General features: G+C 40.4%; 1 protein-coding gene and 2 non-coding genes across 3 annotated transcripts; all 3 read right to left on the bottom strand.

The window, feature by feature from the left end:
• Positions 1-5,520: 5,520 nt before the first annotated feature.
• On the bottom strand, positions 5,521-44,924 carry OSTM1 (osteoclastogenesis associated transmembrane protein 1). The gene is made up of 6 exons (XM_060115155.1): positions 44,432-44,924; positions 29,984-30,098; positions 18,561-18,658; positions 14,039-14,206; positions 11,348-11,513; positions 5,521-7,590 (listed from the first exon to the last, which is right to left on the bottom strand). The coding sequence occupies exons 1-6, from the start codon at positions 44,834-44,836 to the stop codon at positions 7,535-7,537; spliced, it is 1,008 nt and encodes a 335-aa protein (XP_059971138.1). The 5' UTR covers positions 44,837-44,924; the 3' UTR covers positions 5,521-7,534.
• LOC132500446 (U6 spliceosomal RNA) lies at positions 25,514-25,620 on the bottom strand. The gene has a single exon (XR_009534038.1). It is a non-coding gene; the product is annotated as a U6 spliceosomal RNA (small nuclear RNA).
• A 21,518-nt stretch (positions 44,925-66,442) lies between the features above and the next one.
• Positions 66,443-66,515, bottom strand: TRNAR-CCU (transfer RNA arginine (anticodon CCU)). The gene has a single exon. It is a non-coding gene; the product is annotated as a tRNA-Arg (tRNA).
• Positions 66,516-126,619: the final 60,104 nt, after the last annotated feature.

The following is a 126,619-nucleotide window of genomic DNA, read 5'->3' as shown; positions in this document are numbered from 1 at the left end:
ATGAGGCCAACAGGTTTGATTCTGAAGATTGTTATTGCTGCCAGGCTATAACCTAGACATATAAATGTACTGCTTCAAATGTTCCATCAGGAGAATCGGCTGGGGAGCACGAATCCTAAGTGAAACCATCTTGATTACAAAGGAAGAAATGACAACACCATATTGCTTAACTGCTGAACCTTACAATGAAACACAAAGTGGCATTAACGTTCTCTGCCTGTAATGCTGCAGTTTAAGCAGTTAATCTTATTTTAGCTGAATGGCATGTTCATTACAGCAAATAAGTAGGTAATGTGTGGGATTACTGAAAGATAAATTAAACCAGTTATGGTTATCATGTTGATTTTATTTTAACTGTCCGATTTAACTTGGTATTTTTCAAGAGTCAGATCTAATATACACTCATTTAGCAGAGATTAAGCAGATGGGACTCTTGCCCAGAAAAGGTATTATATGCAACTTAAGATGCTACTTTTAAGGGCAGCAATCCATGACACTCGATACTGGCTCTAGCCTGGAATCTTCAGTGCTTAAACTGGAGGGTTCCTGAATGGTAAGATAGCACTTCTCTCTTTTCATTAAATAGTTATGTTTTCACCATTTATGCTTTTCAAGGGCAGCTGAAGGACTTTTCTTCAAGGTCTCAAACATCTTTCTGTGTGGACCTGCTACAAAACAGTGTGTAGTTCAGGAATGTATTTTATCTTGTTTACATGTGCTTTCTTCAAACAAGTGTTACCCTGACTCCAAAAACCCTTCACTGAACTACAGGTACAAGAGGAAAAAGAGATATAGTCCCTGAACTGGAAAGAATTACAATCTAGTCAGGAGAGGCGGGATAATAATCCCAAACATAAGGAACCTAGGAAACAATGTGAGAGGGTGTCTAATCAAGTGCCAAATTGCATAGTGCAATTGAGCAGTATGAAGTACTAGATACTGGGCACTGCACTGTAGGCTCTTCATATACCTAATCTCATTTAATTTGCACAATAGGGCTTCCCTGGTGGCGCAGTGGTTGAGAGTCCGCCTGCCGATGCAGGGGACATGGGTTCATGCCCCGGTCTGGGAAGATCCCACATGCTGCGGAGCGGCTAGGCCCATGAGCCATGGCTGCTGAGCCTGCGCGTCTGGAGCCTGTGCTCCGCAATGGGAGAGGCCACAGCAGTGAGAGGCCCGCGTACCACCAAAAAAAATTTTTTTTAAATTAAATAAAATAAAAAAAAAATAATAATTTGCACAATAATCTTGTTACCTCCTATTTGTCCAAGGAAGGGGAAGTAAATTGCCTGTCCAAGGAAGGGAAAAAGCAGGAGTTTAAACCCAGGTCTAATTCTAAAGGCCTCATTTTTTTCCTTTATGACAAGCTGCTTCCTTAAATATGAAGAGTCAAAAGCAGAAGAAAATCATAAAAGATGTCATGAAAGGAGTGGAATTGGATCTGAGTCAGAATGCACCTTCAATCCAATTTAAAAACAAAAAAGTTCTTTACCAGTACCCACTTGACAATCAATTTTACTTCCAGAAACAGCCTAAAGAAATAACCTTCTTTCCACATAATACAACGACCTTAAAACATTTTAACTCCAAGAATCCTCTTTTGATTTTTATGCCATTGTTATGTGTTTTCATTATATATATGTTAATCCCACAGGGCATTATTGTTGTATACAGTCAATAATTATTCAGATTTATTTATCTATTTTATCCTTCTGTGTCTTTGGGTTTCCACCTAAGTTCATTTTATTTCTGCCTGAAGAACGATCTTTAGTATTCCCTTTAATGCAGGCCTTGTTTGTGATAATTCTCTCAGACTTTATGCCCAGATATGCCTTATTCCCCTTTCAATTTTGAAGAACACATTTTTGCTGGGCATAGAATTCTAGATTGTCAGTTACTTTCTTTCAGCACTTTGAAAATACTCCGTTTACCTTCCCGCTTTCATTATTTCTCTTGAGAAACTAACAATAATTTTAATTATTGCTCTCATGAAGGTAATGTCTTTTTTCTCTAACTGTATGTATGTATGATTTTCTCCTTGGTTTTCATTTACTATGAATGTGACTAGGTTTCTGGGTTTGTTTTAAATCCTTTTTGCGCTTCTTAAACTGTGACAATGTTTTTCACCAGTTTGGGAATATTCTCAGCTATTATCTTTTCAAAAATTGTTTCTGTTCCATTTTTCTCTCTCCTTTGCTTCAGGGACTCTAAATACACTTATATTACATCTTCTCACGATATCCCCTATATCTCTTACCCACCCCACCCCCGTTTGTATTTACAAACTTTTTTCTCTCCAGGTTTCCTTCTGGAGATACTCTTCTAATTTATTCTTAATCATCTCTTCAACCATGTCTTATTGGTTATAAAACCCTTCCACCGAGTTAATTTCAGCTACTATATTTTTTGGTTTGGGATTTAGTTCCTATTTATGTTTTCCATCATTATCAACCCTGCTTCTTTTGTTTCATCTCTTTACCCATTAAACAAATGGCACAGCAATTTGCTGTCAAGAAAAAACTTGACAACAAAGAAGCAATCAATGAGTTCCAGTCCCACTTAGGATCTAGAAACACAAGAAGCTCTGCTCCTACAAACTAGGTTTCTTTGGGCAGAGTACAGAGGAAGAGTAGCCGCCAAAACAGTAAGAGGAGAAAACCCGAAATTTTAACAAATGCTGAAAGACAAAGTATGGGCCAGTGTGGCAGCTTAGAATCTCCAGGAGCCACAGATACAAGAAGGGTCTGCCCTCACTTGCCAGCTCTTTTCCATAGGCCTCCACTGGGTGTTCATAAGAAAAATGGGGGGCAGATCAGGAAAACTGAAAGAGCCACCCTTTGGTGACACAGGCATGCAGATACAACCATCTGCCACTGGGGTAAAGGCATGAAACCCATGTTCTTTTATACAAAGAAAGAGCCATTTGCCACTAGTGGAGTGGTACAAAACCTTCCTGTTCCCTGGTTCCAGGAAAAGGCTGTGGTAGAGAAGGAGTTGAAGGAAAAAGCATCAGATGCTGGAAGGGGGTAGGAAACCCACCTGTGACCAGGATCCTGCTCTAATGCAAAGCATTAGGTCTGCTGCCAGTGAGAGAGGGACAGGAAACTTACTCTCATTTAAGAACCGTCCCCCACCCCCATTACAATGCAGAGTCTGACTGCCATGAGGAGAAGGAGGTGCACCTATAAAGCTCAAGAGCCCAGGGCCTGCATAAGACTGAGGCTAGGGGGGAAAACACTGCCTGCCCCAACCACAAAACTTGCTCAAAGAAACAAGCAACAGATCCCTAGAGCTAAGGGAGGGGCAGGACTTGTAGAGATTCCACTTGTAGTACAGTTGTGCAGTCTGCTGAAAGCAAGAGGGTGAAGCAGGGACACTGAGAGAAACTCCCTGGCATTCTAGGCCACTCACTAAACACAAAGTAGCAGCAGTTCACCACTGGATGAATTTTAAAGCTGTGGTATATTCAAGGTTACAATATCAACAATAAAACCCAAGCCCAGATCAACTACTACTGAGAGTTACTTGGTACCCTCACACTAATGGCCCAAGAGAAGGAGAGGTGTGCCCACTGTAGGTATAAATACTATTTACCTCAGTTTCTACTGTTCTTTTACATGCAATGTCTGACATTCAATCAAAAATTATAAGACACATTAAAAAGCAAGAGAAAAAAATGACAATGATCCACTGTCAAGAGATAAAGTAGTTAACAGAACTAAATCCAGAGATGACCTAGATATTGACACTATCCAACAGGAATTTAAAATAACTGTGATTAAAATGCTAAGGGATCTAGTGGAATGAGTGGACAGCATACAAAAACAGAGGATTTCAGCAGAGAGATAGAAACTATAAAAAAGAATTAAATGGAAACCCTGGGAATAAAAATACATCAAGAGATGAAGAATCATTTTGACAGGCTTATTAGTAGACTGGACAAAGCACAAGAAAGAATCAGTGAACCTGAAGTAGGTCGATAGAAATGATGCACACTGAAACATAAAAGAAAAAGAGAGTGAATAAAACAGAAGAGTGCATCCAACAGAGCTGTGGGACAATATCAATGGTCTAACATAAATCTAATTGGAGTCCCAGAAGGAGAAGAGAGAGAGAGAACAGGACAGAAGAATATTTGATGGTATAATGGATGAGAATTTTCCAAAATTAATGATATACAACCAAAAAATCCAAGAGGCTCAGAGAATCCCAAGCAGAATAAATACAAAGATAAACATACCAAGACACATCATAGTAAAACTGTTGAAAATTGAAAGTTAAGAGGAAATCTTGAAGGCAGTCAGAAAATAAAAATGTTACATAGAGAAGAACAAATATAAGAATCACAGCAGGCCTGTCATCAGAAAATTTGCAAGCCAGAAGGCAATAGTGATTTCTTTAAAGTACAGTTGACCCTTGAATAACATGTCTTTGAAATGTGCATGTCTACTCATACACAGATTTTTTTTCAACATATATACAAAAATATATGTTAGAACATCATGTGGAAGACTTGTATTGAAGTGGACGGCCTATCCCTACATAGGCACAAGGTGAGTGATATTTAACATAACATTAATGATATTAGTTTTCTTACTGTTTTATAACTTTGCTTTCAAAGAATTACATAACTGTACAGTATGCCTCTCTCTTTCATAATTGGAGAAACTGTGTATCAGCCTATCATCACAGGGAAGTGTTTTTTAAAAATACATAATTACGTTTCCAATACTGTATCATGAATATGACTGCAATAATGCATACCATAAAAATTTTATGCATGCCATAAAAATTTTATAACAATTCATTCATTAGTGAGCAGGCTAGGCTATCATGAAGCAATTGTATTGATTATCCTAGGCTACCATAAAACAATCATATAGCTGCTTCTTCATTATCAATGCATGAATTATTATACCTGTAAATAAACTGAATTTCTTTTTCATGTTATCTCTTCATTTTTGATGTCTAGTGTTAGTAATACATATAACATCTACAGTATTTTGCATCATATAAGACAATATTGATGTAGGTACTGACAGACAATTCATCTTGTAAACAGATGACATAAACTTATAGTATCGATAAATACAGTACAGTACTGTAAACATATTTTTCTTCCTTATGATTTTCTTAATAACATTTCTTTTCTGTAGCTTATTTTATTGTAAGAATACAGCATATGGACTTCCCTGGTGGTGCAGTGGTTAAGAATCCACCTGCCAATGCAGGGGACACGGGTTCGAGCCCTGGTCCAGGAAGATCCCACATGCCGCAGAGCAACTAAGCCCATGCGCCACAACTACTGAGCCTGCACTCTAGAGCCCACGTGCCACAACAACTGAAGCCCACGTGCCTAGAGCCCATGCTCTGAAACAAAGAGAAGCCACCGCAATGAGAAGCCTGCGCACCTCAACGAAGAGTAGGCTCCACTCGCCGCAACTAGAGAAAGCCTGCGTGCAGCAACGAAGACCCAATGCAGCCAATAAATAAATAAATAATAAAAATAAAATATAGCACTTTAATTTCCTTAAGCTACTTTGTTTATTTCAAAGTGCCAAAAAACTAAAGATGTTCCGGTGCACACACATATGCTGTGAATCTAAGAATTCAGAACTATGCAAAGAACTTTTCAATACAATCTTACAAATGAAATATTTATACACTTTACTGTAGTGCTTAATGCTTATTTTTGAAATCTATTGCTGATGCTACTTCTAAAGAGCAATGACTCAACCAGAAAAATATTAAAGGCTGCCTTTTCTTTTGTAAAGTGCTTATTAGCAACCATATCCAAAAGCAATGGTTTTTAGAAATACATGATATTAAAAGGTGCTCAAAGAGTCACTTCTTACAGAATCAAATATGCCATTTTGTAACTTTGTACATGTAAACTGATTTTATCTGCATTAATGAAAGATTGTTTCAATGGCCCTCAACCATATGCTTCAAATCAAGATAGTGCTATTAGCATCAGCAGCATGAACAGTAACAGCAGAATAAACCCCAGCACATTTTAAATGGATCACGGCAGACTAGAAAAACTGTAACAGCTTTTGGATATGTTGCATATCCAAGGATGAGGCTTCTCTTTCACTCTGCATATATGGTAAACATTAAAAAAAATAAAAACACTTTCTTGTCTCTCTATAAGAGCATTTTACAGTGTATAAAAGGATTCAGATTCTTGTACCAATTAAGCAAACTGTTTTTCTATATAAAGTAGGCTTTATATTAAAGAAAGAAAGAAGGAAAGAAAGAAAAGAAAGCCTATTTCCACCAAGACAGCTAGAAGGAATTAACAAGTGAAACACCTAATGCTAAAAACCTGAGGGAAAAAAATGTGAACAATTCTGAAATGAAGCTTTTTTTGAAAGGTTGATATAAACATTCCAAAAAGGAATTTGTTTTCGAGTGTGAACTATCTGACTTCATTTCAATCATATATCACTTTTATCTGATTTAAATAATTTAGAAAACAAATATGCATCATCTTAACTGAACTACTACTTTCTGTATCAGATTCTCTTTCTGACTCATGCCCCCCAGTACGAGCCATTCAATACTCTTATAGTAAGCATCCCCTCAGGTCCCTGTCTATTTTCTGAATCTTAAGCTTTTTTTACTCCTCCTTTTTTTCCCCTCCAAAACTCCCCATATATCCCAAGAGAAAATCCCTATTAAAAAATCATAATTTAAATACATTGTGACAATGTTACATTTGATTTAAAGTGGTAATAAATTATAAATTGCCAAATAATATAATTCACAATGCAAATCCCTGGTATAAAAAGAATCCATCTTGCCCTGAATATAATAAAGCAGTCCAGTGATTTCAAATTACTTATGAAATAAAGGCAAAAATAAGGTGTAAAACACTATTTATAAAAGTCAAGTAAGAAACCAGTTACCATAAATCTTTTTACAAAGATAAATGTAATGTGCCTTTCCATTTCTAAAAATTTTGGGGGAGGTTTATAACTAGTGGTTTCAAAAATGACTTTAAGGAAACTAGAGATTGAATTACATATTATTTGTAATATATGACATATTAAATATATGTGACAATAATACTGCAATGGTGAGAAACTTAAATTAATCTTTGGACTTGCTACTTTTCGGCAAGTAAATATTTTTCAAAGTCTTTGCTATAACTGATTAATTTTTAAATGTTAGTTCTCAAAAACTTTGCTACTAGAGATACTATGTTAACTAAGGAGATACTGGAAGTCTCAAATAGTAACAATATGCCTACAAAATAAAACAAGATTGTTCTTGCATCTTTTGTTATTATAACAAATACACTTTAAAATAGACAACATTGCTATGCCTGTAAATTAAAAATACCCAAACCCTTAAAAAGGGGGTGGAACAGGAAAGAAAAATTGAAAATTCTTATTTAAAAATAAATCTGAAGTCCTTGCATTTCTTAAGAACTTGACTTGTCAAATCACGGTTTATCTTCTTTTGGGCCAAGCTATGTCTTCCATCATTCATCCATGGGATATGATGTCAATTCTCCATTCTGTAGGTTTCAGTGTGAATTTTCTTGAATGTTTGCAAAGCTGGTACTGGACTTGAGACGTTTGGCTAAATAAATCAAAAGTATTATATTTTAACTTAAATTTAATTCTCTAAACATAATTATTCATTATTTTATGTAAACTATAGTATTCATCTATTAATTCTATGTTTGAATCTGAATAGATTCAATCTTATAAGAATTAAACCTAAATCTATTTTTTTCTACCAACCTCAAAAGATATAACTTTGCTAGAAGCTGCACATGATTTTGTTAGAAGCAGCGCCAAATAAAACAGACATAATTTATATCATCCTGAACAATACAGTCTTAAATATGTAATAAAAATGAAAGTACTCTACTTTAAAAATGGAAGTGCTGTAAAGTATAATAATAAAATTATATGTTTGAAAGTCTAATCCAGAAATCCAAATCTAAATTTCTCTTAAAAGAATTCAGTGAAAGAACTCTGTAATGTTTAAAAATAAAACATTCAAATGGCTTACAAAGAAAAGTGAGTTGGATATTACATACATGTGCACAAACATATATGGCAGCTAATAAAATATGTACAATCAGTTTTGATCATGATGCTAAAGGGACTGAGTCATTAGAGTTAATAAAGAAAATCATGGCTATTTGGCTTGGTAATATGTTTTGTTCTTTAGTTAAACATGAATGTTTCTCATGTTCCAGAAACTAAAAACAACCATGCCATAGTGAAAGTATCTTACATTGGATAACTAGGAATCTCTCTACTTCAGAGGTTCTCAACACTAGACTAGAGGTTATGATTTAGAAAGTCTGCAATGGGATTCAGACATTTAATTTTTGTTTTTGTGTTTTGAAAGCTCGGCAGACAATTCTGATATGTGGCCAAGGATGAGAACCACTGTTCTAGTTTCTATCAGGGTCTCCCCTGACAACTCTAAGTAGAAGATGACAACATGGCTTCCTGGACCAGTGTATTGCTTCAGCCTAAACTTAAAAAGCAACTTAAACTAAAAAACAGCCTAAAATAAAAGTCTACTTCTTAAGCCTTCAGTGGATTTGGGAAGCAAACTAATCAAAAGGGTTTTTTTTTTAATGTTGTTTAAAACTATTAAAAGTAATCTAGTTTCTAATTACCAAATTCATTAAACTAACCAGGTAGCAATACCAGTGAGTACATATGACTACAACTTCCTTGCTTCCTTATTTCTCTATCTGATAAATCCCTACATCCTCCAGAATTCTACTCCAGGGATCTTCTAATGGTGAATTCCAACACCCCAAATGCAGAGTTTGTCTTCCATGCCTCAGTGGTCCAACCACACTGTATGCACTTCTACTACATTTGTTGTAATGATTGGATTATGGTCGGTATGTTCTTTGAGGGCATCTATTGTGCTTTGTTTCTTTTTAAATCCCTAATTCCTACCATAGGACTTGATGAATGGAAGCATATAAAATGGTAGCATAAAGAAAAGTAAGTTAAGATTTCCATGAGGTATCAGCACAAGAACTATTTGCTTACACTAGCATTTCCTTAAGTTCATCATTTAATTTGTAAACAATGCTTTTATGAAACATTAATAGGTATTATGCAAAGGTCCTATTGTCAAGTTTGGGGGATGTAATCTCAGAAGCCTTAATTTATATTCAGGTACATTACGAAGCTCATGAAAAGGAATTTCACAGGACTAGTATTTTAAGGAACTCACTCTAGGAGTTGCTAACATTAAGTACAATGTTCTTTCATTCAACAAATATTTTTGAGTATCTACCATGGGCCAGGTACTTTCTAGATGCTGGTGATATAGTGGTGAGCAACATAAACAAAATCCTTTTTCTGATGGAACTTACAGTTGAGTCAGGGTAGACAAACAAATGAGGTAGAAAATAAGTGGAAAAGTTAATTTAAATAGACTAAATAGTGATTAAATGCTATTAAAGAAAGATGATACAGAAGAATTTTAAAAAGGGTGTATTCTTAGGTTGGGGGGGTCATAAAAGTTATCTTTGTGTCAGTAACCTTTGACCTAAGACCTGGATGACAAGGAGCCAGTCAAGGAAAGCAGGGAGGGAAAAATACAAGAACCTCTGAAAGAGGGCAGTGTGAATGAGCTTGGTGTTTGAGAGGAGCAGAAAGAAGGCCAGACTGCCTACATACAGCATCATGAGAAAGGAGAGGGGTAGACACAGGAGTTTAGGAAGGCAGATGGGGACCAAGTCACATGCAGCTTGGAGAGCAGACCTTGGAATAAGTCTGTATTTTATTCTAGGTGCGATGGGTACACGGGAAGGGTCTCAAATGCGAGAGGAGCACGTGGTAAAATTTGTGTTTAAAAATTTACTCTAGCCACTATACGGACAATGGATTGTAGTGGGTCAAGAAGTAGAAGTAGGGATACCAGTGAAGGTGCCTTAGTGCTGCCTTACCCTGCCTTAGTGCTGGTAAGAGACGGTGATGGCCTGGGCTAAGGTATTACCAGTGGGGACAGAGAAAAGATAAGTTAAGATATATTTTTGGAAATAGAGCTGGCAGTACTTGCTGATGAATTGAAAAGGGGTAGGGGAGGGAATAAGGGAATGGGGAAAGAAAAGAAAAGAAAAAGTTAAGAAATTGAAAGATATTAAAAGAAATTAAATGACAAAAAGATTTGTGGCTTATACAAGCAGATGGATGGTAATGACTTTTACTGTGAAAACAATCAAACAAAAACACTGATCAGAAGTACTATATATCTTCTGTAGAGTTAAATAGATTTGCAAAGCAAATAAGATGCTAAACTTTAAAAGTACACCAAGCCCTGAAAAATAAATTTTCTCAATGGTGAGGTCCCTGCAATGTTTTGTTATTACCCTAAAGAAGCACTTTTAGGCCCGAGTTATTACATATTTACAGAATGCTGGCAATCTTCAAAATACTTTACTAAATACACCCATGATAAAGATTCTCTCCTCTAGTAGCTAGCTTTTTGAGGTGACATTACAAATTCAATGTAAACTGATCTACAAGCAATCTGGTTTTTTTTTTAAGTTAGATATATTAGAAGTGAAGTTAGATAAATCATGAAGAAATGCCAGAAAGAAATGTACAGGGGAAAGAATTTTTATATCATAGGTTCCTAGACTAGGAATAATATTTGAGAGAAAAAAAGCCTGACTTTTTTTCTCCAGAAAACATTCTTTTATAAAAAAACTAAAATTACTAAGGGATAAGCCCATACTTTCATTCTGATAATAAACAAGAAACCTATGAGATTTGGAGGTCACTTTTCTTTGGCTAGTTGGGACCTTCCAGTTATTGTTTTTTTCTGCTCTGCCCTATTTGATGGGGAGAAAGGAAAGGAATGACCACATACTGAGCACATGCTATATGTCAAGTAACTTTCTTGCAACTACAACTCCAACTTGTTCATAAGCAAATCGTCTGTGTGTAAGCTACAGTTTCTCCCTGCCTGCTACTTGTTTGGTGGTTCTGTCATGGGTGGTTCTGCCAATGGGCCTAAGAGCTCTCTACTATTTATCTCCCTATTATGGCCATTTCAGGTCTGCAAAGCCTTTGTCGCTATTCCTTTGTTGTTGTCAACCTTATTCCAGGGAATCTAGCTTTCTCAATTAAAGCTTCTGAAAGATACTGTATGTTAAAGTTTGATTATAAAGTCACTTAACTTACACATCTCTTCTGTTAGTGAGCACAGTTGTAAAATTTGAAGAGAGCTGTTTTAGGCTAATATAGTTTGAGTTCTCAAAGTATATATTATTTCTAAAACAGGCTTAGATTTTTTTAAATACAGGTTTTTAGTCTAAGTAAATAAACAACAATAAAAAGAAACTTACGTAGAATGAGTTTGCGTTTCTTTTGCTCTGAGTGAAGAAAACTACTAAGGTAGAAGACAACAGGTAGAAAGAGAATGAACACAGAAACAGCAATTACAGGCACTGTGTCACTGCAAGGGACTGAACAGTTGAAAGTTCGACTCCAAAGTTTTCGAGTAATATTCATCTGAAACAATAACAAATAATGTTACTCTATTTTATATTTAATTTGTCTTCAACTTCATAAAATTATTTTGTCAATAACAAGAACCCCAAATTTAGACTAAATACACATCCCTAAAAAAATCTATTAATAGTTGAGGACAATTTCTTCTGTCAGGAAAATAAGCTGGTTCATGATTAGTCATTGTATAAATTTATATCCATACAGAAATTTCATATTGTAAATTCATAATACTGTCTAAAGAATGTCAGCTTTTCACAGACTTCAAACAGAACTTGTATCAATAGAAATATACTGTGCTTCATTCATTAAAAAAGATTTAAAAGGATAACTATGTGAGGTGATGAATGTCAATAATTAGACTGTGGGAATCCTTTTGCAATATGTATTTATATCAAATCATCACACTGTACACTTTAAATATATTATAATTTTGTCAAGTACACCTCAGTAAAACTGGGGGGGAGGGGAAGTCTCACAAAACAAACAAACAGGGCTTCCCTGGTGGCGCAGTGGTTGAGAGTCTGCCTGCCGATGCAGGGGACATGGGTTCGCGCCCCGGTCAGGGAGGATCCCACATACCGCGGAGCGGCTGGGCCCGTGAGCCGTGGCCGCTGAGCCTGCGCGTCCGAAGCCTATGCTCCGCAACGGGAGAGGCCACAACAGTGAGAGGCCCACGTACCGCAAAACAAACAAACAAACAAACAAAATATTTTCTTTCATATGTTACCTATGTAATCTCACTGAGCTTGTTGCAATATTTTTAGAATGGAGATAAAAATATCAACTTTAGGGGCTTCCCTGGTGGCGCAGTGGTTGAGAGTCCGCCTGCCGATGCAGGGGACTAGGGTTCGTGCCCCGATCCCGGAAGATCCCACATGCCGTGGAGCGGCTGGGCCCGCGAGCCATGGCCGCGGAGCCTGTGTGTCCGGAGCCTGTGCTCCGCAACGGGAGAGGCCACAGCAGTGAGAGGCCCGCGTACAGCAAAAAAAATAAAATAAAAAAAATAAATAAAAAAAAAAAAAAAAAAAAAAAAATATCAACTTTATAGGGCTTCTCTTCAAGAGATGATATCTATGAAATGCTTAATAACTTATCTAAGATATTATGAAAGATTCATACTCACAGCAAATAATTTTTTAAGTACATAATATCTAATGTGTCATAGAAACTTTATTAAACAATATTAATATCTTATTTAGCCCCTAGATACACTTAGGGGCTGCAGTACCTCACTTTCATTGAGCTCATGATTTCTGTCAAACAGGCTAAATGATGTAAGGAAACTACCAAATTTAGCGTTTAAAACTGTTCTTTCCTGGATTTTGTTTAATTGAGATATGGTTTACAAATGGTGCACTATACGTCTGTTGTAATTTTTGCTTATTGCAAGATGGATGTTCTAAAATAGGTTGGTCATGTTGATTTCCTGTGTAATCCAAATTGTGTCATAGAACCAATATTCATTTTTCTTCTTTATTTAAAAAAAAAGAAAGAGACTATTATTCTTTAAAAAGATGTTTATTATTTATTGGGAACCTACTAGAAGCCAGGTACTACTCTAAACATTAGTAACAGGGCAGTAACAAACAAAAATCCCCATGGTGTATCCATTTTAAGTGCTTTTTACCATTCTGAATATTACAGATCCACTATGTTCACTCTGAGCTGCTATAATTCACACTCATCATTCTCAAACATTAAGTTTACCAATTTTGACCACAAGTTCTCTTTTTAACAATAAATTTTCAGTTTCCTCTAATGCCTCAATAGTCAGGCATCGTATTCCCATAAAAAGGCATGATTGCCATCTAGTGGTGTCCCATGTAAAGGCAGGATATTCAACGGAGGAAAAAGAGTTTTTGTGGACTATTCATTCAATCAATACATGTTACTAAGGGCCCACTATTTGCTAGGCGTTGTTCTAGATACTGAACAGTGAACAAAAATGGACAATGACGTCCTTGTCCTCATATGGCTTATATATTAGTAAGGGGAGAAAGACTACAAATAAGTAAACAAAACTTTTCAGATGGTAATAGATATAAAGAAATAAAGCAATGGGATAGGAGGTAACTGAGGAATGGCTTCAGAAACATATTGTAGCAAAACCTAGAGACTTCTTGAATTAGCAACAAGTGCACAAGAAAGTGAAATGAAAACATTTAACAGTATACCCACACCTCTGAAAATGACACACATTATCAAACTTAAAAAACAAAATGTATAAGTGGAGTATAATCTATAAAAATAGTAAATCACTATGTTGAATACCTGAAACTAATATAATATTGTAAATCAACTATACTTTAATAAAAATAAGTCAAATATACCAAATTATCAACTTACTTATGAAGTATCTGATTAATTTCCATTTTAGTCTGACACATCAGGATATTCTAAAACTTTACTACTTAGCAACTAGTTATTTCTGGTTGAAGACACCATATGCAAATTCCAGTAATAATGCTGAAGGCACATTCAACAACACTGCAAAACACGCGTTGTATCAGGAGCAAAGTACTTACTGCATCTTCCACATCAATGCATAAGTGTGTTCCAGATTCATCCTTATTTTCAAGTTCATTCATTTTTTGCATTTCACTGTACAGACTACTCAGAGTTTTGTATGCGTCACGACAGTTTTTGCATACTTCCGAATAATTTCTTAACTGAAGAAGACTGTGTGTGCTCCCCTAAAATGTCAAAGGCACATATAATACACACAATGAACATTACATTTTTTAAACTTATTTGTCCTCCTGGAGGAAATAATAGAGTATGTTAAAGTGCTGAGCTGTGATGTGGGGCAGGTTGCTAAACCACTCTGAGCCTTGGTTTTATCTATAAAATAGGGATACCCTTACCTGTATTACAGGTCCCAAGGAATAGAGACTGGTATGTAGCACACAGCAAAATATTTGGTACTTTCTAGTCACCCCTGAATTTTGAAAACCACTGCACTAGCCACTGTTAACTGAGGGCAACACTAGCTCATATACCAAATTATTGATACCTAAATACCAAAAACTTACTAAGTTATCTTGTCATTTATACATCTGCCCTTATCTATCCTACACTCACCAAATAAATAAAGTATACCCTTGCCTGTGATGACTTGAACCCTGAAGTCTGCCTTATTGAGACAGAGAAGACTTTATAATGAGTTAGGAAAAGGCACCCAAACTACATCCCTCCCCCAGCCCTCTTACCCCAAGGCTTTTAATCCAGGCCTTTCAAGTCAACAAAAAGGGACTAATACCAATGAATCGTATAACCTAAAATATAACCTCAGGTACTGGATATAAGACATTATGTTAGTGAATCTCAATCTTTTCCACTTCTGGGACTGACACTTGTATTTCAAGAACAAGTTTGCTAAACAGTCAATTCACACTTTTGTTTTCTATTCCCTTTATTCTTTACCTTATAGCCTGGAGAAATAATATTAACTATCAGAATGAAAGAGAAAAGGAAAAATTAAAGGAATTAAGCTGATGTAGCCCCTACAACATTACCCTTACTATCTACTTGACAAATAAACTCAGACTCTCTTTAGTTCTGCCACAAGAAATAGCCCATTGCCTGTTTTTCACAGAACAATTGTACATTCAGCTAAATGTGTTTGATCAAAAATGGAGCACAGTACCTTGATGGGGGAGTATAATTTAGTCATTTATATTAAAACTTAAAAGGTACATATCATTTGGCATTGCAATTTCACTTCTAGGAATCTACCAGACAGATAAAGATACAAATACCTGCAAAAGACTGTCCATATTTGTGATAGTAAAATACTGAACCAAACAAAAATCTCCACTGATACAGGGACTGACTGACTAAATGGTGGCATAGTCGAACAACAAAAGCCCTGCAACGTTTAAAGCAAATGAGGAAGTAGGATTCTGGGAAAATGATGACATCAGCATGTGCCATTCCTGATTTCTTTTCTGAAGAGACTCAAGAACTCAAGAGTAAACCCAGGCCCTTGATAGCACTGTTAATTATAGAGGCATGACATGCACATTTCATCACAGGAAGGTTGTATGACAGCTGTCACACCACTCCCAGAGAAACTAGCCGGAACCACAGTCTCTTGTGACCCTCTATCCCCTGCAACCACCTACTGTCCTCTGGAGATGCGAGGGGCTGGAATAATAGCCTCACCCTGCCTGTGGGACCACCCACAAAAAGCAGTCTCGACAGCCACCCAGACAGTCTAGGTTCCCAGAGAAGCCACCTGCAAACACATACTACATAAGGTGGAGCTGTTCTGGAACCTAAACCCACATCTCTGCCTCATCACTGAGCCAGAAGGCACTGCCACAGCCAATACCATTAATTTCACTGCTACCACCTATCTCTTTAGCTGGTTCCCCTCCACTTTCACACACACACACACACACACCCACCCACCCACACACACACACACACCCCCACCCACACACCCTATAAAACATTGGCATTGCCCAGAACTCAGTCCTTGGGGCCTCTTCATCATCTCTATCTACATTCACTCACATCCAAGTCTCCAGGCTTGATACCATCTGTACCTGATGACTCTCAAATCTACAGCTCCAGCTCATACCTCTCCCCTGATAATAAACAAACAAACTAACTAATTAGTTAATTAATTTTTAAAAACCATTCAATTTAAGGAAATAGAAAAATGACAAAACCAGAAGAATATAGGAGGAATTAATAAATGCAAAAGGATATCTTAACACATTAAGAAAAATAAAACAGAAACTGATAAATAAAGCCAAAGGTGGGTTTTCAAAAAGAACAATAAATATAAATGTATCTTCAACAAGCCTAAAGAAAATTCAAGGGAAAAAAGGACTCACAAGTACAGCATCTGGAAATAGAAAGGAAATGTAGCTATATATATGATAGAAATTTTAAGGAGTAACCAATTACTAAATGCAATGCATTATCCTGGAATGAATCCTGAAACAGAAAAGGACATTAGTAGAAAAACGGGTGAAATCAGAATGAAGTCTGGCATTTAGTTAATAGTTATATACCAATGTTCATTTCTTATTTTTGACTAATGTACCTTGGTAACATAAGGTGAACATTAGGGGAAACTAGGTCAGGGATATACAAGAATTCTCTGTATTCACTTTGCAACTTTTCTGTAAGTCTAAAATTATTCCAAAAAAAAAAAACACCATTTAAAAATAGGCAGTTAAAATCTGTAGTGGGGGAAGAAAAGGTATCATTCATAAGGGCACCAAACACTATGTAATACCTTGAAATAAACTTAAGAAATGTATAAACCTATATGAAATTTAAATAAATAAATAAAACTGTGCTAGAGAACATTAAAAAATAAAGAATAATGGTGGTTGCCAGGGGCTAGAGAAGGAGGAAATGGGGAGTTATTACTTAATGTGTACAGGGTTTCAGTTTGAGACGATGAAACATTCTGGAGATGGATGGTGGTAGAGTTGTACAACAATGTGAGTGTACTTAATGCCACTGAACTGTACACTTAAAAGTTGTAATGTGGTAAATTTTATATTCTATTTTACTGAAATAAAAAATAGTGAATATATACTGTACTCCTAGATAGGAAAGCTTAATATCATAACAGGTCAATTTTTCCCAAATGATGACTCTAAAATGTAATGCAATTCTAATAAAATATCAAAATGATTGATTATTTTGAACTTGGTTCTAAAATTCATTTCATGGATTTATTTAGTAAATCATGTTTTGAAAGTCAAGAAGCCATCAGGAAAAAAAGGTTGGTGCTAAGCCTTACATCTTACACCAAAATAAATTTCAAACAGATAAATGATGCTTAAATGGACCAAAAAAACCCATGAAAGTCCTAAATCAATCACAGGAGAAATTTTAAAAATAATCTCAATGTGGGAAAAGGCCTTCTAGTGTGACACAAAATCCACAAGCCATTAAATGAATTTTGGTAAATCTAACAACATAAAAATTAAAATTTTCTTCATATCAAAAAGAGAAGCATGATAAAAAGACAAACAAATGAGGAAAAAATATTTGCAACTAACGTCCCAGGAAAAATGCTAATTTCCCTAAAGTACATTCATCAGAACTAGTGTCTTTGGTCTCTAAAACCAGAGTTCCTAGTCAAATAGTCTTGGTAAATGCTGTATACAAAGTTACCATTTGAAGTTCTATATAATGTACATTAGTCCACTAAAGTTCTGCAGTCCTGTATTAAAGCATTTCTTATCCTTATTAAGAACACTAAACCATTTTTATGGGCTATCTATTAAAATTTTGCAGAACATATTTTGGGAAATGTTCATCTAATAGTTTTTATTATACTCAGGGAAATTCATGTTCTATGTTATCACATTTATTAAAGAGAAAGTCATACATACCTATATCCTAAATATATTTCTATCTATTTGTGGGGATTACCTACTTGTTAAAAAGCAAGTTTCAAAACTAGGATTTTACCAGAATTCCAATTTCACCCCTCACCACTACCAGGAACGTTTCAGTACTAACATTCAAGGGTCAGAGGTGGAGAAAACAAAACCCAATAAGGTAGGTTTCTTAAAGGCTACCTTTTATATTATAATTCAAAACTCAAAGTTACCTTATTAAACAGCACCTTTTAAAGTAGGTAAAGTATATTTAAGCAAATATTGAGGCAAAGAATAAGCTTTTTATAGACAGAATCAAACTGAATTGCAAAATACATTATTGCATAAACAAAGTCAAGAAAAATTATTGTCTGATAGAACAACAGTGTGTTTTAATTAAACAATCACATGCCTCAGTTATTATGTTCATACTCATTAACTCATTGGATCCTGACTACGAAATACTGGAAGGTAGGCAGGGTAGATCTTACTATTCCCATCCTACAAATTAAAAAACTGAAGTTTTGATGATTTGCCTAAGGGCTAGTAATAGAAGAATTTAGCAGAAATCCAGGTCTACCTCTACATTGTGTATGTAGATAAATATCAACAATTAATGCTATAAAAATTGGAATTATTTATTATTCACTTGGACAAGACAGCATTTTAATTTCAAGTGTCATATATAAAATACCTGAAGGTTATTCTCAAAGCAGGTCAAGGTGTAATTAAACAGATTCAGGAAGTATACTGTGCTATTTGATAATTCTTCACTTTTGTTCGTTAAACAATCTGTCAAGAAACCAAAAAGTAGATTAATATATCTCAAGCAACAATTATATATAGTCATTTATCTCTCAAGCTGTTATCTTCTGTTTCACACTATCGTAATCATTTATTCAAACAAGCATGAAGTGTTCCACATTAAGAGAATTTTCCAAATACATGAAGCTTACCCCTTTTAGTTTCCAAAAGATTTTTTTTACATCATGACCATTTTAATGAAAATATTAAAAGTCACATACTTTTCTCTCTTTGTAAAAACCATATACCAAGTAAAACTGAAATTGATTTTTGATGGTGCAAAGTCTTAATCATGAATATCAGTTATCAAATGCCACTTTAATAGGAGTACTCTTAGTGCTGTTTAGGCATAAGTCTATTTATCCTGCATTAATTTTAGCTAAATTCATATGCTGTTTGATTGTTTTCTGTGTTAAATTTAGTAGTTCTGGGTCTCTTCCATCTTCACTAGTGGGTCAGTTATTGCATCTAAGAGGTTAATCTTTTAAAATCTGCTCTTTCTAATCTATTGTGAGTTGGGAGACCAGAGAAACAAGCTGGTGAGAATTTTGCATAAAATACTGATAAAGGGACTTCAAGTAAAATCTGGAAATAAATATACTTGTTTTATGTCTTTCTAAAAATCTTACATAAATGATATTCCTCTGCAACTTGCTACTCTCACTTAGCATTAGCTCAAGTTCATTCCTTTGAATTGTTTTCTATTTCTATGTATGAACATAGCACAATTTTTAAATCTATTCTCCCTTCTTGGATGAACTTATTCTTTATCCTCAGTTTGCTTTTACCTCTCCCTGTGCTCTCAGCTTACCCTCTGGGATCTAGGTTCAAGTGCCTGGCATCATATCCTGGAACTCATGGTCAACCATTTCAATCTCACTTTCCTAGAATCCTTGCCCTTTTTACATTCCACATACTCACAAATATTTAAAACCTTCATTAACTTCCTCTACTCCCAATTGTGGTTGTAGAACACTATTATAGAAAATTCTAAAGTTATAATGAGGGGACTCAATTCAAACTAGTTTCAGGGCCACAAAACAATCCTTGTAGATGCCCTACCAATTACTCCACAAGGGATGTTCAAATACTTTCTATTCTCTAGTACTCAACCATACTCTTGTTCTTCTTAAATTTAACTGAGAGCTGTATATTATACACACTCAGGGCCATCTATTATGATCTTTCAACTGGGAGGGGAGAGACAGGATAGAAGGCTGTTGCAATTATCCAGGAGAAAGATGGCAATGCAAACAGAAAGAAATCAATGGATAAGAGATACACTGAATAGGTAGTGAAGAGTACCAGAATATGCCAACTCAAAATATGCCTCTTTGGCATATGGATTATTCTGAGCTAAAGGCCTTTAAGGACTTCCCTGGTGGCACAGTGGTTAAGAATCTGCCTGCCAATGCAGGGGACGTGGGTTCGAGCCCTGGTTGGGAAAGATCCCACATGCTGCAGAGCAACTAAGCCCGTGTGCCACAGCTACTGAGTCTGCGCTTTAGAGCCCATTAGCCACAACTACTGAGCCCGCGTGCCACAACTACTGAAGCCTGCGCGCCTAGAGCCCATTCTCCACTACAAGAGAAGCCACTGCAGGGAGAAGCCCGCGCACCGCAAAGAAGAGTAGCCCCCGCGCGCCGCAACTAGAGAAAGCCCGCGCACACCAACGAAGACCCAATGCAGCCAAAAATAAATAAATTTAAAAAAATAAAGGCCTTTAAGAACGAACAGATTCAGGAAAAACTCTAAAAACAGGGCACAAGTTTTTATTTTGTAGATAAAATTTACACTTGTAAAGGAAATTTCCATTTGTAAAGATGTCTCTCTCTCTCAAGAAAAAGAAAAGGGAGGACTCTTAACAACTAACTCTTACCAATGGAGATGGTTCTAACTTAAATCTATATAACAAACCTTACTAAACCGTACTTTTCCTGGTCACTTTCCCATAACTTGCCTCCTTCGTCCAGAAGACCAAAACCCTTTCTCCTCTGATTATCCTAAGATGGTATATAAACCCAAATTCTAACCATCCATTTGGGTTACTCATCACTGGGTGCTCCCGTGTGTACATGTGCAATGCACTTGTTAATAAACTTCTGTTTGTTTTCTCTTGTTACTCCGTCTTTGGCCAGTCTAATTAGAGAGTTCCAGCCAGAGAACCTAAAATGGATAGAGGAAAAAGATTTTTTCCCTCCCTTAGAGTAGACATTAGGATATGACACACTATACGATGCATGCACTATTATGAACAACAATCACTACAATGAAAGCTAATGTTAACTGAGTAGTTGCCATGTTCCAAGCACCATGCTTGTACTTTAAACACATTTATTCAATTCTTACAACAATCCTATGAGGCAAGAACTATCATCTCCATTTTCTAAATAAGGAACAAAGGCAGAGAGGAATTAAGAAGTTACCCAAGGTCATAAACCTGGTAAGTAAAAACCTGGAATTTCTACTCAGTCTGATTCCTGAGCCTGCACTTTCAAACACTGCAAATATAAAATATCTACACTCTAAACAATTAAAGTTCAATACTGGGAATCAATAAGTACATGCCACTGCTCCTCCCTCCACCACCCATAGATTTCTTACACCATGCAGGGATTCAGGCAGTCGCTACCAACTGATCAGTGCTGGCAACTGAGATGAAGCCTAAAACTGGTAAACAGGGCAGCAACTAGCACATAAAGACTCCTTTGTGCAAACTGGAAAAAGACATTCCCTCCCGGTAGATTATTTACAAAAAAGTGCTCCTACCTCCAGAAGCTGAGCTGGAATCCAGCCCCACTCACCCCCTTACATGGGCCCCTAGTGTAGGACTTGGCCTGCACCTGGCATACCTGGGGCCCTGCTGATGAACCTATTCCAAGAGTCTTTCCCTCTCTGAACTCACACACTCTACATTCTCTGCAGCTTTATCTTCTCCAGCATGTAAGTCCTGTTCTGACTGTTCACCTTATCATTTAAAAATCTGAGGGATCACTTCACAAATTAGGAAACAGCTAGAGAAATAAAGTGATATACTGAGGATCATACATCAAGTTAGTAAGGCATTGAAATACAAAATATACTTTCCAGGCTCTTGATTAAGTATTATCTTAATTATACCATTTTCCTTTACTATTTAAAAATGTTACTCTGTTGGCTTTCAAAAAGTTCACACACTAAATTCTTAAAAAGAAAAATAACATAAGTCTCTCTTAATCCTGGTTTAACATCATCACAAAGTAGCCTTGAATCTTTTTACATGAGGTAGAGTATATATAAATAAAAACAAACAGTTACAAATATGCATAATATTATTATATTGTGCTAACGAGACTGAAGTTTTCAGTTTTTGTAGTTGACATTTTGGAGGGAAGTAGAGGGAATACAATTTCATCCATAACAACTGTACATCTGTGTATAATGAGCCACGTCATGGCAACTGACATGCACAATATGGGTGTGTGTGTGTCCCTGTATTGTCTTACAAAAGCAGTATAAAGCATGAATATGAGTGATTCATACTTCTATACAAAGTATGTAACTGAAATAATTTCTTTATAAAAAAGTAATTTATAGAATGAAAAATAAATTAAAAAGTAATTTATAAAAGGAAGCTTCTCTGAACGCCAAAGAACTTAATCTCTTTTATTTTACTAACAGTCATTCCTCTTCACTTGAAATAATTTGAAAATTAAACTAAAAGCTAATATAGACTGGCCATCTTATTACTGTGTTAATGCAGTACCATCAAAATTTTTTCAATGATCATTAGACAGTGATATTGTAAAGCACAAAGGAGTTCACTTATAAAATGAGATTTAAAATGTCTTCATTATTAAAAAGCCCTGACTTTCTGATTTAAAACAAAGGAACTCCAGTAAAATTCCTCTTTTATCCTTTTGTAGGAATTGGGAGCATAAGGTTATAAGCAGTGAGAAGCTATATATTTTAGAAATTAGTAAGTTAAGAAATATTAGTAGCAATAAAGCTTCCTATAAGCACTAAGTGAAGGGGTCATTATGAATTTTCCTCATCTCAGATAATCAATGCAGCCTCATCAAGGACAGATTAGCATAGCTTCTTTCTCAGTGAGGGCTCAAGCATCAGCTCAAGAGGCATTCTTAAAGGTGTTAAGGATTCAAGTTAAGACCTTACATAGAAACCCACTAAATATCATAACAGGAATTATGTATGCATCTTTAGATAAAGTATTTGGCATCTATTAGGAGTTTGTATAAGGATCTCTGCTGTTTTTCAAAACTAGTTCTATAGAGAACAACAGAGACAATTATCAATTTCTGAAAAATAGGGCAAGCTTCAGAAAACATAGTATTAAATTATGGGAACTTTGTACTTAAACAACATAATTAAGTTTAATAAGTATGAAAACTAGGACATTTTAAGTTACAAGATATAAATAAGTGAGTCCAATGCTTAGTATGTTACCATTTAGATAAAATATGGGAAAGATGGGTTCTGATTAATTGATCTTCTGCTCAACTATCAAGTTTTATTATTGATTTTTTAAAAATCAAGACATAAAAAGTGAAGGGTGGCAGAATATTTGCCATAAGGATTATTCTGAGCTGATGGCACTTGGAAAATAGCCAAGGCAGAGAGAAGCTTTCTGTGAATTCCCCTTATCTGCTTGAAGACAGAGCTTCCAAAAGAAAATCAGTGGTCATAAATCCCTTCTCCAGGAGTTTCATCAACTAGGAAAGATTTTCTCCTATCAGAGGAAAGGAGACCAATCAAACAGAATGGAGAGTCCAGAAATAAATTCCTGTATACACAGTCAACTATGAGCTGAACTCCTAGAAACAGAGAGCAGAATGGTGATTGACAAAGGCTGGGGGGTGGGAAAAATGGGGAGATGTTGGTCAAAGGGCACAAATCTCCAGCTGTAAGATAAGTTCTGGGGATCAAATGTACAGTATGGTGATTTTAGTTAGCAATACTGTATTCTATACTTGAAAGTTGCTAAGAGAATAAATCTTAAATGATCTCACCACACACACACAGACAAAATGGTAATTATGTGACATGACGGAGGTGTTACCTAACACTAAGGTGGTAATCATTCTGCAATATATAAGTGTATCAAATCAACACACTGTACACCTTAAACTTAAACAATGTTATATGTCAATTATATCTCAATTAAGTTGAAAAAAGAAAAAAATCAAAAACAAAGTACCAAAACACTTTACCATAAAGCAATTCATGGTCTCATCAAATCTGGTCACTCTACTGATTATTCACCTGTCATATGCATAAGATAACCAAGAAGCATCTCAATAACCATGCTATCCCTATGTCAACAATACACTTTTTTTTTAAACACATAGACTTTTTAAAATTTATTTTTTTACACAGCAGGTTCTTATTAGTTATCCATTTTATACATATTAGTGTATATATGTCAATCCCAATCTCCCAATTCATCACACCACCACCACCCGCCCCGCCACTTCTCCCCGCATGGTGTCCATACATTTGTTCTCTGCATCTGTGTCTCTATTTCTGCCCTGTAAACCCGTTCATCTGTACCATTTTTCTAGGTTCCACATATATGCATTAACAATACACTTCTGATAACAGCTTTAAAATTGTGAAGAGGAGAAATCCTTGATATATGTTCTTTACTTCTTAACAGTCACTCTCCACAAGAATTAATTTCCATGTTATCTGTAATATGAATTGGAAGAGTCGTGTACACTCCTTTTGAGTTTCTATCAGTTTCCAAAAACTCATTTCTAATGAAGACTAATATCATTCAAAGACACAGAAATTCTATAGATAAAATAGATGGTAGTGGTAACGGATGGCACTCTCTCTTTTTTTTTTATATTGGAGTATACTTGATTAACAATGTTGTATTAGGATGGCACTCTCTCTTTTTTTTTTATATTGGAGTATACTTGATTAACAATGTTGTATTAGGATGGCACTCTCTTTCACTGAGTGTCTAGCCTTCCTTGCATCAAGTAATAATGGCAAAGACTAGGTGCCAACCCACAGCTAGATCAAGTAGAAAGGTGACTTTTTTGGGCAATGTATTACTTTTAAAAGTATTCTTTTAAACAATATTTTAGCTTTTATAGTTTTACATGTTTATATTTTTAATAATATTATTTAAAAAAATTTTAATAGCCCCTTAAATTAACTTTAAAATATTTTTATATAATTATAGTTTTGCATTTTCTAGCACAGAGGATGAAAAAGGAATAGTCATTTTATATCAAAATATATATTCTTATAAAATGGATCACATATTGGTTTAAGTCTCAATTAAAAACAAATTTTAAAAACACCTCAGTAGTTTTTGTTCTTCCTTTGTAATTCTTTTCCTTCCCATTTTATCTTTTAGGTGCCAGACTGAATAGACTCCAGATTATTTACCATTAAAGAGTTCTATTGCTGGCATCACTTATCAGCTCTGTATTTGCAAATTTAATAACTAGATCACCACAAAAAGTTAACTGAGACAAAAGGGTTCATAGATTGTATTTAACAGTTTTACATAAGTTCTGAGAAAACTGACCAGTCTTTTTTTTTCTGTATCTATTTTTTTTTTTTTTTTTTTTTTTTTTTGCTGTACGCGGGCCTCTCACTGCTGTGGCCTCTCCCGTTGCGGAGCACAGGCTCCGGACACACAGGCTCCGCGGCCATGGCCCGCGGGCCCAGCCGCTCCGCGGCATGTGGGATCCTCCGGGATCGGGGCACGAACCCGTGTCCCCTGCATCGGCAGGCGGACTCTCAACCACTGCGCCACCAGGGAAGCCCTGTATCTATTTTTTTTATTTTTTATTTTTTTAACATCTTTCTTGGAGTATAATTGCTAAAAATATGGAACGCTTCACGACTTTGCGTGTCATCCTTGCACAGGGGCCCTGCTAATCTTCTCTGTATTGTTCCAATTTTAGTATATGTGCTGCCGAAGCAAGCACGACCAGTCTTTTTTTATGTTTAAATAAAAAAGCAAATAATCTAGATTTGGGGGGGAATATTTATATTGTGTTTTCATGTATATAAGGTAGGGGAGGAAACATAATTTTCCCTCTACCCTTGCAAGTTCTCAGCTGGGTCCCCTGTAACAAAAGACAGATCAATAGGAGAAAAACAAACAGAAGTTTGTTAACTTGTATATCTCGCATATACACAGAAGATACAAAGGGAAATTAAGTAACTCAAAGGGGTGGCTTAGAAGTCAGACTTGAATATCATCTTCAGGTAAAAGCAAAGAAAGATGGGTGTGGGGGAGGTCAGTTATCGGGAAATGACCAGGAAAAGTGAGGTAAACAAGCATAAGGTTATGCAGATTATATCCCTGCCTTCTCCATCTACAAGATTCTCTAGTGGTTTAAAGTCATCCTTTTCTTCCTGGTACAGAGAGGGAGACACCCTTACAAGTGGAGATTTCCTTAATAAATATAAATTTCTCATACAAAATGGTTATTTCTACTCTGTTTTCAGAGCTTCTCCTGTGTCTGCGGTTTCTCAAAATAATCAGCTCAAAATAATCCTTATGCCAAAGAGGCATATTTTGGGATGGCACATTTTCGTCTCCTACAATACAAAATGACAACATCCTAGGCAAACTTCTGATCAGGCATAAATTCATTTAAAATTATAGTGTGATATGATTGCTTTCTTCCATTTTATTAAAAGAGTAAATACCCTTTGTATTCATTCTTTTACCTATTTCTAAAGGCCAAAGATTAAAAAAAAACAGTGATTGGATAGGTAACAAATGGATTATCTTTTAAGTAAAAGGAAAAGAGAAGCCTTTAGCATCATTTATCAAGAAAATAAAAGAGTGAGGATCCCATGAAATCAGTGGTTTAATAGATCTGGTTGCTAGAGACGCGATTGTCTCAGAACCTGATGCCTGATTCCTGATCATTGCTGAGCATTAACATTAGAAAATGTGCAACCCTATCAAAAACTTTTTTTTCACATTATCTAGTTTTAATTTTATGTAGTACTGATAGGTCTTTAGAAAAAAAAAGAGTATTTTACATTTATATTTTTAGTAAAAGACTAGGTTTTCCATGATATCAAACATGTATATAGCATAGATATTAAACTTTGTAGGGCTAAAGTGTAGGGCTAATATTTCTTAAAATGGAGACTGTGCAATGAATTTGTCAAATAGCACTTTAAAAACAAAATTAGGCCTTAACTCACGAACACTGTCTATTCAGATGAACAATCTTAAAGCCCTCCGATTTTAGTTCTAGGCTCTTAATCTGCAGTTCGTTTACACTTTCTGAGCCCCCATTCTACCTCACAGGGCTTGGCTTATTGTGAAGTTCAAATGAACCAAGGGCCATGACATTGAGAAATATTATTTAATTTAATTGCTGACTTGCTATTCACCTTCTTTAGCTTATTTTCTCCTTCCTTCAAATTTCTTTTCTCACTGCTTTGTAACAGACTATGTTGCTCAAGTAAGAATGCTTTATTAAATTTTGGTAAAAATTGCAAAGTTTTTTGAACAATTTTTAAAAATTTTCAGAAAATGTTCATGTTATCTTTATTACAGAGATTTGCAGAGAACATAATTAGAAGTGTTTCCAGGTAATTTGGTAAAGATTATTCATTTCTAGGTAAGGTGATTATCTTATTTTATTTTATTATTTTTTTTAAGATTTTTTTTGTTGTGGACCATTTTTTTTGAAGTCTTTATTGAATTTGTTACAATATTGTTTCTGTTTTATGTTTTGGTTTTTTGGCTTCGGGGCATGTGGAATCTTAGCTCCTCAACCAGGGATCGAATCCACATCCCCTGCATTGGAAGGCAAAGTCTTAACCACTGGACCACCAGGGAAGTCCTAGATGATTACTTTAGAATGAATACCCAAGGGAAAACAGCTGAGGAGCACAAATTTATAAAACTATTTTATTTCCATATAAAATACAGAATATAAATTATGATAAATTTTAAAATGTGAAACCATGAATGGAAGATAACTTTTTAAAATGCATAATCTGGAAAAAGAAAATAGCCAATCTCTCTGATTACATCTAACATATGAATAATCATTGCAGATTTGGACAGTCCGTCAAGTTTTAAAAATTTTTATGTATTTTTGAATAGGTATTAAATGCTATGGTATACAATCCAAAGGGTACAAATGTAAGCAGAATGAAAACTAAGTCTTCCTGTCTTTCCTGCCCACTCAGCTATCTAATTCTCCAAAAGATGTCATATTTCTCTACACCTTGCTTGGTCATATATTTTGGCCAAATTAATTTTAATTAGGAAGTAAACATTTCATTTTTTCTTCAGAAGAAGTTCAATCAAGGAATATTTTCAAGATAGGATGCCTCACAGAAAAACAGAAGTACCCTAAGAATTTATTCTAAAGAGTTTTATATCTACCATACTGAGTAAATATACAGCAAAATGTTTTCCTTCCTTTTTTTTTTAAATAGCCAGAGAAGAAACCTATTTTAAATTAGTAAATTCATTACAAAATACCTTTTAAAGAAAAGATGCTTTACCTCTCAAGTATGTAAATTAAGTAACATCAGTCGAAAGAAGTGAATCCCAACACATACCCCACTTATTCTAATTAACTGATTTTAAATTATTTGCAATTAACATATTTTTTCCTATATCAGTGGATTTTTCTGAAGGGCTTAAGAATACTTAAAAACAGCTCTTCCATATAAGTTAAGCAAACTCCGTTCAATCATATTTATACTAAAAAGTTTTACTCCAAAAAAGTAAAGATTTGCTTTAAAAAAAAAAGTTAGCTGTCAGCCAAGCCTCTGTTCAAATTACCAGAAAATTTGAATTAATAGAGACAAAATTAAAAGAGATAATATTCAATATCCATGGTATACTACAAAGGGAAAGAAACTTAGCAGGGAGTCTTTTTCCCATTTAGTTTTTCTTCATATGAACTAAACAAAAAGACAAAGTCCTTTAAAACTTAAGTTCCTTAATGACTTACAGGTACACAGATTTTTAATTCACTCTATCCTTTCTATTTCCACAGCCCACGCCCTACTTAATGTTTTCTTTGCTTCTTGCCTAAACCATTGTAAGAATTTCCTCACTGGTCTCTCTCTTCCAATGGGGTTCCACAAAAAAAAAAAAAAGAAAAAAAAAGGGTCTTTGTAGTTAAAAAAAAAAAAAAGCGCAGAAAGTGCTAGGTTAAATGGGGTTTAAAAGTTTTTTTTAACCTATAGTCCTTCTCACTGCCTTTAATATTCTATGTGTATTGTAAATTCCCAAGATACTATAGTATATAACCATTTCTTAATACTATGCTGGTGTTCTAAGCAGTATGAAAAATGTTGGCATAAGTGATAAACTACTATATAGGTCAAGGTCTTACCTTCCCTTTCCAAGTTTACCTCCCATTGTGCTTCCAGCATCCTGTAACATCTACTACTCTTTTATACCTCTGTGCCCCTGTTCACGATGCCTCCCTATCTGCAATGTCCTTCCTCTCATCTCTACTTATTGAAATCATGCCCAGCCACAAAAGTGTAGGATCAAAAGGTACCTCCTCCAGGAAGTATTTCAAATTCTCTCCAATCTGATTTATTTTCAGCTTCCCCAAGACTCTATAAAACTTTATTATAGCAGTTATTTGTCTGCTTTAGGTTATATTGTAACTATAACTTTCTTCCTCAAAAATTATAAGGAATAGAAAATAAGAATTTCCTAATACATAGTTGGTATTCAAAACACTTATGAATTGAAATAGTGATTTTAATTTTCCCAAAGAATGCTTGAAAATAGATCTCATTTCATTATACAAATACATACAAGCCTGCAAAACTGGTAAAATAGACGTTATCACTTTCCCCTATCACCAGATGACATATTATTATAAACATCATAATTACTATTATATTAAGCAGCTAACATTCCTTGAACATTAACTATATGCCAGATACTAAGCTAAGTGCTTTACACAGTCTATTTCATTTACTCCTCAAAACAATCATATAAAGTAGGTTCCATTATTACCACCAATTTACGGATGAGGAAACTGAAGCTCCAAGAGGTAAAATTACATGCCCAAGGTCTGACAGTAGTAGGTTAGGGCTAATAAATGGCAGAGCTTAGAATAAAATCCAGATCTGTCTGACTGCAAAGCTCACTGTTAACTGCTACACTTTTCTGCCTTTCAGTATTTGCCCAAGCATTTCTCACTAATAAACCGTGATGCTAATCACAGTTCATTTAAACTTAGTAATAAAAAATATTCAAAATTTTCAGAGTTCAAATAAAATGACATCTATACTGTTGAACCATGACAGCAACATGAAAATGAAAGAATTACTTACTTGCACAATTTGCCTTCTGCCATGTGGAATTGAAAAACTCAGACAGAATCACAACTATTTGCATTCTATCTGCCATTAAGAGACTTCTGGCACAACTATGACTCTCTGAGGAATTCTATAACGACAAAAGAAAAAAAAAGAAAAATACAATCTGAATATTTTCAGACTTCCCAAACAACAAGTTGAGGCAAAAAACCTTATAAAAATAATTCAAATATTTATTATAAGCATTTAATTTTTTTTTGCTATAATCAAATAATGATGTCATTAATAACAACTGTAATAAAACAACAGCAGCTAACATTTATTGGTACCAGGTTCACTTGCAAGGGAAGAAAACCTTTGCTTCTTAAATAAATAAGTACTTGCTTCTATGGTACAATCTCAACTGCTTAGGCCCACATGTAATATTTCTTACTCCTTATGCACAGGAAAAGATTCTGGAAAGCTATTCACCAAAATGTAGCAGTAGTTATCTCTGAATAATGGAAATAGAGCGATTTTCATTTTCTTTTTTGCCTCTTTTATACTGTCTAAATTTTTCTACAATGAACATGTATTATTTACACATTTTTAAAAACCTGATGGATAAATGATCACAAAACATTGTTTCATCTTCTTGGCATTTTTTGGCTCAAAATCTTAAAATCCACAAGAAAATGTGATACATCTAGTTTGTACAGAAATAGTTTGTACCCAGATAGAAGAACATGCTTTCCACAGATCGTTTTAATAATGAAACTCACACTATGCAAACAATACATTCAAGTTCCTAAATTATTGGATCCTTATCTATTTCCTTTCCTTTTTGCCCCAAGCAAGGAACTAAGTCCTGCTGACTCTTCATTCTTTCAAAGTTATTTAACTCCTACTATTTACCAGGCACTATAAGAATCTTGGAGTTCTGAGTATACAAAGAGTATAAAGGAATGCCATCAACACTGGGTCTTCAGAACCTCCTCAGAGACATACAGATAAGGAATTAAAAAGTGTCATTAGTAATAAAAGAGAGAATATGTTAACTCTAGAAAAGAACTGATCAGCCATGTGGGATAAGAAAAGAGGGAAGGAGGGCTTAACAGCAGAATTCTTGTTTCAAAATATCTCAAGATCATTTTGGGATGATTACCCTTTCTGTGGCTTAGTTTTGTTGTCTCATTAAAACATGCAGCCAAATGAATGCTTGCCTTTAAAATAGTAAATTGAATAAAACATTTTAAAAAGCCCTTTTCAGGCTTCCCTGGTGGTGCAGTGGTTGAGAGTCTGCCTGCCGATGCAGGGGACACAGGTTCGTGCCCCCGTCCGGGAAGATCCCACATGCCGCGGAGCGGCTGGGCCCGTGAGCCATGGCTGCTGGGCCTGCGCGTCCGGAGCCCGTGCTCCCCAACGGGAGAGGCCACAACAGTGAGAGGCCTGCGTACCGCAAAAAAAAAAAAAAAAAAAAAAAAAAGCCCTTTTCTTGGAATTGCTTTCAGAGCAATATCAGCTATAGAAGAAGATTTCATAAAAGATCAAACAATGTTTTGTGATAATTTACCCACCAGATTAAAGTAGAGCACGGCCTAAAGAGTCAGAAAAACCTGGATTACTAGCTGGTAATCTTGGACAGCTGAGGTAAACTCTCTGAGGCTCAGTTTCATGATCATGAGTCCTACAGGTACAGTATTAAATGAAATACCATACATTAATCACTTAGCACAATGTCTGGCACCTAGTAAGTAACTGATATATGCTATTTCACCTAGCTACCTGTTGCCAACAAGAAGTGCTCTGAGTGGGTGTAGCTGGCTAAGTATAACCAGTTACTTAAGTAGAGTCTTGTAAGTGGATGATTGGATATTTTAAAAATCAATACAGATAGAAACTAGGGGCCTGAACCAAGATGGCGGAGTAGAAGGACGTGCTCTCACTCCCTCTTGTGAGAACACCAGAATCACAACTAGCTGCTGGACAATCATCGACAGGAAGACACTGGAACTCACCAAAAAAGATACCCCACATCCAAAGACAAAGGAGAAGCCACAATAAGATGGTAGGAGAGGCGCAATCACAATAAAATCAAAACCCATTAACTGGTGGGTGAGTGACTCACAGACTGGCAAATACTTATACCACAGAAGTTCACCCACTGAAGTGAAGGTTCTGAGCCTCACGTCAGGCTTCCCAACCTGTGGGTCCGGCAACGGGAGGAGGAATTCCTAGAGAATCAGACTTTGAAGACTAGTGGGATCTGATTGCAGGACTTCGACAGGACTGGGGGAATCTGATTGCAGGACTTCGACAGGACTGGGGGAAACGGAGACTCCACTCTTGGAGGGCACACACAAAGTAGTATGCGCATCGGGACCCAGGGGAAGGAGCAGTGAACCCAGGGGAGACAGAACCAGACCTACCTGGTAGTGTTGGAGGGTCTCCTGCAGAGGCAGGGGATGGCTGTGGCTCACCATGGGGACAAGGACACTGGCAGCAGAAGTTCTGGGAAGTACTCCTTGGCGTGAGCCCTCCCAGAGTCTACCATTAGCCCCACCAAAGAGCCCAGGTAGGCTCCAGTGTTGGGTTGCCTCAGGTCAAATAACCAAGAGGGAGGGAACCCAGCCCCATCCATCAGCAGTCAAGTGGATTAAAGTTTTACTGAGCTCTGCCCACCAGAGCAACACCCAGCTCTACCCACCACCAGTCCCTCCCATCAGGAAACCTGCACAAGCCTCTTAGATAGCCTCATCCACCAGAGGGCAGAGAGCAGAAGCAAGAAGAAATACAATCCTGTGGAACAAAAACCACAGCTTGTGGAACAAAACCCACATTCACAGAAAGACAGACAAGATGAAAAGGAAGAGGGCTATGTACCAGATGAAGGAACAAGATAAAACCCCAGAAAAATAACTAAATGAAGTGGAGATAGGCAACCTTCCAGAAAAAGAATTCAGAATAATGATAGTGAAGATGATCCAGGACCTCGGAAAAACAATGGAGGCAAAGATCGAGAAGATGCAAGAAATGTTTAACAAAGACCTAGAAGAATTAAAGAACAAACAAACAGAGATGAACAATACAATAACTGAAATGAAAACTACACTAGAAGGAATCAATAGCAGAATAACTGAGGCAGAAGAACGGATAAGTGACCTGGAAGACAGAATGGTGGAATTCACTGCCACGGAACAGAATAAAGAAAAAAGAATAAAAAGAAATGAAGACAGCCTAAGAGACCTCGGGGACAACATTAAATGCAACAACATTCACATTATAGTGGTCCCAGAAGGAGAAGAGAGAAAGAAAGGACCTGAGAAAATATTTGAAGAGATTATAGTCGAAAACTTCCCTAATATGGGAAATGAAATAGCCATCCAAGTCCAGGAAGCACAGCAAGTCCCATATAGGATAAACCAAGGAGAAACACGCCTAGACACATACTAATCAAACTGGCAAAAATTAAAGACAAAGAAAAATTACGGAAGGCAGTAAGGGAAAAATGACAAATAACATACAAGGGAACTCCCATAAGGTTAACAGCTGATTTCTCAGCAGAAACTCTACAAGCCAGAAAGTGGCATGATATACTTAAAGTGATGAAAGGGAAGAACCTACAGCCAAGATTATTCTACCTGGCAAGGATCTCATTCAGATTTGATGGAGAAATCAAAAGCTTTACAGACAAGCAAAAGCTAAGAGAATTCAGCACCACCAAACCAGCTCTACAACAAATGCTAAAGGAACATCTCTAAGTGGGAAACACAAGAGAAGAAAAGGACCTACAAAAACAAACCCAAAACAATTAAGAAAATGGTCAGAGGAACATACATATCGATACTTACCTTAAACGTGAATGGATTAAACGCTCCAACCAAAAGACACAGGCTTGCTGAATGGATACAAAAACAAGACCCATATATATGCTGTCTACAAGAGACCCACTTCAGACCTAGGGACACATACAGACTGAAAGTGATGGGATGGAAAAAGATATTCCATGCAAATGGAAATCAAAAGAAAGCTGGAGTAGCAATACTCATATCAGATAAAATAGACTTTAAAATAAAGAATGTTACAAGAAACAAGGAAGGATACTACATAATGATCAAGGGATCAATCCAAGAAGAAGATATAACAATTAAAATATATATGCACCCAACACAGGAGCACCTCAATACATAAGGCAACTGCTAACAGATGTAAAAGAGGAAATCGACAGTAACACAATAATCGTGGGGGACTTTAACACCTCACTTACACCAATGGACAGATCCTCCAAAATGAAAATAAATAAGGAAACAGAAGCTTTAAATGACACAATAGACCAGATAGATTTAATTGATATTTATAGGACATTCCATCCAAAATCGGCAGATTACACTGTCTTCTTAAGTGTGCACGGAACATTCTCCAGGATAGATCACATCTTGGGTCACAAAGTAAGCCTCAGTAAATTTAAGAAAATTGAAATCATATCAAGCATCTTTTCTGACCACAATGCTATGAGATTAGAAATGAATTACAGGGGAAAATACATAAAAAACACAAACACATGGAGGCTAAACACTACATTACTAAAACCAAGAGATTACTGAAGAAATCAAAGAGGAAATAAAAAAATACCTAGAGACAAATGACAATAAAAACACGACAACCCAAAACCTATGGGATACAGCAAAAGCAGTTCTAAGAGGGAACTTTATAGCTATACAAGCCTACCTCAAGAAACAACAAAAATCTCAAATAAATAATCTAACCTTAAACCTAAAGGAACTAGAGAAAGAAGTACAAACAAAACCCAAAGTTAGCAGAAGGAAAGAAATCATAAAGATCAGAGCAGAAATAACTGAAATAGAAACAAAGAAAACAATAGCAAAGATCAATAAAACTAAAAGCTGGTTCTTCGTGAAGATAAACAAAATTGATAAACCATTAGCCAGACTCATCAACAAAAAGAGGGAGAGGACTCAAATCAATAAAATTAGAAATGAAAAGGGAGAAGTTACAACAGACACCGCAGAAATACAAAGCATCCTAAGAGACTACTACAAGCAACTCTATGCCAATAAAATAGACAACCTGGAAGAAATGGACAAATTCTTAGAAAGGTATAATCTTCCAAGACTGAACCAGGAAGAAATAGAAAATATGAACAGACCCATCACAAGTAATGAAATTGAAACTGTGATTAAGAATCTTCCAACAAACAAAAGTCCAGGACCAGATGGCTTCACAGGTGAATTCTATCAAACATTTAGAGAAGAGCTAACACACATCCTTCTCAAACTCTTCCAAAAAATTGCAGAGGAAGGAACACTCCCAAACTTATTCTATGAAGCCACCATCACCCTGATACCAAAACCAGACAAAGATACCACAAAAAAAAGAAAATTACAGACCAATATCACTGATGAATATAGATGCAAAAATCCTCAACAAAATACTAGCAAACAGAATCCAACAACACATTAAAAGGATCATACATCATGATCAAGTGGGATTTATCCCAGGGATGCAAGGATTCTTCAATATACACAAATCAATCAATGTGATACACCAGATTAACAAATTGAAGAATAAAAACCATATGATCATCTCAATAGATGCAGAAAAAGCTTTTGACAAAATTCAACACCCATTTATAATGAAAACTCTCCAGAAAGTGGGCATAGAGGGAACCTACCTCAACATAATAAAGGCCATATATGACAAACCCACAGCAAACATCATTCTCAATGGTGAAAAACTGAAAGCACTTCCTTTAAGATCAGGAACAAGACAAGGATGTCCACTCTCACCACTATTATTCAACATAGTTTTGGAAGTCCTAGCCTCAGCAATCAGAGAAGAAAAAGCAATAAAAGGAATACAAATTGAAAAAGAAGACATAAAACTGTCACTGTTTGCAGATGACATGATACTATACATAGAGAATCCTAAAGATGCCACCAGAAAACTACTAGAGCTGATCAATGATTTTGGTAAAGTTGCAGGATACAAAATTAATGCACAGAAATCTCTTGCATTCCTATACACTAATGATGAAAAATCTGAAAGAGAAATTAAGGAAACACTCCCATTTACCATTGCAACAAAAAGAATAAAATACCTAAGAATAAACCTACCTAGGGAGACAAAAGACCTGAATGCAGAAAACTATAAGACACTTTTGAAAGAAATTAAAGATGATACCAACAGATGGAGAGATATACCATGTTCTTGGATTGGAAGAATCAATATTATAAAAATGACTATACTACCCAAAGCAATCTACAGATTCAATGCAATCCCTATCAAATTACCAATGGCATTTTTTATGGAACTAGGACAAAAAATCTTCAAATCTGTATGGAGACACAATAGACCCAGATAGCCAAAGCAGTCTTGAGGGGAAAAAACAGAGGTGGAGGAATCAGACTTTCTGATTTCAGACTATACTACAAACCTACAGTAATCAAGACAATATGGTACTGGCACAAAAACAGAAACATAGATCAATGGAACAAGATAGAACGCCCAGAGGTAAACCCACACACCTATGGTCAACAAATCTATGACAAAGGAGGCAAGGATATACAACGGAGATAACTGTATCTTCAATAAGCGGTGCTGGGAAAACTGGACAGCTACATGTAAAAGAATGAAATTAGAACACTCCCTAACACCATACACAAAAATAAACTCAAAATGGATTTGAGACCTAAATGTAAGACTGGACACTACAAAACTCTTAGAGGAAAACATAGGAAGAACACTGTTTGACATAAATCACAGCAAGATCTTTTTTGATCCATCTTCTAGAGTAGTGGAAATAAAAACAAAAATAAACAAATGGGACCTAATGAAACTTCAAAGCTTTTGCACAGCAAAGGTATAAACAAGAGAAAAAGACAACCCTCAGAATGGGAGAAAATATTTGCAAACGAATCAATGGAAAAAGGATTAATCTCCAAAATATATAAACAGCTCATGCAGCTCAATATTAAAAAAACAAACAACCCAATCCAAAAATGGGCAGAAGACCTAAATAGACATTTCTCCAAAGAAGACATACAGATGGCCAAGAAGCACATGAAAAGCTGCTCAACATCACTAATTATTAGAGAAATGCAAATCAAAACTACAATGAGGTATCACCTCACACCAGTTAGAATGGGCATCATGAGAAAATCTACAAACAACAAATGCTGGCGAGGGTGTGGAGAAAAGGGAACCCTCTTCACTGTTGATGGGAATGTAAACTGATACAGCCACTATGGAGAACAGTATGGAGGTTCCTTAAAAAACTAAAATAGAATTACCATATGATCCAGCAATCCCACTACTGGGCATATACCCAGAGAAAACCACAATTCAAAAAGACACTTGTGGGCTTCCCTGGTGGTGCAGTGGTTGAGAGTCCACCTGCTGATGCAGGGGACACGGGTTTGTGCCCCGGTCCGGGAAGATCCCACATGCTGCGGAGCGGCTGGGCCCGTGAGCCATGGCCACTGAGCCTGCGTGTCCGGAGCCTGTGCTCTGCAACGGGAGAGGCCACAGCAGTGAGAGGCCCGCGTACCGCAAAAAAAAAAAAAAAAAAAAGACACTTGTACCCCAGTGTTCACTGCAGCACTATTTACAATAGCCAGGTCATGGAAGCAACCGAAATGCCCATTGACAGATGAATGGATAAAGAAGATGTGGTACATAGATACAATGGAATATTACTCAGCCATAAAAAGGAATGAAATTGGGTCATTTGTTGAGACGTGGATGGATCTGGAGAGTGTCATACAGAGTGAAGTAAGTCAGAAAGAGAAAAACAAATATCGTATATTAACGCATATATGTGGAACCTAGAAAAATGGTACAGATGAACCGGTTTGCAGGGCAGAAATTGAGACACAGATGTAGAGAACAAACGTATGGTCACCAAGGGAGGAAAGCTGCAGGGGGGGTGCGTGTGGTGTGATGAATTGGGTGATTGGGATTGACATGTATACACTGATGTGTATAAAACTGATGACTAATAAGAACCTGCTGTATAAAGAAAAAATTAAAAATATAAATAAATAAATAAATAAATATAAAAATCAATACAGAATAAGCTGTATGAGTGGTCAATGTGCGGAATAGTTCAGTTGAGGAAGACATCAGAGTAGTTGGGAGAAATATGGAGAGTTCATGGAGGAAGCAGGATTTGAACTAAGCCCTATACTAAGAAAGGGAAGAAGGTTTTAAAATGGGGTAAATAAAATGATCAAGGGGTGAAAGTAGGAATGGTTATGTAGTATTCAGGGAGTATTCAGGAGGCCAGTGGAAGGTACCTCTATGAAAGTAGAGGCAGTAGAGGGAGAAGTCAGGGCAAGGTAATGCAGGGTCTTGAGGGTTATGAGAGTCACACAGTGGGAAACTTTTTAAGATTTTTGAGGAAGATGGCATGAAAAGCAGAGTTTGGAGAGCATAGGTCTATGTCACAATATGTAGGGCGAAGCAGGAGACTAAATAGACTATTTCCATAGTTCATGTATACTGAGAAGACAGTAGCAACAGTGAGAATGGAAAGTTGGCGATGAATAATCCCAACAATGATGATGTACTTTTGAATACCTAATGGTTCTAAAAGCTCTAAATGTATAACTCACTTAATCCTTGTAACAACTCTATGAAATAGGCAGTAGTATCCTTTTGGATTCAAACCCAGCCTCTTTCACTGCATGGCCTTGGGTAAGTTACTTAATCACTCTGAGGCTCAGTTTCTTTTTTTTCTTTTCTTTTTTTTTTTTTTGTGGTATGCGGGCCTCTCACTGTTGTGGCCTCTCCTGTTGCAGAGCACAGGCTCCGGACGCACAGGCTCAGTGGCCATGGCTCACGGTCCCAGCCGCTCCGTGGCATGTGGGATCTTCCCGAACTGGGGCACGAACCCGTGTCCCCTGCATCGGCAGGCGGACTCTCAACCAGTGCGCCACCAGGAAAGCCCGAGGCTCAGTTTCTTAAAGCATGATATCCACCTATATATGTCTAGGTTCCTTATCTGGACAAAAGTTCCTTTAGGATGGAAACTTTGTCTTATATCTTTGTATTCCCAACACCTAGCACATGACAAAAAACATTGGCCTTTGGCTTATATTTAGAACTTTTAATACTCAAATCTGTCACAACCACTTAGCAGAAACCTAACCACAATGAATCCAACAATCCACTTTCATCATGCCTATTTGGCAAAATGCAAACAACCCACCAGATTATTTCCACAATAAATCCATAATCCCAAACTGTACTACTCACTTGCCTGTCTGCTCATTCTCCCCTGTTTAACACCACTATTGCAATCTTCTCCACTCTCCCTTGAAACTCTGATATCCCTCTCACCCTTTACTCTCAAGTGAAGATCTAGCCTCCTGGTTGACAGTGAAAACAGAGACCATCAAGCTGAAACTCTGATCTGCCTACCCCTCTACACCCAACCTCTCCTTCTACCCTCCTGTTAGAATGCAGAACGTGCCTGCCCCGTCAAAGGCTCATCTCTCTCTCTCTCTCTCTTTCTGTGGATGCCTTAGATCTCAACTACTCTGCCTTCTCAGGAAAACTGACCTTGTTTACTTTCCCACTGTTTCCTATATCTTCACTCTCTCTATAGGATTCTTCCTATCAGCATTTAAACATGTTCAGGTCTCTCCCATCTTAAGAAAGGAAGAAGGGAAGTAGAGACAGAGGGCTGGAGGGACAAAGGAACAGAAAGAAATTAAAAGAAAATCCCTGAGTCTCAATTCCTCTTTAGTGACCTCTCTTTCTTATATCTTCCTTATGGCCAAACTTTGAGTTGTGCAGGATCACTATTCCCACTTCCTCATCTTCCATTCATTATTTAATCTACTTTCGTCTTACTCTCACCCCCAAGTGCTCCCTCAAAATGGCTCTTATGGTACCAAGAATGCCAGTGTTGACAGATCCACTTCTGGTCCTATCAGCTGCATTTGACACAAATAACCACCCCTCCCCTTCTCTCTGATTTATAGGACAGCACATTCTCCTGATTTTTCTTAATTTCTCCGACTCTTCTTTCTTGGTCTCTTTCAATATTTTATCCTCTAACCAAATCTTCAACCCAGCATTTCTTATGTATTCTCACTTCTTACTCAAACTCATCATGCAATGGTTTCAAACACTACTTTTAAGCTGACTACTCCCAAACCTATTATCCCCAATCCACATCTCTAGACATACATATCCAACCACATATGCAATATCTCCACCTAGATGTCTCACAAACACCTCAGAATCAACAAGTTCAATATCAAGTTCATGATCTTCCCCCACCAAACAGGTTCCTCCCTCCATCTTAGTAAATAGCAACCCTATTCACTAAGCTGCTCTTATTAAAACCCTGGAAATCATCGTTCCTTTCCTTCACATTCCATATTCAATTAACCACCAAGTTTTGTCAGTTCTACCTCCTAAATATCTCCGAAATCTATCCATTTCTCCCCATCACAATGGCCCCCATGTAGCCTAGCCACCACCATCTCTCACATCACTGCAAGAGTCTCTTAATTCACTTCCCCACACATACTCTTCCCCTACCCTCCCCAGTCCCTGTCCCCTCCATTTTCTCTCATGTAGCCATAATGACCTTTTAAAGTACAAATCGGATCATATCATTCACAGAATTGAACCCTTCAGTAATATCACACTGCTTTAAAATCAAAGACTAAAACCCTTAGTAATACCCTACAGGTAATATGACCTGGCACCTGCCCACTTCCTCAGGCTCAGATCACTAGTCTCCTCCTGGCTCACAGTGCTTTGAGTTCTTTCTAGTCCTCAAACACACCAGACTCCCATTCAGAGTCTTCACACCTGCTACTTCGTAACATGTATACATTCTCTCTCCTCCCCGACCTTCTCAAATTTTAGGTGTCAGCTTTAATCACTGACCACTTCTATCTACTCCCAGCTGATCTTGAATGCTCAAGATCAGCATTCTTGTTATATGCTTTGGTGGCATCTGGGAATTTTCTCTTTGCAACACTTATCACACCTGAATTAAATAATTACTTTTATAACAATATGTTTAATGGCTGTTTCCCCTACCAGACTACAAGCTCTGCTCATTCACAGCTATATCCCTAGTTACTACCACTACCCTGCACATAATAGGTACTCAATAATTTTTTTTTTTAGTGAATAAGAAGCACTACATTTTCTGATCTCCAATGAAAGACATAGATTACGTTATGCTATGTTCCAATTTTCTCCCTATATTCCTAACAATTTATTAATCTACACTAAAACTATGTTGAATACTTCCAGATACATACCTCCAATCACAGGTTATATATATATATATATATATCTGCTTATATAAATTTTAAACAAACCAAGTATAATAAGATGAAGATTAGCAATTCAGAATCTGGGGGGCCAAAGCATCCTGGCAACCACTCTGGTGATGCTGAACAGCTCAATGAAACTACATCTCTATTCAGTTTAAATTAAAGAAGAAAGTATGACTCTAAATAAGAGGGAATCCGTCAATTCTACTATTCAGGTTTCACAAATCACTGTATTCTTTACCTTAAGATAATAAAACTATATGGAGTCCTTGACCCAGTAATTCCAAGAGGAAGTGACTAGAAAATAGAATTCTCATCAGATAACTCTATTGCAGTTAAACGAATCAGCTTGCTGTACCACAGAAATAGCTTGCTAATTTCTACCTTTGATTATCTTTCTCCTTGTTATACTCCCTTCCTCTCTCAATCAATCCATGGACATGGATTCACCCTAAAGAGGTGAGAAAGAACGTCTTGTTCATAATTCCGCTTGTAGGTATTCTCTGATTAACCCCACCTTGCTCTGTTCCCTCTTTTTTTTTTTTTTTTTTTTTTTTTGCAGTACATGAGCCTCTCACTGTTGTGGCCTCTCCCGTTGCGGAGCACAGGCTCCGGACGCGCAGGCTCAGCGGCCATGGCTCACGGGCCCAGCCACTCCGCGGCATGTGGGATCCTCCTGGACCGGGGCATGAACCCGTGTCCCCTGCATCGGCAGGCGGACTCTCAACCATTGCGCCACCAGGGAAGCCCTGTTCCCTCCTTTAATTCAGCATCTCCTTCACTCTTTTGTTCTAAAATCCTATTGTACAATTTATAACATTCACGTTGATGATTTTTTCCCTTTTTCTTTTTCTCAGTATAGATTTTTATTTCCCCAAGTACACTGATAGTTTAAGGCCTGGACTTTACCCTTCTTTTCCTTCAAATACCCTTTAACCAGCCCAATATTTAAGAATAGCATGTGCTTGCTAATTAAGCTGATTTAAATGAAAGACTGAGTCTATGTGAGTCAAAGAAAATACATTACTCTCCAGAAACAATTTCCTGCCACACACACACAAAGGACAACTGATTCCTTTAAGTTCACTCCTGAGAAACTCAGACATAATTTTCCATAGGTTCATTATTACACATACCGGTTCAATTCCCAGGCCAATGTGAAAAGGCCTATAAAATCCACGAAGTACCTCACAACTGCAGAAATCATGCTTTTGAGCTACCACATCCAGCTCTACTGAGGAAAGGGGGTGGGGGGGAGGCAAGATCTAGGATGAGTTGGAGAGGAAATATGGATTGGGGAAAGGGGCTTCTGCCTCTTTTTGTCTCTTTACCCCGTTCCTTCACATAACAGTGAGGTGAGCTGGGTGCACAGGTCACTGGTAGAATCAGACACAAAGCAGAGGAAGCAAGTTTCTGCCGTCTCCACACTGGGAAGACTCCTGTAGGCAGTAGGGAATTCATGTGGAAATTCATATACAAATAGGCCCATAATTGGCCCACAGATGCCCATATCACTGTGCCACCAGAGTTTGGGGTAATTTTTTAACCTCTTCTTAATTCCACAGAAACTACACAAATGAGCAATGTGTTTGCTGCCTCAAAAGATCCAAGCTTTGCTTCAGGACTCACGGTCATTCTGGCCACAGGACAATGCACCTAATTGCTTAAAACAGAATATGATGCCATATCATATCCTGCTGTAGTTGACAGGGACAAGTCTTTGGTGTTTTACTTTAAAATCATGGTGAGATATACTATATATATATATATATGTGTGTATATATATATACATACACACACACACACACACACACACACATATATATATATATATCCCTTGCTATACCCAGTAGAAGTATGCCTGAAAAATACTGCATGTAGGTCTACATTTACTTAAAGTACCTTGAAAAGTAGCTCTTTACAGAGACTGGCCACAGAATTTATTTAATGCAAATAAATTCCCTATTTTTGTAAAAAATACATATTTATGTCAAGTAATATCAGGCTGACAAAGTAGGATGCAACTATATATGTTTATATTTTGTCAAATCAACTATGATTTATGAAATAATTCCAACCACATTTTCATGAGACTTTTTTTCCCAGTACAAGAGGAACTTTCCACTCCATAATCGCAAAGTCATTTCTCCTGTTTTTCCTCTACAAGGCATATCCAGCCCATACCTCATGACTCCCACCAGCCCTGACACTCTAATCCTTTCCTACTCGAGATCCTATAAGGTACTTAGGAACAAGGACATGTCTCTGTGGCTGCCTGCCTTCCTTCCTCCCTCCCTTCCTTTCTTTCTTTCTCTTTCTTTCAATTAAGACCCTCACAGCACCAACCACATGACCAGAAGAGCTCGAAGAGTACCAAGAGTGGAGGGCAGATTTACCATTTTGTAAAATTTTAGTTCCCATTTACTGAGAACTGTTACTATGTGTAGTAATAGTTTTCTAAGAGTTCCTCTCACCCCCATCTTACAGATGAGACAACAGTTACAGAGAATATAACTTGCCCAGAGTTCACCTTTAATAAGCAGAGAAGAACTGGTCTCCTGGCAGAATGGCTCCAGACTGTATTAATGACTAAAATGAACTCTCATGCATTATCTCTTTTTATTTTTTTTAACAGTCACACCTGGCAGCGGTTTTTCTCCACTCTATAGAGGAGGAAACTCCAAGATAATTAATCCAAGGTCAAACTGCTAGAAAGTGGTGGATCTGAAAATGCCTGGCTACAAAGCTCAAGCTCCTTACCACCAGCACACTATAGTTTCCCCACTCCACCTGGGGTTTCAGGAAAGTCCTTCCTGGGAACTCCAGGTGGAGATGGGAAGAAGCTGTGGCAGACTGGGGGGAAAGAGGTGACAAAAGGTAGAGTTGGAGTGCAGAAGCCCCAAGAAAACTAGTCATACCTATCTGCAAATATGTACCCAAAGATGCCCAACAGCAGCCATGGAAGCAAAAATCCAAACCCCAAGCCCCATAATGCCACCCACTTTTCTGATGCCCCTAACTCCACAGTCCCAATCCAACCTCCTTTTCTCACAAAAGGGGAAACTGAGCACCGCCCCCCCCACCCCGAGTTAACCATCATTCCATCCTCCTCCCTTTCCAACAATCCACGCCAGAGGTCCCGGGTGTGCCTTCTACCCACCCCCACGGCTCGGCTGATGTTGTCCATCTTGCTGGCGACCTGTTGGAAGAGGGGATAGCAGGTCTGACAGAGGCGCACCGGCCGGGCGCCGCGCACCAGACACCCGGTCAGCTCTGCGCTACTGTTGGCGAAGTCCAACAGCAGCTCCCGGCACTCGGGATCCAGATCCGGCAAGTCTGGGGGTAGTGACAGTGGCCCCATCCTTCCGCCCTGCAGTAGAGCCAGGGACAAGTCCTCCACCTTCAGCAACTGCTCCTCCGACAGGAGGTCGTGGAGGACCCGGTGGGGACTGCTGCCCAAGGAGAAGGTGCCCAGAGCCAGCCCCGACCACAGCAGCGCCACCAGCAGCAGCCGCAGCAGCAGCAACGATGACCTCCGCCGCGCGACTGTCCGGTCCGGGTCCATCGCGGGGTTCACGAACCCCAAGGCGCAGACCTCCACCTCTCCGCCCCTAGTCGGTGCTACGGACAGCTGCCGCTTCCGGCTTCCTTGGGCGCAGGCCGCGAGCAGGGTCACGAGGAGCGCGCGTCACGGCCCCGCCTCCGGCGCGCGGCGCCCCGCCCCATTGGCTGCAGAGAGCCTCTCGCGCCGCGGGCCGGAGCGCGTGCGGGAGCGCGCACAGAGGGGCGGTTTCGCGTTCCCAGCCTGTGCCAAGCGCCTGATCAAGGGGCGTGCGAGACCCGGGCGGCGTCAGCTGTGGAGGCCCGAGCTGAGGCTCGCCTGCCCTATGAATACAGGAGTCGGCCGCTTTGAGCAGTTAAATTTCGGGAGTCTTGCCCTCGGTTGCCCACCTCTTTAGCAGTTCGCCGAGTTCCAGAAGTCTGAGGAGTTATGTGCCACAGAAAGACGGACGGCCTCCGCCGTGGGAATTACGAGTGAGTTCCCCGAGAAAGCCTGCTGGCACGTGCCTTGGCAGGTTTTTTTACTTGGTATTTCTTAGCATAATTTACCCCCTCAAAATATTTGGAAAGAGTAATGACGTGTGTTGATTATTTTTGATAGTGGAGCCTAGCGGCTTACAAGCTTTTTTTTTTTTTTTTAAACTCAGCTGTATCAGCGCTGTCCGATAGACTTCCTGAGGTGATGGAATTCTGTATCTGCGCTCATACAGTAGCCACTAGCCACTTGCGGCTGTGGAACACTCGTAATGTGGCTACTGCCACCGGGGAACTGAATTTTTAACTGTATTTAATGTGAATGTAAATAGCCCTATCTGGCGAGCGGTGCTGTGTCGGACAGCGCAGGTCTAAGTTCGCTCACTGTGTAGCCTGGTCCTTGGGTGGCTAATGTCCAGGTTTCCTTGCGACTGAAGGGGTTCCTGGGGTGCAGCCCAAGCCTGTATCCCAGTGCAAAAACCTGGAAAATCCTTGCCAAAGCGCTCAATTTCAAACTCCTATCCAGTTTCTGACAAGCCCAGGGCAATCTTTGGGGACACTCTGAAAAGCGTCCTGATACCACTACTGGGCTGTAAAAAGAATTTAGCTAATGACCTGGAAAACGGTTTTCTGACAAGTATCTGCTAACAAATTTGGTAGAAAAATTATTTCCTGGCTGTTTTGTGTCATCCCGCTTTCGTTTTTGCCTTGTAAATTGCAGAGCTACTGTACTAATTCCTATTCATCTTATGGTGCTAATTTATGTTTCTGGGAGTTGGTAGAGTTACTTTTTTAGCCAGTCTGTTTGATTATTGTTTCGTGTTCCTAATGGGAAGGGAGAAAAGGCCCATAATTTCTTTAACATGCCTCTTTATTCTTTTACTATTGCAAACAATATTGCAGGTAATAATCATATCCATACAAGGTTGGTATATGTTTAAGATAAATTCCTACCAGTAGACTTGCTGGGTCAGAGAGTATGTGCATTTGTGATGTTGTTGATTGTGCTATATTACTTTCCACGGAGGTTTAATAATTTACTCATAATGGTTCCTAAAGAACTCCTAAAGAATGGTAATTCTAACATGTAGAAAGACCTAAAAGTTATAGGATGACATTTGAGAAAATTAAGAAAACTTATTTTACTGGGGTGGCTAATGTCCAGGTTTCCTTAGGACTGAAGGAGTTCCTGGAGTGCAGCACAAACCTGCATCCAATGCAAAAACCTGGAAAATCCTGGACAAACCACTCAATTTCAAACTTCCCTTCCTGGAGCAATTCCATCCTAAAGCTGTTAGATCAAGTAGCGTAAGGTTGGCATCCATGCTTGGTGGGGTGGGGGTGTCAGAGGCCCAGAGAGGGGTGTCAGAGCACAGGGAAGAAGAGGAAGACATGACCGGGGTGGGGGTGGGGGGATCCTGATGCAGGGTATTGGATCCTGAGTTGGGTAAGAAGGGTTTCCCTGTAAGGGAGGGTACAGCAGTGACTGGGAGTTTGCTTATCTTCAGAAGGATTGACCAAATAGGTAAATATATTAAGGATAATGGGAGTCTGGTTTCTCATTGTCCAAGAAGGGAGTTACAAATATGAAAAGGGAGAAAAGTAGAATGAACTCTGTAGTGTTGGATTAGAATTAGCAATGTATGTATTATTAGTGGCTGCAAATACATATAGAACTAGATTGTGGCTTCTAAATGTCATTCTCCACTAAAAGGAACCAAGAATCCTTAGAGAAATAGCCAATTCTACCACTGGGGTAGGAAAAGCAGAAGTTTAGCCTGGATCATCTTTTTGTACCAGAAAGTAAGGAAGTGCTGAAAGAATGATGGGGACGTGTCAAGAATACACAGAAGCCAGCTTAACTAGGCTCCCACTGGCCAAATCTGGAACAATTTGAGCATCAAAATAAATAATGTTGGTTAATGGGTCGTAAACCATAGAATAAAACAGGAAAGCATGAACCTATAGTGATATATTTAAATAAATGAATAAGCTGAATGTTTCATGGGGATTAAAATATTTACATATTTTCAAAGTCATCTGCTAAAAAAATGTTTTAATTATAAATGGAAAAAATGAGTAAATTTATAGTGGAGAAGTCTGTCAGATCCCACATTAATCAAATGATCAACATGAATGTCATCATAATGGGACAAATAGAAATTGTATGCCACCTGATAGAATGCAGTTAGAAGAACATAGCACCAATTCTATTATATTCCTACCAAAGATGCATAAACTGATTCTAATCATGAGAAAACATCAGATAAATCAAGTTGTTTCATTCTGCAAAATATCTAGCTTATAATCTATAGTGTTATGTCTACAAGAGTCAAGAAAAGATTGAGGAATTGCACCTGACGCAAAGGACATTATTCAGACAACTAGCGAAATTTGAATGGGATCTGAGAATTAGAAGGTAGTAATGTATAATGTTAATTTTCTGATTTTTATAATTGTATTGTGGTTATGCAAGAGTTTTATTTGTAAATATAAAATACACAGGAAAGCATTCAGGGGTGATAGGACATCAGGTCAGCAACTTACTTTTTTTTTGAGGTATAGTTGATTTACAATATTGTGTTAGTTTCAGATGTACAGCAAAGTGATTCAGTCATATTTTTTTTTTCAGATTATTTTCCATTATAGGTTATTACAAGATATTGAATATTATTCCCTGTGTTAGACAGTAAATCCTTGTTGCTTATCTATTATACAGTTGCTTATCTATTATACAGTAGTGTGTATCTATTAATCCCATACTCCTAATTTATCCTTCTCCCCCTCCCTTTCCCCTTTGGTAACCATAAGTTTGTTTTCTGTCTGTGAGTCTGTTTATGCATTGTATATACATTCATTTGTATTATTTTTTTAGATTCCACATGTAAGTGATATCATATAATATTTGTCTTTGTCTGACTTACCTCACTTAGTATGATGTTCTCTAGGTACATCCATGTTGCTGCAAATGGCAATATTTCATTCTTTTTATGGCTGAGTAGTATTCCATTGTATATATGTACCACATCTTCTTTAGCCATTCATCTGTCAGTGGACGCTTAGGTTGCTTCCATGTCTTGGCTATTGTAAATAGTGCTGCTGTGAACACTGGGGTGCATGTACCTTTTCAAATTAGAGTTTTTCATCTTTTCTGGATATATGCCCAGGAGTGGGATTGCTGGATCATATGGTAGCTCTATTTTTAGTTTTTTAAGGAACCTCCATACTTTTTTCCATAGTGGCTGCACCAATTTACATTCCCACCAACAGTGTAAGAGGGTTCTCTTTTCTCCACACCCTCTCCAGCATTTATCATTTTTAGATTTTTTGATGGTAGCCATTCTGACCAGCGTGAGGTGATATCTCATTGTCCTTTTGATTCAGCAACTTTCAGTTGGTTCTGGAAAGAAATGATTTGTACTGTGCTTCCAACTTTTTTGTAAGCTTGAAATTGTTTCAAAATTTAAAATACAGGGCCTCCCTGGTGGCGCAAGTGGTTAAGAGTCCGCCTGCCGATGCAGGGGATACGGGTTCGTGCCCCGGTCTGGGAGGATCCCATATGCCGCGGAGCGGCTGGGCCCGTGAGCCATGGCCGCTGGGCCTGCGCATCCGGAGCCTGTGCTCCGCAACGGGAGAGGCCACAACAGTGAGAGGCCCACATACCGCAAAAAAGAAAAAAAAAAAAAAAAAAAGAATTTAAAATACATTGTAAAAAATTTAGGGTACAGCAATGCAATAGAATTCTGGGCATTTGACATCTTATGTACCCAATGTGGAACAATTGCCAACATAAATTAAATGGAAAAAAGGAAAGTGCCAAGAAAAAGAATTTTTAATGCTCATGCATACATATGCATAGACTGTCTCCAGAAGGATACACTAAGTGTGGTCACTTTGATAGAAGAGGAATTGAATTGAGTAGTATGGGAACAGGGCTAGAAGAGAGACTGTTCATTGTAAACTTTATTACTTTTAAATTTTTGTTCCATGTGAATATTATTCTTACTCAAAAATTAATAGAAATGAAAAGATAGTTTCTTAACTTGTCAGCTATCAGTGAATTCAGGGCATTTGTGAATCCTACACAACTTTTTCATAGAATATTGTACGTATGTATATCTTTCTGAGAAGAATGACATAATTTTCATCATAGGTTTTTTTTTTGCGGTACGCGGGCCTCTCACTGTTGTGGCCTCTCCCGTTGCGGAGCACAGGCTCCGGACCCGCAGGCTCAGTGGCCATGGCTCACGGGCCTAGCCGCTCCGTGGCATGTCGGATCCTCCCGGACCGGGGCACGAACCCGTGTCCCCTGCATCGGCAGGCGGACTCTTAAGCACTGCGCCACCAGGGAAGCCCTCATCATAGTTTTTAATAGGGGTCTGTGATCCAAAAGATTAAGAACCATAGATTTAAAATAAACCCAAATAAAAATTCCTTCCTACAAGTTTAAGAATTACATTAAATTGCTTTTTATCTCACTTACCTTAGAACATGTGACACAAAAAACAAAGCAAAACAAAGAAACAGTAATTTATTGTGGTATGCACTAGAATAAACAAAGATCACTAGAACACCATTGTGCTCACAAAGAATAGGACATAAAATCAAATTGTGTACAATAAAGTTAAATATTAAAGGCGGTAATGTGGAGGTGTTTTAGGAGCATTAAATATTGAAATAACTGTGCCTAGGGGTTTGGAGAAGAGTCAGAAACCTTTTCAAAGAGGAGGTGATTTTCGAGTGAGGTTTTATAGAATGAATAGGAATTCACCCAGTGGCAACTCTAGAATGTCTCTATCAGAGGAGTGAGTGGCAGCAGTCTAGATAGAAGGAAAGACTGGAGAGCTTGTCTTAAAGCAGAATCTGCATGGCAAGCACACTATTTTTACTTAGAGCTTATGTTTATTAGGGTTACTGATGGAGATTATAGGGATGGTCCTAAAAGCAATCTGCCCACTTGGTACTTTCTATGCTAAAAAGCTTAAGTTTTATCCTGTAGGCAATGGGGAACTATTAAAAGATTTAAGCAGGACAATGATATAATCATGCAGGCATTTTAGGAAGAGAACACTCACAGCAGTGGAGATTTTTTTTTTTTTTTACGGTACTAAGACTAAAGCCTAATTAAAGTAACTACATTAAAAGCCTAAAGGAGGCTGAGGTGGAAGTGGGAGAGAAGAGGGATTAGATTAAAGAGATAGTTATGATAGAGAAGAACGAGAATTGATGGTTATGTAGATATGGGCATGTGAACCAGTGATGACTCGAAGTTTACAAGTTTAGATAACTGGGTAAATGGTGGTGCCATGGACAGGAATAGAGTAGAAATATTGGAAGAGTGGAATACATTTGGACTGGAATAGAAACAATGAATTCAACTGGAATTGTCAGTTTAGGATGCTTCTGATAGAGATACCCAGGGAGCATTTTAAATTACAGATCTGGTATATAGTAGAGTGGCCTAGGTTAGAGATTTAGAATTGGGAATCATTGTGGTGGTTGAATCCCTGGAGGTAAAGTAAGTCAACCAGAGATTGAGACACTGATTAATTAATGATTGTTGAAGAAGATTATTTTCATAGATGATATACATAATAGCCCTGGAATATCAGAATAGGATCAAGAAAAGGTCTCGTTCTGAGTGTAAACCTAATAACCAAAGGAACGCCACTGCCTAAATGCAGGTACTTTGCATCTCTTACATACATTAGTGCAACAGCAAATGACAGAGCTTAAAGAAAAAAGGCAAGAAACCCAGAGAAGAAGAGAAATTGACCTTAGTACCATCCCAGATTCCTCTAGTAAGTTAAAAATGTGAATCAAGACTATCTATGAGACTTTTAAAAAATTTGTCTTCATGGAAATTTTTAAAGAAAATTTACCCCAAATTTAGAAGTAAAGCAAAAGAGTCAGTACACTGGGGCAAGCAAGTATTACTTAATTTTCAAGTCTAGGAGAATGAACCTGTGTTTGGCTCTTTACTATTTAATTAGAGCTCAGGCACTATGAAGTTACATGTTAATGTGTAGATTTCTCTCTGCTAGGAAAGATAACCCCAAAGATTATGGTTTGATTACCCTAAGGGACATTAGCACATTTTGCATCTAACCTAGCAATATTCTTTCTGTTTTTCAGTGCCTTTATTCAGTTTGAGAAACATTAATGAGCTAATAAATACTTGACACATTTTTATTCTATATTTGTATGAGAGTCATGTTTTTATCTTTTTGAAAATTGTATTTTGACAGTTCTTTCCTTCAAAATATGTAGAATGGAGGAAAACTAAGGATATAAGGCAAGAAGGTAGTCAAAGATGATCAGAAGGGCCTCCCTGGTGGCGCAGTGGTTGAGAGTCCGCCTGCCGATGCAGGGGATACGGGTTCGTGCCCCGATCTGGGAGGATCCCATATGCCGCGGAGCGGCTGGGCCCGTGAGCCATGGCCGCTGGGCCTGCGCGTCCGGAGCCTGTGCTCCGCAACGGGAGAGGCCACAACAGTGAGAGGCCCGCATACCGCAAAAAGAAAAAAAAAAAAAAAAAAAAAAAAAGATGATCAGAAGAGCTCAGAGATCAAGGCCAATAACCAGTCTCCCTGCTAACAGTCTTTCTCCCCTGTGGTCTACTCAACCATTCAGGCAAAGTGATCCTTTCAAAGCCTCAGTTGGGTTATATCATCCCTTATGCTCTGACCACACCAGTGGCTATACATCTCACTCAAAGTTAAAGGCAAAGTCTTTACTATGTCCTAGAAGAATCTACATGATCTGCCACTCCCAACAACATGCTTTTTCCCCCAACTGGCTTTATTCTTCTCCATAGCCCTTAATACTATACAAAGTTCTATATATTTGTTTATTTTCTATCTCCTTCCACTGGATTTTTGTTGTTGTTGTTCCACTGCTCTATCTCTAGTACTTAGAACAGTGCTTGGCACTTAATAGATGCTCAATAAATATTTATTGAAAGATGATTTCATTTGGAGAGGGTGGAGTATAAGAAGCTCAAGGCTTGAAAAGAAGGTGAAATAATTGTTTTAGATAGTGAGAAAGTGAACATATTAGGTAAGTGTGACAAGATTGCCAGCCAATATTGAATGCCTATTTGAGATTTGTGGACACAATTTTAAGGTTTGACCAGTCGGCCTAATTATGTGTTCTCTTCAGCAATGGTCAGCTGTTCAGGTGAAAGCATAGAGCAGCATAAAGGCTGAGCTTAAAATTGTTGGGGCATTGCTTAATCCAGTACGATGAAAAGAGAGAGCACATACCACCTTATACATCTCCTCACCTGACCCAGTTTCCCATGGCTTCCCACCTTCCCAAATCATTCCACTGGGTCATTTGGAAGTCACAGTCTATCGTCCATAATCTCCCTTTCCCTCAATATTTTCTCTTCCTCTTTGCCCTAACAAAACCTGGGTATCCTTTGATGACTTCATTTCTACTATGCTTCATGACCTCTAAAGATTTCATGGAGTTTCCTCAAGAGTAGCCCTAGGTCGAGGGTAGGTGGAGATCAGGCAGTATTCCTATCCCCAAGCAGAGCAGTTTACTTTGATCTACTTTACATGTTGGAATTCCACATAAGATTTTTTTTTTTTAAGTTCTACTAGGGGAAAAAAATAGTTTGGAAACCACTGTTTTATTACATTTTTGCAGTGGCCTACTGTCTGCTCTATGTCTCCATTCTTCCTATTTATAAGCTTATACTGATCCTGTTCTACCACCATGTATTGGTATATGAGGCCAGATAAGTTAGCTTTTTAGTTTGTAGGTCTCTGGACCCAGAAGAGCCACATTTGAACCTGCTATAGAGACTACCACATGTCACCCAAAGAAGTGAGTCTAGACTTAAACAAAGAGTCTAGACTTTGAGCTTTATACAATGACAGCATGGGACTTCGGAGCTGTTTCCCTTGGAGGGGGAATGAGTATATTTTGCTTGCAGGAAGGAGAGTGAACCAGTTATTTAGGTGAGCTGTGGTAGTCATTAATATTTTTTACTAAATATTTCCAGTGTTTCTCCTGTGCCCATAATAGGATTGCATTTTGCTGTGCCCTTGAAGTTTGCCCTGACTTGAAGTTAGGTTAGCCATTTGACTTAATTTGGCCAGTAGAATGTGAACAAGAATGACAGGTGGAAGCTTTAGAGATGAGTGTATGATTCACCAGGGGTCCCACCCACCCGCCATCACAATGACTAACACTTTTCTAAATGATGGAAATTCTGTTGGCCTAAGTGAGAAAGCACGGAACAGAACTCCCAGCTGACTGACTTGTGATGGACGTGCAACTTGAATGAGAAATAAACCTTTGTTTTTATAAGCTACTAAGATTTAGGGATTGCTTTTTACCCCAGGAAAACCTAGTCATCTTAATATATATTTATTTGCTGATTTTCTCCCCACTATTTTCTCTTTCTCTTTCTTTGGATCTCCTTTTATTTGGATGTTAGACTTTATCGAGGAAATTGCTCAACTTCCTTCAATATTCATCCTCTTCTTCCTTTTAAACTCTCTCCTGAGTTTTGACAGCATAGGCAGGACTGATCATCCCCCAGCCTCCCTTGCAGCTAGATGTGAACAGAAGTGATACATGTACCTTATGAGTCATATCTTTAAGTTTTGACTTTTATTGACCTCCTTCCTGCTAGTTAGGGAATGTTAACAACTGAAACAGCAGCCCTGGCTACAGGGATGGATATGGATGTAACATGTTTGGCATGACAGAGCCAGCTGGTCATAAAGCAGAGCCATTTACCTACCCTAGGCTACAGAGAAATAAACTTCTTTGCTATTTAAGCCACTATATATTGGAGTCTCTTTGTTATAACAACTTAAGCTGCTTCCTAATATAGTCCCCCTAGGCTGTTACTTTAATTTTCTCATCTTCTATGTCGTCTCCTATTTTTCCATTTCTGTATCTTTTTACCCTACTTTCTGGAGATTTCATTACCTTTGTTTTCCAGTGCTTCTTCTAAGTTTTCATTTCTGCTGCTACATTTTTAATTTCCAGTAGTTCTTTTTTTATAGATGCTATATGCTATGCTCTCTTTAAAGTTTTCTTCTTCCTCATAGCCTGGTTCCTCCAAGCTGCTTTTTTCTTCATTTTTCCTTGGATTTCTGGTGAACTTTGGCTCTTTCTGCTTATATTTAAGAGAGAGGCACTACAAAGCTGAATGGAGGCTCTTGGAAAGGGCTTTTTGACTGTAGGGATCACTATAGGCCAGTGGTTATCAACTGGGGACAATTTATCCTCCTCCACTGGGGACATTGGCAGTGTTTAGAGACATTTTTGGTTGTTACAACAGGGAGAGGGGTGTTGCTAGTATCTAGTGTGTAGAGACCAGGACTACTAAACATCTTACAATGCACAGAATGGTCACCCAAAACAAAGAACTGAAAACATAAATATTTTAGATCTTTTCTCTTGTGCAGATCACGCTCTTCAGAAAAGACTTGCCAATATGCTATCTGGCTGCCAGCATTCTGAGATCCTAGCAGTGGAAAAAGACTGTCAGTCTTTGCATTCTGTTAGTAAACCTTTATTTAATTGCCCTATTTTTAGTAAAACACTCCTGCCCTCAAATATGCTTGTGCCTCTTGGTCCAGACTTCCTCTGTTTCACTTTCTCCAGAGATCAGAACTTGAGGGCTATTCTGATGGCATCAGAGTGAGACAGAGTTGTAGGGAGGGTATTGTAAACAAACTTCCAAATAGCATCTTCTTTTTAGCTCCTCCACCTACGTTTTCAGAGATACCTGAGGACCCCCACTGCCTGGGTTATTTGAGAGTTCTATAATGTAATTCACTTGTTTTTTTTTTTCCCTCCCACTGCAGGCTTAGGATTCAATTTTCTTGGTTCTGCTAAGTCAGTTATCATTAGTCCATCTGCTTTCCAGCTTCCAATATTCTTATTTTGTTTTCTTCCCTCCTGTTGTCTATGTCCTTGTGTGTCTTTAAAAAAAAAAAATCCTTTTACTGTCATTCTGGTGAGATTTCAGGAAGAAGCAGATCTAATCATGCATTCAACTTGCTATCTTAAATGGCAGTTTCCTCTGTTTTACCTCACTCTTCCTTAAAGTAACTAGAATGTGTCTCTTATTCACCACCCCCCACTCCCATGAGGTGATAACCTCATGGAGAATGTGAACTGTGTCCTGTTTATATTTGTATACTCAGAAGTACCTGGCCTTAATAGGTACTCAGTACATTTGCTACACTGAACTTATGTAATGCAAATACACATCTGCTTTAAATGCTTTTTCCATTAATATATCAGTGGAAACTTATACTTCTATTTTCCTAATTCTTTAATATGCAAAAAGCAATAAGTTAACTCCTAATGTCCATAAACTTTGCATGCCTGACTAAAATGACCTGAACACATAAATCATGTTGTTCATTCATGACACTTAGCAGAGAGCTTCACGTACTCACTCTGGTGGCCAATCTCATTTCCAAATCTCCTACTCCTAAATAGAGTATTTTATAGCTTCTGTGTTAGAAGATTTTTTTTTTTTTTTTTTTTTTTTGCGGTACGCGGGCCTCTCACTGTTGTGGCCTCTCCCGTTGCGGAGCACAGGCTCCGGACGCACAGGCTCAGCGGCCATGGCTCATGGGCCCAGCCACTCCGTGGCATGTGGGATCTTTCCGGACCAGGGCACGAACCGGTGTCCCCTGCATCGGCAGGCGGACTCTCAACCACTGTGCCACCAGGGAAGCCCAGAAGATATTTTTAAAACAGTGAAGTTTAATTACATTTACCTGACAGGCTATCTGATTGTAAATGTATATTTCTAACAGATGAATCTTATTAGGACTTCATGTTTGTATCAATATATTTTATTTATTTATTATTATTATTTTTTTTTGCGGTATGCAGGCCTCTCACTGTTGTGGCCTCTCCCGTTGGGGAGCACAGGCTCCGTACGCGCAGGCCCAGCGGCCATGGCTCACGGGCCCAGCCGCTCCGCAGCATATGGGATCTTCCCAGACCGGGGCATGAACCCGTGTCCCCTGCATTGGCAGGCAGACTCTCAACCACTGTGCCACCAGGGAAGCCCCTCAATATATTTTAAATAAATATCTGCTCAATAAAGAAATGAATAGAGATACACATTAATATGTGTGTTCAGTATTTGTACATTATCAGTGACCAAATTCTGATCGCCGAATCCATGTCCTAATACAACAGGAAAATCTGGTTGTTAATTAGATACCTAATACATGATGCCATTTCTCCCATTGCTAGGATTCACAGGTCCAGGGCTCAAGGGGTAGAAATGGGGAGTGTCACCACTCACTATCACCCCTAGTGACTTAGTAGCAAAATTTTTGCTTCCTGTCCATGTGACCTTATGTTTTGCTAGCTTAGAGGTCTTAGTTCCAAAAGGTGGAATGCTTCCACCAGGAGACACAATGATTCCATTGAACTGGAAGTTAAAACTGCTGCCTGACCACACTGGGCTCCTCATGCTTTGTAATCAGTAAGCAAAGAAGGAAATGTCTGTGTTGGCTGGGGTGACTGATCCTGACTACCAAGGGGGCCTTGGACTGCTGCTTCACAATGGAGGTAAGGAAGAGTATGTCTGGAATATAGGAGATCCCTTAGTATCACCATGCCCTGTGATTAAGGCCAATGGAAAATTACAACAGCCCAATCCAGGAAGGACTACTGATGACCCAGACCCTTCAGGAATGAAGATTTGGGTCACTCCACCAGGTAAAGAACCATGATCAGCTGAAGTGCTGAAGACAAAAGGAATACAAAATTGGTAGTGGAAGAAGGTAGTTATAAATACCAGCTATGACCACATAACTAGTTATAGAAATGAGGATGTAATTGTCATGAGTACTCTTCCTTATTTTGTTATGAGTATGTGTGTGCGTATCTCAAATATCTTTGTTTTTGTTTTCTTCCCTCTCTTATTCCTTTATCATATAAAATAAGATATATTGGCTTTATGTCATAGTATTTAAGTATCGTTAATTTTACATCATAGAATTTAAGTTATGGGATATCAAGGAAAAGAGTAAACACCATTCCAGGACATTACCTACTCTTCTGTGGAAGTGGTTAGTGTGTTTCTGGCCATATGCAGGATAGTTGTATCATGGTAGGTAGAATTATGACCTTGTTATTGTCTTTATTTAGAGATTAAGCTTGTTTTAAGGAGATGCACATGGGTGCCAAGTTTACAAGGGGTGGATTTGTGATGGTTAATTTTATGTGTCAATTTGACTGGGCCATGGGGTGTCCAGCATTTAGTCAAACATTATTCAGGTTGTGTCTGTGATGGTGTTTTTGGGTAAGCCAACATTTGAATGAGCACAGTGAGTAAAGCAGACTGCTCTCCCTAATGTGGGTAGGCTTATCCAATCAAGCAGAGACCTAAAGAGAACAAAAGGGTTGAGTATGAGGAAACTCCTCCTGCCTCACTGCTTTGAGCTAGGACCTTGACTTTTTTCCCTGCCTTTGGACTTTAACTGCAACATTAGCTCTTCTTGGGTCTTGAGCCTGCCAGCTTTCAGATTGGGAGTTACACCATCGGCTCTCCTGGTTCTCAGGCCTTCAGACACAGACTGTAACTATACATCAATAACTATACCCACTACAGATCTTAGGACTTCTCAGCCTCCATAATCATGTGAGGCAGTTTCTCATAATAAATATCCCTCCCTCCTCCCCATGTATATCTATATATCTATATCTGTATCTATATTATATCTCCTGTTGGTTCCATTTCTCTGGAGAACCCTGACTAATACAGATACCTAATTATAAATAGAAAGGTGATTGCACTATTTTAAAAATCTTGTTAATTATTCAATTCTTATTAATAACCACATACTATAGATTTTATGTATCTATTGGCAGTTTCAAAGTATGTTTTATTATTTATTGTTTGTTATCCATTATTAAATTTCCTGGGATACATAGATACTAGAGAAATAAATAAGGTGCTATTTCTATACAGTATGCCTTTTTAAATATCAAAATTTAAGTATTCTTTGAAAGTTAAGTCATATTCACTGTGTACATGGCAACAGAAGCAGGAGGAAGCAAATGTTACAAACAAGGTAAAATGTATGAATGTCCATGTCTCAGAGAAATAGATGTTTTTCAGTTTACCTATGACAGTATTTGGAGCAAGTACCACTTGTTGTCATCCCTTACTTGAAGACCCGGCCAATGTTAAATTGTTTGCTTTCCCTCTTTTGTAAACTATTTTATTTTCCTTCCAATTCTAATTCTGCCCAATTGCTCTATTCAAGTAAAGTCACTTAATCTCCCCTGTTCTGATTGACATTTTAATTATTCAGTTATTTCCAGCTGCGTCCACCTCAGCTTTGTATGAAGAATGGAAAACTATGCTTTCTGTATTTGAATAATAAAACTGTGGACTGCGTCATTTTTTTTTCTCTCCAAAATTAGAGAAATAAATTACCCACACAAAAACAACCGTTCTGCTTTTCTGAGTACCATGGAGGAGATAGTTGCCTATCTGTTTTCCCTTTTGTTAGTCTGCTAACATTTTAAAGGGTATGGCAACTATTTAAAATAATTACTTGGTTTTACAGCAAATCAATCAATCAATCTTGGACATGTCAGATGTGAACTAAGATATCATTTTGACTCTCCTGGGTACCTGGCTTGTATTCCTAGATCTTCAGAGACAGAAATTCTCTGTGTATTTGAGATTAACTACTGGCTGATCTGATAGAGGCAATAATGTGACTGTGGGACTTGACAGTAGGCTTCCATCAAGACAGTCTGTCTGTTGGATCTCTTTAGATTTCAAGAAACAAAACCCAACTCAAGTTAACTCAAGCAAAAAGCGGAAAATATAAGGATCAAACCAAGGCCATGTCTCAGGATGGGACTGAAACTATGCACCAGACACTCTCTCTGTCCTTGCCCACTTTATGTATCTCTTTACCCAGTCTTCATGGTAGAAAATATGGCTGAACAAACTCCATTTTTTATATCTCATGCATTAAAGATTTCAACCTAGGCAAAGACCAGATCTTTTACTCCCAATTTGAAGTTTTCCAAGGATGAATCTCTGTTCAGCCCAAACTGTAGCCAGGACAAAAATTAGGGTTCATAATTTATACCCATGGCTGCTTGGAGGCTATCCTGTAGATGAAAGGGAAAGGGAGAAGTTTGCAGAGAAGGGAGGCTGGATGGCACACTTAATAGGTATCTACTGCAAGGCCCTCCTCATGGAAAATTGATCTTAAACAGTAGCCTACTGGAGTCCATGCTGTGGAAAAGGAAGTGGATGGTATTAAGGTATGTTGGGTAAAAGGAGGAATTTTGAGGCAATTGGGCTTTTGGGGGTCACTTCAATATATACCATAAGTATGTTTTTTAAAAATATAGCTCATTATTTGAACGATTCTTACACAAAGAGCTTTTTTTTTTTTTTTTTTTTTTTTTTTTTTTTTTTTTTTTGCGGTATGCGGGCCTCTCACTGCTGTGGCCTCCCCCGTTGCGGAGCACAGGCTCCGGACGCGCAGGCTCAGCGGCCATGGCTCACGGGCCCAGCCCCTCCGCGGCACATGGGATCCTCCCAGACCGGGGCACGAACCCGTATCCCCTGCATCGGCAGGCGGACTCTCAACCACTTGCGCCACCAGGGAGGCCCACACAAAGAGCTTTAATTGACTGTAACAAATTTATTCCTGGATTTTGAGCCATCTTCAAATTCAAATGTATGTTAATTATCCAGGTCAGTTTTGCAGAGATTCAACTCAATTATCATAGTGTCTGAAATGACCATAATGGAGAAGCAGTGACTCAGTTGTTTTCGTCCTGTAAATCAGTGGGTTCCAGCCTGAGAGCCCTAGACATCTAGGAGTCCGTAAGGGAAGAACTGAAGATACATAAGCTATTTGCACTATTTCATAAAGTCGAAAGGAAATCATATACTTACCTGACCCAAAGCTACCTAAAACATCAAATTTCTCTGTTTTAGAATGGAATTATATCAAGTTGGGGCAGCAAGTCTGTTTTTCCATGCTGATCTTAAGCTCTGGTTTAATGCATAGATACAGATATCAATATTGATATATACATATACAGTGATTGGTTAAATAAATTCTGGGTAAATGAATTCCGTCCTGGGAGAAATGTGATTTTAATAAATGTATATATGGCTGCTGTTATTCTGTTTATATTGTAAAGACTGTAGAAAGAGAAATTTAAAGCTCAGGATTACTAAAGTCATCTTTCCTGGAGATCTATAAACATGAGATAATTAGCCAGCTCTCTAAAATAATGATCTCTGGAAAATCCTTCTACTTTCCTCTTAAAAGATATTAAAATATCATCTACCCCATTATTAGAAGATATATTGATTAGGATACTACCATGCCTTAATGACAGAGACCTGTGGGTAATAAGTTGTTTCCAGAAATGCTCTCCCTTTAGAACATGAATTCTAGATCATCTTGTGAATATCAAGACCTTGGATGTTTAGGATTTCCTGCAAGTCCTCATCTCCATAATGATCATAAGCACTTGGTTATTTCTCTGCTTCATCCCATGGTTAGGTCCTCTGGACCCAGATTTAACAATAAAATGGATAGGAAAAATTTCTAAGACACTAATTCTCTACTTGTAGCCCTTTAAGCCCTAGGCAGTTGTACATATAATTGCCCGAAATCCACTTTGGAACAAAGCCATTCCTCTTCCTATAGCCAAAACATGTCAGTAGGGTATTTTCAGCAGCCTTGAACTCATCTCCCTCACCTCACCAAGACTCAAACCTCTACACTAAGTGGCTATTCCATTCTACCTTTCAGAAAATTAATTAATCCCAATTAAAATGAGAAAACCCATAATTGCAACATCATCTTTAAATGTACCCTCTACTTCAGTCTTAGAAATGATACATCTAAGTTTGAAAAGAAGTTAATGGGATTTAAAGCAGTATTGAAGACACAAATTCTAACAGGAAATATTAGTTTTCTAAAGCATTGTTTTAAATATAAAGCTACAAAAAATAAATATAAAGCTACATATTTATTCAGAATTGATTCATATATGATGGACAAATCACTTCCCAAATGTGCTTCTTTGTAAAGCTATGAAAAGCAGGGAGGAGAAGTAGGTAGGACATGCATTAGTGAGTGTAAAGTCTTCTCCTCACCCTTAAATACTTGTACAGGATGTTCTTTTTAAAACAAATGTAGTGAAAATTCCCCTTTTCTTCCTTGAAGCATCTGTGAGTCTTTCTTTAGATAAAATGAGCTTTTTTGGTGAGCACATGACAAGAAAGAGGCTCAGTGTAACAAGCAATCATGTTATTTTAAAAAGCTCCATCTCAAATTAAGTTTACATATGGCAGCTTTTTAGAGAGGCTGGGTTGCAACATGTGAACAATTTAAAAGTGTAACGTTTCATTTACAGGTTCAGAGTAGCTTTCAATTCCTGTACTAGTGTGCTTCTAATTAAATCTTAATTGTACCATTCATTATGAATTGAAAGAAACACTGATATACTGGATTTTCTACAAGAAGAACACAAGATGGCCCTCATAAAATGGCTGGCTAATCCAAAGAAAAGGAATGAAATGTGGAAATGATCCTTAAAAGTAAAGCCTAACATTTGAAGTTGCATGATTATTAAATTATCACAAATAATATCTTTTTTATAGTCCCATATGATTTAAATATATATGATTAGTTATAGTAAACCACCAGAATGCATGAGGAGCAGTGAGTAGGTAGCAAGTGTAATGAAAATGACACATCCATTAATTTAGTTGCTACTTTATCATATACCATTTAATATATCCTTGTGAAATAAACATTTTTAAAGTTGGTTTATCTTAAGGTCAGAAGAAGAAAGGACGAAAAATGTAAGTAGCCCAATGCTGCTTTCTCACGGAACAGGAGTTTTGTCTGAATTGTAGGATAATTACATTTATCTCATTACACCTCTTTGGCATGTGCTTGGGTAATTTGAATTTTCAATGTAGCATGAAATAATTTTCAAAAATAAATCAATGCCCCTTCCATTTTTAATTCCTCCTGTCTATAGAGTCATCATTCCTGAAATCTGGTGATTTTGAATTTAGAATTTAAATGAGCTCACTCTCTTTTCCATTATCTCCTACAAACAGCCCTATAGAGAATAAATGAAGCAATAACTTAAAAAATACACCAAGAGAGGCTCCAACAACTTTGTGGAACTGAAGTTGAAAACAAAAGGTATATTTCTGATATCCAGAGAGCTGGAAGATAGCATCTCAGCCCTAGGTTTTTGTTTTTTGTTTTTTGTTTTTGTTTTTGTTTTTTGGCGGTGCACGGGCCTCTCACTGTTGTGGCCTCTCCCGTTTCAGAGCACAGGCTCTGGACGCGCAGGCTCAGTGGCCATGGCTCACGGGCCCAGCAGCTCCACGGCATGTGGGATCTTCCCAGACCGGGGCACAAACCCGTGTCCCCTGCATCGGCAGGCGGACTCTCAACCACTGCGCCACCAGGGAAGCCCTGCCCTAGGTTTTTTGATAGTCTGGGATTGGCCATTTATTCTTTTTTGAGATATAAAGAAAATACAGAAAAACACAATAATGTACCAAACACCCATGTATCTACTACCCAGATTTTAACAAATAACATTTTGTAGTGTTTGTTTAAAGTCATTTTTGTAAAAGTAATTTTTTAAATTCTCCTTTATTTTTCCTCTAATCCCATTCCCTCCTACTCCTTCCTCCCCAGTCCAGGCTGTAACCCTTATAATTTGGTGTGAGTATTAGTATCTATTACTGCATAACAAATTACTCCGAAAGTTGGTGACTTAAAACAACACCATGTATTATCTCACAGTTTCTGTGTGTCAGGAATCCGTGTGGTTTAGCTGGATCCTCAGGCTCAGGATCTTTCACAAGGCCTCAGTCAAAGTGTCACCTGGAGCTGCAGTCATCTCCAGGTTCAACTGGGGCAGAATCCACCTCCAAATTCACTGAGTGGTTGTTGGCAGGATTCAGTTCCTTGAGGACTGTTGTAGTGAGGGCTTCAATTCCTTCCTGCCTCTTGGCTAGTGGCTGTCCTCAGTTCTTTGCCACAAAGAGCAGCAAAGTTTCACAATATGAAACTTGCTTCGTCAAAGCTAGAAGAGCCAGAGCCAACAAAGGAGAAGTCACAGTTTTTTATACCTCATCTTGGAAGTGACCTCCCATCAGTCTTTTCATTACAAGCAAGTCACTAAGCCCAGGCCAAACTCAAGGGGAGGAAATTATAACAGAGCATGAAGTGTAGGAGGCAGGATTCATTGGGGGCTATCTTAGGGGCTAGCTAGTGTGTATCTTTCCAGCTAATTATTATATACTTTTGTATAAATATCTATCAATGAACATTTTATATATATAAATATGTACAATGTTACATATGTTTTCAATTTACAAAAATGGTTTCATAATGTGTGAATTATTATGCATCTTGCTTTTTTCATCTCAATATTTTTGACATCTATTCATATTGATCTATTTAGATCTGTTTAGTTCCTTTTAACCACTATTCAATATTCAATCTATGGATTACCACATTTTACTGAAAATTCTACTCGTTCATTTTCCTATTAATGGACATTTGTTTCCTTTTTTTTTTCTTTTTTGGTGTTACTAATGAAGTGACAATGAGTATCTTTGCATGTGTCTCTTTGAGTACATAAGCAAGAGTTTCTAAAAACCTAGAAGTTATTTAAATATTATTGCCTACTTCCAAATTGTTCTCCTAAAGTCATTATACCTGTTTATACTTATGCCAGTAGTTTAAGAGATTTATCTTTACTCAACTTGCATGCCAATCCTTAGTTAGTAATAATACATGAAATCTCATTATTATTTTACTTGTTTTTTCCTAATAACCGATAAGGTTGAGCATCTTTTCACATGTTGATAAATCATTTGGATTGCCTAGTCTCTTCATTCTCTGTTCATATACTATGGCCATCTTCCTATTGAGTTACTCGTGCTTTTTATTACACTTTGATTATATGTCTTCTGTCATACAAAAAAAATTTTAATGTACCAAATTTTAGTTCCTTGCCTTTATGATTTATTGTTTTTGTTTTTAGTTTAAGACATTTTCTGTGACCCAAGATTCTAAAGATATTGCCTATATTTTCTTCAAGCAGTTTAAAAGTTTTGGTTTTCTACACTTGGAGCTTTCTTTAATCTATTTGAAATTTGCTTTTGTGTTTTGTGTGAAGTAGGGATCTTAATTTCTGTATGGAAAGTGAGTTGTTCCAATCTTATTTATTAACTCATCCATCCTTTCACCCCTGATTTAAATATCACTTGTTATAGATAAATATCTTTTAAAGGCACGAGTCTATTTCTGGAGTTTCTGTTTCACTCAGCTGATCTCTTTGAACACTCTTGAACCAGTACCAAACTATTTTAATTGCTAAAACTTTATAATTACTAAGTATTTTAAGGAGTAAGTCCCAGGCTTCCCTGGTGGCGCAGTGGTTAAGAATCCACCTGCTCGGGCAGGGGATGCAGGTTCAAGCCCTGGTCTGGGAAGATCCTACATGCTGCAGAGCAGCTAAGCCCGTGCGCCACAGCTGCTGAGCCTGCGCTCTAGAGCCCGTGAGCCACAACTACTGAGCCCGCGCGCCTAGAGCCCATGCTCCAAAACAAAGAGAGGCCACCACAATGAGACACCCACGCACTGCAACGAAGAGTAGCCCCCGCTCGCCGCAACTAGAGAAAGCCCGCGCGCAGCAACAAAGACCCAACGCAGCCAAAAAATAAATTTTAAAAAAAAAAAAGTCCCACCTCCTTGTTCGTTTTTTTCAGAATTTGGGGGGATATTTTTTGATATTTACTCTTCCATTTGCATTTTAATCAATTTCTCAAGTTGCATAAAAATCCAGGTGGGATTTTTATTGGAATTATGTTAAATTTAGACATCAAATTTTTGGAAATTGACATATGCTGAAATTGAGTCTTCCCAAACAAGAACCTAGTATGTGTCTCCATTTTTAACAAGCTTTCCTTATATCCTTCATAATATGCTATAGTTTTCTTCTTAAAAAATGTATACATCTTTTGTTAGATTTAGGTCCAGGTACCTTATAGTATGTTTACTATAGTAAATAGTATCCGTTTTTCCTATTAGGTTTTTAATTTTTTATTGCTGATTTATAGCAATGCCATTGATTTTTATGTTATAAACTTCGTGAATTTTACAAGATTGCCTATAAAATACCTTAGATTTTCCATGTAGATTATTGTAGCATCTTCAAATAACAACAATTTTTACTTTTTCTTTCTGGGTGGACATTTGTCATTTGTTTTAGCCATCCAGCATCTGAACTCTTTTCTATGTTTAAGGAAATTTCCTGCTTTATGAGTCTGGTTGTAAGACTAAGACTTCTTCCTCTGTAGGAGCTTAAAATATTCCAGACTTCCCTCCCAGCCTTCCTTGCAGCTGAGGAGCAGGCATTTAATGATACTGTAGTGGTGACAGCAGTGAAGTAACAGTAGTGATAGAGCAGAGCTGGCATCAGTATTAGCAGGGGTAGCAGTTGCAGTCAAGTTGCAGGAGCAGAAGTGACAGTGATCTAACAGTAACAGGGCTCAATGGTGGCAGCAAAGGATTCCTCGTCAGACTATTTCTACAGTGTGTTATGGGCACTTCTGGAAATTCAGCCTTAAGCCTGGTTTTTCAACTCTCCCAATGATTCTGTGAGCTGCCAAATATTCTTGTAACAAACTCTTTCTGCTTAATCAGCCAGAGTCAGCAGCATCTATTGCTCGTAACTAAGAAATGTAAAGCATATATTTTGGATCTTAAAACTCTTATTCTTTTTTAAAAAATCTCAGTGGATTTGCAAGGATCTCCAGTACAACACTGAATAATAGGAATGATAGTATTGAGTACTATCATGTTCCTAACTTTTTTTTTCAAATATTTATTTATTTATTTGGTTGTGTGGGGTCTTAGTTGTGGCTCACGGGCTCCTTAGTTGCAGCAAGCAGGCTCCTTAGTTGTGGCTCCAGGGCTCCTCAGTTGTGGTTTGCCAGCTCCTTAGTTGCAGCACATGGGCTTCTTAGTTGTGGTATGCGAACTCTTAGTTGTGGTATGCGAACTCTTAGTTATGGCATACACGTGAGATCTAGTTCCCCGACCAGGGATCGAACCCGGGCCCCCTGCATTAGGAGCACAGAGTCCTATCCACTGCACCACCAGGGAAGTCCCTCATGTTCCTAACTTTAAAAGGCAATGTTTCTGAAGTTTAACCACTCAGCATACTGTTTGTGTATGTTTTTAGTGGATACCAAATAATCAGGTTAGGGAAATCCTCTTCTATTAATATTTTACTGAGAAGTTTTTTAAAATCATGAATGGGGACTGCATTTTATCAAATGCTTTTAAATGTATCTTTTGAGATAATCATACAGTATTTATACTTAATATGTTAATATGTGAATTAAATTAATAGTTTCCTAAAGTTATCATTTTTGCATTCTTATTATAAATCTTATCTGATCTTTTTAATACAATGCTATATTCAATTTTCTAATGATTTATTTAATATTTTGCATATGTGTTCATGAGATTACTTAAAGTTTTATTTTCTTCTACTCTGCTTTGTGTGTCAAGGTTATTCCAGCTTCATAAAGTGAGTTTGGTAGCTTTCCCTCTTTCCTATTCTCTAGGACAGTTTGCAAAGATAGAATTTTTCTTTCTTCAAGGATTGGTAAAATTCACCTATACCTGTATATTAATCATGTTTTTTATTTTTGGTATTCTATGATGCCTTGACATCTTGGGGCCTTATGTACTTGAGGAGGGACTGCTCCTTCCTGGACTAGCTATTCCTAGAGATAACAGATAATTTGCCTTTGAACATACCTTTGTTGTGCAAACCAACCAATCCTGAGTCTATAACTTCCTCCTTTTATCAGAGTGCTGCAGTCTGGGACTTCTATCCCCCTGTGGTAAATCACCCTAGGGCCAGGTGCTAGACAACTAGGGACTACCCCTTTATAGCACAGAGCCTGCCAAAATTATTCAAACTATCCAATTCTAAATGTGCTCAGTTTGCCTGCCATGCCTCACCCATTGCTTCCCACCAAAAACCACAATAAAGGATCTGGGCATGCTTTCCCCCTTGCTTCTTCTGCCTCTTGATCATCCCTGGTGCTTTCCTCTGTGGCCTCCCTGCTTGGCATGCTGTACCTTCTATTTTTAGGGATCTGAAAGTATAAAAACTTCTTCCTTCATGACAGTAATTTTTGTGTCTTAATGTCTTACTACCTGATTAAGACAAATCCTGGGTACATTTTAAAACAGCCTTGTACCTTTTAGAGGAGTAAGAGTTTTTTTATGCCAATAAAATTTTCTTAACAGTTATTGCTCTATTAAGTTTTTCTGTTTCTTCTTCAATGAGTGTTGGTGATTTTTATTTTTCTAGAAAATTGAGTACTATGTCTGTTTTCAGACATACTGGCAAAATTAATAAAATGTTCCTGATTTTAAAAATATTTACAACTTCCGTAGTTATGTTGCCTTTAAAATTTCTAATATTGTTCACTTAATGCCATTCTCTTGTTTTCTTGATTACCTGATGAAAGGTATGCCTATTTTATTGGTCTTTTCAAACAAACTGCTTTTGGTTTTATTAATCGTCTCTTATTTTTCTGTTTTCATTTTAATTTCTGATTTTATCTTTATTTTTTCTTTTATTCTACTTTCTATGGATTTTTTTTGTAGCTTCTGGAGTTGAGTGCTTACTCCATTTATTTTTAGTTTTTCTTATTTTCAAATATGTTCTCCACTCCCCAAATTTTTTCCATGTTAAAAGAGCCCAATTAGTGTAATACTCCTGGCCTCTGTCCATCCCTTTACTTACTTCAGTGCAGAGCAAGTAAAGAGACTTATTTGATTGGTAAATTTTAGAAGAATTCTAAATTCTTCTAAGAACTAAGGACATTTGACCTAACTCTTCTTCCCTTCTTCTTGAAAGTTAATGATGAGGAAAGAGCATGAATTCTCCTCTGCTATTCCATGATGTAAGTCCCACCTAGGCAGGATCCAGTGTAGGCAAACCCACCCAGATCCAGTGTCCTTGTATATAAATTCTCAGTTCTGGACCTATGTTCCCATCTTCATGAGTCCTGGTTTGTTACTGTTTCTCCATGAAAGCTACCTATGCCCTTAAGATTACTGTCTTCCTTACTTTCCTATGTGTCTTACTGAATGAAAGCATATTCCTTAGAGTTAGTAAATTGTAGAGGCCATGTCAATGAAGTATATTTAATATTGTTTCAAGTTATAATTACTGTGAAAATCATATAAAGGTATTAAATGAATATTGGAAATGGGGAAAAAGTGGCTAGTAATTATTCAACATCATAGAGCAGCCATTCTCACTGTTCTTTGTATATTCTTTTGTCATGATATATATACATTTTTCATGTTTGTAATCATGCAACATATCTAGCATATATATTTCTTCATGTCTAGATTGTCTTCATACTTATAATTTTCAATGACAGCATATTTCATTGAGTAGACATTTCATAACATAACCACACCATATTACTTTCAGTTTTTATTTGTGAAATTAATACTGTAATAAACATTTTTACATATTTAATATTTTCCTATTTTTAAATTTTTCCTTGGGATTAATATTCATAATTGTTGAGTCAAAGAAAGTGATCATTTTTATGAATCTTAATGTGGGTTCCAGTTATATCCCAAATAACTGTGTTAGTTTATACTGCTTCCTATAATACATGAGTAGCCCAGTTACACCAAAACCTTGCCAAAATTGGATAATTAAAAAAAATTTTTAATATAAGTGGTTTTTTTATTATTTTTTGTTATTAACTACTACATTTGAACATGTTTTGCTTTCTATAAAACCAGATTTCCTTCTCTTTTTTTTTTCAGGAATATCTGTTCATAATTTTTCCCAATTATTTTTTGAAGTTTTAATGTTTCCTTTCCAATTTGTGTGAGTTATTTATATGAGATATTAGTACTTTGGGGACTTCCCTGGTGGTCCAATGGTAGAGAATCCATCTTTCAATGTGGGGGACACGGGTTCCATCCCTGGTTGGGGGACTAAGATCCCATATGCCACGGGGCAACTAAGCCCACACGCCACAAGTGCTGAGCCTGTGTGCCTCAACGAGAGAGCCCATGTGCTCTGGAGCCCACACGCCACAACTAGAGAGAGGAAACCCACACACCACAACTAGAGAGAAGCCCGAGCACCACAACTAGAGAAAAGCCTGTGTGCCACAAATAGAGAGAAGCCTGAGTGCCACAACGAAGAGACTGCGCACTGCAATAAAAGGTACCACATGCCTCAACGACCTGACGCAGCCAAAAAATAATATATATATACATATATTGATACTTTTGTAACGCTTGCTATAAATAATTTTCCCTGGTACTTAAGAATATTTGGGATAACACAAAAATATATATACACAAGCCTAAGATTAATACAAGAGTTTTTTAAAAGCTGGAAAAGAAAGGAAGAAGCAAGTGTGCTAATCATAGGAGCTAGCAAATGACCTACTGTGAAATTTGGCCCAAAACATAGTCTGTCAACCTCAGTCTATCAACCTGAGGTTACCTAAATAACCTCATGAAGCCACAGTCTTCCCTTCTGGTAGAAACCATACAATTATCCTAAGGAGTAAAAAATATATATGTAGAATTCCTGGCACCTAAGTAGCTTTATTATTGGTAGTTATAAAATTCTCATTATCAGAAAAGGAAAAACATAATTATCCTTTATAGAGGACGAAGCTTTCCTGGTACTAAATTCTTAAAACTACCACCCACCACAAATATAGTTCCCCTCCTTTCTTTTCAAGGCATGGGTGGGCTTAGTAAACGTGTGGTTGGATAGAGCCATGTGACTAGTTCTGGCTAATGAATTTTGAGCAGATCTCTTCTGGGCTAGAGCATTTGATTGTTAATACAAGACCTTTCAAAGCCCTCCTTCTATTGGCTGTGGCAACTGGCAGTATTGGAGAAGAAAGCATTAGCCTGAGTCCCAGAGTGGGAAAGCAAGGAACAGAAGCCTCCAGCCTCACTGTAATGGCTATGTAGCATGGGCAATAAATAAACCTTTGTTCTTATAAACCACTAAGATTTGAGGTTGTTACTAAAACGTAGCTTAAACTCTCCTAACTGAAACAAGAAAATAACAGTTTCTTTGGTCCTACATGTTACTACTGTAGGGACTGCTATAGATGCATCAGGAAGTTACAGAATTGACTTGTGCTGCACCCCTACTTATTGATGGACCTACCTAGTCTACAGTAGCAACATACTGGTCAGGTCCTGTCTACTTGAGTACCACACTGTCCACAAAACAGCAGCTCCTTCTGGGAAAGGGATCAATACTACTACTCACTACCCTCCATTTATCTTTTATTTTGGTGAATGAAGGAATCCTTTTATGAAACAGTTTATGGACAGTGAGAGAACTGTTAAGTAGGCCAAGTATGTAAAAGGAAGTCCTAAACAGTTTGCTGTTTTCAAATTGTCAACTAGTTATCTGTATTACATTTATTGAGTAAACCTTCCCTCTTAATTTTTTGGTGATACCTCCTTATTCTACATTATTTTATATAATTATCTTTATCCAACCTATTCCAAATTTGTATAGGTTTTTATACCACTATATCAGTGTTTCAACCAATGTTATTAGTATTATTCATAATTGCCAAAATATTTGAAGCAACCAAAAGTGAATGGATAAACAAATTGTGGTATATCTATATGGTGGCATATTATTCAGGGATTTTTTTAAAAGATGAAGAAGAGGGCCTCCCTGGTGGCGCAGTGGTTGAGAGTCCGCCTGCCGATGCAGGGGATATGGGTTCGTGCCCCGGTCTGGGAGGATCCCATATGCCGCGGAGCGGCTGGGCCCGTGAGCCATGGCCGCTGGGCCTGCGCATCCGGAGCCTGTGCTCCGCAACGGGAGAGGCCACAACAGTGAGAGGCCCGCATACCGCAAAAAGAAAAAAATAAAATAAAATAAAAAAAAGATGAAGAAGAGAGGATGGCAGAGTAGAAAGACCCTGAGCTCACCTCCTCTCACAGGCACACCAAAAATCACAACTATCCACAGAACAACCATGAGTGAAAAACACTGAAACCTACCAAAAAAGATCTTCTACAACTAAAGACATAAAGAAGGAACCACAAAAAGATAGGTAGGAGGGCCGGACTCACAGTATAGTCAAGTCCAATACTCCTGGGTGGGTGACTGACAAACTGAAGAATAATTACATTGCAAATTCTCCCAAATGAGTGAGAGGTCTGAGCCCCACATTGGGCTCCCAAGCATGGGGGTCTTGCACCAGGAAAACAAGCCCCTAGAGCCTTTGGCTTTGAAGGCCAGTGGGGCTTACTTTCGGAAGTCCCAGAGGGCCGAGGGAAATAGAGACTTCACTCTTAAAGGGCACGCACAAAATCTCACACACTCAGCAACCCAGAGCAGAAGCAATAATTTGAGAGGAGCCTGGGTCAGACCCACCTGCTGATCTTGGAGAGTCTTCTGGAGAGTCAGGAAGCAACTGCAGCTCACCCTGGGAATGTAGACACTGGCAGCGGACATTTTAGGGAGCTCCATCTACCATGTGGACACTGATGCTGGCCAGTGCCATTGTGGAATCCTCCTTCTAGTTCATTAGAGCCAAGACCTGGCCCCACCCAATAGCCTATAGGCACTAGTGCTGGGACACCTCAAGCCAATCAACTAACTGGGTGGGGACACAGCTCCACTGATCAGCAGACAGGCTAGCTTAGATGCTTCCTGAGTCCTCAACTACTTTTGGTCACCACCCTGCCCACCATAGGGCCCAGGACACAGGCCCACCCAACAATCCCAGAATCCCTTGGGCCCTGGCTCTCCCCTCCAGGGAGCCTGCTCTAGACTTTAGACCAGCCTCATCCACCAGGGGGCAGACACCAGTCTCAAGAAAACCACAATCCCACAGCCTGCCCATCAGTAGGCCACACCTTGCCCTGGGACCAGCTGGTCCCTGTCCCTGCCCACTAGCAGGCCAACACAAGCTTTGGGACACCCCAGACCCTGTACCGAGCCATGTCAGGGGCCACACACCCCTCCCCCTCACCCCTCCAATCAGCAATCTGATGCCAGCTCTGGGACTCCTGGGTCCTGCAGCCGGACTCCAGGACCCAGCTCTGCCTGCCAATAGGCCAGCACTAACCCCAGGACCTGGCTTCACCCACCAAGGGTGGGTGGTCCAGAGTTTTCTGGACCCTGACTCTGCCCACCAGTGAGCCAGCATAAGCCCTGGAGCCCCTAGGGTTCAGCAGTCAGCTGCTTTGTGAGCCAGCCCCACCTACCAATGGCTGGAAGCCTCTGTAAAAAGGCAGTGTCTGGCAACAACCAGACCAGGGGCCAACCAAGCCTACCAGATGACCAACATAGTCAGCCTGCCACAACAGAAGGCCCATGCAGCCCTCATAGGGTGAACCCTTAGAGTATATAGCTTGGGTGATGAGAGGGGAGTGTGCTGCTGGGACATATAGGATGCCTCCTTCAAAAGGCAGTTCTCCAAGGTCAGGAAACATAACTAACTAGATACATAAAAATAAAAACAGCAACCTGGGCAAAATGAGGTGACAGAGGAATGTGTTCCAGACAAAGGAACAAGATAAAACCCCAGAAGAAGAACTAAGTGAAGTAGAGATGGGCAGTCTACCTGAGAAGGAGTTCAGGGTAGTGATCGTAAAGACGAACAAAGAACTGGGGAGAAGAATGGATACACACAGCCAGAAGTTAGATGTTTTAAACAAAGAGAACATATAAAGAAAAACCAAACAGAAGAAGAATACAATAACTGAATGAAAAATCCACTAGAAGGAATCAACAGTATACTAAATGATAGAGAGGAATGGATCAGCAAGCTGGAAGACAGACTAGTGGAAATCACTGGTCCTGAACAGAAAGAAAAAAAAAAAAAAGAAATGATGGTTTAAGAGACCTCTGGGACAACATCAAGCACACTAATATTCACATTACAGGAGTCCCAGAAGGAGAAGAGAGAAATGGGCTGAGTACATACTCGAAGACATAATAACTGAAAACTTCCCTAACATGGGAAAGAAAACAGACATCCAAGTCCAGGAGGCACAGAGAGTCCCGTACAGGATTAACCCAAAGAGGAACACACCAAGACACATTGTAGTTAAAATGACAAAAATTAAAGATAAAGAGAGAATATTAAAAGCAGCAAGGGAAAAGCAACAAATAACATACAAGGGAACTCCCATAATGCTGTCAGCTGACTTTTCAGCAGAAATTCTACAGGCCAGAAAGGAGTGACACAATATATTTAAAGTGATGAAAGGGAAAACCTACAACCAAGAATACTCTACCCAGCAAGGCTCTTGTTCAGACCTGATGGAGAGATCAAAAGTTTTACAGACAGGCAAAAGCTAAAAGAGTTCAGGAACACCAAACCAGCTTTATAAGAAATGTTAAAGGAAGTTCTCTAAGTGAAAAAGAAAAGGCCACAACTAGCAACATGAAAATTACAAAGTGAAAAATTTCATTGGTAAAGGCAAACATATAGTAAAGGTCAGAATTCATCCACACGCAAAGCTAGTAGGAAGGTTAAAAGACAAAGGTAGTGAGCTTCATTGGTGGCGCAGTGGTTAAGAATCCGCCTGCCAATGCAGGGGACACGGGTTTGAGCCCTGGTCTGGGAAGATCCCACATGCCATGGAGCAACAATGCCCGTGCACCACAACTACTGAGCCTGCGCTCTAGAGCCTGCGAGCCACAACTACTGAAGCCCGCGTGCCTAGAGCCTGTGCTCTGCAGCAAGAGAAGCCACCGCAATGAGAAGCCCGCACACCACAACGAAGAGTAGCCCCTGCTCGCCGCACCTAGAGAAAGCCCATGTGCAGCAATGAAGACCCAATGCAGCCAAAAATAAATTTAAAAATAAATAAATATATATATTAAAAATAAAAAGACAAAGGTAGTAAAGTCATCTATATCCACAATAAGCAGTAAGGGATACACAAAACAATTAGATGTAAAATATAATATCAAAAACATTAATCATGAGGGGAGGAGAGCACAAATGAAGGGCTGCTAAAATGCATTTGAAAGTAAGAGATCAGCAACTTAAAACAATCATATATATATATATATATATATATATATACACTTCATGGTCACCACAAACCACAAACCAAATAATAGATACACACATGAAAAAGAAAAAGGTATCTGAACATAGCACTAAAGACAGTCATCAAATCACAAAAGAAGAGAAGGAAAGAAGAAGAAAGGAACAAAAAATACCTACAAAACAACCCCCAAACAATTAACAAAATGGCAATTAGAACATACATATCAATAATTACTGTAAATGTAAACTGACTAAATGCTCCAATCAAAAGGCTGAATGGATACAAAAACAAGACCCGTATATACGCTGCTTACAAGAGACTCACTTTAGATCTAAAGACACACACAGACTGAAAGTGAGGGGATGGAAAGAGGTATTCCATGCAAATGGAAATCAAAGGAAAATTTGGGTAGCAATACTTATATCAGACAAAATAGACTTCAAAGACTGTTACAAGAGACAAAGGAGAACATTATATAATGATCAAGGGATGATTAATCCAAGAAGATAAACAATTGTACATATAGATGCACCCAACATAGGAGCACCTAATACATAAAGTACGTATTAACAGACATAAAGAGAGAAACTGACAGTAACACAATAGTAGTGGGGGACTTTAACACCCTGCTTATATCAATGGACAGATCATTCAGACAGAAAAATCAGTAAGGAAACAGTGGCCTTAAATGACACACAAGACCAGATGGAATTAATAGATATATGCAGAACATTCCATCTGAAAGTAGCAGAATACACATTCTTTTCAAGTGCACATGGAACATTTTCCAGGATAGATCACACGCTGGGTCACAAAACAAGCCTTGGTAAATTTAAGAAAAATTGAAACCATATCAAGCATCCTTTGCGACCACAACGCTGTTGTGAGACTAGAAATCAACTATTAAAAAAAAAAAAAACCTGCAAAAGACACAAACATGTAGAGGCTAAACAATATGCTACTAAACAAGCAATGGATCACTGAATCTAGTTTAATTTGGAACATGTACCATATATAATGTTCAAAATTATTCTGATCTGTAAAGCAAGTTGTATCAGGGTTCTCTAGAGAAACAGAACCAATAAGATACATATTGTAAATATGAAGTGATTCATTTACGGAATAAATAAAGGAACTGGCTCAAGCAGTTGTGGGGGCTGAGGAGTCTGAAGTCTGTAGGTCAGGTAGGCAGGCTGGAAACTCAGGCAGCAGTTTGAGGCAGAATTCCTTGACTAGAAATCTGTTTTTGCTCATAAGGCCTTCATTGACTGGATAAGGCCCACCTACATTATTGAGGGTAATCTCCTTTACTTAAAGTCAACATAATATACTATAAAGTCAAAGCAATTTCAAACTATAATGTTCTATTGGTTCTGTAATTTTTAAATGCAGTGATATTTTTTAAACATTATAAATCACTGCTGTTACACACAGCTTTTTTGGGGGGGGGATTGTTTTTTGTTGTTGTTTCCACTCTGCTTAAGAATTCAGCTTCCATGGAGAGATCATCAAATCATGAAAATTTGGTCTCATCCCTGACCTTGGCCTGGGGGAGAGCAAGATCCTTGAGTTATAGTTCCACTGGATTGCATCCCATGGAAAAGAAACAATCCCTCCAAGACAAAAGTGGTGGTCTTTTTTTTTTTTAATTCAAGTATAGTTGATTTACAATATTGAGTTAGTTTCAGGTGTACAGCAAAGTGATTCAGTTATACATATATATATATATGTATCTGTATTCTATTTTTTCCATTATAGGTTATTATAAGATATTGAATATAGTTTCCTGTGCTATACAGTAAGTCCTTGTTTTTGCCTATTTTGTATATGGTAGTATGCATCTGTTAATCCCATACTCCCAATTTATCCCTTCCCCCTACTTACACACAGTGTTGATGATTATTTTCATACTATTTCACCTTTTCTTTTTTCTTTTCTTGTTTTTTTATGTATTTTTACTTGTATGACCCTACATTTTTCATGCTTTGTTTTAACTTTGTCTAGAGACCTACCTGGTAGCAGAAAAGTAGTAAGGCAGACAAAACATATATAACAGAGGTCCCAACATAAGCCTAACAGAGATGGGCTCTGGGATACACACATCTGAGCATGTTGGAGGCGGAGGAGGGGAGGCAGCCTGCCAGAGTCTGGATCTTGAGAAACCCAAGGGCTTGCTGAGAAATAATGGATTCCCAGGGTCAGGGACTTGACATTTGGTTCAAGGACAAAGGGAGGGGTAGAGGAGAGAAGTGATTTTGAGCATAGTAAGTCTGGCATGGACTCGCTTCCCAAGTTCAGCCCCTTAGAATCCTCTTCTGAGCAAAGGGGCTGAAAGAACTAAACCAGCAAGAACTAAAAGACGTAGTTTTGTTTTTAAAATTATGCTGTCTGTGAAAAGCTGAGATCATGAGTCTCCAGAAACATCAATATTAGTGACTCCCCAGAAAGGATCTGGGACTTGTCTATGGCAGGAGAAGAGCCAGGAGTGTGCCCTAATGGTGGCATCCGGGGACTTGCACAGCCAGGCTGGTGCAGTGGTGAGTGGTGCCCCGTATTGGGACTTCAGCGGGATGCAATAGGACACATTGCCAGAGTGCATCAGAGGAAAAGGGGCAGTGTCCCAGGATGGCCACAGGACGAGTTCTAGGGACAACATGTGAGACTCCCAGGGGGTCTCAGAAGCAAAGGGCCTGGAGTTCCCACAAAGAAATACAGATGCACTCCTTACTACCTGTTTGGAAAACATGAGTTATATTTTTTGACCCTATAGTTACCCTTCTGCTCATTTCCACGTTTTGTAGTTTCCCCTCACTTCTCCTTCAAACAGTCCTTCTCCAGTCAGAGGAGCTAATATTGGCCCTTGTATGGACAGTACCTTTCCACTGAACCCCCCTGCCCCCACCAGCCATGATTCTCTGTTCCTCAGTTGTGTATAAATGTTAGAGCTGTAGGGCTGATGTCTTGTATTCTGATGTGAAGGATATTCTGCTGGGGCTTGCAAGGGTCAGGGTCAGATCTCAATCTTATGAACACACCTCTCACCTGAAGAGGGAGGTCATTTTGGAGGGTCAGTCATGTGAGTGAGTTTGGAAAGTTCAGACAGGAAACTAGAAGTCTGGTCAGAATACAGGGAGGGAGACAGCCTCTCTCAATTTAGATTCCTAAACTAAGTGCATGCTTGGCTGATGGAGGTCAAAATGCCATCTACCAGGTGGAGGGAGGATAACCAAAGGATTTTTTTCCCTGGGTTTTCTGATTAATGGTATGAATCCTTAATCATGGATGCAATCTGTGTCTCAAAAACTGTGTTCATTTCCCTTTTATCATCCCTTTTGCTATTTAGCCTTGAGTAAAATCTTTTTTTAATGTTCTAACCAGATCTCTGCTGTGCTACTGGGAAACAAAAGGACTGATTGCCCACTTTTGGTCCCTAGGGTGAAGAATCTGAACTTTATTTAAATTAAATAAGAATGACATTATTTTACTTGAGGCTCTTTATATTTTTTTAAAATGTAAGTTTTTGAATTTTAACATTATTATAGATTTTTCCCACTGCTAAAGGAATTTTCAAGCATTCAGAAATCATATGCAGCAGACATTTTTGGACAGAGGTAACTAGAAATCCTTCTACAGTGGAAACCTCCTGGTGTCTAGACTGCTTTCTGACTCATGGTACCCTGGCTTATTTTTTTTAATTGAAGAATAGTTGATTTACAATATTATGTTAGTTTCAGGTGTACAGCATAGTGATTCAGTATTTTTACAGGTTATACTCCATTATAGGATATTACCTGGTAATGGGTATAATTCCTTATGCCATACCCATAGTATATGGGTATATCCTTGTTCCTTATCTATTTTATATACTTTGTATCTGTTAATCCCATACCCCTAATTTGTCCCTCCTCTCATCCCTCTCCCCTTTGGTAACTACAAGTTTGTTTTCCATATCTGTGAGTCTGATTCTGTTTTGCATATACATTCATTTTTATTATTATTTTTTGATTCCACATATAAGTGATATCATACAGTATTTGTCTTTATCTGTCTGACTTATTCCACTAAGCATAATATCCTCTAGGTCCATCCACATTGCTGCAAATGGCAGTATTTCTTTTTTGTTTCTTTGTTTCTCAAGGGGAATTTTATTTTAATATGCTAAGGATTAGTTAAAACAGGCAAAAATTCTATCCTAAAGTAGAGATTTCCAACACAATTCAGTATATGCTTGTTTCTGTCCAATAGATAATATGGCTTATTATTATCAATTATGCCTTTCATGGCCAATGGGTTTGGATTAAAACTGTTTCAAATTTAAGAGCAAAAAACAATTTCCATTTCCTTTAGAAAAGTATCTGAACCAGAACTCCCCATCTTTCTCTTTTTTTTTTGAGCCTTTATATATTTTTTAATTTTTTAATTTAATTTTATTTATTTTTTTATACAGCAGGTTCTTATTAGTCATCAGCTTTATACACATCAGTGTACGCATGTCAATCCCAATCACCCAATTCATCACACCCCCACCCCCCTGTGGCTTTCCCCCCTTGGTGTCCTTATGTTTGGTCTCTACATCTGTGTCTCAATTTCTGCCCTGCAAACCGGTTCATCTGTACCATTTTTCTAGGTTCCACATATATGCATTAATATACGATATGTGTTTTACTCTTTCTGCCTTACTTCACTCTGTATAACACTCTCTAGATCCATCCACGTCTCAACAAATGACCCAGTTTCATTCTGTTTTATGGCTGAGTAATATTCCATTGTATCTATGTACCACATCTTCTTTATCCATTCATCTGTCAATGGGCATTTCGGTTGCTTCCATGACCTGGCTATTGTAAATAGTGCTTCAGTGAACATTGGGGTGCATGTGTCTTTTTTTTTGGCTGCGTTGGGTCTTCAGTGCTGCACATGGGCTTTCTCTAGCTGCGGCAAGCAGGGGCTACTCTTCGTTGCAGTGCGTGGGCTTCTCACTGTGGTGGCTTCTCTTGTTGCGGAGCACGGGCTCTAGGTGTGCAGGCTTCAGTAGTTGTGGCACACAGGCTCAGGAGTTATGGCTCGCGGGCTCTAGAGCTCAGGCTCAGCAGTTGTGGTGCACGGGCTTAGTTGCTCCGCGGCATGTGGGATTTTCCCAGACCAGGGCTCGAACCCGTGTCCCCTGCCTTGGCAGGTGGATTGTTAGCCACTGCGCCACCAGGGAAGCCCGCATGTGTCTTTTTGAATTACGGTTTTCTCTGGGTATATGCCCAGTAGTGAGATTGCTGGATCATATGGTAATTCTATTTTTAGTTTTTTAAGGAACCTCCATACTGTTCTCCATAGTGGCTGTGTCAATTTACATTCCCACCAACAGTGCAAGAGGGTTCCCTTTTCTCCACACCCTCTCCAGCATTTGTTGTTCGCAAATCAAGTTTCTTGTATCTGGTAATCCAGACCAGAGTGATCCAAACTGATTAATTCTCAATTAAGATTTTTAAGTCAAAACACTGAATCTATGAGTCCAGTTTTTAAATACTCCTTTGATTCCAAATGGCAGGACACCAGGAAGCATTATTGTCTGTCATGTTTCTTGCCATACAAAAGGATTTGGAGTCAGGAATCAGAAGATTTGAATTTTGGTTATGTGTGTGCCCCAAAGTCACTGTGTGGCCCCCAAAGTGACTTCTCTGTTACTCCTCTGTACAATAAGGAAAATGATATGTATCACTGGTAAAAAGAAATAATTTACTTGAAAATATGCTTTGAAAAGGATGATGTACTTCCCCTAATGAAATGCCTGATTCAAAGTCAGAGGGTGATGGGAACTTTATAATGAGGGAATGACATCACCTGAACCTGTTGATCAACCTGAGCTTCACTCAAACCAGAACAAGACACTGTGGGCCTCCTGATTCTGTGCAATATGAAATTAACCTCTAATGTATTCTTGCTCCGAAAATGGAAGAAAAAAAAGAACCTGAATTTATTCAAATTTTTAGATCTTATTTCTAGTTTTCAGGAAATGCAGAAGAAAGAAAATCAAGTTAAACCTCTACTTCATTGACATATGAAATTTCTGCTAAATGATACCATGAGGAAGCAAGCAGGCAAGTTCCGAATGTGGAACGTTCCTCAGGACAACTGACCTGGTTTCTTAAAAAAAAGTCAATGTCATGTGAAAAGAAAGCACAGGAGAAAGGAGAGACTATAGTAAAAGATTTCAAAAGACTCAAAAGCCATAACACAAACCAAAAAACATTTTTAAAAGATTTAAGAGCTGTACAATCAAAGACAAGTGTACCTTCTTTGGATCCTGATTCAAATAAACTGACTATAAAAAAATTTCTTATAGATGATTAGAGAAATTTTAATATGGACTAGATATTATATGATACTAGAGAATTATTATTTTTCATTAGGTGTGATATAGCCATTGTGACTATGATATGTCATTTTTTAAGTTATATAATGAAATATTTAAGGGTAGAATGACATTTAATATCTGGCATTCACTTCAAACTACCCTAGCCAAACCAAGAGGGAAATAGAAAACAAGAAGACAAGTGTGATGCTTATTGGAGTTGGGTGATGGATTCATGGGGAATTACTGTACTCTACTTTTGTCTATAGTGGAAAATTTTCACAATAAAAGCTATGAAAAAAAGTGTGACATGCTATATGTGACATTTTATTCAAGTTTGCTATTTTCCACTGAATATTAATTTGTGGGTTTTTTAAATATAGACATAGTATAAGTAGATTTTCAGTTTTCACCAAAGGGATGATGGCGTCCCAACAAACCATTCAAGGTACTAAGTTCTTCTCACATACCCTGAGAATGCCCAAGAAGCTTCTTCTAAAGAGCAAGCTTGTATCTACAGAGAGCAAAGTAGAACAAAATCGTATGATCATCTGGTGACAGAGAGTGGACTACACAATTCAAATAATTCAGTCTTTAAGTGTATATTCTGACCTGAATTGTGCAGTTTGGCTGTCTCAAAACTTAAAGTGCTTTAATAATTGTACATTCTTCTCTTTGCTTCATACTGTTTAGACTCAGTCCAAGTAGGAAAAAAAAATAAATCATCTTTGAAGTTAGCCAGAGCAGCCGTGAGACATTCTGGCTGTTTTCAGAACGGTAGCTCCAATACTAGGATGTGCTGAGTGTGTCATAGGCTCTAATGGACAGGATGCATCTGACAAGAATTCATGAAAGCCTTAACGAAGAGATGGGGTGGTCTGAGGAGGGTGCCCTCTTCCAAAGTGAGGTCACCACGACTCTACCTCTTGCTCCAAGGTGGCCACAGGAATTATGATTCATTTGTCAGGGCTCTCTTTGTTGACTTGACATCCCTTATCTCAAGCCTGAGTCATCGTTTGGGTCAGATTTGGGTCAAGGCTCAAGGCAGTGATGGCTCTACCAGGGAGGTAAAGTGGATAAACTGCAAAAGAAGCATATGCTGTCACTGACATGCTCTCATGAGAACATGTACTCACCTCTTATTAATATTTCCCTCAGCCTGTTTCTTTGGCAAATATGTGCTACAACTATTTCATTAATTTTTGTCAAGAGAGGCAATTTGCCCTCTGTCCAGGGGACCAAACTGATCCTCCTGACCTGCTTTTCTCAAAGCAGATTTCAGGACAACTGTGCTCTCTGTGTGTCTGCCTGCCCCCCCCATCTCCCTCTCCCCCATGTTTAGCACTTGCATTGGAGAGTCATAGGCATACCATGTAGGTTTTTCTTCCTATTATACACTCAAAACAGCCTTTGGCAGCATCTTCATCACACCGCTCAGCAAGGGTTTTTCTCAGTTGCCAAAGAGTGGTTGTGGTTCACACCAGATTCCAGAAAGGCCAGCCCAGGGGCTTCCCTGGTGACGCAGTGGTTCAGAATCCACCTGCCAATGCAGGGGACACGGGTTCAAGCCCTGGTCTGGGAAGATCCCACATGCCACGGAGCAACTAAGCCCATGAACCACAACTACTGAGCCTGCACTCTAGAGCCTGCGAGCCACGACTACTGAAGCCCGCGTGCCACAACTACTGAAGCCCGCGAGCCTAGAGCCCACGCTCCACAACAAGAGAAGCCACCGCAGTGAGAAGCCCGCGCACCACAATGAAGAGTGACCCCCGCTCGCCGCAACTAGAGAAAGCCCACGGTCAGCAACGAAGACCCAATGCAGCCAAAAATAAATAAATAAATTAATTAATTAAAAAAAGAAAAAGAAAGGCCAGTCCAGAACCACCCTGCTCCTAGGTCTGGTTTATAAGCCCAAACTCTGAATCTCAGAAGATAGTCAAAAATTCAACAAATATTTCCTGGGAATTCACCCAAGGCAAAGTTCTGGGTAAATGGATGATAGGGAGGCAGGATGGATTTTCGAGAGGAAAATGATTCTGAGATGTCATAGATGCAGGAGTGATAGGGTGTGTGAAAGAAATCCCTTATAATATCAGGACACATAGAAGAGCATGGAAAATGAAGTAGAAAGATGAGGAGGAAGCAACACAGAGGCACATCTTGATAGCAGAATCCAGAAAGGCTTTATTTTAAAAGAACTCAAGAACACAGATGCAACCCTTTGCACTTCCTTAATCAACCTGAAGTGTTCACTCCAAGTAAACAATGACTTGCTCCTCGGTGGGATCTTTATCTTTGATGTCACCTTTTCTTTCTTCTAACTGGCCCTGGACATTGCAGAGGCTTTGGTACACTGATTCTCCCTTCACTGGTTTGCTCTAGTGCCTGAAATACCACCATCCCTTGGGCACAAACCTTGTGCCCTAGATGTTCCTCATTAAAATTCAGTGATAAAGAAATACCAGAGAGGAATGGGGCTTGCATTCTAAGCTATTATCCCCCTTGGATAGGTTGGATTTTTGCCTTAGTTACTATCACTTAGCTGAGACTGAGAGGTTAGGATAGTGGGAGGCAGAACTTTGTTTAGAGTAAAGAGGAGGAAGATTCTGGGACCTGAATGCTCTCTGAGACAGGCAGGCAGTGGCTGCCAGTGTCCAACAGAGACCTCCATCTGCCCTCTGTAACCGTAGAACTTCCAGATCTCCACTGGAGAGAGAGAGAAGAAACCAGTGTTCCTTGCCTGATGGGTGAGACTAGTCAGGCCACAAGCATTGAGGATGCATACTTGACCCAAGGACACAAAAGGATTTTCTCTCTGGCTCATTCTTCCCAGTTCTCTCCACCTGAATTCCACCTGCTGCCATGTGATCTCTCCTGTTTTCTGCCTCTTCCAATTTTCTTTTTCCTTATTTATCCTTTCCCACTCTCTTTTCCTTCCTTTCCTCCCTCCCTCTCCCATGTACAGATGTTTGGGCAAGAGGCTCTCCCAAGCCTTCCTTATATTCTTAACTTTTATTTTCTTCCACCAGGGGTCGGCTTTGTTTCTTGTTTCTGAGGCTGACGCAGCTCCCACAGGGCAGGAGATATTAGTCCAGAAACAGCCCTTTTTTTGGAGATGTTGGAGACTCGGTGGTCAGGCCACAGGCAAGGTGTGCCCCTGTGCTGGAGTTACCCAAATAAGGAGGGAGCCTGCCAAGGTGGGAGGCTGGAGTCCAATCTGCCACCAAAATGCCGGTTCTCTGCCCCCTTTGAGGCATTTGAGTTAGATAAAGTCTTCTGGGTTGGGATTACCAGGAAGCCTTGGGGACCAGTGGCGTCAAGACACCAAGACTGCAGTGCAGATACCTGGGCGGTCCAATATCCTAACCGAAAAGGCTCTCAGGTTCTGCCCACTTTCCTTTTGGCCTGAGGAGCAGAGGGATTTAACCCCGTGGGTCCGAGCCCAGGAGGTGGAGTAGGGTGGGGGAGCCCAGGCTGAACACCTCAGCCCTGACAGCCAGGGCCAGGCCCAGGCCCAGGCAGCCGGCGGAAACTAGGCGAGGCCAAAGGCAGGCGCGCTGCTTCCAAGCTCTGTGCCTTCAAAGCTTCCCTCAGCTGGCCTGGGTAGCAAGCATGAGCGGCCAAAGCCCATTTCTCTTCGAACCCACTATGGGACATTCATCTCCAAAAGCGCTTCTTGTTCTTCCTCCTGTTTCTTCCTTCTCGTTTGTATCCCTCTGGCTGCAAACCAAGAGCGGCGCCCAAATGTACAAGTCAAATCGAATTTTGAAAGCGTATGGCTTGTGCGCTCCAAGTCCCCCTCCCCCTCTTTAAATTGTGTTTCAAAACAACATGGTGACTTTTGGACAAGATTTTTCTGTTTCACGAATACCACAATAGAGATACAATGAATGCGGCTGGTGAAATGTTTGGTTGTGTCAAATTCAGTCCCGCAGGCTGGCTTGGGCCAGCATTGGGGCTCCGCTTTGTGTTATGTTCACGGAGAAGATATTAATTAAAAGAAATACATGATTAAAAAGTAATGAGTTGAATAAAAATTATCTCAGCTCATTTTCTGATTATGTTAATTGTTAAAAACCCTTCAATCACGCCGTTGCAGTCAATGGGCTTTAATGTGAAATTAGTGGGCTCTTGATAACTTACAGTCCAGAATAATCCTGGCGGTTTAGTCATCATCCCTAATAACAAGGATGTTGCTAAGAACAGAAATTTTACATGATTTTGATACATTCAGCCCTCCCCCCTCCCACGTGTCATTAAAAGAAAAAAAAAAAAAAAGGCTTAGCCTGCCGGCGGATTTCCAGCTTCTTGCACAGATCGACCGTGGCCTTGGAGGACCTGAGTTTGTGTTCCAGCCCCTTTCGCTTCCCGCGCGCCGCCCCTCGCTGAGCGTCCGCAGTTGCTGGTTGCTGGTTCCCAGCTCAATGGCCGGATGCGCCTTTGCGAGACTGAGCGTGCAGTTTCCCCTGCTGGCCGGGCCAGGGCGCGGTGCAGCGCAGCGCCTGGGGCTGTGCGGGGAATGGGGTAGGGGAGAGGACAGAATTCGCAGCTACGGGGGCTGGAGGGGCCGCGCAGCTACTTGGGGACCGGTCTCCCTGCGGCGGGCGAGTAGGGCTGTGCGTAAACGCGTCGGGACAGCGGTGCTGCGCCCTGCGGCGTTGCTGGGCAGGGGCAGGCCGAGTTTGTGGTGCGTGTGTGTTAGTGTGTGTGCCTACTGCTCGAGTGTTTTTGGAGCTTTGGATGACACCGATCTTGAGAACCCAGCCAAAGCACGGAGGGGGAGGAGGGTCACGCGAGTTAGGCGAAGGTTCCCTGTGCCTCAGAACCTGAATCCCGCTCCTGACAAAGTAACTGGTGCAGAATAGGCTCTTCATGGGTTTGGGGGGATGTAAACGAAAGCTAGTAAATTTGTACATGATCTGATGAGTGATGACGGCTGGTGTTCTTAGCAGCCCCTTGTCCTCCTAGGACATCCCACCCAGGACCAAACTTAGAGCGGAGGTTTGGGAGTGAGGGGAGGGTTAATACGCGGGTCGAGGGTGAAGAGGGATGTTTCTCACATAACATAAACATTTTTTTTCACTCTCAATGAGTAGAAGAGTGCTGTGCAAATTGGGCCTGTGACGGAGGTGCAACCGGGAGAGTCGTGGGGTCCTGGACCTTAGAGGGGTGTGGGCAATGGGCTGCTTGAGGCAGGAGAGATGCCTCAGCCCACCTGATGCTGGACATCTAGGAACCCAAAAACTTCCTATTCAAGGTGCTTTTGACACCTTGGCCAACCACCACCTGCCATCTAGCTGGAGTTAAAGGTATCGTCTGCAGACAGGAAGAGATGCAAGCCCCATTTTTCTCCCAAGAGAACTAAGTGGGGGAAATTGCATTTCCCCAGTTCTGTCTGAAGTCATACATACTTACATATACATAAGTTTATAGATATTGCTATGCAAAAGTCTGTGGGCGGGGTCAGTAAGTAGGGAGTGGGGGGAGGGAGAAAGATAACAGATTTGATTCATTCCCAGAGCATGAGGCTCTGTGTCTCAAAGTACCTTTTTCAAAGCTTCTAATTTAAAACTATCTGGATGAAGCGGCAAATCTGGTGTTTCTTAATTTGGTTTTGTTTGTTTGTTTGTTTCTTTTGCGCCTCCAAAAGAACAATTTTCTTTTAGAGTTTTTTTTTTAATATGTTTCCATTTTCTCAAGCCCAAACAGCGATGACTCTTCCTGGGGAATAGGGGGCGAAGGTGTCAGAAACGACTGGGACTCCTCCCAAGGCTAATTCTTGTTCGCCTTTCTATTTGCATCCGCTGTTAGGCTGAGGATCATTTTAATAAATAACAATGAACGGGAATGGCATCTAGAGGGCTTGTCGGCAACATTTAAAAGCCAATAGAGTTTATAATTCTACTCTATCATTTCTTATTGATTAGAGTAATCAAGATAAAAAGCTAGCCGGCTCGGAGAACTTCAGTGGCATATCATTAAAGATAAGAGTCAGTTAATTCTGGAGCTGGGGTAATGTGGCTGAAATGAAGAGTTCATTTGCATGAGATGCTGAGCCCAGTAACAAGGGGACAAAAATCACTAATTAGGATTGTAGAATGTCGCCCTCTCTGCAAGCACCCTTTCCAGATCTCCGCCGAAGCAGGGATCCACGTTTATGTAAATCGGGGGCTGGGCAGAAGGCTCTCTCGCTCTCGCTGGCTTTACAGATGGAGATTATCACTACCTGCCCCCACCTCCTACGCCATCCTCCCCGGGGTGGGGGGGGGATGCCTGACCTGGGTGGGTGCGGGTCAGTCATGTCTGATCCCCTCCTTCCCTGTCCATCCCACTACCCAGCCCCACGGCCGGCCAGGCCACCGGGGGCCAGCTCGGCCACTCCCTTAAGGAGGCTCATGGGCATATGTCTGGTGCTGGAGTGAGTCCCGCTGTCCAGTGTTCGCCGCAGGCTCTGGCCTGATCGGTGTGGCTGCCTGGAGAGGCCCCAGTTCCAGTGCAGTGCCTGTGAGGTGAAGGGTGTTAGCGCCTCACAGGCCCCGCGAGAAGCTGGGGGCACCTGCTGGGGTGAGGATCCCCAAAGGAGGCCCGGGTCTCAGGACCAAAGTCCATGACCCTCCCCGGATTGTTCCCTCTAGTCCCGGATGCCTGATCTGGCATTTCTGACGGAGCCAGTACGTGGCTGCCCAAGGGCACGTGCTTTTGGACTTCAAGAGTGGTGCAAGTTTGATGTGTGCCTGGGTATGCAGGAATGTGTGCATGTCTGTGTGATTACGTGTATGCGGGTGAGTCCAGGTCTTGTGTAAATGTGATTATGTTTCGTAAGCTTTTTGCTGCCTGAACGTTTTTTTCCCTGCATTTGTGTACATATGTGATAACATAGGCGTAAACGGTATACAGTGTGTCATGTGTACACATGTAGTGTGTGATGTGTATGTGGTGCGGAGCAGGGAGTGACAGCCTGGAGAGGTTCCCCAGAGGCATAAGCGCAACAGGCTTCACAGGTTGGGAGCCCAGGCGCGGGGTGGGGGTGGGGGAGTTGCCAGGAACAGGAGCCGCGCGCGGGCCGTGCCTCTAAGGCTTGAGGGAGAAGGTGGCGAGAAAACACCTACATCCCACACTTGGACCTTCCTAACTGCCCGTGAGCAACCAGGAGAAGCAGCTTAACCTCTCGGTCACGGGAGGTCCCCTCGACCCACCCGGGGAAAATGAAAGTAGCCAAAAGGCACCTTAGACCGGCTCTGTAACATAAGTGGACGCGGAAAGGCCGCTGGACTGTGCGTTCACACCCCGGCCCGGCCCTCTCTCTGCCCGAGGTATTTGGGATTCAGGTCCTCCAAACCCGGTGCTGGCCGTTGACCCCCTCGTCTGTGAGCAAGGGAGCAGTCCCAGCCCTGGAAGTTCCTTCCCGAAAGGAACAGAGAAAGAGGCGCGCAGCTGCTGGGTTACCCCTCTCGGAGACGCCGTAGCAGCGCCAGGAATCCCACCCCGCGTCCCGCTTTTCTTTGGCCTCTTTAGAACTAACTTTGCCCCTCACTTGGCTGCGGCATAAAGGAATCAAGGCCTATGTCAGATAATTGTAGGTGTCAGCGTGGAAAGTGGCTGTGTTTGCACACTCTCACAGGTCTCTCTGTGTCTGCTCCTGCGGTTCCCGGGCCTCTCACACCCCACCCCCAGCCCACAGCGCTATGGGCCGCAGCTTCCCCTCGGGAGACTGGAGGCTGCCGGAGCCGGTGGCCCACGGACCCCGTGCACGCACGCATCTGCTCTAGGACCCAGCCTCCGAGGCTGCGCACCCGCGGGGCTTCAGGGACCGTGGTCAGAGGGTTGAGGGGGCGCCCCAGGAGGCAGCGGGACCCAGGCAGGAGAGGCCCAGCGGCCCGAACAGGAGGTGCCCGAGAGGGCGCGTTTCTTTAGCATCAGCCCTCTGCCCCCCGCATCCCTCTCTCCACCGACCGTTTTGTATCCATGCACAGCCGGGGGCTCCCTCGCCACCCAGCCCTGGGCCTCCCCATACAGAATAAAGTCAGTCTGTATTTAATGGTTATGGCGGATATGAGAGGGATTTGGCAGAGGCAGAAGAGAGGCCTTTCGCTCTCAAATATCGCTCCTTACGTCGTGTGAGTCTTCCAACCCACCACGACCCCATATTCTTGTGTGGGTGTCTGACTCGAATGACAAGCGAGCTGATTTTTTCAGTACATAGCTGGGAAATGTAGTGTGTGATAATAGAGATTTCTCTTTCATTTTTTACGCTTGACTTGGTTATTGTTGCTTTTCTTTTCCCGTGATTCCTTCTGAGGATTAGCTCTGACTTCCCCACTATTGGCGGTCAAAGTGGCCCCGACTCGGGATGACAATTGACGGGGATCAAGGGATTGCCCATTCTGTGCCTGTAAGAACGGATTCGTGCCAGAGAAACTCATCAAGTGGAGGCGGAGAATAAAGACCGTTCGGGGGTAAATGTATTCATTGAGAAGGGTTCTCCCAAATTGCTTCTAAGTTTTTTTAATGAAAAGTAACGATTGCAGCAATCAGCGGCTTTTTGGCGGATTACAAATCTGGAGGGAGCTGTGGCGCTGCAGTGAAAAGCGCCCCCGCCTTCGCATGGGGCAGTCGGTTCACAGGAGCAGCGCGAAGGGCCGGGGTCCAGTCGCCAGACAAAGGCGGGAAGAGGCGAGCGGAGGAGGGTGCCTCTGCGCACCCAGGAACTGGATGAAGGGTCGTCCACTCCGGCACTTGTGCAGCCGGGAGCTCCCGAGGAAAGCGAGGGGCAGGGTGCAGGGGTGGGTGCCAAGAGAGATCCACCCCACCACCCCCACCGGGTAAATTCCGGGCATCTGGAACGAGGAAGGTGTGCTAGAGGGATGGAGCAGGTGACCGTGGAGGGCAGAGGAACAGAAGGTGCGACTTTACCCCCCACCTCCACCCTGGACCTGTGCACGCTAGTTCTTTTAGGGACGCATTATTTTGCAAACTGGATCCTAAGCGTGGAAATCCACTCGGTCTGGGTAGGATCTTACCCAGATGTTACAGGCAGGAGGAGGGAAAGATGGGTCCCCTCCCTACCCTGGGCGGGGGCAGGACGCCCGACATCAGTACCCAGCTCAGCTGGACCCGCACCAGTGCGGATCTCTGCTCCCCTTTACATTGATATGGCTCACACCAGTCCCTTCTGCCACCGAGGAACCCGAATGCATGCCCTCACCCTCACAGAATCTTGGTGCGCAGTCTTCAGGCCTGCACGCACCCAGGCCCAGGCCGCAGTGTTCCCTGCCCCAGGATGCGGAGAGTGGCCTTAGAAAATGGGGGGAGGGGGGAAACAAGAGGGCAGAGACAAAACACTATTCCCACAGAGGTTGAGATCAGCTGCAGCAGCCTAAGGCTGCCGCATTCATCCTGACTTTTTATACATTTATTTTTTAATAGCATATCTTAGCAGGGGGGTGGGAGGTATGTTTTTTCACACCGACTTCTTCAGGGTTCTCTTAAGTAAATAAGGGGAGCAGAGAGACAAGGGTAGGGAAGAGAAGGAAAAGAAAGACTCTCCCCTCTCCTGACCCCCCCCCCACCTTCTCAAGTTTAAAAAGAATAAATCCAGCAGGCAAGTCCATAGCCCTGAAGGTTTAACTTTTTTTCTTTGCAGCTTGTCAATGCGACCATTGCTTTGATGGGAGGCTCCTCAAGGTGACACATTTCTGAACTTCACCCCCTTTTCAAACTAACTCCCTACCTCCTTGTTAGTGGCCAGCTCTGAACTTCTGCAGAGTGTTTTTGTGTGAGTCAAGGCTCATTCACGGGCGCTTTTGTGGGCCTCTCCTCCTTTCAGGCCTCAGCGTGTTACACCAATTAAAGGGCGACGTGCTGTAAATGTAATGGGCCGCGCAGCGATTGTTTCTGACAAGCAACAAAACACATAGATCCACCCCTTAGATTAGGCCGTTGAAGGGGAGGGTGAGGCCGGTCAGTTTACTGAATAGTTTGTGAACTGTAATTCTGAGGACTCCTGTGAAAAAAAGTCTCTTCCCACCTCCCTGGCCTTGCTCCCCCTCTGCAAAAGTACCAAAAAAGAAAAGAGAGAGAGAGAAACAAGTGACATCTATGGCGTAGAATGGGGGTCACTAGAGAAAAAAACCTGGGTGGGGAGCTTGTCCTTTCATTTGGACTGTCCGAAAAAACCCTTTAGTTCTTTCCCCTCCTTCCTACTCTTTGAACCTGGCCCTCAGTTTTACTGGCCACAGCAGCCTTCTCCCCTGATGGCGAGCTTGGTCCCCCCGACACTGGACATCAGATCAGGGTAAGAGTAAGGAACAGTCAGGTTGCCTTAGAAAATTCCATTGTTCTGGTTCTCTTGGGACATCAATGAGTCACAGGCTGCAGCTTCCCCTAGCAGGTCACTCAGCCCTGGCTTCCACTCCAGCCTCTAGTCCTTCACAGCCCTGCATGCTGTAAAGGTCTCTGATGCCAGCACTCTGCCTGGGCTCTCTATATCCTTCTGAGATGTCCTTTGCTTTTACAGTGTCTTGGATCTTTCCTGGCTTCTGCAACTCTCTGTCACCACCCTAACGTTAAAGAGCACATTTCACCTGGAAAGAAGATGTTTAGAGATTACCTACTCACTCTATCTTCCTCACAAGTTCTGTGGCCAAGAAAAGAGAAGTGACTTGTCCAAGGTCACAAAGCAAGTAGCTGAGCTGTGACTGGAGTTCAGATCTCCCATCGCATCCCACCAAGCACCTACACTCCCACACCTCACCGCCCCACCTCCCCAACCTGCCTCTTAGATGGTGCCTCTGCCCCACATTGTGCTCAGGTAATCCCAGCTCTAAGGCTTTGCTTATTTGGTCCTGCTCTCACTCTCCTACTCTCCCATCCTGCCACACTCTGCCCATCCCTAGCCTTCTCAACCCAACTCTGTTCAACAGGTAGTTATTGAATATCAGTTACATACAAAGAACATTTGCCTTTTCTATGAAACTTTCCCCAGCTACTCTTATTCACTAAGTCCCCTCCCCACTCAAATTCCTCTAACTGGAATCCCCCACCACCACCCCCATCACTTTCTGCCTGGAAATCTCCTATCTATTCTTCAGGACCCTGCTCAAAACATAGTTCTGTGAAGCCATCCCAGGGTGCAAAGACTCCCAAGGGAAGGAAGGAGGTTTAGCCTGACTGAGGAACTTGATGAAGCCCAGTGTAGCTGGAGCAGAGTGAGGCTGGAGAGAGGAGCAAAGGTCAGATCTCCTAACAGCCTTGTGGGCCACGTCAAGGATTGGGATTTTACCTTGGAAGCAATGGGAAGCCATTGAACAGCTCTGAGCAGTGAAAGTCCCTTGTCTAGACTGAACTTCTTGAGAATAGAGACTGGGTCCTTTTCATCTTTGTGTCCCTTTACTACTGTCCCAGTGTCTGGTACATAATGCTCAAAAACCATTTGGTTAGTGCATAAATGAACCAGTAACTCATTAAATGCATACCATCCAGACCTTCCTTATCTCTTTTTTTTTTTTTTTTTTTTTTTGCTGTATGCGGGCCTCTCACTGCTGTGGCCTCTCCCGTTGCGGAGCACAGGCTCCGGACACACAGGCTCCGCGGCCATGGCTCGCGGGCCCAGCCGCTCCGCGGCATGTGGGATCTTCCGGGATCGGGGCACGAACCCGTGTCCCCTGCATCGGCAGGCGGACTCTCAACCACTGCGCCACGAGGGAAGCCCCCTTATCTCTTAATTCTGGCTAACCAGGTTGTAAGTGCCAGGCTGGCAGGAACCAAGTCACAATGTCTTTGAATTCTTAACCTAATTGACATTAGTTCCGTGCTAGGGATACAGTACACACTTATCTATTGACTAAAGGTGTGTAAGGGAAAGAATTTAGAATCAGGACAAAGAAGGAGACTTCTTGTCTTTGCCAGTACTAACAGCCTTACCTTGGGGAACACATGACTTAAACCACTATGAAGCCTTGGTTTCTTCATTAATAAAATGGGGCCAGTGCCACTTAATTCATGGATTATGAGGACTAAGCACCATTTGTATGAGAATGACTTGATTGCAAAGTAATATGTTAATGAATGAAAATTAGTGCACTCCTCCGGGGCCAAGGTAAGACCAGTGGTGAAGGCACTACTTTAAAATGACAAAAGATGGTCCAGGAGCAATCAGGATCCTGGAAGAACTCCTCTGACTCACAGCAGCCTTCCCTTCTCTTGCTGTTGGCTCAGAGCCCAGCTGGTCCCACATCTTCCCCCAGGGCGTGTCACCGCTGCTGACACCCTTCACACTTGGCCCCCTCTGCTCTTGCTCTAAGAAGCCTGTTTCAAAGAAGCCCACATTCCCTTGTTGCACGTAGAAGGCTGCACTTGGAGACAGGACAACTAGATGCTGGGACATCATGCAGAAATCACACAGACTCTGATTCCTGCTAAACCAGGCTAAAGAACCACTCATGGCAGGAACAGACGGGGCCCACCAGCCCCCTGGCTGCTCACCAAACTCTACTGCCCAGTGACTGTGGTTCTTTTCCTGGAGGCCTGCACGTCCTTGGGGATGAAATGTGAGTAAGAGAGCAGAGACTGCGGTGGCTGGAATGAGCATGCTTGCGTGTGTGTGTGTGTGTGTGTGTGCGTGCGTGCGCGCGCGCGTGTGTGTTCATGTTCCAAAAGCACCTTAGCCTCTGACAGGCATGGAAAAGAATCCTCAAAGAGGAAAGGGAATTTTTTGTTTAAGTTTCTATATCCAAATCAAATTTCTTTTTAAAAACTACTTCTTAACTTCCTTTCAAGAGCAGAGAGGAGAGAGACATGGGCTTCTTACCTTTCCCTGTTGTGCCTTCATTTGAACATTTTTTTAATGTCAAGGAGCAGGAGTAGAAGCTAATATCGTAAAACTCTGAAGCAAAGTCAGCCAGCCAACCTGCCAGGGAGAACTCCAGGAGCATGAGGGGGCATCCAGGCGGGTGATGGGAATCGTTTGACTAGTCACGTCCTCCCCCTCCCCGTGGAGATGGCTTTCAAGTCTGGGGGCTAAGTAGATGCCAAACCAGAGGCCTGCTGTGGGAACGAGTATGTCTTTAGAGACTTTTCACTCCAACCTGATGTGTGTGCTGCTAAATCCTCTCCCATGGGCCCCAAACAACAACAAAGGCTATCTTTCCTCCTTCTACTGATGCATGCATCCCTCAGCCACAAGGAATGCATGTTGCTTCAGCTTAGAGTCGGCTCTCACAACCGTAAGTGATTTCAGTCAGATTCTAGACCTTTATTTGTATTTTCCTGCACCAGATTCCTCTCAGAGGATATTTTTCAGATGATCTCCTCCCCAGCTGATGGAGTTGTTCATTTTCATAGGATAACTTTTGGGGCTGGGAAGTGCAAGGCAGTGGAGGGGGCAGGTTACTGAGCATCACCGGGGAGGGGAGTGTATAGAGGAATTTCCCTGGGGTAGGAGAAGATAGGAGCTGTGGGAGAAAGGACTAAGAGCCTCCGATACCTGGAGAAGAGACGTCCAAACATGGTTTATGACTGCGCCTGTGCCGCATGAGAGCAGAGTAGCGCTGCCCCTTACCCCTGGATGGAAGGTGGGGAGGCAGAAACCGAAACAAGTGAATTCAATTATATCTGAAAAAAGAATAGGCTAAATGAGGATTCAATCCTTGGGCCTGTCCCAGGAAATATTTGTGAGAAGTTGGTTGAAAGAATACCACTATCCAAATCCTAATTTCTCTATTATATAAAAGCCCCAATTTCTTTGCAGTTTCTGATTAGAAAATGTTTCCCTGGTTTTGTCTTTGCTACTGGTATGTGACCTCTTAATTTAATTTTGGTCTTTGCTTATACAAACCAATTGCCGTGGAAACTTTTTCCTGTGGTGCAGCAAAGACGGGGAAAGTAGAACATTAGTAATTATATATTGTGCTCCTAATTCATTTAATTAGTAGTTATCAAGCATCCTTAATGGTTCATAGCCACAAACTAGGTTTATGTCTGAGGGCATCAGCCTGCTTCAGAAATCTCTCATGTGTGTTGCTGTGATACAGAAAGAGGGAGAGTGTTTTTAGTGGACTGAAGTTAGAATCCAGCAGCCCGATGCCCCATCGCTTTTCTGCTGCCTTCTGGCTCTTCCTTGCCCCTAGCTGGGCCACTGAGGTTGCTGCCCAATCAGTGATGCCACTGCCCAATTTACCCAAATAGCCAGTCAGTGAGAGTGAAGATCCAAAACCTGATATCTTAACAAATTAATTTTTGACTTTTTAGTCACTTGCCTGAGCTGCTGAAGAAAATGCTCTGGGTTTCTCCAATTCCTCCTCTCGAGGAGTGCTGTTAACTCTTTGAGAGAACTCTCATGTCTCTGGGAAATGTTATGCATTGGGGGAAAAGACTAAATTAGTAAGTACAGATTTAGAATACGTGGTACATTTTTTTGTCATATGCCATTCCATGGTGGATGGAATTCAGAGATGTTGCATTTGATTGTATAGGTTGCACACTGCACAATGATAGAGGGAAATGTTCCATCAAACTATGAATGGAATTGGGTCTTCTGCTCATGGGGATGGGGGGTGAGAACAGAAGGGTCCCTCCTGTGCTAGTGATCTTTATTTCAGCAACTAAGAAAACTATGACAGACACTGAAAATAATGCATTTCTTTTGGATGAAATGACAAATTTTAAGCTCTGGACCAAGGCAACTTGGGTCTAAACTCTGCTTGTGCCATATACCAGCTGAGTCACCTTGGACAAATTGCTTAATCTCTCTGTGTCTCAATTCCTCATCTATAAAATAATAGATAAATAATGTTAAATAAAAAGAGTAACCGCTTCATAGGTTTATGAGGATTAAATGAATTCATACATATAACTAGATTAGAATAGTATCTGGCACATAGTAATTGCTCAATTAATATTAGCTGTTGTTATCACTATCATTTATTATGTTGAAAGATGTGTATTTTCCCCCCATTGTGGCAAGGGATAGAAGCGCAGGGTTCCCACTGTTCTGTTTAGAAAATAGTGAAGACCCTGCGTGGTTTGGCAGGAAGAGGGTATGTATTCAAGTAGGATAGAACAGGTTTAATTCTGTTGTAACCATCTATTGTGACCTTGGCTGTGTCCTCTACAGCTGCAGTCTCCTCATAAGCAAACTGAGGATGAGGAAAGTATCTATCTTGCAAGGTTGGTGTGAAGATTAAAGACAAAACATGGAAAGTGTCCAGCACAGTGCCTGACCCTGGATAGACTCTCAAAAAGTGTTAGCTATTGTCAGACTGGAATAAAGCCAAGACATGGCATTTGGGTACTGTTACATATACAGTCACTGAGCGTGTTCCAGCCTTGGTGAAAAAAAAACTTCTCCCCCACCTCAGCCAAGGACAATGATCTAAAAATTGTTATGTGGGATTTATGTTCAGGCCCCAGCTCTCTTCTGAACTGCTGGACCTTGGGGTTTGTTCTGCTTCCCCCAACTCATTCTAGGCCCTGGTCAAAAGGGACTTTTGCAGAAACTGAGAAAACAGGTCAGGGGAGGTGGAGTATATCATTAGTGCCTTTTTGATGGGTGAGGGTGTTTCAAGTACCAGACTGTCAGCTCCATGAGGACAAGGATCATGTCTGTTTCTGTTCAACAACGTGTCCCAGTGCCCTTGGTAAGTATTTGTTGAATAAGCTAAAAAAAAAAAAAAGAATACACTATTAATGACTTTCTTGTACAGTAGCAACTCAGTTAAACCTGTATTCAATGAATGGACCCTCAATTTACATGTTTGTTTTCCTTCATCTCACTTTGTAAAAAAAGAAGCTAACAGAACCAGCTCCTATGAGGAATTTGGTATCCAAAAAAAAAAAAAAAACACTAACCTCAATTTTTCAGAATATGATCTAGAATTTGCCCAGATTCAGCCCAATTTCCTATCCTTGTATATGGAGACCATTTGTACCATAGAAGTCATTCAACAAACATTTATAGAGCAAGTCCTATATACCAGGGACTGAGCTAATAACTTAAGCTTTCAATTTTTAAATTAATTTCACATATAAATTTAAAGTGATTACCACCAAGATAAAAAGAAAAAAACAGGTATTACACCTTCATTTCCTCTTTCTCATATGAGGAAAGCAGGGCTCAGATAGGCTCAGTGACATGCTTGAGGTTCCTCTTATGATACAGCTGGGATAAAGGAAGTGTTCCAACTCCCTGAGCCCAGTACTGTTTCCACTTCTCCCTGGGATCTCTTCCATGGGAAATGCTATTAAAACTTAAGATTCAGGGCTTCCCTGGTGGCGCAGTGGTTGAGAGTCCGCCTGCCGATGCAGGGGACACGGGTTCGTGCCCCAGTCCGGGAAGATCCCACATGCCGTGGAGTGGCTAGGCCCGTGTGCCATGGCCGCTGAGCCTGTGCGTCCGGAGCCTGTGCTCCACAACGGGAGAGACCACAACAGTGAGAGGCCCGCGTACCGCAAAAAAAAAAAAAAAAAAAAAAAAAAAAACTTAAGATTCACATGTCACCAAGAGAGAGCAATACTGTCACTGTCTTAAAAAGGGAGTAAAGTAAACATTTTAGAAACACTTAAGAGTGGAGTTGTTTTTAATAAAAGCATTTTGGGATTAACACAAAGGTTTTATCAGAAAATGAGTCAGAATACTTCACTCCTCAGTATGCCCATTAGTCCAAATTTAAATCTAATTATTTAGGATTTAAAATAGAAAAAATAAGGTATTTTTGGACATTTCTAACAATCTGAACAGAAATTTTCAGCATGAATTTCCTCAATAGATGCTTGATGACTTGCAACCCCTGCCAGGCCCATCCCACCTTGAGGTGGCTTAGAGAGCTATTGTACAGATAGGCTGGGTAGACCTGCCCAGGTGAACTAACAAAAGAAGCCACAGGGCCTGGTGGGAGGGAGCAGGGGTTGGGGAGGGAGGAGGAAATAGCTGTAGTTTCCCAAGAAGTCCAGCTATACTTCCACTGTATCCATCCACCCTCCCCTAATACATAAATAAGTTTGAATGGGTCTTTAATCCTTTCAATTAAATTTGCTTTGATTAGGACAATTATGACAAAGGCCACCTTCAGGATTAAGTGGAGGGGAAGGGTGAAGAATCTGTATGATCAGAAGTCCCAGGGAAAACTGCAATGCAAAGCACGTTTCTCTTGTGTCCTTCAATCTCCCCACCCTCACCTACTTCTTAGCCACTTCCCCCATAGGTGTCCCACACTCCCATTCTGACCTTTGCTTCCGAAAGATCCTAACTGCTACCCTTTTAAGCCTGTCCTTTTTGGAAAGTGCCTCAAGTTTCAAAATTACTGTTAAAACAAGCTTTTCAGGTAGGTATTAAGGTATTAAGTTAAGTCACCCTAACATGAGTTATCCCTAGAGAATTAACAATTCAAAAGAAGATCTTATGAACTTAAATGAAACTCTAATCTGTGGGGTTTATGCCTGAAATGTTTCAGGGGCCCATCTCCTGGGTCAGGTGCTCACCCTGGCCAATAAGCTGAGGACACAGGAGCATGTACCCCAGGGGGCAGGTCAGGGTAGATTATTTTAGAAGGGGATATGGGTGGGGTCAGTGATTGGTATCTCCTTTATATGGTTCTTATATTAGTCTACTCAGGCTGCCATAACAAAATACTATAGATTGTGTAGCTTGAACAACAGAAATTTATTTTCTCATAGTTCTGGAAGCTGGGAAGCCCAAGATCAAGGTGCTGGTCAATCTGGTTTCTGGTGACAACTCTCTTCCTAGCTTACAGATGGCTACCTTCTCTCTGTCCTCACATGAGGAAGAGGGGGCTCCAGTGTCTCTTCCTCTTCTTATAAGGGTGCCAGCCCTATTGATTAGGGCCCCACCCTTATGGCCTCATTAAACCCTTATCACCCCCCAATAAGCCCTATCTCCAAATATAGTCACATTGGGGGGTTAGGACTTCAACATATAAATTGGAGGGCACATTCAGTCCATAACATTCCACCCCAGGCCCCCCAAAATTCATGTCCTTTTCCCATGCAAATACATGTACTCCATCCCAGCAACCCCCAAAGTTTTAACTTATTCCAGCATCAACTCTAAAGTGTAAAGTCCAGAATCTTGTCTAAATAGCATCTAAATCAGATATGGGTGAGATGCATCCTAAGGCAAAATTCCTCTCCAGATGTAAACCTGTGAAACCAGACAAGTTGTATGATTTCAAAGTGAGGCAGGCATAGAACAGACATTCTTATTCCAAAAGGAAGAGACAGGAAAGAAGGAAAGTATGACGGGTCCCAAGCAAGTCTAAAACCTAGCAAGGCAAATTCCATTAGATCTTAAAGGCTTGGGAATAATCCTCTTTGGTTTGATGCACTGCCCTCCAGGGCCACTGCTAAGGGCCCCCACCATGGCTTTCTTCAAGAGCCCCACCCTCTGAAACCAGGGAGGAAACAGCCTTGCCCCCTGGGCCTGTGTTAGGCAGCCCTCTGAATCACCTTCAGGTCATTCTCTTTCCTTGAAGGATAACCCATGTTAGCATCCTTCCTTCATTCCGTCCCATTTTCTTGAAGCTGGCAGTGTTTCTGGTGGTATAATCTCTATTTCTGGCTTCTGCTGAGATGGCTGATTAGATCCATGGTTCACACTTAATCTCCTTATTAAAGGGTTGTTCAGCCACCCACACCCTTAGTGTTCTCAGAAAATCCTCCTCAGTTTTTGCAGTGTGGATAGGTGAGAATTTTCCAGTCTTTAAGTTCCAGTTCCTTTTTGCTTCCTTCTTCAACTCATCTCTCTCCTCTTGTATTTTATTAAAAGCAGTAAGGAAGACTAAAGCCACACCTTCAGTACTTTGCTTAGAAGTCTCCTTTGCTAAGTGCCCAATTTCATTGCTGGCAAGTTTGTTCTAGCACAAAATACAGTTCAGCCAATTTCTTAGCCACTATATAATAAAGATCACCTTTCCTCCAGTTTCCAATAACCTATTCCTCATTTTTACTTGAGATCTCACCAGAATAGTCTTTAACATTCACATTTCTACAAACATTCTGCTAGTGATCATTTCAGTGTTCTCTAAGAAGATGGAGGATTTCTCTCCAGCTCTCCTTTTTTCTTTCTGAGGTCTCACCAGAATCACCTTTAACATCCATATTCCTACCACCAGTCCCTTAATGGCAATATAGACTTTTTCTAGCATGCACCTCAAAATTCCTCCAGCCTCCACCTATTTTCCAGTTCCAAAGCTGCTTCCACGTTTTTAGGTATTTGTTACAGCAGCACCCCACTTCATGGTACCAAAATCTGTATTTGTCAGGGTTCTCTGGAGAATCAGAACCAATAGGATGTATATCTATATAGAAAGAGATTTGTTATAGGGAATTGGCTCACACAATTATGGAGGTTGACAAGCCCCAAGATCTGCAGTCAGCAAGCTGGACCCAGGAGAGTTAATGGTGTAGTTGCAGTCCCAGTTCAAAGGCCTGAGAACTAGGAGAGCCAGTGATGTACAGTTGACCCTTGAACAACATCAATTTGAACTTTACAGGTCCACTTATATGCAGATTTTTTTCACTAATACTACACCATCCAAGTTTGGTTGAATTTGCAGATGCAGAACTGCAGATAGAGGGCTGACTGTAAAGTTATGCTTGGGTTTTTTACTGTATTGAGGGTCATTTCCCCAACCCTGGCATTGTTCAAGAGTCAACTGTAGTTCTAGTCCAAAGACTGGTGGGCTCAAGATCCAAGGAGAGGGCTTCCCTGGTGGCGCAGTGGTTAAGAATCTGCCTGCCAATGCAGGGGACACGGGTTTGAGCCCTGGTCCGGGAAGATCCCACATGCTGCGGAGCAACTAAGCCCGTGAGCCACAACTACTGAGCCTGTGCTCAAGAGCCCCCGAGCCACAACTACTGAGCCTGCGAGCCACAACTACTGAAGCCCGTGCGCCTAGAGCCCGTGCTCTGCAACAAGAGAAGCCACAGCAATAAGAAGCCCACGCACTGCAACGAAGAGCAGCCCCTGCTCGCTGCAACTAGAGAAAGCCCGCAGGCAGCAACAAAACCCAACGCAGCCAAAAAAAAATAAATAAATAAATAAATAAATAAATCTATTTTAAAAAAAAAGATCCAAGGAGAACCAATGTTTGATTTCAAGTGCAAAGGCAGGAAAAAACTGATATCCTGGCTCAAAGGCAGTCAAGCAGGAGGAGTTCCCTCTTACTCAGCCTTTTTGTTCTATTCAGGTCTTCAACTGATGGACGAGCCCCACCCACATTAGGGAGGCCAACCTGCTTTACTCAGTCTACTGATTCAAATGTTCACTTCATTCCAAAACACCCTCACAGACACATCCAGAATAATGTTTGACAAAATGTCTGGGCATCCCTTGGCCCATTCAAGTTGATACATAAAATTAACCATCACAGTTCTCAACCCCATAAATCACCTTAGGTATATAAGTACACATTGGAATCCCCTGAGGAACTTTAAAAACATACCATTCTGTAGTCCCACCCTCAGAAATCCTTAAGTAATTGGTCTGAGGTGCATCTTAGAAATTTTCAAAACTCCTCTGGTGACTCTAATATGCAGTCAAGCTGGCCAGATGAAGTACCTCAGCAAGGAAACTTGGTGGAGCAGAGAAGCCACATATGGGAGCACTTTGTGTGGCTCAGCCCAGAGCCACCACCAACTAATCACTAAGAGTCTCTTAATTCAATTAGTTGAGGGTCCTTTATACACTGCTAGCTATAACAGCAAAGAAATATAAAGCAATAACAACACAGATGCTAAAGACACGTAACGATAAAACAAATCAAAGGTACAAAGCTTTGGGGGGAAATAGAGATCCTTTGGATAGGGAATGGTGGGGTCTTATTTTAAACTTTTGTGTTGGTGACATATAGAGCTACGGCTTGTGTTTCATAATTTATGTATTTTTGATTCCATGCCTTTTTAATCATTTAGCTGATTTTTTGATAGTTACTACTTTTTCTTCTGGAAAGCTGGGGGCACTCACCCTCCCTCTTTTTCCCCAAGGCTGTGCCCTCAGCCAGGAAAGGAAGGATGACTAAAGGGGCTGCTAGCAGGGCCTGGTTCGAAGCTGCGGGTTCTAGGCCCTGGTCTGAGCCATGGAGTTTGGCCTCCTGTCGGGTGGGGAGGAGGGAGGAGCTAGGAGGATGACAGAGGAAAGGAACTCCTCTCCACCTTGCTGAGGAAGAGACAAGGGCCTGGGTAACTTTGTATGTATAGAATATAGTTCTGGTTCTTTCCACGGTGATGTTAAGAACTGAGAGTGACACTTCCCTCTTCTCTGAGCAACTCTTACCCTCTCTGCCGTGGGGTCATAAGGCAAACCAAAATGGCAGTGTACTTTCTGGGTAAGGTTTAGTACAGTATTTGCTCAATATCAATCCAGCGAGAGGCAAAGGTACATAGAAATGTTTTGCGTGGTGAACAAGGGCCACATTGTATTGTTCCCGCTTTTGCCACTGAAGGAGAACTATGCAAAAACTACTAACACCTTAAAAGATACTAATTCCTTAGGAGTTTACTGATAGCTTGGAAAACCATGGAACCAACCCTGTAAGGTAGTTTCAAAAATAAGTCTCACAGTGTAGACAGTTTCGGTTTGGGAAGATGGATAGTGGTGATAGTTGCACAACAATGTGAATGTACTTAATGCCACTGAACTGTACACTTAAAAATGGTTTAAGTGGTGTAAAAAAAAAGTTCCACATTAAAAAATAAAGGCATTTCTTGTTCAGAATTAACACCATTTTAAATACATAATACCAGAACGGAAACCCTGAAGGCTCTACTGTCTAAGTTACAAATTTTAGGTTCAAATAAGTATGAGAGGAGACAAGAAACGGGATGGCAGAGAGGTCGCGACTATGCAACCACCAGGCTTTCTATTCCCCTTGTGGTTCTCAAGATGGCAAAGATCTACTCAGACAAGTTTTTCTTTAGTTGAGCTGGTGTTTTGGTTGCAGAGAACAGGAGGGGAGAGAGACAGGGAGAAATCTTCCTCCTCAACCAAAAAAGTGCGGGCACCCACCAGCCAGGACCGAACAGCCGCGACCAGCCCGCGCCGCCCTCGTCCTCTAGGCGGCTGGAGCCGCAGTGCCGAAGCAGAGCCGGCGCTGCGGGCAGAGCGTCTGGCTGCGCAGCCCACCCCGGGGGAGAGCTCCTAACTCCCAGAGCCTCCTGTGGCTGCGAGGCGGGAGCAGCGGCTTCTCCCGCCTCCCTCGCGCTCCCTCGGCTTCCAGGTTCAATAAGGATTACATCATGGAGCAAGTATGCGGGGCAGCCTGAGAATCAAAGCCGTCACAATCAGCGGCTGGTTAACTGTACTGTTGCTGAAACACATCCTTCCCACCCCCTCCTCTCCCCTCTCCCACCCCAGCCCTCTGCTTTTCGTACTATTAAGGATAGCATTATTGGGGAGAGGAAAATCTGATCAAAACTGTCGACCGCCAACAGCAGATTTTCTATGGATTCTATAAAGGCCACCTTAACGATTTCCCTAATTAATGGATGACATCTTTGGCTGAGGGAGAGGCGATGGATTCGACTCTGTCTTCGCCTTTGTTAACCTTCTAATTAACTTTCGTAGGTCACCCAGGTCTCCCAAACCTAAAAAGTGAAGAGGCCCATTGTGCGAGGAGCAGTAAACTTACTTTTTCTGCTGGGATACTTAAAAGGGAGAACAATTATAGGCTGAGAAAAATAACTCCATTTAAAAGCTTTGTGACTGCAGAGAATGCATAGGTCCCTCCCTTAGAAAATAATTGAAACACCTTTTATACCAATATTTCTATGCATAATAAAAACAAATTAGCAAAATGCATCTAAATTCAGCAGCACTTGCAAATTACCTTTTTTTTGGAATGTAAGCCTCTACAAGTCAACAAAAGGAGCGGGAGTTTAGAGAGAACATTGCAACTGCAGCAGCTATCAGCCTTTAGGCAGAGTGAGTGCAGCACTGGGCTGAGCTCAGATATCTGAGTCACCTCCTGGAGGAAATGCTTCGAATTTAGTGCCCTTGCCCATGCTGGGTGTGAGATGCCAAGGGGACCCAAAGACTATTAGCAAGTGAGCAGGTCTTTGTCTGGATAGAGTGGCCTTTGGGGGTTCAGAAATATTTTAATGGTCTTAGTGAAAAACAGAAACCACCATGGTGGAAAAGCCAGAAAGTTAGTGAAACCCCACTGCGATCAGTGAAATTGATAAGACAGAACAATTTTTTAAAATGTAAGACGTATTCCTGTTGGAAGTTTCATTCTGGTAGATTTGACAGACTATGCAGATGTGTTGTAGTTTCTGCCCCAGTTCCTTGGCATCTGTGGCCAGAGGAGACACTGAGGGAAGAGTAGCTGCTCAGCCTAAAATGGAACTGAGATGAAGGCTCCTTTAAAGGAGGGCTTTGCTGAAAGGGAATGAGTTTCCTAGCCCAAGGACAACAGTACTGTGACTTTAGTATTGTTTCCTGATTACAAACAGACCCAGAGCTAATTGTAGAAAAGTATAAAGACTTTAAATACTGTCAATATTTTAATCATATCTTTCCATTCTTTCTTCTATGTATCCCCAAATTTTTATACTGTTCATATTTGTATTCTTCGCTTTGTTCCTTTAACAAAAGAACATTTGGCATTATTTATAAAAATTACAAAAACATAAACATTCTTTGATGCAGCAATTCCTCTTTAGGAAGTTTCCCTAGAGGTATACTTGCACAAAATGACATATGTATAAAGTTATTCTTTGCAGCACTGTTCATAATAGATTGAAAGCTATCTAAATGTCCATTAATAGGGGACTGGTTATAGAAATACAGTACATCCATTGAGTGGAATATTACAGAGCCATAAAAAATAGATGAGGATGCTCATTATATGCCATTTTGGAATGGTCTTCAAAATAGCCCATTAGGTAAAAAACAAACAGCAACAACAATATGGAGCAAAACAGTGGTGTAAAGTATGCTACCATTTTAGTGAAAGGCATGGCTTGAATATTCATAAACATTTTCTTCTGGTGGCAGTTATCTTGGGAGAAGAGACCTGAGTGGCTGAGGAACAGCTGTGGGAGGGAGACTTCTCTATAACTTTTATATCTTTTGAATTTGTACTGTGTGAATATATTACCTATTCAAAAAATAAATACATAATTTAAAATTTTTTAAAAGAGAAGGGTTGCTATTTTCCAGTCTGCTCTGTGCATAGCTCTGCACAATTCAAGGGTAGCCTAGTCATAAAAGCGTCCTATTCATTTCCATATACTAAATAGCTTATTTTAGACTTTTCAGTCTGCCTAGATTAAAAGAACCCTAAAATGGAAGGTACACAGTCACTCTCTCTTTGAAATATTTAAATGTTTCTTAATGAAAACAGAATAATGGGGACTTCCCTGGTGGCGCAGTGGTTAAGAATCTGCCTGCCAATGCAGGGGACACAGGTTCGATCCCTGGTCTGGGAAGACCCCACATGCTGTGGAGCAACTAAGCCCATGAGCCACAACTACTGAGCCCACGTGCTCTAGGGCCTGAGTGCCACAACTACTGAGCCTGTGTGCTGCAACTACTGAACCCTGCATGCCCTAGAGCCAGTGCTGTGCAACAAGAGAAGCCACTGCAATAAGAAGCCTGCGCACCGCAACGAAGAGTAGCCCCCACTCGCCGCAACTAGAGAAAGCCTGCGTGCAGCAACAAAGACCCAACACAGCCAAAAATAAATAAAATTTAAAAAAGAAAAGAAAAGAAATGCCTCCTCAACATCTTTCGTCATAAGGGAAATGCAAATTAACACCACAATGAGATACCGCTTCACACCCACTAGGATGGCTATAATCAAAAAGATGGGCAATAACAAGTGTTAGTGATGATGTGCATTGCTGATGAAAATATAAAATAATGCAGCCACTTAGGAAAACAGTTTGGCAGTTCCCCCCAGAAGTTAAACATAGAGTTACCATATAACCCAGCAATTCTACTCCTAGATATATGTTCAAGAGAACTGAAAACATAACATCCTCACAAAAAGTATACAGGAATGTTCACAGCAGCATTATTCATAATAGCCAAACTGGAGAAACTACACAAATGTCTATCAACTAATGAATGGTTAATAAAATGTGGCATGTTCATACATAGAATATTATTTGGTAATAAAAAGAAATAACGTATTGATGCATGCTACAACAAGATGAATCTTGAAAACATTATGCTAAGTGAAAGAAGACAGACACAGAAGGCCACGTAGTGTATGATTTCACTTATATGACATGTCCAGAATTGGCAAATCCATAGAAACAGAAAGTTTCAAAAATACATATGACCAATTTGTTAAAAAGAAAGACTATCTAATTAGAGCTGCATTTTTGCAGTCATTTAAGCAGAAATGAGTGAAAATTCTATCCCCCAGAAGACTGTAAACTTCATGAAAGCAGTGTCCCTGCCTGTGTCTTGGTGCCAGCACGTCCAGCTGGACTACACACATTACAGATTATGTGAGTGAATGGATCTTGGTGCATTTTCTTCTGAACAATTCGGGGCTTAGTTCCTAAAATAGGCCTCTGTTTACTCATCTGCAAAATGGGGCTAGAGCAGTTAACAACCTTATAGGATGAATGTGAGGATTAAATGAGTTAAGGGAGCTCATTTAAACTTTGCAAAGTTCCTGGGACGTAATAAGAGTCAACAAGAGGTAGTCATTGCTGTATTGTTTTATTATTGTTTTAAGTATTATTACTATTACTGTATTTGGGGACCTTATGCCCACTCATCACAAGGCGTAGAAATATCTTACCACCTGGCATGAGCAATTCTTGAGTGATTACTGTTTAAATATATATTTGCTCTTATAAAGTTGAAGAAGGGATTAGCAATTTTCAGATTCTGAAGCAAAAATAATTGGAAATTCAGATTCAGGATGCATAGGATTTTATAACAGTCTACAAGTACATGAAAAAAATCTACAAAAATATAATAGATTTGAATTTCTATAAATGATCTAGTCTGAAACATTTTTCTAAACTTCTACTATTTGTTTTGTTTTGTTTTTTTGCGGTATGTGTGTGCCTCTCACTGTTGTGGCCTCTCCCGTTGTGGAGCACAGGCTCTGGACGCGCAGGCTCAGCAGCCATGGCTCACGGGCCCAGCTGCTCCGCGGCATGTGGTATCTTCCCGGACCAGGGCACGAACCCGTGTCCCCTGTATCGGCAGGCGGACTCTCAACCACTGTGCCACCAGGGAAGCCCTCTACTATTTTTTCATATACTCCATTAAGCTTAAAATACCAAACTCCTTAAGTTAACTTTAGGTCAGCTTTCAGCCTCTGTTATAAGTTTTTAAATTGTCTCCCTCATCCCCCACCCTCCCCACTTATCAATTTTTAACGTGCACCTTATTTGAGTGAAATATTTTTCACTTTACTTGAAGTTTAACATATACTCATAGGATACAGATTGAGTCAACCATTGTTTGGGGGTAGGTAGGGGTGTGCTGGAGGCGAAACTTTGGTCCTCCCATCTCACACAGGGAAAAGCTTAGGTAAGTGATTTATCTTGCATCACATAACTTGTTAATGGGATTTTGAAAGGGAAGTCCAGGACAAGGTGCTCTTTTTCCTGGTGCTACAACACGCCAGCCCCCTCCATCATACAACACATGGACGAACAATGGACAAGCAGCAAAACATTTCCCTAGCTGGGACATCAAATATTATGAGAAAGGACAAGCATAGGGAAAATGGAAAGTGCATGATTTTTAAGTGCATTCTTCCAGGTTTCAATCCAGATTTTGATCATTTATATGTTCACAAGTTTCCATTAGATAAATATGCTTCATTAATCTTGTTTGCTCTTGTGAGAAAAATACAATGGCCAGGGAAAAGTGGGGAAGAGATGAGCAAGTAAGTGATTTGCTGGAGAGATTAGAAAATCTCTGTCAGAATCAATTCTATGTGTTCACACCAACCCTTAACTACCCCTCACCTCACCCCACAAAAAAGAGAACAGATAGTAGCAAAGAATAAGAAAGTCTTCTTATGCCAGGCAGTAATAGAGTTAGCTGTCATCAAACTGGGCCAGAAATAATGGATGACAGCCTCACCCTTGCACACCATTCCTAGTATCATTTCCTTTTCCTTTATTCTCATTACTAGCAAGACCCACCCACAAGGGGGAAGATTTCCGCCCAGTGTGAAGAAACTTCCTATCAAGTAAGTTGGAAGTTTTCTCTGCTGAAAGGTTACATCTTGTTTATGGACGGGCTTCTCTGTTTTAAAAGTCCATGGACAGAGGGGCCCTGTGGAGATGGATTATTCCTCATTCCCCCCAATTTAATCCCCTCATTCAATTCCCCCTTTCTGACTCCTCTCTTCCTTTCTCTTCTCTCTTCCTATTTTGCGCCTTCATTTTATTCCTCTCCACTGTCCTTCCCATCTCTTTGAACACATCAATCTTTAGTAGTATATTAATGTTACTCACCAAAGTAACAAAGCCTTGATTCTGAAATTCTAAAGTCTTGATTCTGAATTTGCTTCTCTAAACAAAAGATAGGTTTAACATTAAGAACTACAGGTGGTCCAGCATCACTTTTTATATCCATCCCCAAACAAGGAGGCCATATATTTATCTAGAGATATTTTGTATAACTTAATTCAGTATACATGCAATCTATGTATACATATACATTAAAGAATCTTTTGGATCTGTGTAAGGGCCTTTGAAGTCTCTTCTGCATGTTAATTTCTCTCCTAATCCAGATGCCACTGCTCTTTGTGACATTTCAGAGAGGTCACTGAGCACCATCCTTATAACCCTCCAAAGAAGAACAATGGAATGCAGAACTTTTTTTTTTATTACCTAACCTTTTAATATTCTTTTTTCCTTTTCAAGAAAATCCAGTTAAGTACTAGGAGGTCTTACCACTAATAGTAATTTCTCTCTAGCTCAGTCAGTACTTACCCTCTGCAGAGAAAATTATGAATGTATCTGTGTTCACAGATTTACACATTTCCTATTTTATGTGATTACTCCCCAGAAGGAACTACCTTGAGCCTCTGCCTAAACGGATCTTTCTGGCCTCCCCATGATTATGCAGTTCAAAGAATCACAGCTTTTACAAATGAACTTCCCTTCTGATTTGGAATTCTAAGAGCTCTAACTATTATTAACCTGTATATAAACTATAGGGATTTGAAAGAGGTAACAAATGTTAGAGACTGCAGCTTTTCAAGCTGTATATTTCACAAACAAAATGCCAGCTTAAATTAGAAGCTGGAAAAATATTTTAGTTTTAGCAAAGCAGATTTTTTAATCTGCTAATTAAAAATTCATAAATTCTGGAAGAATTAATCTAAAATATTAATACTTTCCATACAAATGTATCAAATGATCTTAATGTGTTACCATTTGGGGAGTTTTAATTCTGCTAGCATGAAAACAAATTTTTTGACACTGTAATATCTTATTTGAATACAGTTTTATACAGTGGAAAAGCTTAGTCTTATATACTGTGCATAAGGAAAACCCATTTGTGTTTAAAATAAAAATTCCTCAAGATATTTTAGGTTCTTGCTCTGTACAATGAATTTAAAGATAAATTATGTTCTGAGTAAAACGTTGTTTGTGTTTATGCAGAAGAATATAAAGAAGAAAATAATCGATAATTCCACCATCCAGACAACTACTATTCATATTTTCTTCCAGTCTTTTGACTAGGCATATATTTTGAAATTCCTTGTTTAGACTTTCACTGTTCTGTTTTAAGCAATAATGCTTCATGCTGAGGCATGGCTTGAGTTTTAGTGACAGGGAGAAGGAAAAAAGAGAGGAAGATCAAGAAAGAGGAACATGGAGGGCACAGGAGTCTCTTGCCTCCTTTCCTATTGACTGCTGACACTAGTCCCCCATACCTACTTCTGCTAGAGACATTCCCCAAAATCCTCAAATAGAACAACAACAATAAAAAAAACTTTTCCAAACCTGAAAAGCATTGTAAGTGAGCCTACTGATATTCACTGTGAAGAAAATGTCAACATTCTCTTTGTGGATAGCTAGGTAATTTGTGTATTTTTGCATTTCTATGGTCATCTCTTTCTAGGTTTCTAAGAAATCATGAATATCTTTTTTAAAAAAGAAAAAGTATGTTTTTAATCACCTGAAAACACCCTTTAGAGTCTAAAATGGGTATGACCATTATTCTGATCCCCCTGCAATGTAATAGTTACTCTCCTCAGTCTAGCTTGCTTTATATTTTTAGTATAAAATACATATTGAATTTTGGCAAGTTTGAGTAAATATCAATAATATAGCTTTCCAGGATAGCTTGCATCATTATGGCCTAGAACTTAAGGCAATTAAGTGTGTCTTCCTTTTCCTGTAATTTTGTATGCAGAACACATTTCCCACAACATACAGCACTATAGGCCTATAGTAAGCACTAGACTGTGAAAACAGAATAGTCCATCAGCCTCCTAAGAGAATGCTCAGTGTCTCCTTAGACCTATTTTCATTGAAGCCTCCAAGAATGGCATTACTGTATTGTGTGCTCCATGATTGTGGCTATCATTTCATCACCAGAAATTATAGCACTGGCTTCTGTTTCCAGCACTTGGGTGGGTTAGATGCTGCAAAGGTTAGTTTTACGTGTCAACTTGGCTAGGCTATGGTGCCCAGTGTTTGGTCAAACACTAGTCTAGGTATTGCTATGAAGGTATTTCATAGCAGTGTGGTGAAAGTAGATTTTTAAATAAAGCAGATTACTCTCCGTGATGTAGGTGAGCCTCATCCACTCAGTTGAAGGCCTTAAGAGAAAAGACAGGTGCCCTGAAGATGAAGGAATTCTGCATCCAGACCTGCCTTTGGACTCAAAACTGTAACATCAACTCTTGCTGGAAAATCCAGCCTATCAGTCAGCCCTGTGGATTTTGGATTTGCCAGCCCCCACAATCTCATGGGCCAATACTTAAGAGTCTCTCTATAGATACAGATACATAATTTATATTGTAATATAATATCTCTTTCTTTGGAGCACCCTGATACAGATACCCTGAATGACAATCTCAGCTAAGATAGCTAAAACTCTTCATAAAATATTTTTTAAATGTCTTTTTAAATATATCACTGAGCTTGCACAAAAGGGAGGGATTTTTCAGATCCCCAAAAGTAAGTGAAAGCAGAAACCCTGGTAATTAAGCAAGTTCCAAAGCCAGCTTTCACCCTGAAAGTTTCTGTCAGACTCTGGAGACCCTGAATCTCAACTCTGAGATGAAGCTCAGGGATTGCCCAAGGTGGGGAACCTGCTAGGAGAATCCTTACATAAAGCTGAAAACACAAAGGGCTACATCCTCAGTGTAAGGACAAATTAAAAAAAATAAACCCTGTCCCAAAGAGGGGTGCTATTTCAAGGACATTTGCCTATCTTAATGTTGATGCTGGGAGGACAGAAAGAAAGAAAAAAACTTCCCTAAGAATTTGGAAGCACAACTAGGTCCATCACAGGAGAGCTTTCTACCTGAATTCATACCACATATGTGGCTCCCCCAAATTTTAAACCATAAAATAGAGTATTTCAATATAAAAGGATCCCAATGGTAGTACAACCAAGTAACTCAACCAGAAAGAGCAAGTGCAGATCTTCCCTGCACAAATTCATTTCCAACTTTGGCCTTTAAGAGTCCCCAGAGATAAAGTGCCAAGACAAATGAGACGACCACAGAAGAAAAATGTCATAAAACCTAGGAAGAAACATGGTACCATGAAGTGAAGACCAGAAGAAGCAAGCAGCAGACATCAAAAGTGGTCTTGCAAAGACATCAAATATTGACATTAGTGACCAAATACCAATTTTATATGATTAATAAAAGGGGAGCTTGAAAATATTAGCAAGGAACGGGAGACTGTAAGGGATATCCAAGCAGATCTGATAGGGAACCAAACAGTACTTCAGGAAATGAAACATAAAATAATTTTTTAAATGGAGGAGAGGGGCTTAAACAGCTGTTTAGACCCAATGAAAAAGATAATCAGTGAACTAGAAAGTATATTTAAACATTTTCCAAAATACAATCCAGAAGACAAAGAGACAAAAAACATAAAAGAGATGTTAAGAGTTTTATAACTCCTAATCAGAGTTCATGAAGGAACTAATAGAGGAGGGAGAAAGCACTTTCCAAAGAGATAAAGTGATAATAATAGAGGAGGATTTTCCAGTATTGTTAAAGACCACAGTGCTCAGATTCAGGAAGCCAAGTGAATCCCAAGCATGATAAATAAAAGAAATCTACATATAGAACTATGATTGTAAAAATGTAGAACTCCAAAAGGGAGGGAAAACTTTAAAAGTAGACAGGAAAGACAGAGCATCTGTAAATGTGCAGCCTTAGACCTAATACTGACTTTTCAACAAAAAACAACAGGAGCTGGGACTTCCCTGGTGGTCCAGTGGTAAAGAATCTGCCTTCTAATGCAGGGGACATGGGTTCGATTGCTGGTCAGGGAACTAAGATCCCACATGCCATGGGGCAACTAACCCTGTGTGCCACAACTACTGAGCTCGCGCGCCTCAACTAGACAGCCTGAATGCCACAAACTACAGAGCCACATGCTCTGGAACCCATGTGCCACAACTACAGAGCCCACACGCCCTGGAGCCTGTGTGCCACAACTAGAGAAGAGAAAAACCCGCATGCCATAACTAGAGAGAAGCCTGCACGCCGCAACAAAAGATCCTGCATGCCTCAACGAAGGTCTCATGTGCCGCAACAAGACCTGATGCAGCCATAAATAAATAAATAAATAAATCTTTTTTTAAAAAAAGCAACAACAGGAGTGCACGCACACACACACAAAGACAGTAGAGTCATATCAGTGTGCTGAGAGAAAATAACTATGAATCAAGCATTATATCCCCAGTGAAATATCTTCCGAGGATGAGTGTAAAATATACTTTCAGTCAACCAAAAATTGAGAGACTTTTTAATATTTGGCAGACCCTCACCAAAGAAAAGTATAAAGGATGTACTTCAGAAAGAAGGAAATAATCAGAAAAGATGTAGGTAAATATGTGGGTAGATCTCAATAAATTTGATTGTATTAACAATAATATCTAATCTGTGGGGGGGGAAAGGATTAAGCTAGAACTGGATTCCAGAACTAGAAAAGGATATGTTGAAAAGATTTCTAAGGTCCTCATATTGTTTCGGAGGAGGAAAGATGTTGATTAACCTTGTTAAGTGAAAACATTAAAACAGCGAGGCAACCCCTAAAAGAATAGACACACAAAGAATATAACTTCCAAACAAAAAACTCTCAGTGCAAAATAAGCAAAAAAGAAGGAGCAAAGAATAGAAATATAAAGCACCAAAAAGATGGCAGTAATAAATCCAAGTACATATATCAGTATTTATAATAATGTAAATGTACGAATATAAATGTCCAGTTAAATGTTGAGGATTATCAAAATGAATTTTTAAAAGAAAACAATTATAAACCGGTTTACAAGAGATTCTTAAAACATAAAGTTATAGAAAGGTTGAAAGTCAAAGGATGGAAAACCAAATATTAACAGAAGAAAGCTAGTGTGGCAAAATTAATATCAGAGAAAATAGACTATGGCCAAAGCATTACTAGATATGAAAACAGTTCCTACCTAATTCACCAAGAAGATATGTCAAGGGACTTCCCTGGTGGTCCAGTGGTTAAGACTCCATTTCCTGATTGGAGAACTAAGATCTCACTTGCTGTGTGGTAAGGCCAAAAAAAAAGAGAAGAAAATATGTCAAGTCTACACTCATATGCACCCACAATCATATACTTCCTTTTAGCATCAGAGAAAATGCAAAGTTACTGCCATTACCACTGCTATTCAATATTGTATTCAAAGTCCTAACCTGTATAAGTATGACAGAAGTGGAAAATAAGTTAAAGGTTTAGGGATTAAAAAAGAAAGATAAAAAAACTGTCATATTTACACATAATATTATTGGCCACATAGAAAACTCAAAGGAAACTATAGGTAAAAATTATTAGAATTAATAAGAGAGGTTTTGAATCAGTATACACTTTCATACAGCAAAACTATCAATAAGAAAATATAATTGTGGGCCTCCCTGGTGGCGCAGTGGTTAAGAGTCCGCCTGCCGATGCAGGGGATACGGGTTCGTGCCCCGGTCTGGGAGGATCCCATATGCCGCGGAGCGGCTGGGCCCGTGAGCCATGGCCGCTGGGCCTGCGCATCCGGAGCCTGTGCTCCACAACGGGAGAGGCCACAACAGTGAGAGGCCCACATACCGCAAAAAGAAAAAAAAAAAAAAAAAAAGAAAATATAATTGTAAAAGAATGCCATTATATAGCAAAAATATAATAAATCTAGGTATAAATCTAACAAAAATTGTGTACATCATTTACACAGAAAAATTATATCTTATTGAAAAAAACATTAAAGAAGACTTAAATAAATAAATAAATACCAAGTTGTTAGTAGTAAGCTTCAACACATGAAGGTGTCAATTCTCCCCATATTGATTAAATCCAATTCTGATGAAAATCCCAGAAATATTTTTTTGTGGAACTTGACAAACTAATTCTGAAATTAAAATGGAAGAACAGAGAGCCAAATATAGCCAAGTATTCCTAAGAAAAAGTACAAGGTAAGAAGAATTGCCCTCCCAGTTATCAAGACTTAGCATATAAGCCATAGTAAGTAAGACAATGGGATGCTGGCAAAGGGCTAGACAAAGGGGCCAAAGGAATATGATAGGGAACCTGGAAATAAATCAAGGCATATATAGAGACTTGCTTTTATAATATAGTAGGCACTAGAGATAAACAGAGAAAAGGTTCAATCAATGGTACCAAGAAAATTTATTAAACAACTGTGAAAAAAAAAACCTAAACTAAATTGGATCCCTACCTTACCCCATACACAAAAACTCATTCCAGTTGGATTAAAGACTTAGATGTGGAGAGGCGAAACTATAAAAGTTTTGGAAAATGATTTAGGAGAACACCATTACAACCTTGCAATAGGGAAATTCTAGCATATGTGTACAGGAGGCATGCACAAGAGATAGTCTGAGAGACAGAGAGAGAAAGGGAAGGGAAGAACCCAAATGTCCACTCCTGGTAGTGAGGAGCAATCACTTGTAGCCTGCTCACACAGTGGATTACTATACAACAATGAGAATGAAGAAACCACATTGTGTGAGTGTACCACAATTAATTTAATACCAACGTTAAACACAGTGGTGGGAGAAAAATCACTGACAACTATGTTATATTATATATTATATAATATATATACGCTATATTATTTAGGGATACATACATAAGTAGTAAAATTATGAAGCAAGCAAATGAGTAAAACACAATTCAGGGTGGTGATTGTTTCTGGTGTGTTGGTAGGGAGGAGAGATGCAATCCAAGAGGGCACAAAGGAGTCTCCTTGCGGACACTACTGAGATTCTATTTTTTTTACTGTAGCTGCTGGGATAGAGCAGTCATTTTATTTTATTCTTTAAATCATACAGATGTATTCATATAGTATTTTATATGTATGATACAATCACACTCAAATGTTAGATATGTTATTTCTGAGATCTTGGCTTCATTCTCTTATTGATTTAAATCTAGTCCATCCCTGGATCAAGTGCTCCTTCTTTTTGGCTTATGAATACCGTTTTCTAGATCTGGAGCTGTACTTGCACCTGCTCTACCATTATCAGAAGTCAGATTTCTTTACTTTTCTGGCAACCTAAGCCTGGGGGTACCAAGATCACCATCCTCCCTTTCCAGCAGTGTTTGCTCAGCCAGCAAGTGTAAGAGAAAAAAACAGAGTTTAATTATAATCAGGTCTCCAGGAGCTTCTTTCTTCTAATGATATTTGCATCAAGTGACTCCAGAATAATTCAAGAGAATAATTTAAGGCCTTGAAAGCTAACCAGAGTGAGTGATGGAAAGGCCTGATGCCAGTACGTTACCCCTTTCAGGGGTTGACCTTATTAAAATTACCTAGTGTTCCCCTCTCAGAAGACCTTCATCTGTAAAACAGAAATGATAAGCAACCGTGCTGGGTACTCTTAGAAGCTGTGGTCATAAGCTTTCTATTAACAGACAGTAGATCCTGTCATCAATTCTGTCTAAACCTATACATTGCTGTTAAATGATTCCTTCAATGTCGAAGTTTTATCACTCTGACTCATACTTCTATTTTCTTTTTTCTTCCTAATAATGTGACATCTCAGTCTTTACACCCTCACTCAACTTTTGCTGACATGAACACACTCAGCATAGTCATACTTGCCAATAAAGGTCAAATACTATATTTTTTGGTAGGTTTTAAGAACTTTCATAATAATAAGCAAAAGGTCCTGTCATTTATTTGATTTGAATTTGCAAAGGCATCAATAAACTAAAGGAAGACATACTGAGAATTGATGGGGAAAAAAATGTTGATTCCCAAATTTATCTTCTGGAAATTCAAAATACACAGTGGAGTAACAGCTGTTCTAGATTTCCACCAGAGATCAGCAGATAAGTTATTATTGAAATTCAAAGTTGTGACATCTTTAGATAAATATTTGCCTTTGACTTTCATTCAAGAGAAATCTAGAAGGAATCACAGTCTGGCCCAGAGAAGATAATTTTAAATCTACAGTTTTAAACTGGGGTTGAAAAGGAGCCCAGGTTGGATTCTGCCAGCAGATCTGTCTGCTGCTATTGTTTTGTGTTGTCAATGTCTAGGACTTTCTGTCTCCAGCCATGTTTCAGCCTGTCCTCAAAGGTTTTCCTCACCCCTCTTATTGAGCCTGCCACAGATTCGGTACGTGCCATCAGAGCTCCTCTCTCACTGTGCCTCCCCTCTCACTGTGCCAATACCCTGACCTGATGCCTTTGGAGGGTCTCTATACTAAAGCCTAGCTATTGAAGACTTCAGTTAGCCAGCTTCAGAGCACACAAGTGCCTACAGGTCCAAGAGCAGAAGCATCCCCCATGAAATAAAAACATTGGGATAGCATCTGTTGGCACATGCCAGCCCTCCACCCAACAAATGGCTTCCCTTACACTAGCACGTAGTCCCTCCTCCCTGTTGATACACTTGGGAAGCCGGTCCTCTAAGAAGAATGTGGCCTTTGCACTAACCACATGGACTGGGTTGTCTTGTATGCAACCACTGCCAATCCAGCTTACAACAGTGTCACTTAAAGAGATTTCTGCACTCATTCTCCTATTTTGAAAGGAGAGAAACAAGAGATGAACTCCTGGTCCCTCCATATGTGCTTTTCAGACCAGTGACAATATTAATCCTACAATTTGGTTTATTAAAATTACTGTCATGTCTAACACTACCATGTATCTGCAAAGTAATTAGATATCTTGTCCCATATGTTACATGGGCAAGTCCACCTCATAACTTTACAGAGGGATGGTGACGCCCTCCTTTGGGGCCCCCATCCTGGCACCCCTTCTCCCCCACCTGCTTATTGATTTAGGAGTCAGCCTTCCCAAATTGTGTGTAAATTGAGGGCAAACTCGTTTTAGTCTCCCTCCTATCAGAACCATAGTAGTTGTTCAGTAAATATCTGATGAACGGTCGCACCTCCCAAGGTCTTAGAATACCAAGGGTACGTCTCTTTCCCTTCCTCCTAAATCACCTGCCAGTACTTCCCCCAACCTGGTGCCCCCAGGCCTCACCACGGTCCTTGCCATCACCCCGTCCACGTTTTTCTGAAGCTGCTAGGCCTCAGGCAGGGATCTAGGGTCCTGCCTGGAAGGTGGGTGCAGCCAGGAGGTGGCAGCGGAGGGGGGGACAGGGATGCGGCAGCCACACCCGCTCCCCTCCCACTCCCGGGCTCCCCCACGCCCCTCTCCTTCCAGTCTCCCCCCACTACAACCCCACCCTCTGCAGCAAGGAGGCAAAGGAGCAAGAGGAGAATCTTGGCCGCAGCCCCCTCCGCCGCCTTATAAAAAAGAAATTGACTTTTGTTTGGAGTTTGTGAAAAGTGGGGCTCGGGACCCAGTCAATGGGGCGCCCCGCGGTGCGGGCTGAGTGGAGCTAGCGCGAATCGCTCAGCCGCGGCCCCAATTAATCCGCCCTTTGTGCGGCCCGCCCGGCCGCCCCCGCCGCAGCAGCACCAGCGGCCCATTGTTCGGCCTCGCCGGGCCGCGGGATTTACCCTTTTCAAACAGCCGGTTTTGTCCACGGCAGTTCGAGCGGAAGTTTCTCACTGACAATTTGCCCCAAATAGATAGATTTGTCAGAAGCGACCTTCGGGAAGGAAGCAAAAAGCCACCGGCCTGAAGGTTGGGGCCGACACTCGGCGTCCCACCCGCGGCCGCGCCGCCCTCCGCGCCCCTAGCCCGGCAGCCCGAAGCCCCTCGGGGATCCCCGATCCCCGGCACCTGCTGAGCCAGACACTTCGTAGACCTGATCTCCATTTATCCGTCTGTAAAATGGAACAGTTTGTCGCTTGCAAGACGTTAAGTCCAGCGCTTTGGGTCAATTAGCGTGGACAACGTTCATTTCCTCTCTCTCCTCCCACCTCCTTTTTAGAAAACTGTAAGGAAAAAAACAAACAAACAAAAAAACCCTAGCAAGACCTCAGGGACGACGTGAAACATTCTTGAAGGTGGGTCTTGGTAACAAATTCCCGATGGTGCACGTGTTTGTTTCTCTTCTGCCCTCCGGCTCCTCCTTAACAAAGATGTCAACCGTGCTAAATCACAGGTGGGGTCTTTGTAAGACCGGCTATTGTCTCCTCATAAGTCAAGATATAAAACGCTTTGTACTGAATGGCCCGTGATCTGTAGCTTTCAATTTGGGAGTCGGGCTGTTAGATTTTTTTTTTCCCACCCACCAGAGCCGCTCTTCCCCCAGATGACCTCACTTAAATAAGCAAAATCTAAATGGGGGGGAAAAATCCCAATATGCTGTTGATGAAAAGAATAGTTACTGATTTCTTCACACTTAATGGCAAGTATGTCTTTTAAAATACAGTCTCATACCAAACAGATCTGTGAATTTTAAGCAGAACTGAATTGTATTAATCAGTTGATGGGTTTGTTCATTTTCTATCACTAGAGGAGAAATACAAAGGTTGGGACTCCACAGCTTCTATTTCTACTGTACTCACTCAGTCTCTTTCTTTAGTCCAGAAAATTTCCTGCTAGTTGCACATGAGAGAAAAGTTAAAACAAAAAAATCTTGTTTTTTTGTTTATCCATCAGGTGAATACACACTTCAGCATCATACAGAGGAAACCCTAGGTGGTCTTTAACAAGATTTCGGTGGTTAAGAGCTACAATTTAGAGAAGATGACAATACATACACAGTGTCAATAGTATTTAAACAAACATCCCAGACAACAGAATAATGGTTATTAACTATGATGCTTTGGGCTTCTGACTGATTTCCCATGCCTGTCTGCAGCCAAACAGCTGCAGGATTTCCACACACCCCGCTTTTAAACTGTTTATGTGCATCATTTTAAAAATTGCATTTAACAACCATATCCTTCAGAACAGTCCCTCCGTGTGGAACAGAAGTGAATGGTTTAGTAATAGTGACAAAGCCAGTAGCAAGAATGTATTTCATGACAAAAAGACTCTAGTTAGAAATCAGCGCCTTCAAAAGATTCTACATGTCTCAAAATGTGGACCACTGTCTGATTCTGTAAGTCCTGCAGCATGGGTTTACATGTCTAAATAAGTAGAGCTCTTTAACCCTACTCAACACTTGCAGTGTTTTCAAAAGTGATTAAATTGTATAACTGTCCTAAAGTTCCCACCCTCCTAGGGTTTGAAAATATTAAAGAAATTGAAAGAGAAGTTAACATTATTTTGTGCAATTCCTTTCTCACTTCCAGACAAATATTAAGTTTTAAAAATTACTTTAGTGATCAGGACATTAAAATGAATACATTCCTTGTACACTCCAAACATGCAACTCCAATCATTATTTAGCTAATGCAACTGGAAAACATATATTTAGGGATCCAAATATGTGCTATTATGAGTGCTTGGGTAATTATACATTATTTTAGCTAATCATAAATGCATGGACTAAAGTTGAGTTACCGCCACTGTTTTCATTGTTGTTTAGCATTTGTTAAGCTTCTGCTTTGCACTAAGATGGTCAAAACATCAGCCTTCAAAAAAGGCATCTAAATATTTGTATCTTATCTATAGAGAGATACATATATGTTATATGTGGTACATGTGGGCATTTCAAATATCTATTCAATGTCCTGATCTGAAAGAAACACTGGATTTCAAATGTTTCATCTATTCCAAAATCATGTCAGTTACACCTGAAATTTTAGAGACTTGGAGAAATGTCTACAACCTACCTCCTGAGCTGTGCACTGCTATACCTGAAAGCCTAAATCCTCCTTCTCCCAGCAGGCAATCATCTTATGCCCTGAAGCATGAGATCTGATTACCCCTATCATCATCTTAGCTTGCATAGATACAGATGTTATTAACGGCTGTAGTTTATCCAACCCTTTTTTAAAACGCAGCTGCAGCATTTGACTTGGGGACCTCCTGTGAATCCCACTGGTTGACTCCGTCTTGCACAAAACACGTGGGGTTTGGGGGAGGGAGAAGAGAGGGGGAGGTTTGTTTTGTTTTGGAGGTTTTTTTTTTTTTTTTTGAATCAGACTTCCCTAAATAGCCACTTGGCATCTTTGTAAGTGATGTGAATTCTGAAATTACTTACTAGAATAGGCGGACAACAGAGTACTGTGTGAACTAGATCATTTAGAAACAAAGCATACTAGAATGTATGATGCTTTTCACTGCATTGGCAGAGATCGAATATGTGGTCCTGATATACTTATTGACTGAATAAAGAATAGAATTGTAGTTTATTCTCCAATACGTTAGCCACATTTAAACTGGGCTATCCCGTTTTACATAACAATTGTTTCTACTAGTGTTGAAACAGTAATCTGGATAAAGCAGGTTCTAAACCTGCCATGGAGGGAATAGAGAGATGTTTTTAAAATCTGAAAGGCCCAGATTGGCAATCCACACTGATCAAATTCTGTGATTAATTGTTCAATCTAATTATTGACCTTTTTCTCAGCATCTACAATTAGTGTCTCTAAGTGATTCCTCTTGTAGCCTACATCATCCCCTCTACAAGACAGAAAGAGACCTCACACATCTTCTATCCATTTGGACACAGCAAATTTTAAGTACTTGCAGAGGGAGAATGTGAAGAAAAATCTGTGAAGTGGAAGAGTCTGAAGTTCCAGAAATACTGAACTATTGCTTCAAGAGGCACAAAACACTTTTCTTAATTCTGATTACTTCACTTGTGAATGAAATTGCCTTAATTGGAGCTTCTAGAAGCCCTTCTGGGAAATGGGAGGTAGCTCAATGCAGTGGAATTAATATTTCAAAGAGCATTAGACTCAGCATGAAGAGATCTGGGTTCTGGGGTTGGCCTTTGTCTCTAGATGAGTGACCTAGGACAAGCTTTGTCTCTAAGGGTCTCAGTTTCCTTATCTGTAAAATGATGAAATTAGATGAGTACTGATCTCTAAGGTCCTTTCTGGTTTGTGTGCTGTATAATTCTGGGCTAAATGGGAGCCAAGTTGGACTGTGCAGTTCACAGGAAATTAAGAGGTTGAAGGAGGCTTGGTGGCCAATCCTTCCCTGGATGTAGTCTGCTTTCTTGTTTCTCTAGTCATTCTTTTGTTTTAGAAAACCAAAACTGACCTCTTCCCAAGGTTTGGGGGCCTAGAGGACCTGTGCCTACTCCCTGTCCTCCCCGTTGCTGGGGCAGAGCAAAGGCAAGTCCTCCACCTCAAGCCTCAGCTTTCCTTGTGAGTACCATCAGGCAGGGTCACTCATACATTCCACATGTATCAAGCACTGCTATGTGCCAGAGTGCTAGGGGCTGGCAACCCAAGATGAATCAGTCTGCTTCACGGAGCTCCCTGTCTAGTTGGAGAGCTGAGTATCCCTTATGTCTCCTCTAAACTTTTTACTCTTGCCATTAGGAAATAAGAAACAGGCAGCTTTGTCTCTGCTGACCTATCTTTCTGGGGGACACTATTTTCTTGTTCCTTTGCTCCTGGTACCATCTCTGGTTGTTTCTGTTTTAAATACACTTCAGGTGAGTCATCTTATAGGGAGGGAGCCCAGGTCTTAACTTAAAGCAATTTGACATGAGAGCCATAATAAATTCTTCCTGCAACAAGGCAGGATATAAACAATTAAAATATTGTATGTAGGAAATAAAGTAAAAGATGGGAGAAAGATGTTTCTATTTGATTGTTCCTGGGGCAAGATGAATATAAAAGTGTAGTGAGACTCCGTAAGCTTCTAATCCCCAGCCTGCCCCTAGACCTGAATTTCTTCTGCTGATATGGCCCTAAGAGAGTGTGTGAATAAATGCAGAGACACAATTTGTTATTTGTTAAGAAGAAGAAAAAAAGGAGCCCATCACACGTGGCCTTTTCTTATTGTTGCTGCTGTTAGCACCAATACTAGATTGTATGAGAGAGGCAGGGGTGCTGTTAGTAAGGAGTAACAGACAACTCTTAGCTCACAGAGTTCTAGAAAATGTCAAGGAAAAACTCCACAACTCAGCACCAGTTCAGTTCTAGAGCACCTGGGCCTCTTTTCTGGATTGTCCTCAATGTTTCTTTATGAGAAGAGTTAGATAGGAGCCAAACCACATCCACAGCAGACTTGGGAGCAAGCCTGGTGAGACTGTTTCTTGCATTCACTTAGTGAGCCCTCACTGAGCACCTACTTTGAGCTGGACACTCTGCTCTATGACCCACCTTCTCTCTCACTCCCCATCCACTGGGGAAGCAACAAGCAAGTATAGGTTGAATTATGACCTGGAAGCAAATGAAAATCAACTTTCTCCTTCATGTAAACAAACAAAACTTGTGTCAGGGTCTTTTGGAATCTGAACATCAAACCTCAGGCAACCTTAACTGGTAGGTTTTGCCAGACATTTTCTGGGTCTGGGTATTTCTCAACCCTGCTTGTCCTTGAGGTGAGGGGAATCTTAAAGGAATGAATCTCTAGAGATAGGATAGCTTCTGAGAGGGGGTTGATCACTGGTTGGGGAGGGGAGTCTCTGTTCCACACCAACTTTAGCTTTGCTTGCTGATGGGAAAGCTTTTCCTTTCTCCTGTACTGTTTTAATTTAGAATATTGGAGGGGGCAGTTAATGGAGAAAATGGCACTGTTCTTTAGGGAAGCTAAGTGAATGGAGATCTAGAGGTCAGACCCAAATAATCTGATGCTAGAGGGGTGTCCTGCACCCCTGCCTCTCTCATGCAATCTGATTTACAGGACTCTACTTGCTGCCTTTTTTTGTGTTCTAAAACATTTATAAAATTAAGTATAGTTGATTTACAATGTTTCAGGTGTACAGCAAAGTGATTCAGCTATATATAATCTTTTTCAGATTCTTTTCCGTTATAGGTTATTGCAAGATATTGAATATAGCTCCCTGTGCTATACAGTAGGTCCTTGTTGATTATCTATTTTATATATAGTGGTGTGTATCCATTAATCCCAAATTCCTAATTTATCCCTCCCCTTCCTTTCCCCTTTAGCAACCATAAGTTTGTTTTCTATGTCTGTGAGTCTCTTTCTGTTTTTCTACTTCCCTTTTTAGATGGATGAGAAGGAGAATTAGCAAGAGAGTGAGCTATACTAGAAAACAGTTTTCAGAGGCAGTAGACTCCCCTAACATATAACCAGTTTTCCAAGGGCATTGACAGCCTTCCCAACTCCACACTGGTTTAGGGTCCCTTGTATATTTTTCCAGAATGTCCTGTGTTTCAGTCCAGTCCAAAGCACTTATCACCTTTTATGAGTCTGCTCTCCCTGTAGACTCCTTGAGAAAGGGGTCATGTCATTAATCTCTGGCACATAGTGGGTGCTCAGTGTTTGATGAATGGGGTGGATTGCTGGATGGACAGAGACCCCTAGATTCCATCATCCTTCTGAAGGTCTTATTTCTTATCTCCTTGACCAAAATGTAAACATCCTGTGATAAAAGATGTCTTCCCTGTGTTTTTTGCTTTGGTTTTGGTTGAGAACTCCATACTCACAAGAGGATAAAGACGATGCTAGAGGCTATGTTTGGACCTGGTCAGAAAGGCTTGAGAACCTCTGGGGTGTGGTCACGCCCTTTCCAAGCCAACTTTATAAACTCATCCTTGAACTTAATATCTTGTCTCTGTTAAAAGGTATTTCTGAGATACATGGCATTTGCCCCTTATCAATCACTTCTCTTTGTTGACTCACAGGAAAAATCTTTGAAAGTTAAGGTTGAACAGGACTTAATCATTTTACAGATAATTATCTGGAGCCCACAGAGGTCTAGTCACTTGCCCAAATTTACACAGCTAGTTGGGACAGAGCCTGAAGCCCCACCTCCTGGCTTCCAGTGATTAGCCTTGCTGTGCCTCCAGTGACTTCTTGGGAAATCTGCAGGCTACATTCACCTTCATTCATTTGCCCAATGTTTATGCAGCACCTACTATTATGAATCAGGCAGCGTGCTCCAGCCTATGGATAGGAAGATGAAAAGTAACAGTCCCTACCTTGCAGTCTTTTTTCTCTGAGCTGCAACCACAAGAGTCCCAAGTTTCTTACACCTTAGATCCGAGGTCCCTGTGTCCTGCAGCAGCTTCCAGTGAGTAGAAGCCAGCAGACACTGGTGCCAGGCTCCTTCTGGACCTGGTGGGCAGCTGGGCCCTAGCCCCTCCCACTTACCCTGGATCTTGTAGCTGCCGTTGCCACCGAACCAATCATGCCAGAAAGTCATCATGATGATTTCAGAACTGCATTGTGAGTTATGCAAAGCGCGCGCATAATTACAGCCAGGAGGGCAGAACATGCTGTGGGTGTGTATGCGCATGTTGTGTCTTTTGCCAGGGCTGGATGGTGTGTGTGTGTGTGTGTGTGTGTGTGTGTGTGTGTGTGTGTGTGTGTGTGTGTGTGTGTGTGTGTGTGTGTGTGTGTGTGTGTGTGTTCTATTCAGTGGAATTCTTACCACCCTGCTTGATTCAAGACTGGTGGCGGGAGTAAGAAGGGATATTCCCATTTTGACTTTGAGACAGTTTGGTAAACCTCGGGAGTATTTTCCACAAGTTTTGGTGCCTACAACTGAGTCAGTAGGGCGAGAGTGTCTGGATTAGGGAAACCGGTGGTTTGGACCCTCTAGAACCATAGTCCTCCTACCTCCAAGCCCCGGCACCCGCACAGCGGCTTCCAGGTCTCCTAGCCACAGACTCCTAAACTTCTCCCCTGGAGACAGACCCGGGCCTAGTCTTCCATGCCGGCCTTCATCTTTGACCTTCATCTTAAATTATTTGGACTCTAAATTTCTTCGGCCTGAACCAAGCGCCCCCTTTGCATCCACGTGGCGGTGGTGGTGGTGGTAGTGGTGGGGGGAGTGGCAAGTGTCTCTCTGGCGGAAGCCGGAGCCCCAGGCTCCAAAATGGCACAGTAACCGTATTTCTCAAATGCTTTTGGGAAGTCATATACTTTTCTAGGTGCGGAGTTCGAGTTTGCACACGTCTCGGGCAGGGCTAGCTGAGCACAAGTCTGCCCAACTTCGTTGTCAACAATGTTGATTTATTGTCCTGTCTCCTAAAAATCCCCTCAGGTTTGTGGCTTTGTTCCACATTTCCCTGATCTCGTCCCACTTCGAAAAACCGAGGAGGGGATAACTTGGGAGGTAGTTGTCCCCTTTCTTGCTCTTTCCGAGTGTCCCCAGGCCCGAGTCCTGGTCGCTGCGCGGCACTAGCAAGGACGCGGGCTCTGGTGCGTGGCGTGCGCGGGCGGGGGCTCCAGGCCCAGCCCAGGCCGCTGCGGAAAGTTGCGGTCACGTGCTGCGGCCGCCAGCAGGAGCGCACAGCCTGCGCCCCTGAACCTCCGGGGCCGAGGAACTGCGGCGCCCTCCGAGGGTCCGGGGGACGCAAGCACTCACTTGCACACACATACTCTGATCGAAAGCCCCGGTTGACACCGAGTCTGGAGAAAGTGGGACCGGGAGCGGGCGGGTAGAATTGCGGAGTGCTAGTATCTGTTCACCTCCCCCAGAGCTTGAGTGGAGGGCGGGAGAGCAAGAGGTGTGACCCTTGACCTTTGGCCAAGCCCACGCCAGGAGGTGAGGCTGGCAAGCTCTTGTTCGACAAGTTCAAGCTGCTGGGAGAGCTTTAGTAAGAATTAATCTCTTAGAGATCGGGGATCACCGCTGTCTAGGCGTGCGCTCTCCCAGCGCGGTACAGGATCCAGGGCTGGAGAGAGCACAGGAATCGCGGGAAAGGCGGGCGGGAGGAGTAGGGGGCTAAGGCGGGGGAGGAAGCTCTCCAGAATCCCTGGACCCTGAATTGGGGCGGTGGGGGGCAAGCGAAGCCCGCTGGGGACGGGCAGCGGGAGGGAAAGCTCTACCCTCCACCCGCTCCAGTGCAGAAATAATGGAGGCGAAATAGCTTCGCCCTGTTCCGGATGGGCTTTACTTCGGTAAGCCGGCGGCACCCTCCCGGCGGCTGGTGCCCAAGTGGACAGCGCGAAGGCCACAGGGACGCGGAGCCTCCGGCAAACCCCATCCTAGGCCCCAAATACGCACACGGTATCCTCGCCTATAACGTTCCGTAGATAGTTGCAAAATGAATAATTACTCACCTTGGACCAGATCCAAGTTTTACCCAACAGAAGGGGCACGAGACCAAGAATGAACCAACTCACATGGCCATATCCGGCGCGCACAATCACACACAAACACACAGCCACCCAGTTCTTCCACGAATCTGTCTGGCGCTCTAGAGAGAAGGGGGAAAGCGTT

Source organism: Mesoplodon densirostris, chromosome 12, assembly GCF_025265405.1.
Source record: "Mesoplodon densirostris isolate mMesDen1 chromosome 12, mMesDen1 primary haplotype, whole genome shotgun sequence".
NCBI lineage: Eukaryota > Metazoa > Chordata > Mammalia > Artiodactyla > Ziphiidae > Mesoplodon > Mesoplodon densirostris.
This window is presented reverse-complemented; position numbering and strand designations above follow the sequence as displayed.

Bases quoted from the DNA above. Each gene is read 5' to 3' on its own strand.
- OSTM1 (XM_060115155.1), bottom strand. From the start codon at position 44,836: ATGGACCCGGACCGGACAGTCGCGCGGCGGAGGTCATCGTTGCTGCTG. The intron at 30,099-44,431 runs GTGGGTAGAAGG...TTGTCGTTATAG, and splicing joins ACATCAGCCGAGCCGTGGGG to AATTCCTCAGAGAGTCATAG. The intron at 7,591-11,347 runs GTAAGTTTCTTT...TGATTTATTTAG, and splicing joins GAAACGCAAACTCATTCTAC to CCAAACGTCTCAAGTCCAGT.